The following is a 144,179-nucleotide window of genomic DNA, read 5'->3' on the forward strand; positions in this document are numbered from 1 at the left end:
CTATGTCCCCTTTCATGTGTACTATGTACCCTTTCATGTGTACTATGTCCCCTTTAATGTGTACTATGTCCCCTTTAATGTGTACTATGACTCCTTTAATGTGTACTATGTCCCCTTTCATGTGTACTATGTCCCCTTTCATGTGTACTATGTCCCCTTTCATGTGTACTATGTCCCCTTTCATGTTTACCATGTCCCATTTAATGTGTACTATGTCCCCTTTCATGTGTACTATGTCCCCTTTAATGTGTACTATGTCCCCTTTAATGTGTACTATGTCCCCTTTAATGTGTACTATGACTCCTTTAATGTGTACTATGTCCCCTTCCATGTGTACTATGTCCCCTTTCATGTGTACTATGTCCCCTTTAATGTATACTATGTCCCCTTTAATTTGTACTATGTCTCCTTTCATGTTTACTATGTCCCCTTTCATGTGTACTATGTCCCCTTTAATGTGTACTATGTCCCCTTTAATTTGTACTATGTCCCCTTTCATGTGTACTATGTCCCCTTTAATGTGTACTATGTCCCCTTTAATGTGTACTATGACTCCTTTAATGTGTACTATGTCCCCTTTAATTTGTACTATGTCTCCTTTCATGTGTACTATGTCCCCTTTCATCTGTACTATGTCCCCTTTAATGTGTACTATGACCCCTTTAATGTGTACTATGTCCCCTTCCATGTGTACTATGTCCCCTTTCATGTGTACTATGTCCCCTTTAATGTGTACTATGTCCCCTTTAATGTGTACTATGCCCCCTTTAATTTGTACTATGTCTCCTTTCATGCGTACTATGTCCCCTTTCATGTGTACTATGTCCCCTTTAATTTGTACTATGTCTCCTTTCATGTGTACTATGTCCCCTTTCATGTGTACTATGCCCCCTTTAATGTGTACTATGTCCCCTTTCATGTGTACTATGTCCCCTTTAATGTGTACTATGACTCCTTTAATGTGTACTATTTCCCCTTTAATGTGTACTATGTCCCCTTTCATGTGTACTATGTCCCCTTTCATCTGTACTATGTCCCCTTTAATGTGTACTATGTCCCCTTTAATGTGTACTATGTCCCCTTCCATGTGTACTATGTCCCCTTTCATGTGTACTATGTCCCCTTTAATGTGTACTATGTCCCCTTTAATGTGTACTATGTCCCCTTTAATTTGTACTATGTTTCCTTTCATGTGTACTATGTCCCTTTTAATGTGTACTATGTCCCATTTAATGTGTACTATGTCCCCTTTAATTTGTACTATGTCTCCTTTCATGTGTACTATGTCCCCTTTCATCTGTACTATGTCCCCTTTAATGTGTACTATGACTCATTTAATGTGTACTATGTCCCCTTCCATGTGTACTATGTCCCCTTTCATGTGTACTATGTCCCCTTTAACGTGTACTATGTCCCCTTTAATGTGTACTATGTCCCCTTTAATTTGTACTATGTCCCCTTTCATGTGTACTATGTCCCCTTTAATGTGTACTATGTCCCCTTTAATGTGTACTATGACTCCTTTAATGTGTACTATGTCCCCTTTCTTGTGTACTATGTACCCTTTCATGTGTACTATGTCCCCTTTAATGTGTACTATGTCCCCTTTAATGTGTACTATGACTCCTTTTAATGTGTACTATGTCCCCTTTCATGTGTACTATGTCCCCTTTCATGTGTACTATGTCCCCTTTCATGTGTACTATGTCCCCTTTCATGTGTACTATGCCCCCTTTAATGTGTACTATGTCCCCTTTCATGTGTACTATGTCCCCTTTAATGTGTACTATGACTCCTTTAATGTGTACTATGTCCCCTTTAATGTGTACTATGTCCCCTTTCATGTGTACTATGTCCCCTTTCATCTGTACTATGTCCCCTTTAATGTGTACTATGTCCCCTTTAATGTGTACTATGTCCCCTTCCATGTGTACTATGTCCCCTTTCATGTGTACTATGTCCCCTTTAATGTGTACTATGTCCCCTTTAATGTGTACTATGTCCCCTTTAATTTGTACTATGTCTCCTTTCATGTGTACTATGTCCCCTTTTTATGTGTACTATGTCCCATTTAATGTGTACTATGTCCCCTTTAATTTGTACTATGTCTCCTTTCATGTGTACTATGTCCCCTTTCATCTGTACTATGTCCCCTTTAATGTGTACTATGACTCATTTAATGGGTACTATGTCCCCTTCCATGTGTACTATGTCCCCTTTCATGTGTACTATGTCCCCTTTAATGTGTACTATGTCCCCTTTAATGTGTACTATGTCCCCTTTAATTTGTACTATGTCCCCTTTCATGTGTACTATGTCCCCTTTAATGTGTACTATGTCCCCTTTAATGTGTACTATGACTCCTTTAATGTGTACTATGTCCCCTTTCATGTGTACTATGTACCCTTTCATGTGTATTATGTCCCCTTTAATGTGTACTATGTCCCCTTTAATGTGTACTATGACTCCTTTAATGTGTACTATGTCCCCTTTCATGTGTACTATGTCCCCTTTCATGTGTACTATGTCCCCTTTCATGTGTACTATGTCCCCTTTCATGTTTACCATGTCCCATTTAATGTGTACTATGTCCCCTTTCATGTGTACTATGTCCCCTTTAATGTGTACTATGTCCCCTTTAATGTGTACTATGTCCCCTTTAATGTGTACTATGTCCCCTTTAATTTGTACTATGTCCCCTTTCATGTGTACTATGTCCCCTTTAATGTGTACTATGTCCCCTTTAATGTGTACTATGACTCCTTTAATGTGTACTATGTCCCCTTTAATTTGTACTATGTCTCCTTTCATGTGTACTATGTCCCCTTTCATCTGTACTATGTCCCCTTTAATGTGTACTATGACTCCTTTAATGTGTACTATGTCCCCTTCCATGTGTACTATGTCCCCTTTCATGTGTACTATGTCCCCTTTAATGTGTACTATGTCCCCTTTAATGTGTACTATGCCCCCTTTAATTTGTACTATGTCTCCTTTCATGTGTACTATGTCCCCTTTCATGTGTACTATGTCCCCTTTAATTTGTACTATGTCTCCTTTCATGTGTACTATGTCCCCTTTCATGTGTACTATGCCCCCTTTAATGTGTACTATGTCCCCTTTCATGTGTACTATGTCCCCTTTAATGTGTACTATGACTCCTTTAATGTGTACTATTTCCCCTTTAATGTGTACTATGTCCCCTTTCATGTGTACTATGTCCCCTTTCATCTGTACTATGTCCCCTTTAATGTGTACTATGTCCCCTTTAATGTGTACTATGTCCCCTTCCATGTGTACTATGTCCCCTTTCATGTGTACTATGTCCCCTTTAATGTGTACTATGTCCCCTTTAATGTGTACTATGTCCCCTTTAATGTGTACTATGTCTCCTTTCATGTGTACTATGTCCCCTTTAATGTGTACTATGTCCCATTTAATGTGTACTATGTCCCCTTTAATGTGTACTATGTCCCCTTTAATGTGTACTATGTCCCCTTTAATTTGTACTATGTCTCCTTTCATGTGTACTATGTCCCCTTTAATGTGTACTATGTCCCATTTAATGTGTACTATGTCCCCTTTAATTTGTACTATGTCTCCTTTCATGTGTACTATGTCCCCTTTCATCTGTACTATGTCCCCTTTAATGTGTACTATGACTCATTTAATGTGTACTATGTCCCCTTCCATGTGTACTATGTCCCCTTTCATGTGTACTATGTCCCCTTTAATGTGTACTATGTCCCCTTTAATGTGTACTATGTCCCCTTTAATTTGTACTATGTCCCCTTTCATGTGTACTATCTCCCCTTTAATGTGTACTATGTCCCCTTTAATGCGTACTATGACTCCTTTAATGGGTACTATGTCCCCTTTCATGTGTACTATGTCCCCTTTAATGTGTACTATGTCCCCTTTAATGTGTACTATGACTCCTTTAATGTGTACTATGTCCCTTTTAATTTGTACTATGTCTCCTTTCATGTGTACTATGTCCCCTTTCATCTGTACTATGTCCCCTTTAATGTGTACTATGACTCCTTTAATGTGTACTATGTCCCCTTCCATGTGTACTATGTCCCCTTTCATGTGTACTATGTCCCCTTTAATGTGTACTATGTCCCCTTTAATGTGTACTATGCCCCCTTTAATTTGTACTATGTCTCCTTTCATGCGTACTATGTCCCCTTTCATGTGTACTATGTCCCCTTTAATTTGTACTATGTCTCCTTTCATTTGTACTATGTCCCCTTTCATGTGTACTATGCCCCCTTTAATGTGTACTATGTCCCCTTTCATGTGTACTATGTCCCCTTTAATGTGTACTATGACTCCTTTAATGTGTACTATTTCCCCTTTAATGTGTACTATGTCCCCTTTCATGTGTACTATGTCCCCTTTCATCTGTACTATGTCCCCTTTAATGTGTACTATGTCCCCTTTAATGTGTACTATGTCCCCTTCCAAGTGTACTATGTCCCCTTTCATGTGTACTATGTCCCCTTTAATGTGTACTATGTCCCCTTTAATGTGTACTATGTCCCCTTTAATTTGTACTATGTCTCCTTTCATGTGTACTATGTCCCCTTTAATGTGTACTATGTCCCATTTAATGTGTACTATGTCCCCTTTAATTTGTACTATGTCTCCTTTCATGTGTACTATGTCCCCTTTCATCTGTACTATGTCCCCTTTAATGTGTACTATGACTCATTTAATGTGTACTATGTCCCCTTCCATGTGTACTATGTCCCCTTTCATGTGTACTATGTCCCCTTTAATGTGTACTATGTCCCCTTTAATGTGTACTATGTCCCCTTTAATTTGTACTATGTCCCCTTTCATGTGTACTATGTCCCCTTTCATGTTTACCATGTCCCATTTAATGTGTACTATGTCCCCTTTCATGTGTACTATGTCCCCTTTAATGTGTACTATGTCCCCTTTAATGTGTACTATGACTCCTTTAATGTGTACTATGTCCCCTTCCATGTGTACTATGTCCCCTTTCATGTGTACTATGTCCCCTTTAATGTATACTATGTCCCCTTTAATTTGTACTATGTCTCCTTTCATGTTTACTATGTCCCCTTTCATGTGTACTATGTCCCCTTTAATGTGTACTATGTCCCCTTTAATTTGTACTATGTCCCCTTTCATGTGTACTATGTCCCCTTTAATGTGTACTATGTCCCCTTTAATGTGTACTATGACTCCTTTAATGTGTACTATGTCCCCTTTAATTTGTACTATGTCTCCTTTCATGTGTACTATGTCCCCTTTCATCTGTACTATGTCCCCTTTAATGTGTACTATGACTCCTTTAATGTGTACTATGTCCCCTTCCATGTGTACTATGTCCCCTTTCATGTGTACTATGTCCCCTTTAATGTGTACTATGTCCCCTTTAATGTGTACTATGCCCCCTTTAATTTGTACTATGTCTCCTTTCATGCGTACTATGTCCCCTTTCATGTGTACTATGTCCCCTTTAATGTGTACTATGTCCCCTTTCATGTGTACTATGTCCCCTTTCATGTGTCCTATGTCCCCTTTCATGTGTCCTATGTCCCCTTTAATGTGTACTATGTCCCCTTTCATGTGTACTATGTCCCCTTTCATGTGTCCTATGTCCCCTTTCCCCTTTCCGTGTCCGATCACCGGCTCCACCACGAGCGGCACGCACCACCACGAGCCGCACGCACCACGAGCGAGCGGCACCGCTTCTCCACCGCTGCACCAGCGTTTCCGTGTCCGATCACCGGCTCCACCACGAGCGGCACGCACCGCCACGAGCGGCACGCACCGCCACAAGCGGCTTGCATCGCCACGAGCCGCACGTGGCACCGCTTCTCCTCCGCTGCACCGGCGTTTCCACGCCCGAACACCGGCTCCGCGCTCCCGCACCCGCCGCCCCGGAGGTCTGTACCTGGGCGAAGGTGTGGCCCCAGCCCGCCACAGGAGCAGACACGGAGAGCGGGGCACCGGCTCCACCCGGAGTAAAGCAGCCCCATACAACCAAGGTACAGCCCCGTTTCTCTGCTTTCCCCGCTCCACAGACGGGGGCGATCTGGTCACAAAACTGGACTCAAATGCGTCTTGATTGGGCTAGAGCAACGCCGGCGTCTGGTATGTGGACTGCCGCTTCTGTCCCAACGTCTTTGTTTTGTTAGTCGTTTCCATTGTTTTGTTTTGTTCCCGCGTCTCTGTGTTGTCTTCTGTCTACATCCCTGTTCCTTAACTTCATCGGACATTACTGCACCGTCCATCGCTCATCTCCTCCCTCACTCCTGGACTATCTACTGCCCTAGCCGCCAGCTAACAGCTGGCTTAACACCTGCTGAGGTCCGTCATGGTATCGCTGGGCCTCCCTGCCGTGCAGACAAGGTCTGGGGCAACCAACGCCACTCACTCCACCAGCTTCAACACCCGGTCCACTGCTGCTTTTTCACAACTCTCTGCCCACCAGCTTCTAGTTAACCAGCTTCTATCCACCTCCAACATTCTAACTGGATTACTCTCATCTGCTGCTACGTTCCATCTCCTCCTCGGACTATCACTCCCGCGCCTCCAGGCCACCGCTCCACCAACTTCTCGCCTACTCACCTACACCGCTGCTGACCTTCACCTCCTCAACCATAACCACCGTCTCCCAGCTGCTGCTGCCTCTGCAGCTAGCTCAGCTGGGATCCTTCGCCGGCCCCGCTACATCCACCGGGGCTCTGGTCTCTCCCATAACCAACACTCCAACGACGGCTCACCTATCCCCTCACTCTGGACTAGTTTTCGCCCCCCCGTCACCCCCACCTGCCGCACTGCCAACCTCAGCAACCTCCGCCCCCCCACCCCTGCGCCCCCATCCATCTCCGCGCCCCCATCCATCTCCCTTGCACTGCTGAACTGCCGCTCCCTCTCCAACAAATCACCTGTTATATCTGAACTGCTATTGGACAATAACATTGATCTGCTTCTCCTCTGTGAAACATGGCAACAGCCCCTGGACTTCTATGCTCTCAACCAAGCCACTCCCTCCAACTACACTTACACTGCTAAACCCCGCCTCTCCGGGCGTGGGGGACTTCTTGCTGTTATTCATAAAAAATCTACATCCATCACTGAACTGAACCTCAACCTTCCATCCATCTCATCATTTGAATACCTCGCCTTCTCCCTCCCCAACTCTATCACCGCTATCCTGATCTATCGTCCCCCAAAGCCCCACCCCTCTTTCCTCACTGAATTGTCTGAACTCCTCACCATCGCATCCTCTCTCTCTGCCCGCCTCCTACTCACTGGTGACTTCAACATCCACATTGACTGCCCCAACGCCCCACTGACATCCGACTTCCTCTCTCTCCTGGACTGCTTCCATCTCACCCAACACATTGACTTCCCCACCCATACCAAAGGCCACACTCTGGACTTAGTCTGTTCCTCTCTCCTACCCATATCTAAGCCCCACCCCCTCCCCTTCCCACTCTCTGATCATCTCTGCATCCTTTTCTCTGCCCCCCTACCCTCGCCCCACAACCCCAAAAAACGCACCATCACCTACCGCAATATCAAGTCAGTCAACCCCCTCACGCTCTCCCAGCTCATATCCTCTGCTTTCCCCCCTGACTCCCCCCCCCCTTCCCCCGACGACTATGCTGTCATGCTCAACACCACCCTCTCCGACTCCCTTGACTCCCTAGCCCCCTGGAAAACCTCCTCCGTCTCATACATCAACCCCGCCCCCTGGTACACCCCTGAACTCCGCACCATGAAGCAGACTGGCCGCCAACTCGAACGACTCCTCAAAAGAACCCGCCTCACCGTCCACGCCGAAGCTTTCAAACTACACATCTCCTCCTACCGTGACGCTCTCCAAGCCGCCAAATCTGCCCACCTCTCCACCCTCATCAACAGCTCCCACCGGAGCCCTCGCACCCTGTTCTCCACCGTCAACAAGCTGCTCCAGCCACCGGACATCACTCCACCCTCCTCCCCTGACCTCTGCAACTCTTTCCTCCTTGCCTTCAATGACAAAATTTCCAAAATCAACAGCTCCATGACTGCCGTCTCCATTAACTCCATCACCACCCCCACCCCTGCCCCCCCTCCTCTCCCTGACCACCCACCCTTCCCTCCCCTCACCACCTTCTCCTCTGTTAACTCCTCTCATATCATTGACCTCATCACCGCTTCCAAAACCACCACCTGCTCTCTCGACCCCCTCCCAACGACTCTAACCAAGCCTGCCTCCCTGCTCTCATCCCCCATCTCACCACCCTCTTCAACCAGTCTTTATCCCTCGGCCATGTTCCTTCCATCTACAAACTGGCCTCCATCACCCCCATCCTCAAAAAACCCACCCTAGACTCCGCCAACCTCTCCAACTACCGCCCCATCTGCAACCTGCCGTTCCTCTCAAAAACGCTGGAACGCATCGTCGCCGCCCAACTTCACACCCACCTCCAGTCAAACAACCTCTATGAACCCCTCCAATCTGGCTTCCGCCCACTTCACAGCACTGAAACAGCCCTGGTCAAAGTACTCAACGATCTCCTCACCTCTGCAGACTCCGGGGCCCTCAACATCCTGTTACTACTAGACCTCAGCGCAGCCTTTGACACTATAAACCATTCCATCCTCCTACAAAGGCTGCGCCAACTGGGTGTTGAGGGCTCTGCACTTGACTGGCTCACATCCTACCTCACCAACAGGCAAGAGTTCATTTCCCTCTCCGGTCACTCATCCACCCTCTCCCCAGTAACGCAGGGGGTCCCCCAGGGCTCAGTCCTCGGCCCCCTCCTCTTCATCTGCTACATCTTCCCCCTTGGTCACATCCTCCGCCAACTCAACCTGGACTTTCACTGCTACGCTGACGACACCCAGATATACCTCACCACCAAATCCACCCAAAACCCTCCCCTCAGCCACATCGAAACCTGCATCTCTACAATAAAATCATGGCTCACTCTCAACTTCCTCAAACTGAACAGTGACAAAACAGAGCTCCTCCTCATTGGCACCAAATCCACTCTCAATAAAACTGTTCCCTTTTCACTCAGCATCGACACCTCGACCATCACCCCCTCTACCCTGGTACGCAATCTCGGTGTCATCATGGACCCCACCCTCTCCTTCACTCCTCATGTCAGCCACATCGTCAAGACCTCATACTTCCACCTCCGCCGCATCGCCAAAATCCGACACTGCCTCACTCTCCCCGCTGCTGAATCCCTCATCCATGCCTTCATCTCCTCCCGCCTCGACTACTGCAACTCCCTCCTCACTGGCATCTCCTCCCATTCCCTCCACAGACTCCAAATGGTCCAAAACTCCGCTGCCCGCCTCCTCACCCACACCCGGTCCCGTGATCACATCACTCCCGTTCTCCGCTCTCTCCATTGGCTCCCCATCAAGCAGCGCATAAACTTTAAAATACTCCTCCTCACCTTCAAAGCTCTTCACCACCTTGCCCCCCCCCTACCTGTCTGACCTCCTCATCCCCCACCGCCCCACCCGAGATCTCCGATCCTCCTCCTCTCTCACCCTGACTGCACCAACATCCCGACTCAAAACTTTTGGCGACAGAGCATTCTCCCGAACAGCACCCCGACTCTGGAACTCCCTCCCCCAACCTGTCCGCCACTCTCCCTCACTCACAACATTCAAATCCCGCCTCAAAACATACCTCTTCACCCAAGCCTATGACCTCCCCCTCCCCTAGCCTCCTCTACCCCATTGCCTACTCTTCTACCCCCTGTTACATCCCCATCTTTTTCTCTCTACTTCTTCTGTCTTGTTCATTTTATCTGTATATTAATGTGTATTGTACGTGTTGTCCCCCCTGTCTGTAAATACCCCCCCTTTTGTATTATGTTCAGCGTCTTTGGGTCACTGAAAAGCGCTATATAAATAAAAGTTATTATTATTATTATTATTATGTCCCCTTTAATATTGTGTTCCGCTTCTCCAAACATACCGTTGCCATGCCGACCTGTATAAACTCATAGGTGTCGTTCATATATAACCTTTGACCACACAGTTGACCACTTTATCGGTTGTGACAACGTGACCTTTGCGTCGCGAGACCCGCTGCACCGTCTCGCGCGCCTCTGTCATCACGCGGCGCGAGGTGCGGCAGCGTCACACAGGCCACTCCCGCGCCGCGCACAGACCGACGCACGCACGCACTCACGCACGGACAGGGGAGACGTTCCGCCGTAGCTCGAGCTGCTTCTCGCGGAGGAGGAAAAATGTGCAGCGGCGGCGGCGACGGGTCGAGGCGGCGGCGGCGGAGGAGCGTCATGTAGCGCGCGCGTGCGGACTCCAGATCACCGTCATCTCATTTCTCCCGTGATTGTGTCTTATTTTGTTGGATGCACGTTACGCCTTTACGTGAAGCAGCAGCAGCAGCGGCGGCGGCGGCGGCGGCGCACGGGGCCGGTCGGGGGGTGGAGGAAGGAGGGGGGTCCGTTCTGAGCTGACGGCGGCGGCGGCGGCGGCGGCGGTGAGGAGGAGGAGGACGAGGAGCGGGACCGGAGCCGTGGATTTCTGCTGCGGGCGATTCTCTTTTCGATGGTTTTTCCTGCGTCCATCTTGAGATCAGCTGAGAGCACGATGGCGAGCGACTCCCCCGCGAGGAGTCTGGACGAAATCGACCTGTCTGCGCTCCGGGTAACGCACACACGGACGCACCGGCCACCGACATGTCACTACACCTCCGGGGGGGGGAGGAAGAGCCCCATCCCACCCTTCCCCGGTGCCCCCCCCCCCCCCTGGTCCCTTTGCCCGCTTCACATGTGTGTGTGTGTGTGTGTTTGTGTGTGTGCGTGCGTGTGCGCGTGCGCGTGCGCGCGCGCGCGGCAGACACTGGGGGTCTTCACCGTGCAGTGGGTTCCAATTAGACCCAAAGAACATTAAAACGCCGCGGCTCAGCGCGCGCTTGAGTCTCCGCCGGGTCCAGGCCGGGTCTGTCCTGGTTTAGTCCAAGAATCTAGTCTGCATTTGCCCCTGGTGTAGTCGGATTATAGCTGGTTTAGTCCTAGTTCTTATTGGCCCTGGTTTAATCCCGGTTAGTCCTAGTCAACTGGCCCTGGGTTAGTACAGGTTTGATTTAGTCTTAATTTGGCTCTGGTTTAGTCTTATTGTAGCTTGTTATACCTTGTCCTAATTGGCCCTATTTTATCCGAGTTTTGTCACCTATTTGTGAGTGTTTTAGACTGTGTTGCCTCGGTTTTGCCCTAGTCCTGGTTTGAACTTAATTTAGTCCTGGTTTGGACTTAATTTAGACCTGGTTTAGTCCTGTTTTGATTTTGAAGGTGAATGGTTTGGATTTAGTTTTGATTTAGAGACAGATCATGTTCTGCCCCAATTTCACACCTGCCTGAGTCCTATGGATCTGTAGCAGCTATAGCACTTTAGTACAGGCTCAACTTAGGCCTGCTTTGTCCTGGTTTAGTCCTGATTTAGTCCTGATTTAGTCCTGATTTAGTCCTGGTTTAGTCCTGATTTAGTCTTGGTTTAGCCCTGGTTTAGTCTTGGTTTAGTCCTGGTTTAGTCCTGGTTTAGTCCTGATTTAGTCATGGTTTAGTCCTGGTTTAGTCCTGATTTAGTCTTGGTTTAGTCCTGATTTAGTCCTGGTTTAGCCCTGGTTTAGCCCTGGTTTAGTCCTGGTTTAGCCCTGGTTTAGCCCTGGTTTAGTCCTGATTTAGGCCTGGTTTAGCCCTGGTTTAGTCCTGGTTTAGCCCTGGTTTAGCCCTGGTTTAGTCCTGATTTAGGCCTGGTTTAGCCCTGGTTTAGTCCTGATTTAGGCCTGGTTTAGTGCTTGTGTCATGTTTGTAGTTGTTTTATTGATGTCTAAATTGTAGACTATTTCTGGACTCGGTCTTGGCAGAAGCGGCTCATAAACGCATTGAAGCTGTGCGTGAAGCTGTGCGTGAAGCGCGTGTCCCGTCGTCACAGTGTGCGGGTCATCACAGTGTGCGTGTGCGGGTCAGCACGGTGTGCGTGTGCGGGTCATCACAGTGTGCGTGTGCGGGTCAGCACGGTGTGCGGGTCAGCACGGTGTGCGGGTCAGCACGGTGTGCGGGTCAGCACGGTGTGCGGGTCATCACGGTGTGGTGTGCGGGTCAGCACGGTGTGCGGGTCATCACGGTGTGCGTGTGCGGGTCAGCACGGTGTGCGGGTCATCACGGTGTGCGTGTGGTGTGCGGGTCATCACGGTGTGCGTGTGGTGTGCGGGTCATCACGGTGTGCGTGTGGTGTGCGGGTCATCACGGTGTGCGTGTGGTGTGCGGGTCATCACGGTGTGCGTGTGGTGTGCGGGTCATCACAGTGTGCGGCGGCGGCGGAACGGCGCGTGTGGCGCAGACACTGGGGGAATCAGGGCGACGCGTCTTTGTCGTGGTGTTTGTTGTTGCTGTTTTTCCTCAATAACTGGCGCGTGATGTGACGTGCGCCGCCGCCGCTGCCGCGCGTGCTGCTGCCGCTCTCCGCGTGCAGCCGCGTGCGCGTGCGCGAGGCCGGATCAAGGCCGCGCGCGGTGTCTGCGCTTCCGAATGTGGGGCAGATGTTAAGCTCGGCTCAGCCGCGGCTTGACACACTGTCCCCACGTCCACGCGTGCACGCGCACCGGCAGACACGCAGCACACCGGCGAACGCACGCGCGCACGCGCCGAGCGGAGCCGCAACAGAAGCGCGTTCCGCCATTTCGTGATGTGATGGTGGCGACAGCAGCATCAACACCGAGCAGCGGGACGCACGCGGCTGTGCGCGCGCGCGGGGAGACAGTGCAGGAATGTGCACGCGCACATGTGATGAGACAAAACACAGGAACATGATTTATGTGTAATAAAGAGCTCGAGCTGAGCACCACGTGACAGCCTCAGACCTCAGGAGATGGAACAGAGAGAAGAACAGTCCTGTCTCTGTCTCTGAAGGACTGTCTCTGAAGGACTGTCTCTGAAGGACTGTCTCTGAAGGACAGGACTCTGTCTCTGTAGGACAGTGTCTCTGAAGGACAGTGTCTCTCTGAAGGACAGTGTCTCTCTGAAGGACAGTGTCTCTGAAGAACAGGACAGTGTCTCTGAAGAACAGGACAGTGTCTGAAGGACAGGACAGTGTCTGAAGGACAGGACAGTGTCTCTGAAGAACAGGACAGTGTCTCTGAAGAACAGGACAGTGTCTGAAGGACAGGACAGTGTCTCTGAAGGACAGGACAGTGTCTCTGAAGGACAGGACTGTGTCTCTGAAGAACAGGACTGTGTCTCTGAAGGACAGGACTGTGTCTCTGAAGGACAGGACAGTGTCTCTAAAAAACAGGACAGTGTCTCTCTGAAGGACAGGACAGTGTCTCTGAAGGACAGGACAGTGTCTCTGAAGGACAGGACAGTGTCTCTGAAGAACAGGACAGTGTCTCTGAAGAACAGGACAGTGTCTCTGAAGGACAGGACAGTGTCTCTAAAGGACAGGACAGTGTCTCTGAAGAACAGGACAGTGTCTCTCTGAAGGACAGGACAGTCTCTCTCTGAAGGACAGGACAGTCTCTCTCTGAAGGACAGGACAGTGTCTCTGAAGGACAGGACAGTGTCTCTAAAAACAAAATAGGCAAATATATGAATGACCAACTCAGTGTTTCATGCAGCTTGGTCGCTCTCATGTTCTCGGTCTGCTCCTGCTCCTCTTCCTGCTCCTGCTCCTGCTCCTGCTCCTCTTCCTGCTCCTCTTCCTGCTCCTCTTCCTGCTCCTGCTCCTGCTCCTGCTCCTCTTCCTGCTCCTCTTCCTGCTCCTCTTCCTGCTCCTGCTCCTCTTCCTGCTCCTGCTCCTGCTCCTGCTCCTCTTCCTGCTCCTCTTCCTGCTCCTCTTCCTGCTCCTCTTCCTGCTCCTGCTCCTCTTCCTGCTCCTCTTCCTGCCTGCTCCTCTTCCTGCTCCTCTTCCTGCTCCCCTTCCTGCTCCTCTTCCTTCTCCTCTTCCTGCTCCTCTTCCTGCTCCTCTTCCTGCCTGCTCCTCTTCCTGCTCCTCTTCCTGCTCCTCTTCCTGCTCTTCTTCCTGCTCCTCTTCCTGCTCCTCTTCCTGCTCTTGCTCCTCTTCCTGCTCTTGCTCCTCTTCCTGCTCCTCTTCCTGCCTGCTCCTCTTCCTGCTCTTCTTCCTGCCTGATCCTCTTCCTGCTCTTCTTCCTGCTCCTGCTCCTCTTCCTGCTCCTCTTCCTGCTCCTCTTCCTGCTCCTCTTCCTGCTCCTCTTCCTGCCTGCTCCTCTTCCTGCTCCTGCTCCTCTTCCTGCTCCTGCTCCCCTTCCTGCTCCCCTTCCTGCTCCTCTTCCTGCTCCTGCTCCTCTTCCTGCTCCTCTTCCTGCCTGCTCCTCTTCCTGCTCCTCTTCCTGCCTGCTCCTCTTCCTGCTCCTCTTCCTGCTCCTGCTCCTCTTCCTGCCCCTCTTCCTGCTCCTGCTCCTGCTCCTCTTCCTGCTCCTGCTCCTGCTCCTCTTCCTGCTCCTCTTCCTGCTCCTGCTCCTCTTCCTGCTCCTCTTCCTGCCTGCTCCTCTTCCTGCTCTTCTTCCTGCTCCTCTTCCTGCTCCTGCTCCTCTTCCTGCCCCTCTTCCTGCTCCTCTTCCTGCTCCTGCTCCTCTTCCTGCTCCTCTTCCTGCTCCTCTTCCTGCTCCTCTTCCTGCTCCTCTTCCTGCTCCTGCTCCTGCTCCTGCTCCTCTTCCTGCTCCTCTTCCTGCTCCTCTTCCTGCTCCTCTTCCTGCTCCTGCTCCTGCTCCTCTTCCTCTTCCTGCTCCTTTTCCTGCTCCTCTTCCTGCTCCTCTTCCTGCTCCTGCTCCTCTTCCTGCTCCTCTTCCTCTTCCTGCTCCTCTTCCTGCTCCTCTTCCTGCTCCTCTTCCTGCTCCTGCTCCTGCTCCTCTTCCTGCTCCTCTTCCTGCTCCTGATGTATTTCAGTTTGACCTTGAGAGAAAGTGACTCTATGTTTTAAATCCTCTTTGTTGGACTCTTCTCTGAGCTAATCTCCCTGGCACACGTTTTTACAGCTTTGGACCTAAAAACACGTTCAAAATGGTTTCAAAATGTTCCTGCCGATTGTAAACATCAAGATTTATCGCCTCTAAACGCCATTTTCAAGTTCAACCAAGAGAGATTTAAAGCTGCACTGCGGTGATGTTATTATTATTATTATAATCTGGCCACGTTACAGGTCAGATCTGTGGCGAGCCGACGACGCTCACGACAAGAATGTGTGATTTTCAATGTTTGTTTGAGCAATAAAAACACCCTAGAAAATATGTTTAAAGTCACACTACGGAACATTCTAGATCATCACAAAAAATGATAATTGTGAGGATCGTAGATGGTAATAATAAACAGTACAAACTTGTGCAAATTACTTTTCATCTGTTTTAAAATGAGATGATAACCCTTATTTTGCACAATTTCTGAACACATTTGAACATATTCACACAATAAAATGCACCTTAGACTTTCTATAAAAGTTGGGAATTTGGCTCCACAAATATTCAAGTGAAGTTACTGTAACTTACTTTTACAAACAGTATTTTTATACCGTCTAAAGTTAACGTGACGAGTCAAAATTGTGGATTCAACCAAATAATTATCATTTTTGTACAGAAAAAAAGAGCAAATGATCAGTGTACATTATGAGTTCTTTTTTTTTAAAGTATACAAAAATGAATAATAAAAAGTATGTGAACAAATGATCAGTAAATGTAGATTATGAGTTATTTTTTTCTTTTTAACATGATAAAAATAATTAAAAAAAAAGTATGTGAACAAATGATCAGTAAATGTAGATTACAAGTTTAAAAAATAAAAGTATATATAAAAAATAATGCAAAGTATGTTTTACCCTTTAAGAATAACAAATATATATGATCAGATTTACAACTCCACAAATTAAAAACTCAAACTTTAAAACTCAAAATGCACCGTTATGGTAGAATGACCATAATGGATACCTGTCGAGCTTCACCTGTCGAGCTTCACCTGTCGAGCTTCACCTGTCGAGCTTCACCTGTCGAGCTTGGCAGGCGAAGCTTGGCAGGCGAAGCTTGGCAGGTGAAGCTCGACAGGAATGCGACAGGAGCGCGCAGGGTCAAATTCCACCAGGTCTGTGCGTGAGGCTCGTTTCATCAGCTTCTTCTTAGGCCTCAAACAAACCTTCAGATTTCAGTCTTTGTCCAAACCAAACCTCGTGGAACAGTTTTAAAATGACGAGTTTTGTGCAATTAAGCAAATTTACAAATAAAACCAAGAGTACAATGACTTCACTTTTGTTCAGGCTCGTTCAAAACACTTTTTAATCATAAAACCTTATGACACATAAATGTGTCATAAGGCAAATTATACCAGGTGTATAATGTTTCTACAGGTTTATTTTGAAGTAATTGTGCAAAATATTGTGCAAAATATCAAGATTTTATTTTGTTTCTGCCGTAGTTATGAATGAAATATATGGCGGTGCTATTTGTTTTTAGCAGAACATTTGAATGGATTTCAATGCATTTTAAGTTTTCATAGAACTTGGAACTTAGAAGTTTCTCCCGCTTGAGTAAAAAATATATATATATTTCAAACACGTGCTTAAACGTCTCTTAAATCTGTAAATATTTTCAAATTGTGTGTTATATTTTAGTCACTGTTGAAAAAGAGGTCTCGATCTCAATGAATTTTACCTGGTTAAATGAAGGTTAATAAATGAATAAATGCATTTAAAAGACGACAGGAGCAACACAAAATTCTTAAACGATAAAAAATACTACTATGAAAACCAAAACGAACTAAATTTGCATAAAAAAATAACATTAGACAAAAGGGAGAATTCACAAGGACGAGGCATTAGGCAAAGATCTAAGTGAGAGTCCAGTTTAGTCCTGATTCATCCGTGTTCTAGGCCTGGTCTAGTCTAAATTCAGGCACAGATTTATTCCCAGTTTGGTCCAAATTGTGATGATATTTTCACACCAGAATAAAAGACAAAGGATAAAACTGGACAGAAAGTGTAGTAAAAAGGGCCAAATGCTCGCTATGATTGATTGATTTGCCTTTGCATTTGCCACAACCTGTAACAACATTTCGGTGGAAAATGTGTCGTCTATTGTTATTTTAAAGACTGTATTTCCTGCTTCAGATCAGTTTCCGTGCATAATAAGCGTTTGTCTGTGTTGCAGGATCCGGCCGGGATCTTCGAGCTGGTGGAACTGGTTGGAAATGGCACCTATGGACAGGTCTACAAGGTAAGAACACGCTCCACGTAATCCCTCCGCTTCAGCGCTCAATCTGTGGAGTTAACTAGTCCTGGTTAAACCTGGACTAACATCTTTAGAGCCGTGGGTTGTTTTAAATTGATTCTTGGTTTAGTTCAGCTTTTTTGTTTGTTAAATCCTCTGTGTTACGTCAAACTCACCTGCTAAATGTGTAGTAAATGTGTCTCTTTGAGCCCAGTTCAATTCTGATGAAGGTTTTAGTCCTGGTTTGTCCTCACTCCAAAGGCTGTGCACATGTGGGGCAGAGGTTGTGCACACGTGGGGCAGGTTGTGCACACGTGGGGCAGGTTGTGCACACGTGGGGCAGGTTGTGCACACGTGGGGCAGGTTGTGCACACGTGGGGCAGGTTGTGCACACGTGGGGCAGGTTGTGCACACGTGGGACAGGTTGTGAGCATGTGGGGCAGGTTTTGCACATGTGGGGCAGAGGTTGTGCACACGTGGGGCAGAGGTTGTGCACACGTGGGGCAGAGGTTGTGCACACGTGGGGCAGAGGTTGTGCACACGTGGGGCAGAGGTTGTGCACACGTGGGCCAGTGGTTGTGCACATGTGGGGCAGGTTGTGCACACGTGGGGCAGAGGTTGTGCACACATGAGGTAGAGGTTGTGCACACGTGGGGCAGAGAGGTTGTGCACACGTGAGGCAGAGGTTGTGCCCACGTGGGGCAGAGGTTGTGCCCACGTGGGGCAGAGGTTGTGCACACGTGGGGCAGAGAGGTTGTGCACACGTGGGGCAGAGAGGTTGTGCACACGTGAGGCAGAGGTTGTGCACACGTGAGGCAGAGGTTGTGCACACGTGGGGCAGAGAGGTTGTGCACACGTGGGGCAGAGAGGTTGTGCACACGTGGGGCAGAGAGGTTGTGCACACGTGGGGCAGAGAGGTTGTGCACACGTGAGGCAGTGGTTGTGCACACGTGGGGCAGTGGTTGTGCACACGTGGGCCAGTGGTTGTGCACACGTAGGGCAGATTGTGCACTTTTGGCGAAGGTTCTGCTTATGTGTGGCCGTGGTTGTGCACATGTGGGGCAGGTTGTGCACACGTGGGGCAGGTTGTGCACACGTGGGGCAGGTTGTGCACACGTGGGGCAGGTTGTGGTGTAAATCCGTAAAAGCTAAAGAATGAATCCAAACCCTGCTAAAGTCCCGGCACAGTCCCCACGTTTCCCTGTCATTCCTTATTGTACACAGCGCCTCTACAGGAGCGGAGGACATTGGGTTCCATTGATAAAAGTGTGTTGTGACAGTGAAGCGGACCAGCTCCGAGACAGAGACGATGTTGCAGCTTTTGTCCCCCATCGAGCCGAGTCTGCTTCAGTTTGTCCAGTGAATGAGATTTAAGAATCCATCGGCCGATTAATCAACCAAACAGCTGAATGGTGCCGATCGACAGCCTTGTTTCCGTCCATCATCTCCACGGCGGCTCGTTTTGTGCTTGTGCCTCGTGACTGAAATGTGCAGCAGATCAAAGGCAGTATTATTGTTGCACCTCAAAAAGAAATGGATCTGTTCTTTCTAAACCCATAAAAAACATTTGGTCTCCTTTGCCACACGTATGCTGTGATCTGCATGCTTCACCAGCGCAATAATGTGAGCCATAACTAAATATTGACTCATTATTGTAATATTATATCTGATAGAGATCCAAGTGGAGCAGCTTCAGGCCGTAACGTGTGAAACACCTCAGCGTTTTGTTCTGGTTTGGATTTAAGGCGGTAGACGTTACACACCACCTGTAGTTCTGTTTTCTTCAGGTCATTTGTGATCATTTTATTTTATACAGACTCTACAATGAACGCTTTTCAATTATACCTGTGCTTCTTGTCTGTCACATAAACTTTAATTTGTCCTTCAGAAAGTTTAATTTCCCAAAGCAGGTCACAAACTTGATAAATAGTAGTGTTTTAGACAATGTAAATGAAAGAAAATGAAAGATTTTGTTGTTGTTTGGTCGTGATTAAGACACAAATCTTAAATTTAAATGTATCAATTTGAAACTTCTCCTGTTGTTTACCCACATAAATGTAAGAAAAAAATGTATTACATGTTTTTCATCATGTTTTCATATCAAATTAATACGTTTTATGAGTAAAAACAGAAAATATTGCACCTGTTTGGGTCATTTAAATCTGACAAATTGACACAGCTAGATTTAAGTTTCTTGGTTTATTTTGTTGACATATTAGATTTTTAAAAATGTACAGAGGGGATTTTAGATTTTCTTAATTTAGATTTTGAATAAACTCAATCTGACTGAAAATTGGCCTGAAAATTCAAATTTGGTCTCATTTTTTAGAATTAAAACCTGAATAAATCTTGGAATCCAATATCAACAAATCCTTCTGTACGATGTCACAATCGGTTCATTATAACGCGTTAGTTTTGTCAAACGTTCCGTCACATTAACATTCATCTCGAGTCAGTCATAGTTAGACTTTCCTTATCTTTGTCATTCCATTGTTGGGTTTTTTTCAGCCTGATAAAGCATTTGCTTTGGATTGATAATTTATGGAATTTATTTACAAAAAAATAAAAGGCCTTTTAGTCACGTCACATTCCTGGTAAAAACCTCTAGATCTAAATTCCAATCAAACAACAATAAAACAATGAATTTCTTTGGATTGACACAAAATAGTGACATAATATATTAAATCACTTCTTCTTCTTTGGTGTTTTATGACGGTTGATATCCACCTACTGTAGTTGAACTTCTTAGACTTTAGACTTTATTATTCAGACTTTATTATTTAGACTTTATTATTTTCTCTCTTTCTCTCACTCTCTATTTTTAATTTTTTTACAGTATAGCATAAAACACAGACTTTGAAGACGTACAACTAGAGTGGGTGGCGCAGTAAATGCACCTTTTCACACTAAAAGCAACACAACAACAACAACAACAACAACAATATTCTTTACACTTGATTCTTTAGACTTTAAAAACTAGATTTTTTAGACAAACTTTATTCTTTAGACTTTCCGACCCGCGTTGCATCCTCTTTAGGCCCGTGTAGATTTGAAGTGTAGATTTGAAGTGTAGATTTGAAGTGTAGATTTGAAGTGTAGATTTGAAGTGTAGATTTGAAGTGTAGATTTGAAGTGTAGATTTGAAGTGTAGATTTGAAGTGTAGATTTGAAGTGTAGATTTGAAGTGTAGATTTGAAGTGTAGATTTGAAGTGTAGATTTGAAGTGTAGATTTGAAGTGTAGATTTGAAGTGTAGATTTGAAGTGTAGATTTGAAGTGTAGATTTGAAGTGGTTTCACGCTCGAGCCGTCGCGTCGCGTTGCGTTTCCCATCGACGCAGAGACAAAAAACACAGAAACAAACCAAACAGAGGCCGCGGTGTCAGAGAAGAACTCGAGGCGTTAAAAAGCGCCGGGTTCAGACAAGCCCGACATTCCTGGGCGCTGCACAGGCCTGGACACATGCACACACGCAACACGGAGAAAAGACTTATTCTATCTTACCAGGATCGTCCGAGAAAGACTGACCGCACTGGAAAGACCGTCTACAGTGAGATCAGACGTGTTTGAAATCAGTAGTATTCATCATCAAGTCAGTTTGTCAATGGAACAAGTATAAAATGTCTTGTTTTTTAATCAGAATGGTGTCGGCTCCTTGAGCCGACACCTTAACGTGGTGGAGGGGTTTGAGTGCCCGAATGATCCCGGGAGCTATGTTGTCGGGGGCTTCATGCCCCTGGTAGGGTCTCCCAAGGCAAACAGGTCCTAGGTGACGGGTCAGACAAAGATCGGTTCAGAAGCCTCTTATGACGACGACACAATCAAGGCAGTTCACGTCGCCCGGATCGGCGTCACCGGGGCCCCATCCTGGAGCCAGGCCTGGGATGGGTGCTCCATGGCGAGCGCCTGGTGGCCGGGTCTTACCCCACGGGGCCCGGCCGGGCACAGCCCGAAAGAGCGACGTGGGGCCGCCCTCCCGTGGGCCCACCACCCGCAGGAGGATCCATAGGGGGCCGGTGCAGAGAGATCTGGGCGGCAGTCGACGGCAGGGGCCTCGGCGACCAGATCTCCGGACACAGAGACTAACTCTGGGGACATGGAATGTCACCTCGCTGGGGGGGAAAGAGCCTGAGCTTGTGCGGGAGGTTGAGCGATACCGACTAGATATAGTCGGCCTCACCTCCACGCACAGTTTGGGCTCTGGAACCCATCTCCTCGAGAGGGGCTGGACGCTCCACTTCTCTGGTGTTGCCCGCGGGGAGAGGCGGCGGGCTGGTGTGGGCTTGCTGATAGCCCCTCAGCTCAGCCGCCACGTGTTGGAGTTTACCCCGGTGAACGAGAGGGTCGCGTCCCTCCGCCTTCGGGTGGGGGACAGGTCTCTCACTGTTGTGGCGGCCTACGGGCCGAACAGCAATGCAGAGTACCCGGCCTTCTTGGAGTCCTTGGGAGGGGTACTGGACAGTGCACCGACCGGGGACTCCGTTGTTCTACTGGGGGACTTCAACGCCCACGTGGGCAATGACAGTGACACCTGGAGAGGGGTGATCGGGAAGAACGGCTTCCCCGATCTGAACCCGAGCGGTGTTCAGTTATTGGACTTCTGTGCTAGCCACGGATTGTCCATAACGAACACCATGTTCAAGCACAAGGGTGTCCATCAGTGCACGTGGCACCAGGACACCCTAGGCCGGAGGTCAATGATCGACTTAGTTGTCGTGTCATCAGACCTCCGGCCGCGTGTCTTGGACACTCGGGTGAAGAGAGGGGCAGAGTTGTCAACCGATCACCACCTGGTGGTGAGTTGGATCCGCTGGCGGAGGAGGAAGCCGGACAGACTTGGCAGACCCAAGCGCATTGTGAGGGTCTGTTGGGAACGTCTAGTGGAGCCCTCTGTCAGTAGGGTATTCAACTCGCACCTCCGGGAGAGCTTCTCCCATGTCCCGGGGGAGGCTGGGGACATTGAGTCCGAGTGGACCATGTTCTCCGCCTCCATTGTTGATGCGGCTGCTCGGAGCTGTGGTCGCAAGGTCTCCGGTGCCTGTCGTGGCGGCAACCCCCGAACCCGGTGGTGGACACCGGAAGTAAGGGATGCCGTCAGACTAAAGAAGGAGGCCTATCAGGCCACTCTGGCTTGTAGGTCTCCGGAGGTCATCGACGGGTATCGGCAGGCCAAGCGAGCCGCGGCTCGTGCTGTCGCAGAGGCAAAAACCCGGGCCTGGGAGGAGTTCGGGGAGGCCATGGAGGAGGACTATCGGTCGGCACCAAAGAAATTCTGGCAAACCGTCCGGCGCCTCAGGAAGGGGAAGCAGTGTCTCACAAACACCGTTTACGGTGCGGGTGGAGGCCTGCTGACCTCGACTGGGGATGTCGTCGGACGGTGGAAGGAATACTTTGAGGATCTCCTTAATCCCTCAGTCACGTCTTCTGAAGAGGAAGTAGAGACCGGGGACTCGGAGGCTGGCTCATCCATCACCCAAGCTGAAGTCACTGAGGTTGTCCGCAAACTCCTCGGTGGCAGGGCTCCGGGGGTGGATGAGATCCGCCCTGAGTACCTAAAGTATCTGGATGTTGTAGGACTGTCTTGGTTGACACGTCTCTGCAACATCGCGTGGCGTTCGGGGACCGTGCCTCTGGACTGGCAGACCGGGGTGGTGGTCCCTCTGTTCAAGAAGGGGGACCGGAGGGTGTGTTCCAACTACAGAGGGATCACACTCCTCAGCCTCCCGGGTAAGGTCTATTCCAAGGTACTGGAGAGGAGAATCCGACCGATAGTCGAACCTCGGATTCAGGAGGAGCAGAGTGGTTTTCGTCCCGGTCGTGGAACACTGGACCAGCTCTATACCCTCCATCGGGTGCTCGAGGGTTCATGGGAGTTTGCCCAACCAGTCCACATGTGCTTTGTGGATCTGGAGAAGGCTTTTGACCGTGTCCCTCGGGGTGTCCTTTGGGGGGTGCTCCGGGAGTACGGGGTCCGGGGCCCTTTGCTCAGGGCTGTCCGGTCCCTGTATGACCGGAGCAGGAGCTGTGTTCGCATTGCCGGCAGTAAGTCAGACCTGTTCCCAGTGCATGTTGGACTCCGCCAGGGCTGCCCTTTGTCACCGGTTCTGTTCATAGTTTTTATGGACAGAATTTCTAGGCGCAGTCAGGGGTCGGAGGGGGTCCGGTTTGGGGACCACAGGATCTCATCTCTGCTGTTTGCAGACGATGTTGTCCTGATGGCTCCATCAAACCCGGACCTGCAACATGCACTGGGACGGTTTGCAGCCGAGTGTGAAGCGGCTGGGATGAGAATCAGCACCTCCAAATCCGAGGCCATGGTTCTCGACCGGAAAAAGGTGGCTTGCCCTCTCCAGGTGGGTGGGGTGTCCTTGCCCTAAGTGGAGGAGTTCAAGTATCTCGGGGTCTTGTTCACGAGTGAGGGAAGGATGGAGCGTGAGATTGACAGTTGGATCGGTGCATCGGCTGCAGTGATGCAGTCGCTGCATCGGACCGTTGTGGTAAAGAGGGAGCTGAGCCGAAAGGCAAAGCTCTCTATTTACCGGTCGGTCTACGTTCCTACCCTCACCTATGGTCATGAGCTTTGGGTAATGACCGAAAGAACAAGATCGCGGATACAAGCGGTCGAAATGAGTTTCCTCCGCCGTGTGGCTGGGCGCTCCCTTAGAGATAAGGTGAGGAGCTCGGCCACACGGGGGGAGCTCGGAGTAGAGCCGCTGCTCCTCCACGTGGAGAGGAGCCAGCTGAGGTGGCTCGGGCATCTGTTCTGGATGCCTCCTGGGGGCCTCCCTCGGGAGGCGTTTCAGGCATGTCCCACCGGGAAGAGGCCCCGGGGAAGACCCAGGACACGCTGGAGAGACTATGTCTCTCGGCTGGCCTGGGAACGCCTCGGGATCCCCCCGGAGGAGTTAGAGGAAGTGTCTGGGGAGGAGGAAGTCTGGGAGTCCCTGCTCAGACTGCTGCCCCCGCGACCCGGCCCCGGATAAAGCGGCAGAAGATGGATGGATGGATGGATGGAGAAAAATACAACATTTTCTAACTTGAAATGAGTGGAAAAAATGCTCGAAATACAAACAAAACGTACTGTCAAAAATTTTAAAGAAGTCAAAATATACTGAAGTTGAGATAAATACTACTTATGTCAATCACTTTTTACCGTATTTTCCGGACTATAAGTCGCACCTTTTTTCATAGTTTTGGCTGGGGTGCGACTTATACTTATATTTATACTTAGGCCGCAGTTATTTTATTACTTGGTTTACGGATTTTTAAATGAACTATATTGAACAGGCGGGCGAAATATAAATATAATTTAAATTTCAAAATATTTTTTCTTCCGGGTTTACCCAAAAGGCACCACGGGTTGAGGGGGGGGGAGACGTGGCGCACTGGAGTGTGGAACTGCAGATTTTGCGTGTTTTGCATTGGTAGAATTGACGCTTCTAAGTGTTCACCCCCAAATGTGGTAAATGGGTTTAAAATGTGTATTTGCGATATAAAGGCGCGCAGCAGACAGGCGCTCGCGTCTTCTCATGCTCGCGCGGCCCCGTCACAGACTCCTGCAGGATTTTGACGAAAAATTGCTTCAGGCGCTCTTATCTTTTGACTTAATACCGCTTTTTATATTTCATTTAATGTTATTTTGCGTTGTCGGCGGTACTTTATAATTTTTTTTTTATAATAATTCATTTTATTTATATTGTAGAAATCAATAATCTAAGTGCGGCGGATCCGTAAACCAAGTAATAAAATAACTGTGGCCTTATATACTTATACTCCGGAGCAACTTATATGTGATTATTTGTCATTTTCACATTTGCAACCACATTTCATACTCCAGTGCAACTTTTTTCTTCTCTATTATGCATTTTTTGGCTGATGCAACATATACTCCGGTGCGACTTATAGTCCGGAAAATACGGTAATCACTTTTTTTAAGATTGTACATTGTTCCATTTTGAGGGTTTTGCATCGGTGTGAACTCTAACTCAAATAAGACCTTCTACATACTTTTTCGGATGTTTTGACTGTTTGTGTTATAGTTTTGAGACTCTTAGTTTGAAAGAAACGCGCATTCAAAATAAAACAAATGTAAGTAAAGCCTGACTCTTGGACCAACATGAATACAACTTGTACTTAAACATTTCAAAGTGTCCAATGAAGGATTTTATACTGACAAAATAAATCTGCACCTCTAAAATACACATAAAAGGCACATTTTAAAGTAAAAGTTCGACTATAAACAAATCAATGTTTAAACTAATATCGAAAGCAGATAATCTTTTAAACATGTCTCAATACTGGAGAAACAAAACCAAAGTCTGGAATAGTTTTATGTTCTTTCAAAATATTAAAGAAGCTGTTCATGGTTTAAGAGTGAAGAAAATCTGACGATTAACGATTCAAAACAGTATAAATATGAAGTGTTTAGTATGAAAGTCCTCAATATATCACCAGTATGTGACGTGAGACGTGAGTATTCACAGGTCAACAGTGACAATTTTATCTTTTTATATCTATTTCAAGCGTTTTAACAAAGCCTTAGAATGTGTTAAATTATGTGTGTAAAGTCCATAAAAGAAACCAGAAAAGTGCATAAATGTCACTTTCCACTGGACGTAGCGCGCGCATCATTTGTAGAACAACAAAACAAATCGTAAAAAGTTGTGAATGAACTCGAGGTTTAACCTGGAGCAAACCTGATCCGACCTGGACTATTTCTATCCAGGTCGGATGGAAATAGACTTTCAAAATTTGACTTTCAAATTCAGATTGTCAGCGAGGAACTTCCCGTCACCACAACATCCTGAACTGTATTTACCACACTTTTCCTGAAGTGAGTGAAATAGACTAAGCCACACTTTGAATTTATCAGTAACATTTGTTTGTTGAGGCGCTTAACGTTTATTTACTGCCTGTTTATTTGACAGATTGTTGGTTTTTCATCATTATTTGTCCTCGGATATGAAGAAAACAAGTTCAAACCAGTTCTGCTGCTATAAAGCTGTTGTTTTGTCAGAATTATTACACAATTTGCAGGATTTAAAAGTTGTTTGTGTCTCATTTTTCTCTCCCCTTTTCCGAGGTTCAGTTGTTGTTGTTGTTGTTGTTGTTGTTGTTGTAGTGTTGTTTTTGTACCAGCAGAGGCGCAATATCACATTTTAGTTTTAGATAGTTACAGTAGTTCATGAATGACACCATAATAACCAAACAAATCCACTTTTAAGAGCTTTTAACTGTGTCATAATTGTTTTCTCGTCCTATTTACACTCTTGCAATTGTCTTTTCATAATCATGACACGTGGAGGATTATGTCATTAAATCATAATAATCCGGAGCTTTTTTGTGATGATATTTATACCTTAAAGGGGCAGATGGAATTGCACTGTAACATTAATAGCTGCACTGACAGATTCATGATCTAATGTAATTTTGATGTTACTTGTGAGTTATTTTTTTAATTAATTATTTAGTTGTTATTGTTTTGTAATACATATATATAAATATAATAATAATAATAATAGGCTGTTTTACAGGATTGTTTTATATGTGCTTTCAATGAGAGCTCCGGGTCGAATAAGACTGAGGTTTCTTACAGTAGAACTGGAGCTACGCTGACATTGTCCAGTGTGACATCTGCTCAGATAAAGCGTCTCGTAGATGCTTAGGACCAGCACAATGACCTTGTTTTTTTCAGTGTTAAGAAGCAGATAATTAAGTGTCATTCAGGTTTTTATATCCTTCACACAAGTACTAAGTCTGTCTAACTCTGATCAGGTTTCATTGATAAATACAGCTGTGTCATCTGTGTAATGCCATGCCAATGTTCCCTAACGGCAGCATATAAAGAGTAAACAGAACTGGACCGAGTACTGACCCCTGTGGCACACCGTAAGTTACTTTAGAGCAAGGTGAGGAGCTCTGGTTTACATGAACAAACTGGAACCAGGACTAAACCAGGAAGTAAACCAGAAATACACAGAACTAGGAACAGACACAAACAAGTCTGAACCAAGAATAAACTAGCACCAAAACAGGGCTAAACCAAGGCTAAATCAGGTCTATGGAAGGTCTAGGCTAAATCAGGTCTATGGAAGGTTTAGGCTAAATCAGGTCTATGGAAGGTCTAGACCAGGGAAAACTCACTAAAACCTACAAACATGGACTAAACCAGGACAAGCACAAGCAGAGCAGAACTCACAAACACATGGACCAAATCAGGGCTTAACAGGACTAAACCAGGATTAAACGAGGTCCAAACCCTCTCACTTTTACACAGACGAGATGAAAGAGAGTTGTAGCTGTAAAAACCACAGGCCACTTTTACACGAGACCGTCATGTTTAAAAGGGTTTAATAAAGTCTGCAAACATGTGTCAAAGAAGCGGGTTTATTTATTCAAAGAGGAAAAGACGGCGAGGTGAAGTGAGCGCAGTTTAACGTTTCACACTGACGCACGAGCGAAAACGTGATGTTCGGCAAGAATAACACACATTTCACGTTTGTAGAGGACTAAACCACGGCTTAGCAGGATTTCTACATAACAAGACAGGGCATTTCGTGGCACGCCGAGGAAAATTACAGTACGTGGCCCGAATAATTGCAGTCGTAGCGATTCACAAACTGCAATTTCGATTTGATTGCGGCAGTCTTTAAACGTAATGCGAGACAGGACGGGCAAAACGCCTCCTTTTGTTTGCTTTTCTGGTCAGTTTGCTCCTACAGATGTTTAATTATGCCGTTTAATCCGCTTATAACGATAGATTATGTCACATTTTGCATTGATTCTGTGATTTTGTCTCGTACCGCGTGAAAATAACTGCGAGAAAACCTGGAAAAACACTCATATTCAAACAAATTATCGACGTTTCAGCGATTTAGACTTGACCAAATCTCGATCTCGACTGGAATTGAAGAGCAGACAACCGCTTTTGCCTGAGAATAGTCCACGCGTCTGACTGTAAAGCTTTTTCTCTGGCGCCGATTGGTCTTCGGACGTGGATTTGAAGCGGCGGAAAAGCCAACGGGGAGCGAGTTGGGGGAGACGGAGGGAAGCTGCGCGATGCATTCAGGGTCTGATGCAACGGCGTGTAACTCGGAGCGTTAGCCGAAGTGTTCTGAGGCGTTTATGTTCGTTTTAACGAGTCGCACAAAGACACTTTTCATTCAGTCACGACCCAGCGTTTTGATATTTTTGACATTTTATAATACCTGACTGCATTGTTATTTGATTCCTCCTCCATTACTTACTTTTTTTCCTTAAAAAACAGTTATTTTTTATGATGTTTTAATGGTTAAGACTAATATAAATTAGTTTAAACAGTGTGTTTTTTATTTATACTCTCTATTTTACACCTTCTCCTTATTTTATGCTCTTTATTTTATAAAAAAAAATCCCTGTTCTGTGTGTCTTTTGTTCTTTGATGATGGAAATTCAAAATAATTCTGCTTCGGATTTTATGAAAGAACTTGTCCTGGTTTAGTCCTGTTTGGTCTGGGTTTGGTTCTTCTGTAGACTTGGTTTAGTCCTGGTATTGTTCCGGTTTAGTCCTGTTTTAGGGCACATTCCCACTTCCCACTTTAGTCCAGATGTAGACTTGATTTGGACCCGTTCTTAGTCTTGGTTTAGTCCAGGATTAGCTCAGAATTTAGTCCTAATTGAATTCCAGTGTTGATGTGGTCTAAGTGTGAGCGCAGTCTTAGTCCGGGTTTAGTCCAGAGCTGAAGTGGTGTTTGTGCCAGAATGGACCAAAACTAATCATAACTAAAAACAAGTACAAGCCTCATCTGTAACGCTCGTGCTTCAATAAAACATTAAGAAACTATTAAAAAATATAAATACTTGGCAACCAAAAAACAATATAATGAGGAAATAAATCAACGAATGGATGATGAATAAGTTTGGCTGTGTTTCTTCCATTTCCTTCCTCAGCAGCCTGTTGCTAGGATACAGAGCAGGAAGTGTGTGATGGAGACGACGCATTGGTTTACAGTTCACTCACTTTAACAGCTGCGAAGCAGGTCTAAACCAGGTCTAAACCAGGACTAAACCAAGACTGAACCATGACTAAACCAGGACTAAACCAGGACTAAACCAGGTCTAAACCAGGACTAAACCAGGACTGAACCAGGACTGAACCACGACTAAACCAGGTCTAAACCAGGTCTAAACCTGGTCTAAACCAGGACTAAACCAGGACTGAACCATGACTAAACCAGGACTAAACCAGGTCTAAACCAGGTCTAAACCAGGACTAAACCAGGACTAAACCAGGACTAAACCAGGACTAAACCAGGACTAAACCAGGTCTAAACCAGGACTAAACCAGGACTGAACCACGACTAAACCTGGTCTAAACCAGGTCTAAACCTGGTCTAAACCAGGACTAAACCAGGACCAAGACCAGGACCGAGACCGAGACCAAGACCAAGACCAGTCTTCACATGCAGCTTTAAACCTTCAGGTACAATATGACCACATCGCTGCTGTTTCATCTGATGATAAAACATTTCATCACTCGCAACTTGTAAGAAAGAGCCATGTTTCTGTGTCTTTATTTGCGAGAGATAAATGTTTAATATTCAGATGAAAACAGTGGAGTGGTCTGACTTTTTGTCAATTTTACAATACACTTTCTGGAATAAAATGAAAAGTTGTGTATTGCAGCTTTAGTCTTACCATGTGGTCTTTAACTAATATATTAAATCTATTCTGAAACGGTCACATTTTGTACTGTGCATGCTTTATTTTCACTATTCATACTTGTCCCAGGGAGAATCTATGTGTGATACTCAATTAGTGTCTGGGTATTGATTTTTTGTTGTTGACAAATCTATAACTGGACAAAGAGTGAAACAACTGAAGCACCAAACCTGAAATCAGAGGAGAATCTCGAGCTAAATCTGCAGGACTAAACCATCTGTAAACGGGGATAAAACCAGGACTGAACCAGGTCTTAGCACGGCACAGAGCGGGTCTAGACCAAGACGAGCGACTGGCCCAGAGCGGGTCTAGACCAAGACGAGCGACTGGCCCAGAGCGGGTCTAGACCAGGACGAGGCCAGGACGAGGCCAGGACGAGACCAGGACGAGTGACTGGCACAGATCGGGTCTAGACCAGGACGAGTGACTGGCCCAGAGCGGGTCTAGACCAAGACGAGCAACTGGCCCAGAGCGGGTCTAGACCAGGACGAGTGACTGGCCCAGAGCGGGTCTAGACCAAGACGAGCAACTGGCCCAGAGCGGGTCTAGACCAGGACGAGTGACTGGCACAGAGCGGTTCTAGACCAGGACGAGTGACTGGCCCAGAGCGGGTCTAGACCAGGACGAGCGACTGGCCCAGAGCGGGTCTAGACCAGGATGAGCGACTGGCCCAGAGCGGGTCTAGACCAAGACGAGCGACTGGCCCAGAGCGGGTCTAGACCAGGATGAGCGACTGGCCCAGAGCGGGTCTAGACCAGGACGAGTGACTGGCCCAGAGCGGGTCTAGACCAAGACGAGCAACTGGCCCAGAGCGGGTCTAGACCAGGACGAGTGACTGGCACAGAGCGGGTCTAGACCAAGACGAGCAACTGGCCCAGAGCGGGTCTAGACCAAGACGAGCAACTGGCCCAGAGCGGGTCTAGACCAGGACGAGCGACTGGCCCAGAGCGGGTCTAGACCAAGACGAGCAACTGGCCCAGAGCGGGTCTAGACCAGGACGAGTGACTGGCACAGAGCGGGTCTAGACCAAGACGAGTGACTGGCCCAGAGCGGGTCTAGACCAGGACGAGCGACTGGCCCAGAGCGGGTCTAGACCAGGATGAGCGACTGGCCCAGAGCGGGTCTAGACCAAGACGAGCGACTGGCCCAGAGCGGGTCTAGACCAGGACGAGTGACTGGCCCAGAGCGGGTCTAGACCAGGATGAGCGACTGGCCCAGAGCGGGTCTAGACCAGGATGAGCGACTGGCCCAGAGCGGGTCTAGACCAGGACGAGGCCAGGACGAGACCAGGACGAGTGACTGGGCCAGAGCGGGTCTAGACCAGGACGAGTGACGGGCACAGACCCTGGCACAGGCCCTGGCACAGACCCTGGCACAGACCCTGGCACAGATCCTGGCACAGATCCTGGCACAGACCCTGGCACAGGCCCTGGCACAGGCCCTGGCACAGACCCTGGCACAGACCCTGGCACAGATCCTGGCACAGACCCTGGCACAGGCCCTGGCACCCTGGCACAGGCCCTGGCACAGACCCTGGCACAGGCCCTGGCACAGACCCTGGCACAGACCCTGGCACAGGCCCTGGCACAGGCCCTGGCACAGACCCTGGCACAGACCCTGGCACAGATCCTGGCACAGATCCTGGCACAGACCCTGGCACAGGCCCTGGCACAGGCCCTGGCACAGGCCCTGGCACCCTGGCACAGGCCCTGGCACAGACCCTGGCACAGGCCCTGGCACAGACCCTGGCACAGGCCCTGGCACAGACCCAGGGCGGTACTCTGAGTTAAACACTGCTTTATCGAGCGCATTGACCCGCACGTCAAACTAACCGCTGTCTCCTCTGTCTCTCAGGGTCGCCATGTTAAAACGGGCCAGCTGGCGGCCATCAAGGTCATGGACGTCACCGGAGTAAGTACCGTTCTACTTTGACCAAATACAATTATACTTCTATTAAAACATATTCAGTTTGTATTTTGTGATCGTTGTGCATTTTAACTCTTGAATGCGGATGATCCATAAAGTTATACTTAGAGTATTTAAGTATGCTTGTAGTTTTGGAAAGAAATCGGTTATTTTTTTGAGTATTACGTTTATATTCATGTTGGTTGAGCAATTAAAACAAGTTGTCATATCATCAAATCATAATTATTATTTTTTTTTTTAATGATTTGTTAAATTTGTGGGCACAGTAAGCCAGCTTTGAGCGGGCATATGATTTATATATTTATTACCTAAAAAAAGAAAATGTAATTTAATGTGTAGAAAATGTCAAAATTATGCATTATTCAGAAGTTTTTATGACAACGGTCCAGATTTTTCACTACTTTAAAACATGAATAACGAGCTACTGCATTAATTTATTTAAAAAAGGTTCTGTTAAGTTCTGTAGTTTCCAAAAATGGCAATAATTAAAATATAAAATCAAATTATGCTTATATACATCTTACTTTTTCATACATACAGTATATATCACCTGGGTATTTGTAATATTTCCATTGAATTAAGTAAAGGCTCAACGTTTTTATAACTTCTTCCACCACAATGGAAATTATTATTGGTATTTTTAGTGTTAATTAAAAGTGCAACAGACGAATAAGCTGAACTCCTCTGATAATAACCTGTAAACCTGTCTCTTCCAGGACGAGGAGGAGGAGATTAAAGCCGAGATCAACATGCTGAAGAAGTACAGCCACCACAGGAACATCGCCACGTACTACGGCGCCTTCGTCAAGAAGAACCCGCCGGGGATGGACGACCAGCTCTGGGTACGCGCGCCTTCGGAAGACGTCTGGTTTAACGAGTGTGACATTTTCGAGGACAATGATTCCCAATTTACCGACGGTGACTAAAGAGGCCAGGGATTCACAATTGGAAATGTGTGTCGCTTTTCACACCACAGATGCCACTTTGAATTTAAGGATTTGCAGAAAGACTTGGACGATGTCTTTTTAGTAATGATCCAAACTCAAAACATTGTGGCCTTTTTATGGACTGGTAATAAGTTAGATGAAGTAAAGTAAAGCCTGACTAGTCCTGACTCTTCTTGTCCTGCTTTGGTTTCGATGGGTCTTGGTCTAATTTAGTCTAGGTTTAGTTCACATTTAGACCTCCGGAAGTTATTAACAGGCTACAAAGCTGTAATCAAGCAAGAAAAAGTGCATTATTGACTAACATTTTGCACAAATTAACTGACTTTATGTAATATTTAAGCCACTGGCAAGACTTTTCTCCAGTTTTCCACTTAAATTAATGGAATTCCTGCTTTCAGCGCATGACAGGTTTACATGTTTGTATAATTATTGCACGATCTGGTTGGCTGGACAGTGCCTGGGGTTAATAAATATCATAGTTTTTCACCAGTCAAGTGGCAGTTTGTGTATAAAAGTGACATTACATGAGAAGACGTGAGTTCTAAAATGGAAACGTCACAATGTTCCATCCAAAATGCAGGAAAATGATTGTGCCAGCTTGAATGTTCATTTACTCAAACAAAAGTGTTGTCGTACACCGAGAGCTCCTGTGACACGTAATTATATTTGTGGAGGACGTCATTACGGCACAGAAGATGTAATGAACGAGTCTGAGATTAAGTGTTCGGAGCTTATCTCTGTCATTAAAACGAATCAGATTAAACGTTAGCGACGCTCACCTGGTCCGAGTGGCTTTTAAAGACTTTAGATTGAATAGATTGAGCTTAAATCTGCAAAATCTGGACGTCTGATTCACTTTTCACCTTCTAATGTCATCACAAAGCCACTCTGATGATGTTTGTGAATACACTTAATTATAAACCCTGTACATATATAACGTTTACTGATATTGACGATTAAAATTATGTACTATTGGTTAAACAGTATAAGAAAATATTGTACTGACTAATATGAAGCTGTTTTACATGACAGAGGCAATTGGTTTAACTTTAGTTTGTGATTTTATTTAACAATGTTAAAAGTGTGAAAAGCTTTTGTAATTATTATTTTTTTTATACTCAAACTTCTCTTTCTCTCTCGATTTATAAATAATACAATACACGATCTGAATAAAGAGGTTGAATTGTTTGTCATTGTCATTTTGCCTAAAGAGCTGTTACTCCTGGTCTAGTCCAGTTTAGGCTTTTATTTATTCCCAATTTAGCCATTTTTAATCCCCATTTTAACTTAACAGAGCAACTTGAAAATCAAAAGGAAGCGCTTTGTCTGACAAGCTTGAGAAATGCTAATTTACAACCCAGATGTTAATGATGCTAACGCTGATGCTAACGCTGATGCTAACGCTGATGCTAACGCTGATGCTAACGCTGATGCTAACGCTGATGCTAACGCTGATGCTAACGCTGATGCCAATGATGGTAAGGCTGATGCTAACGATGTGATGCCAATGATGCTAAGGCTGATGCTAACGATGCTAACGCTGATGCCAATGATGCCAAGGCTGATGCTAAGGCTGATGCTAAGGTTGATGCTAATGTTGTGCTAATTGTGCGTTGGCAGCTGGTGATGGAGTTCTGTGGAGCTGGATCCATCACAGATCTGATTAAAAACACCAAAGGAAACTCGCTGAAGGAGGAGTGGATCGCCTACGTTTGCAGAGAGATACTAAGGGTGAGAAAACACTTTCATATTTGTATAAATCTTGTTTATTTCGAGGTGTAATCGGATTGACGTTGACACTGAATGTTATTGACAGCTTGTGCGTGGGGTGCGCTTGTGTTTGGCCTGTCAGCCTTTCTTAGTTGACCAGTTTTGTAGTTGTTTTAATAAAATGTCAGTGTTTGGACAGCAATGCCTTTTCAAGCTTATAAATACTGTGACTCCTACTTCCATATATAACGCTACTTTCAAGTTCTTTAGTGAGATCTTCTGCCAGTGTCATGATTTTTTTCAGTCAGCTGCAGCTGTAGTTGTTAGTACTTTCAAAAGTCAAAAAGGCTCAATTGCTTTGTGAAAGATTTGTTTGACCAGTAAGTTTTATTTGACAGGATCATAGGGGGACCACACACACCTGATCAATACTGTGAGTCTGATGGATGCAACTCGACCTCTAATAGTTTTATGTATTTTATGTCTGTATCGCAACAATATCATGTTATTGAGGTTATAGCGGATATTATGCTTATTTGAGCCAATTCAACAAGAGGCCAAAACAAATAATAGTCTGAGAGCTGCATTTGGGGCCGGGTCATAGTTTGGACATCGCTTTTTTAGGGAAACAGGGGGTAAAGAGCAGATGAGGACATTCAGCAGATCATCAGAGCTGATCTCACGGGCAATGGCCAGCAGAGTTACAGCAACACAGAAAAGATGAGATTCAGTAACGAGACAGACATTTCCCTCCTTTATTTTACTTTTATGTTACTAACTTGTGGTATTACCATTTAAATTCAATAAATACTCAAAAGTGTCATGCTTTATAATCTATATTCTGTTCCTCAGGGTCTGACCCATCTGCACCAGCACAAAGTCATCCACAGAGACATCAAGGGCCAAAACGTGTTGTTGACGGAAAACGCAGAGGTTAAACTTGGTGAGCGACTTCATCTGAACAAGTGTTTCTCTTAAAAGTGTGAGGACAAAACTAGGATTAAACGAGGACTAGCTCTGGTTCTAGTTTAGCCTGATGTAAACAAAAGGAAACTCCAATGGAAACATGCATTAACTGACCAAATTATCTGTATTAAATCAGTTTTGTGCTTTTGAGCCTTCATGGATTAATAACCGCCTCTGTTATAAATAAGATAAGATATTCCTTTATTGTCCCACATGGGGAAATTTCATTTGTGCAACGCAGGTAGATACAAAGGTAGATACAGAAGAACAGATCACTTATAGGAAGTATGAAAAACACTTTCAGTAGAAGATCTCCTATAAATAAATAAAAACTCCCATAGACAAATAAATAAATAAATAAATACCATTGCAAAGCCGTGGAAAAGCCGTTCACAAGAGACAATATGGTGCCGACTTCCCCAATATCTGTGTTCGCAAAAAACAATAACAGATCTTAACCAGGACTAAACCATGAACAAGTACTCATTAAAAATCTATTTATTAGCAGTAAACGGTGCTGTACCTCATTTTTACCATCTGTAAAACATTAAATGGTTCACGGTTTAAAATTAAGTACAGTTAGCCGTAACGGTAAAGCTAGCAACGACAAGCATTCTAACAGTGCGCGTTCTGAGAGTAAAATGTTCTATAATTAGACGCAGACGGCACACAGCGGTCTCATTTTGTCCCTGAGAGCTGCTTTTACAACATGGAGCATAACACCAGCATATGTATTTCTTTACTATAGCATAAGACTATATAAAACGCTAACAGTTAGCCCAGCGTACCTCTGAACGGTTGCACGTTTTCTCTCTTCAGTGGACTTCGGCGTGAGCGCTCAGCTGGACCGGACCGTCGGGCGCAGGAACACGTTCATCGGGACGCCGTATTGGATGGCTCCGGAGGTCATCGCCTGCGATGAGAATCCAGACGCCACGTACGACTTCAAGGTCAATCCCACGTTTATACCACTTCACGCAGTGTTTCTTTTGTGTTCTTTTTGTGTGAGTGAAAGTGTCTGTGCGTACTATGTCATTTAATTTCCCCATTGTGTGGACAATAAAGGAATATCTTATCTTATCTTAATGACCAAAGAAATGCATGTATTTGGTGATTTTGTGTAAATGATCCTTATTGAGTCAGTAAAAAAAACAAATAAAGACATATTTGTGTTTTTAAAAAGGGCTGCACAATATATTGGAAAGGATTTGATTCCGCAATATTCAGAATTAAACTAAATATTGCAATAAAATGTCCTCCATCTGAAAGAAATGTACTGCTTTTAAAATGTAAACATTGAAAGTTTAACTAATGATTTTCCTTATTCAGTTTAAATTAGCCTTGATTTAATCTTGGTTTTGTCTCTGTCAGGTTTTTATTTTGACAATTTGAATAATACATTAAGGTGTAAACATATTAAACATATGAACAGAAATGATGGTGTCTAGGAATGTCGCGATATAAAATATTTGTGTTGCGATTATTGTGCGGAAAAATGTCACGATTTAACGATCATTTATGTTGAGACAGTGAAATCTTTAATTTTCTGTCATTCCCGTGGTCTGTTACGTCACTGTTCCTCAAGTTTGTGACAAAATAAGACAAAATAAAGTGAAATGTGACTAAAACAGCCAGACAAAAAAATATATATTTACAGTTGAATATATTGTTTGGACTAAAGAAAGAACAAAAAGTACTTATTTTACTTCTGAAGTTCTGAAACAATTATTATTTTTTGGTTCTCACGATTATACTGTGACCTGAATAATCACGATTATCGATGAACCTGATATTCTTGACGTTATGGTGTCAAAAAGTACATTTTCACAAATCACAATCATATCCAATATTCCAATAATGACAATATCAACTCTTCATTCAATAAATCAAAGCTGGGACTATATTTTTTAGGGTTTAGTTGTTATTGCGGGTCAATAGTTTGTCTTTTTATTTGTAGAACGATAAGATTTAAGATGTAGACGGTTGAATAAGTGACTTTAAGACTTCTAAATACGTTCTTAAGTGTTTAATTCTACTACTTATTTATTGCAGCTCATATTTATAACCGCTTTATGAATTTAGACAAGGGTTTACCGGGCTTTCTCACAGTCACATACAGACTTATCGTTTATCGTGATATTTTTTCTGCAGCAACATACTTTTTAAGTCGCTTAAAAAATCAATTAATTGTCCATTCCGGTCGAGACGGGAAGGACATCAGGCAGACGGGAAGGACATCAGGCTTAAAACTCTTTGCCGCCGACTTTAATGACATTTTCACGCCATTTTCCCCGCCACATTAATCTCGCCGTTCTCCCACTCGAGCGCATGAACCGTTTCCCCCGGCGACTCATCCCGGAGCTCGCAAATACCGCCGATTTCCCTGCGTTTCCCGCCCCTCTCTTCTCGCGGAGAGCGGCGTAACGGGGCCGGTTCCCTGCGTGTTCAAACTCTATTAAAACGCTGAGTCTCTGGAGCTCGGCGAGTCGCGGGGAGGCTTCGCGGCGCCAGATTAAATGCTTTAAATAGGCGAAAAAGCCGGCGCCGCGCTCAGATAGGAGTTCAAATGGTCACGCGGCGGGTTGAGAATGCACGGCGTGGTTTTTAACGGCTGAAAATGTAATTCGCTCAGTGGGAGAAACTGCAGCGTTTGGCCTTAAATGACAACCGGCTTTTAGCAGGTGATGTCGGGCCGGGGAGAAGTTTTAAACGCTACTAAACAACTTTAAAAAATTTTCTGCAAAACTTTTTTTGAGCCTTTACCGTTAAAAGAAACACGTTCATTGATGTTTGTTAGTTAGCACCGATGTTTTCCAAAATACATAGTTTGTAAGATAAGATAATCCTTTATTGTCCACACATGGGGAAATTTCATTGTTGCAACGCAGGTAGATACAGAGGAAAAGACAGATAACTTATAGGAAGTTTAAAAAACACTCTCAATAGAAGAACTCTTATAAACAAAAACTCTTATAAACAAAACTCCTATTGACAGAACCTCCCATTTCCCTACAAGGGATGGAGGGGATAAATAAAAATAAAAATAAATAAATGAATAAATAAAATAAAAAAATAAATTAAATTAAAAACAGCTAGTGTAAGACAAGATAATACTACTAATAATAATCAAATCAAATCAAATCAATTTATTTTTGTAAGGCCCAAAATCACAACAACAGTTGCCTCTGAGGGCCACAGGGAGAAATGAATCAACAATGTCTGTGGTGGCGATGGAGTCAGACAATGTCTGTGGTGGCGATGGAGTCAGACAATGTCTGTGGTGGCGAGGGACGATGTCCCAGGGTCCTCTGTCCTTAGACTCTCCTTCTCGGCCAGGAAAAACTACAAAAAAAAAACTCTTTGGGAAAAAAGCGTAGAAACCTGGAGGAGTTCCAGTGAAGGAGAGATCCGACTCTCACAGACGGACAGACGGACACGAGGGAGACTGGAGCTGGACCCACTCTTCAGGCAGATGAGGGACCGACTGAGGCGAACTGGACCCACTCTTCAGGCAGATGAGGGACCGACTGAGGCGAACTGGACCCACTCCTCAGTCAGATGAGGGACCGACTGAGGCGAACTGGACCCACTCTTCAGGCAGATGAGGGACCGACTGAGGCGAACTGGACCCACTCCTCAGTCAGATGAGGGACCGTCGGAGGCGAGCTGGAGCCACTCTTCACGCAGATGAGGGACCGTCTGAGTCGAGCTGGAGCCACTCTTCAGGCAGATGAGGGACCGTCCACACAGGGCAGGGACCACTTCACCAGGGGAGGGGCATCTGGGTCCACAGGTCCTCAGGAGTGAGAGAAAGAAAAGAAGGCGGTGAACAGTTTGCAAGTGGAATTAAAAAATAAATATTGTTTGATAGCATAAGTAGTCAGAAGAAGAGGATAGTGCTCAAGCTGTCATACTTCCCCCAGCATAGTTACTCCTAGGGCAGCGTAGCTGAAGCTGTGGGTTTATGTTTCTGTTCCTAACTAGTCTAACCATAAGCGATTTCGAAGAGGAACGTTTTAAGCCTGGACTTAAATGAAGAGACTGTGTCAGCATATTTAGCATGGGTCGGGAGCTGATTCCATAACACTGGAGCTTGGGAGCTAAACGCTCTACCTCCTACAGTACTTTTAGAGACTCTTTGCACCACCAGAAGGCCAGCATTCTGAGAGCGAAGAGCTCTGTTTGGATGATATGGTTCTATAGCATCTTTGAGGTAGGATGGGGCCATGTCATTTATGGCTTTGTAGGTCAAGAGTAGAATTTTAAATTTGATTCTAAACTGGACAGGGAGCCAGTGAAGAGACTTCAGCACTGGCGTAATGTGCTCTCTTCTTTTTGTTCCTGTTAGTAATCTTGCTGCTGCATTTTGAACCAGTTGAAAGCTTTTTATGGAGCTTTTAGGACACGCTGCAAGCAGGGAGTTACAGTAGTCTAATCTAGTCGTTACAAATGCATGGATAAGTTTTTCGGCATCACTTTTAGGCAGGATTCTTCTGATTTTGGCTCTTGTTGCGCAAATGGAAATAGGCTGTTTTACAAGCTTGATTTATATGAGCTTTAAATGAGAGCTCCTGGTCAAATAAGACTCCAAGGTTTTTTACAGTAGAACTGGAGGCTACACTGACATTGTCCAGTGTGACTATCTGCTCAGATAGAGAGTCTCGTAGATGCTTACGGCCAAGCACAATGACCTCGGTTTTTTCAGGGTTAAGAAGCAGGTAGTTTAGTGTCATCCAGGTTTTTATCTCCTTCACACAAGTACTAAGTCTGTCTACTTGATCGCTCTGATAATAATAATAATAATAATAAACACTCTGTTTATTTACTATTTAATATGATGAGAATACTCTATTCTAATAAATAGTTAGTACTCTGTTACACTCTATTCTCATCATTAATTATATCTTGGTTCGGGCGATTTCTTTATGTCACATGAAATAATCTGTGAACAAACGTATTCTGTCTCTGTTGGGTTTTGTTGTGGAAGCCTTTCTGTGCCGTTTGCATGTTCTTCCTGTGGCGTATGTGGGTTTCCTCCGGGTAATCCGCTCTCCGCATCGAATATGATCGAATATGCCGAAGCAGAAAGTCTGCGCAGCACTGGAAATGATCGTGGTGTGCGATATTAGTGCTGCAATATCGATATTTGTGGGATTTTTGGAAGTCATTTGTTCATGCTTGATTGTATTAGTCGATATCTGTCAAATCATATGCTTAACAGAGAAAAAAAAGAGACAAAATCGAGGCTAATTTAAACCAAATAAGGAAAAACATGAATAAAAATCACGCATTTTCAACTTTTTTCATTTTTAAAGCAGTCCATTTCTGTCAGATGTGTTATTGTGACATACTTTGCTTAGTGCGAACAAAGTACTGTATTTGTTTCTACGTATAATATTTATTCATTTGAAGATTGCACCTCGAGAAGCTCCATCGCTCCAACACAGAAGTTTATTATTATTAGTGGTGCCCTTTCCACACGAGGAATACAAGGAAAGCATTTACAATTCAGAATGACGACAATAAAACACATAAAAGTCAGTCAAAGCATGTACATTTGTCAGTTAACGCCGTAAAAACGACATTTAAAATTGCCCATAGAAGTCACTTTTTAAGAACAGTCTGTCTCTTGTTCCATCTGTGCGGAGCATGAAATGACCTTTAGCAACCAAGCAACAGGTTGTTTTTAGCAGCCTATTTAGATAAAGTGTTAGTTTGTTTGAAATGGCTTTGAACATAAAGATAAGGCGGCGCTGTCCACGACGTGTTGAGGGGAAAAGGCCGACCTAGTTTCTCACGTTCACGACATCAGTCTCTAGCGATGGATCTGACGGAGCAGCGCGTCGAGGTGTGCGCACGAACGTGTAAATACATCTAAAAAGAGCTGCACAGGACTCTTCATTGTCTAGTGCTGATATCATTTACTACTTATGCGGAAAAGTACCAGGAAACAGTGTATTTACATGTAAAAATGCAGATTACCGTATTACCGTACCGTATTATTGTCATTGAATGGTCTATTTTTGATCATTTTTCATATATAAGGCGCACCGGACTATAAGGCGCACTGGATTAAAGGGCGCAGTGTCTATGAATGGACTATTTTCGATCATTTTTCATATATAAGGCGCATTAATACGTCATAAGGCGCTGGTACAGCTGGCAGCCCGGTGTAAACGCTCTCTCTTCTTTCTCACACTTATTGTGCTTTATCTCCTATATTTTGTAAATATAGTTAGTATATTTTTTCTATTTTACTGTACGATAGGGACACGCGCTGGAATAGTTTTTTAATTCAACTGTTTTTGACTTTTTTCGGCTGGATTTTAGCGTTTTTCGTCGTGTTGTTGTGACGTGAGCTAGCTCCGAGTGAGCCCACCAGCCCCCCCCGCGCCTTCCGGCCGCGCTAAAGTACGGCGTGTCGTCGGTACACGTTTATGTACACGTTTATATGAAAGAGGAACTTCACGAACGATCGGGACACGCACTGGAATCGCTTTAAATTAACTTGTTTTGACTTTATTCGGCTGGATTGAGTGTTTTCGTCGTGTCGTTGCGATGTGTCTTGGCTCTGAGTCCCCCGGCCCCGCCCCCCGGCTCCGGCCCCGCCCCCCGGCTCCGGCCCCGCCCCCCGGCTCCGGCCCCGCCCCGCCCCCCGGCTCCGGCCCCGCCCCCCGGCCGGCGCCGTACCGCGTTTACACAAAGGAGGAACTCATGAAACTGCGGAGAACAGTCGTCTTACCCGGAGATCGTCACGTTATCCCGGCGCAATACTGACCTAACCTAATACTGATGTGCAATTCTGTCGTATGTGCAATTGCTGTTGGAATTCATGTGCAATTCATGTGCAATTACTGTGAAATTCATGTGCAATCTATGTGCTGTCGTGACACATATTCATGTGCAATTACTGTCGTGATCACATGCAATGGTATTTATTTATTTATTTGTCTATGGGAGTTTTTATTTATTTATAGGAGATCTTCTACTGAAAGTGTTTTTCAGACTTCCTATAAGTGATCTGTTCTTCTGTATCTACCTCTGTATCTTCCTGCGTTGCACCAATGAAATTTCCCCATGTGGGACAATAAAGGAATATCTTATCTTATCTTATCTTATCTTAAGCGAAACAAAACGTGTACCGCACAAAATCGCTTCCAGAATTAATCCATATATAAGGCGCACTGTCGTTTTTTTGGGAAAATGAAAGGCTTCTACGTGCGCCTTATAGTGCAGAAAATACGGTAAAGTCATGATTCACGTCCAAATCTTTAGCCAACTCACTTCATGCCTTCTCCCTTCTCCTGTTGTCACATACAAACCGTTGAATCCAAACAAAATAACGTCGACCAGTTCAAACTTTGATCGACTAAATGACTAAAAATTGCCACTGCTGAATGTCTGAATCGTTGTATTAGACGTTGTATTAGTTCTGCACGACAGGCCTAATGTTCTCGGGACAGACGGGCGTGCGGGCAGTATTTTTATCCGCTCGCAGGAACAGTGACCGCTGGACGCCGCCCCGGAGACGTGTGAATGCGCCACTCGTTCAGAACCGTGTCACACTTGTCGTTTTTTCTCTTTCCGTTTCAGAGCGATCTGTGGTCTCTCGGCATCACCGCGATAGAGATGGCGGAGGGGGCGCCACGTAAGTCAAAAATACTATATACAACTGGTATGGAAAGAAGCAGGGCGGGGCGGTGTTGGCAAAAAATATATCAATGTTTTTAAAAGAAATATGTCAAAACGTGTCTTCAAACCTGTTCGTTGATGTTTAAATATAAGACAAATGTGCAAAAATACCACCTTATATCCTTTTTTTCTTAATTTTAATTTTTAATTAGCTCATTTTATAGCATTTTTAACTAAATATTCAAATTTCTCATATTTCAAAACAAGATTCTTGATATCTATATTTCTCTATTTTGCCCACCTCTAATTAAATGTATTATGATTTAGAAGAGACTATCATCGTTATTAAAGATACATCAGCAGCTTCTCCCTGTATTATGATTACTATGATTATTAATATTTTGATTGTCAAATACTCTGGGACGTCCACAAATCAAAGTGAACATATTTTATCATCCATTGAATTTTGTTTTGTTTCATTATATTATTTATTCTGCAGCAGCATTGACTCTTAAACTGCTAAACTAAAGCGCTGGGATCAAACCAGGACTAAACTAAGTGCTCCAATGACTCAAATTTGTCAAATGTGTTTACTTTTCTGGAGTCACGTCATGGCAACAACATCTGTGACTTGAATTGGTTGTGTTTGAGGCGAGACGCTGCAGGTTAAAGGGGAAAAAGCTTAAATTTAGAGAACTTCTCCTGTCGTTCACGCACATAAATCGTGCGACGTTTTCGTACAGAAATAAGGCATTTTTTTAAGTGTGAAAACTGACTAAATTGCACATATTTGGGACTGTTAAATCTGAAAAATGGACAGTTTTAAATGTCTCATGTTCATTTAGTTAGCAGATTAGATACAAAAACATTTACGGAGGAGATTTTGAATTTCTTATTTAGTTTTTGAGTAAACTAGATTTGACTGAAAATTTTCCTAAAATATCAAATTTTGTCTCATTTTTTGACTTAAAATTTGAATAAATCATGCTTCGAATTAGATATTGACAAATCCTTCTGTACGTTCAGTCAGAATCTAGTTCAGTTCAAGTTTGTAAAGTTTGGCGTGAGTAGGAGCCACTTTAAGGCCTGATATTTACGTCTCTGTGGGAGAAAAAAATGCATTTTAAGAAGTTACAATGTCCCACACACTGTAAATCTATGAATGTGAGTGGATCCAATGAAATAATATGAAAAATGTAGGAGCAGATTGAACAATGTTGCTGTTCACACGTGAAAACCAACATGCTGAGAGAGCAAACGGACTAAAAATGTAAAAAAATAGTTTGCCTGCCTTATGGTAACACATACATCTGCCAAAGAAATGTCTCAAAAGAAGAAAAAAGTTGCGTTTCCCATCGAGCGTTTTACCCACGCCACAACAAACGATGAACAGTATCATTTATATTAACTGTGTGATGTCATTTTCAGCTCTGTGTGACATGCATCCAATGAGAGCCCTCTTCCTCATCCCCAGAAACCCCGCCCCCAGACTCAAGTCCAAGAAATGGTCAGAACAAATTGTGGTTTTGTTGTTGTTTTCTTTTGATCTCCTGGTGTTTGCATGTTCTTCTCGTGTCTGCAGTGTTTTCCCCCACACACTGTAAAAACATGCACAATTTGTCTAATTCTAGTGGGATTAGCCTGGTTAAATAAAGATGACAAAATAAATACAGCGCGCCTTTAAGTGTGTTTTTCTTCTTCCAGCTCCAGTTTCTACAGTTCACTAATTAATGCAGGTTTTTTATTTTCTGGAAGAATGAAAACAAAACATTCCCTTGTCAAAATTGCTAATAGCAATCGTCTGGAGGCTAACACTAATTCTCCCATTGAAACTGCATTGGAGCTTATGTACCAGCCTTTAGAATCTGTGCATTCAGTTTAAAAAACACTGGACGCAGCGGTGTCGACCCTTGAAGTACGTAAAGAAAAATACAGTCTAAATTGTGGAATGGAGGAAACTGGAGGCAAAAGTAAAATTATTTCAGTGGAGAAACTGGAATTAACCACAGAATATCACAAAAATATGACAACTCAAGATGTTTTTGGCAGATGAAGACCACTCAGACACTTGTGAGTGATGTCAAAGTCTGGTGTATAAACATTTACAATTGTATTTTACATAATGTGTTTATTTATTAGAAATATATATATTCTAAAGACATGTAAAAAAATTGATTTTCACGTTTTACTGGACAAATGTTGACCCCACTGTAGTTTTCTCTCTTATCTACAACAGACATTACATACTTAACCAGAAATTATACCATCTGTGAAGCTCAAATACAATTTTGAAGCTAGAACATTTAATTTTCTTCATCAATTGTAAGAGAAAAACATATTTTTACACCGGAATTTCCAAATTGTCTCGTCAAATCATTAGCCTTTAGCTCTGATGCTAGCTAATTATTGATGACATTTTAAAAGGTTTATATATCACACTGCAAAAGTCCCTGATTCTCACACCATGACTTCCTTTTCCCACCTTCTATTACATTATTACATTATTATATTTCAGCACATTTAAATCCCCCTGTGACTTTAGGTCCAAGAAGTTCCAGTCGTTCATCGATAGCTGCCTGATGAAGAGCCACAGTCAGAGGCCGAGCACGGAGCAGCTCCTGAAGCACCCGTTCATCCGGGACCTGCCCAACGAGAGGCAGGTCCGGATCCAGCTCAAGGACCACATCGACCGCACCAAGAAGAGGCGTGGCGAGAGGGGTGAGCACACGCCACGTCTCACTCACGCAACCGTTTCACTCACGCAACCGTCTCACACACGCCACGTCTCACTCACGCAACCGTTTCACTCACGCAACCGTCTCACACACGCAACCGTTTCACTCACGCAACCGTTTCACTCACGCAACCGTCTCACACACGCAACCGTTTCACTCACGCAACCGTTTCACTCACGCAACCGTCTCACACACGCAACCGTTTCACTCACGCAACCGTTTCACTCACGCAACCGTCTCACACACGCAACCGTTTCACTCACGCAACCGTTTCACTCACGCAACCGTCTCACACACGCAACCGTTTCACTCACGCAACCGTTTCACTCACGCAACCGTCTCACACACGCAACCGTTTCACTCACGCAACCGTTTCACTCACGCAACCGTCTCACACACGCAACCGTTTCACTCACGCAACCGTTTCACTCACGCAACCGTTTCACTCACGCAACCGTCTCACACACGCAACCGTTTCACTCACGCAACCGTTTCACTCACGCAACCGTTTCACTCACGCAACCGTCTCACACACGCAACCGTTTCACTCACGCAACCGTCTCACTCACGCAACCGTCTCACACACGCAACCGTTTCACTCACGCAACCGTTTCACTCACGCAACCGTCTCACTCACGCAACCGTTTCACACACGCAAACCGTTTCACTCACGCAACCGTCTCACTCACGCAACCGTTTCACTCACGCAACCGTCTCACACACGCAACCGTTTCACTTACGCAACCGTTTCACTCACGCAACCGTCTCACACACGCAACCGTTTCACTCACGCAACCGTTTCACTCACGCAACCGTTTCACTCACGCAACCGTTTCACACACGCAAACCGTTTCACTCACGCAACCGTTTCACTCACGCAAACCGTTTCACTCACGCAACCGTTTCACTCACGCAAACCGTTTCACTCACGCAACCGTTTCACTCAAGCAACCGTTTCACTCACGCAACCGTTTCACTCACGCAACCGTTTCACTCACGCAACCGTTTCACTCACGCAACCGTCTCACACACGCAACCGTTTCACTCACGCAACCGTTTCACTCACGCAACCGTTTCACACACGCAACCGTTTCACTCACGCAACCGTTTCACTCACGCAACCGTTTCACTCACGCAACCGTTTCACACACGCAACCGTTTCAGTCACGCAACCGTTTCACACACGCAACCGTCTCACACACACACGCAACCGTTTCACACACGCAACCGTTTCAGACACGCAAACCGTTTCACTCGCGCAACCGTTTCAGTCACGCAACCGTTTCAGTCACGCAACCGTTTCACACACGCAACCGTTTCACTCACGCACGCAACCAATTCAGTCACGCAACCGTTTCACACACGCAACCGTTTCACTCACGCAACCGTTTCACACACGCAACCGTTTCAATCACGCAACCGTTTCACACACGCAAACCGTTTCACTCACGCAACCGTTTCACTCACGCAACCGTTTCACTCACGCGACCGTTTCACTCACGCAACCGTTTCACACACGCAAACCGTTTCACTCACGCAACCGTTTCAGTCACGCAACCGTCTCACTCACGCAACCGTCTCACTCACGCAACCGTTTCACTCACGCAACCGTCTCACACACGCAAACCGTTTCACTCACGCAACCGTTTCACTCACGCAACCGTCTCACTCACGCAACCGTCTCACTCACGCAACCGTTTCACACACGCAAACCGTCTCACACACGCAACCGTTTCACTCACGCAAACCGTTTCACACACGCAACCGTTTCACACACGCAACCGTTTCACTCACGCAAACCGTTTCACACACGCAACCGTTTCACTCACGCAACCGTTTCACACACACAACCGTTTCAGTCACGCAACCGTCTCACTCACGCTACCGTCTCACTCACGCAACCGTCTCAGTCACGCAACCGTTTCAGTCACGCAACCGTTTCAGTCACGCAACCGTCTCACACACGCAACCGTTTCACACACGCAACCGTTTCACTCACGCAACCGTCTCACTCACGCAACCGTCTCACACACGCAACCGTTTCACACACGCAACCGTTTCACTCACGCAACCGTTTCACACACGCAACCGTTTCAGTCACGCAACCGTTTCAGTCACGCAACCGTTTCAGTCACGCAACCGTTTCACACACGCAACCGTTTCACACACGCAACCGTCTCACACACACACGCAACCGTTTCACACACGCAACCGTTTCACACACGCAAACCGTTTCACGCACGCAACCGTTTCACTCACGCAACCGTTTCACACACGCAACCGTTTCACTCACGCAACCGTTTCACTCACGCAACCGTTTCACTCACGCAACCGTTTCACTCACGCAACCGTTTCACTCACGCAACCGTTTCACTCACGCAACCGTTTCACACACGCAACCGTTTCAGTCACGCAACCGTTTCACACACGCAACCGTCTCACACACACACGCAACCGTTTCACACACGCAACCGTTTCAGACACGCAAACCGTTTCACTCACGCAACCGTTTCACTCACGCAACCGTCTCACTCACGCAACCGTCTCACTCACGCAACCGTTTCACACACGCAAACCGTCTCACACACGCAACCGTTTCACTCACGCAAACCGTTTCACACACGCAACCGTTTCACTCACGCAAACCGTTTCACACACGCAACCGTTTCACACACGCAACCGTTTCACTCACGCAAACCGTTTCACACACGCAACCGTTTCACTCACGCAACCGTTTCACACACACAACCGTTTCAGTCACGCAACCGTCTCACTCACGCTACCGTCTCACTCACGCAACCGTCTCAGTCACGCAACCGTTTCAGTCACGCAACCGTTTCAGTCACGCAACCGTCTCACACACGCAACCGTTTCACACACGCAACCGTTTCACTCACGCAACCGTCTCACTCACGCAACCGTCTCACACACGCAACCGTCTCACTCACGCAACCGTTTCACACACGCAACCGTTTCACTCACGCAACCGTTTCACACACGCAACCGTTTCAGTCACGCAACCGTTTCAGTCACGCAACCGTTTCAGTCACGCAACCGTTTCACACACGCAACCGTTTCACACACGCAACCGTCTCACACACACACGCAACCGTTTCACACACGCAACCGTTTCACACACGCAAACCGTTTCACGCACGCAACCGTTTCAGTCACGCAACCGTTTCACACACGCAACCGTTTCACACACGCAACCGTTTCACACACGCAAACCGTTTCAGTCACGCAACCGTTTCAGTCACGCAACCGTTTCAGTCACGCAACCGTTTCAGTCACGCAACCGTTTCAGTCACGCAACCGTCTCACTCACGCAACCGTCTCACTCACGCAACCGTCTCACTCACGCAACCGTCTCACTCACGCAACCGTCTCACTCACGCAACCGTTTCACACACGCAACCGTTTCAGTCACGCAACCGTCTCACTCACGCAACCGTCTCAGTCACGCAACCGTTTCAGTCACGCAACCGTTTCAGTCACGCAACCGTCTCACACACGCAACCGTTTCACACACTTAAACCGTTTCACACACGCAACCGTTTCACACACGCAAACCGTTTCACACACGCAAACCGTTTCACTCACGCAACCGTCTCACACACGCAACCGTCTCACTCACGCAACCGTCTCACTCACGCAACCGTCTCAGTCACGCAACCGTCTCAGTCACGCAACCGTTTCAGTCACGCAACCGTTTCAGTCACGCAACCGTCTCACACACGCAAACCGTTTCACTCACGCAAACCGTTTCACTCACGCAACCGTTTCACTCACGCAACCGTTTCACACACGCAACCGTTTAACTCACGCAACCGTCTCACTCACGCAACCGTCTCACTCACGCAACCGTCTCACACACGCAACCGTTTCACACACGCAACCGTTTCACACACGCAACCGTTTCACTCACCCAACCGTTTCACACACGCAACCGTTTCACACACGCCACCGTTTCACACACGCCACCGTTTCACTCACGCAACCGTTTCACTCACGCAACCGTTTCACACACGCAACCGTTTCACTCACGCAACCGTCTCACACACGCAACCGTTTCACTCACGCAACCGTTTCACTCACGCAACCGTCTCACACACGCAACCGTTTCACACACGCAACCCTTTCACTCACGCAACCGTTTCACACACGCAACCGTTTCACTCACGCAACCGTCTCACACACGCAACCGTTTCACTCACGCAACCGTTTCACTCACGCAACCGTCTCACACACGCAACCGTTTCACTCACGCAACCGTTTCACTCACGCAACCGTCTCACACACGCAACCGTTTCACTCACGCAACCGTTTCACTCACGCAACCGTTTCACTCACGCAACCGTTTCACACACGCAAACCGTTTCACTCACGCAACCGTTTCACTCACGCAAACCGTTTCACTCACGCAACCGTTTCACTCACGCAACCGTTTCACTCACGCAACCGTTTCACTCACGCAACCGTTTCACTCACGCAACCGTCTCACACACGCAACCGTTTCACTCACGCAACCGTTTCACTCACGCAACCGTTTCACTCACGCAACCGTTTCACTCACGCAACCGTTTCACACACGCAACCGTTTCACTCACGCAACCGTTTCACTCACGCAACCGTTTCACTCACGCAACCGTCTCACTCACGCAACCGTTTCACTCACGCAACCGTTTCACTCACGCAACCGTTTCACTCACGCAACCGTTTCACACACGCAACCGTTTCAGTCACGCAACCGTTTCACACACGCAACCGTCTCACACACACACGCAACCGTTTCACACACGCAACCGTTTCAGACACGCAAACCGTTTCACTCACGCAACCGTTTCAGTCACGCAACCGTTTCAGTCACGCAACCGTTTCACACACGCAACCGTTTCACTCACGCACGCAACCAATTCAGTCACGCAACCGTTTCACACACGCAACCGTTTCACTCACGCAACCGTTTCACACACGCAACCGTTTCAGTCACGCAACCGTTTCACACACGCAAACCGTTTCACTCACGCGACCGTTTCACTCACGCGACCGTTTCACTCACGCGACCGTTTCACACACGCAAACCGTTTCACTCACGCAACCGTTTCAGTCACGCAACCGTCTCACTCACGCAACCGTCTCACTCACGCAACCGTTTCACTCACGCAACCGTCTCACACACGCAAACCGTTTCACTCACGCAACCGTTTCACTCACGCAACCGTCTCACTCACGCAACCGTCTCACTCACGCAACCGTTTCACACACGCAAACCGTCTCACTCACGCAACCGTCTCACTCACGCAACCGTTTCACTCACGCAACCGTCTCACACACGCAAACCGTTTCACTCACGCAACCGTTTCACTCACGCAACCGTCTCACTCACGCAACCGTCTCACTCACGCAACCGTTTCACACACGCAAACCGTCTCACACACGCAACCGTTTCACTCACGCAAACCGTTTCACACACGCAACCGTTTCACTCACGCAAACCGTTTCACACACGCAACCGTTTCACACACGCAACCGTTTCACTCACGCAAACCGTTTCACACACGCAACCGTTTCACTCACGCAACCGTTTCACACACGCAACCGTTTCAGTCACGCAACCGTCTCACTCACGCTACCGTCTCACTCACGCAACCGTCTCAGTCACGCAACCGTTTCAGTCAAGCAACCGTTTCAGTCACGCAACCGTCTCACACACGCAACCGTTTCACACACGCAACCGTTTCACTCATGCAACCGTCTCACTCACGCAACCGTCTCACACACGCAACCGTTTCACACACGCAACCGTTTCACTCACGCAACCGTTTCACACACGCAACCGTTTCACACACGCAACCGTTTCAGTCACGCAACCGTTTCAGTCACGCAACCGTTTCAGTCACGCAACCGTTTCACACACGCAACCGTTTCACACACGCAACCGTCTCACACACACACGCAACCGTTTCACAGACGCAACCGTTTCACACACGCAAACCGTTTCACGCACGCAACCGTTTCAGTCACGCAACCGTTTCAATCACGCAACCGTTTCACACACGCAACCGTTTCACTCACGCAACCGTTTCACACACGCAAACCGTTTCAGTCACGCAACCGTTTCAGTCACGCAACCGTTTCAGTCACGCAACCGTTTCACTCACGCAACCGTCTCACTCACGCAACCGTCTCACTCACGCAACCGTTTCACACACGCAAACCGTCTCACTCACGCAACCGTCTCACTCACGCAACCGTTTCACTCACGCAACCGTCTCACACACGCAAACCGTTTCACTCACGCAACCGTTTCACTCACGCAACCGTCTCACTCACGCAACCGTCTCACTCACGCAACCGTTTCACACACGCAAACCGTCTCACACACGCAACCGTCTCACACACGCAAACCGTTTCACTCACGCAAACCGTTTCACACACGCAACCGTTTCACTCACGCAAACCGTTTCACACACGCAACCGTTTCACACACGCAACCGTTTCACTCACGCAACCGTTTCACACACACAACCGTTTCAGTCACGCAACCGTCTCACTCACGCTACCGTCTCACTCACGCAACCGTCTCAGTCACGCAACCGTTTCAGTCACGCAACCGTTTCAGTCACGCAACCGTCTCACACACGCAACCGTTTCACACACGCAACCGTTTCACTCACGCAACCGTCTCACTCACGCAACCGTCTCACACACGCAACCGTTTCACACACGCAACCGTTTCACTCACGCAACCGTTTCACACACGCAACCGTTTCAGTCACGCAACCGTTTCAGTCACGCAACCGTTTCAGTCACGCAACCGTTTCACACACGCAACCGTTTCACACACGCAACCGTCTCACACACACACGCAACCGTTTCACACACGCAACCGTTTCACACACGCAAACCGTTTCACGCACGCAACCGTTTCAGTCACGCAACCGTTTCAATCACGCAACCGTTTCACACACGCAACCGTTTCAGTCACGCAACCGTTTCAGTCACGCAACCGTTTCAGTCACGCAACCGTTTCAGTCACGCAACCGTTTCACACACGCAACCGTTTCACTCACGCAACCGTCTCACTCACGCAACCGTCTCACACACGCAACCGTTTCACACACGCAACCGTTTCACTCACGCAACCGTTTCACACACGCAACCGTTTCAGTCACGCAACCGTTTCAGTCACGCAACCGTTTCAGTCACGCAACCGTTTCACACACGCAACCGTTTCACACACGCAACCGTCTCACACACACACGCAACCGTTTCACACACGCAACCGTTTCACACACGCAAACCGTTTCACGCACGCAACCGTTTCAGTCACGCAACCGTTTCAATCACGCAACCGTTTCACACACGCAAACCGTTTCAGTCACGCAACCGTTTCAGTCACGCAACCGTTTCAGTCACGCAACCGTTTCAGTCACGCAACCGTTTCAGTCACGCAACCGTTTCAGTCACGCAACCGTCTCACTCACGCAACCGTCTCACTCACGCAACCGTCTCACTCACGCAACCGTCTCACTCACGCAACCGTTTCACTCACGCAACCGTTTCACACACGCAACCGTTTCAGTCACGCAACCGTCTCACTCACGCAACCGTCTCAGTCACGCAACCGTCTCACACACGCAACCGTTTCACACACGCAAACCGTTTCACACACGCAACCGTTTCACACACGCAAACCGTTTCACACACGCAAACCGTTTCACTCACGCAACCGTCTCACACACGCAACCGTCTCACTCACGCAACCGTCTCACTCACGCAACCGTCTCAGTCACGCAACCGTCTCAGTCACGCAACCGTCTCAGTCACGCAACCGTTTCAGTCACGCAACCGTTTCAGTCACGCAACCGTCTCACACACGCAAACCGTTTCACTCACGCAACCGTTTCACACACAACCGTTTCACTCACGCAACCGTTTCACTCACGCAACCGTTTCACTCACGCAACCGTTTCACACACGCAACCGTTTCACTCACGCAACCGTCTCACACACGCAACCGTTTCACTCACGCAACCGTTTCACTCACGCAACCGTCTCACACACGCAACCGTTTCACACACGCAACCCTTTCACTCACGCAACCGTGTCACACACGCAACCGTTTCACTCACGCAACCGTCTCACACACGCAACCGTTTCACTCACGCAACCGTTTCACTCACGCAACCGTTTCACTCACGCAACCGTTTCACTCACGCAACCGTCTCACACACGCAACCGTTTCACTCACGCAACCGTTTCACTCACGCAACCGTTTCACTCACGCAACCGTTTCACACACGCAAACCGTTTCACTCACGCAACCGTTTCACTCACGCAAACCGTTTCACTCACGCAACCGTTTCACTCACGCAACCGTTTCACTCACGCAACCGTCTCACACACGCAACCGTCTCACTCACGCAACCGTTTCACTCACGCAACCGTTTCACTCACGCAACCGTTTCACACACGCAACCGTTTCAGTCACGCAACCGTTTCAGTCACGCAACCGTTTCAGTCACGCAACCGTTTCAGTCACGCAACCGTTTCACACACGCAACCGTTTCACTCACGCAACCGTTTCACACACGCAAACCGTTTCACTCACGCAACCGTTTCACTCACGCAAACCGTTTCACTCACGCAACCGTTTCACTCACGCAACCGTTTCACTCACGCAACCGTCTCACACACGCAACCGTCTCACTCACGCAACCGTTTCACTCACGCAACCGTTTCACTCACGCAACCGTTTCACTCACGCAACCGTTTCACACACGCAACCGTTTCACTCACGCAACCGTTTCACTCACGCAACCGTTTCACTCACGCAACCGTCTCACTCACGCAACCGTTTCACTCACGCAACCGTTTCACTCACGCAACCGTTTCACTCACGCACCCGTTTCACACACGCAACCGTTTCAGTCACGCAACCGTTTCACACACGCAACCGTCTCACACACACACGCAACCGTTTCACACACGCAACCGTTTCAGACACGCAAACCGTTTCACTCACGCAACCGTTTCAGTCACGCAACCGTTTCAGTCACGCAACCGTTTCACACACGCAACCGTTTCACTCACGCACGCAACCAATTCAGTCACGCAACCGTTTCACACACGCAACCGTTTCACTCACGCAACCGTTTCACACACGCAACCGTTTCAGTCACGCAACCGTTTCACACACGCAAACCGTTTCACTCACGCAACCGTTTCACTCACGCAACCGTTTCACTCACGCGACCGTTTCACTCACGCGACCGTTTCACTCACGCAACCGTTTCACACACGCAAACCATTTCACTCACGCAACCGTTTCAGTCACGCAACCGTCTCACTCACGCAACCGTCTCACTCACGCAACCGTTTCACTCACGCAACCGTCTCACACACGCAAACCGTTTCACTCACGCAACCGTTTCACTCACGCAACCGTCTCACTCACGCAACCGTCTCACTCACGCAACCGTTTCACACACGCAAACCGTCTCACACACGCAACCGTTTCACACACGCAACCGTTTCACACACGCAAACCGTTTCACGCACGCAACCGTTTCAGTCACGCAACCGTTTCAATCACGCAACCGTTTCACACACGCAACCGTTTCACTCACGCAACCGTTTCACACACGCAAACCGTTTCAGTCACGCAACCGTTTCAGTCACGCAACCGTTTCAGTCACGCAACCGTTTCAGTCACGCAACCGTCTCAGTCACGCAACCGTCTCACTCACGCAACCGTCTCACTCACGCAACCGTCTCACTCACGCAACCGTCTCACTCACGCAACCGTTTCACACACGCAACCGTTTCAGTCACGCAACCGTCTCACTCACGCAACCGTCTCAGTCACGCAACCGTTTCAGTCACGCAACCGTTTCAGTCACGCAACCGTTTCAGTCACGCAACCGTCTCACACACGCAACCGTTTCACACACGCAAACCGTTTCACACACGCAAACCGTTTCACTCACGCAACCGTTTCACACACGCAACCGTTTCAGTCACGCAACCGTCTCAGTCACGCAACCGTTTCAGTCACGCAACCGTCTCAGTCACGCAACCGTTTCAGTCACGCAACCGTTTCAGTCACGCAACCGTCTCACACACGCAAACCGTTTCACTCACGCAACCGTTTCACACACAACCGTTTCACTCACGCAACCGTTTCACACACGCAACCGTTTCACTCACGCAACCGTCTCACTCACGCAACCGTCTCACTCATGCAACCGTCTCACACACGCAACCGTTTCACACACGCAACCGTTTCACACACGCAACCGTTTCACTCACCCAACCGTTTCACACACGCAACCGTTTCACACACGCAACCGTTTCACACACGCCACCGTTTCACTCACGCAACCGTTTCACACATGCAACCGTTTCACACACGCAACCGTTTCACACACGCAACCGTTTCACACACGCAACCGTTTCACACACGCAACCGTTTCACTCACGCAGCCGTTTCACTCACGCAGCCGTTTCACTCACGCAGCCGTTTCACTCACGCCGCCGTTTCACACACGCAACCCTTTCACTCACGCAACCGTTTCACACACGCAACCGTTTCACTCACGCAACCGTCTCACTCACGCAACCGTTTCACACACGCAACCGTTTCACACACGCAACCGTTTCACTCACGCAACCGTTTCACACACGCAACCGTTTCACACACGCAACCGTTTCACTCACGCAACCGTTTCAGTCACGCAACCGTTTCACACACGCAAACCGTTTCACTCACGCAACCGTCTCACACACACACGCAACCGTCTCACACACACACGCAACCGTTTCACACACGCAACCGTTTCAGTCACGCAACCGTCTCACTCACGCAACCGTCTCACTCACGCAACCGTTTCAGTCACGCAACCGTTTCAGTCACGCAACCGTTTCAGTCAAGCAACCGTCTCACACACGCAACCGTTTCACTCACGCAACCGTTTCACACACCCAAACCGTTTCAGTCACGCAACCGTTTCACTCACGCAACCGTTTCACTCACGCAACCGTCTCACGCAACCGTCTCACTCACGCAACCGTCTCACTCACGCAACCGTTTCAGTCACGCAACCGTTTCAGTCACGCAACCGTCTCACTCACGCAACCGTTTCAGTCACGCAACCGTTTCACACACGCAACCGTTTCAGTCACGCAACCGTCTCACTCACGCAACCGTCTCACTCACGCAACCGTCTCACTCACGCAACCGTCTCACTCACGCAACCGTTTCAGTCACGCAACCGTTTCACACACGCAACCGTTTCACACACGCAAACCGTTTCACTCACGCAACCGTTTCAGTCACGCAACCGTTTCAGTCACGCAACCGTCTCACACACACACGCAACCGTTTCACTCACGCAACCGTTTCAGTCACGCAACCGTCTCACTCACGCAACCGTCTCACTCACGCAACCGTCTCACTCACGCAACCGTCTCACTCACGCAACCGTTTCAGTCACGCAACCGTTTCAGTCACGCAACCGTTTCACACACGCAACCGTTTCACTCACGCAACCGTTTCACACACGCAAACCGTTTCAGTCACGCAACCGTTTCACTCACGCAACCGTTTCACACACGCAAACCGTTTCAGTCACGCAACCGTTTCACTCACGCAACCGTCTCACTCACGCAACCGTCTCACTCACGCAACCGTCTCACTCACGCAACCGTTTCAGTCACGCAACCGTTTCAGTCACGCAACCGTCTCACTCACGCAACCGTTTCAGTCACGCAACCGTTTCACACACGCAACCGTTTCAGTCACGCAACCGTCTCACTCACGCAACCGTCTCACTCACGCAACCGTCTCACTCACGCAACCGTTTCAGTCACGCAACCGTTTCAGTCACGCAACCGTCTCACTCACGCAACCGTTTCAGTCACGCAACCGTTTCAGTCACGCAACCGTCTCACACACGCAACCGTTTCACACACGCAACCGTTTCACACATGCAAACCGTTTCACTCACGCAACCGTTTCACTCACGCAACCGTTTCACTCACGCAACCGTTTCACACACGCAAACCGTTTCACACACGCAACCGTTTCACACACGCAACCGTTTCACACACGCAACCGTTTCACTCACGCAACCGTTTCACTCACGCAACCGTTTCACACACGCAACCGTTTCACTCACGCAACCGTTTCACTCACGCAACCGTTTCACTCACGCAACCGTCTCACTCACGCAACCGTTTCACTCACGCAACCGTTTCACTCACGCAAACCGTTTCACACACGCAACCGTTTCACACACGCAACCGTTTCACTCACGCAACCGTCTCACGCAACCGTCTCACTCACGCAACCGTCTCACTCACGCAACCGTTTCAGTCACGCAACCGTTTCACACACGCAACCGTTTCAGTCACGCAACCGTCTCACTCACGCAACCGTCTCACTCACGCAACCGTCTCACTCACGCAACCGTTTCAGTCACGCAACTGTTTCACACACGCAACCGTTTCACACACGCAAACCGTTTCACTCACGCAACCGTTTCAGTCACGCAACCGTTTCAGTCACGCAACCGTCTCACACACACACGCAACCGTTTCACTCACGCAACCGTTTCAGTCACGCAACCGTCTCACTCACGCAACCGTCTCACTCACGCAACCGTCTCACTCACGCAACCGTTTCAGTCACGCAACCGTTTCAGTCACGCAACCGTTTCACACACGCAACCGTTTCACTCACGCAACCGTTTCACACACGCAAACCGTTTCAGTCACGCAACCGTTTCACTCACGCAACCGTTTCACACACGTAAACCGTTTCAGTCACGCAACCGTTTCACTCACGCAACCGTCTCACTCACGCAACCGTCTCACTCACGCAACCGTCTCACTCACGCAACCGTTTCAGTCACGCAACCGTTTCAGTCACGCAACCGTCTCACTCACGCAACCGTTTCAGTCACGCAACCGTTTCACACACGCAACCGTTTCAGTCACGCAACCGTCTCACTCACGCAACCGTCTCACTCACGCAACCGTCTCACTCACGCAACCGTTTCAGTCACGCAACCGTTTCAGTCACGCAACCGTCTCACTCACGCAACCGTCTCACACACGCAACCGTTTCACACACGCAACCGTTTCACACACGCAACCGTTTCACTCACGCAACCGTTTCACTCACGCAACCGTTTCACTCACGCAACCGTTTCACACACGCAAACCGTTTCACACACGCAACCGTTTCACACACGCAACCGTTTCACACACGCAACCGTTTCACTCACGCAACCGTTTCACTCACGCAACCGTTTCACACACGCAACCGTTTCACTCACGCAACCGTTTCACTCACGCAACCGTTTCACTCACGCAACCGTCTCACTCACGCAACCGTTTCACTCACGCAACCGTTTCACACACGCAACCGTTTCACTCACGCAACCGTTTCACACGCGCTCGGGTCTGACTCTGGTTCTGTGCAGACGAGACGGAGTACGAGTACAGCGGCAGCGAAGAGGAGGACGAGGAGCGGGACGTGGGCGAGCCCAGGTGAGGAGAAACCGAGCAGTACTTTAGTTTATTAGTATTATAAATGAGTATTAATATTAACTACTGCTAATACCGGTATTAGTATTAGAAGTTGTTTATTTATGTGCCATTTACAGTTATTACTGGAAAGACAAACAGCAAAACAAACAAACAAGCATGGAAACAAACAATGGTTACAAAACACTAACAGCACCATGGAACATTTGACAGTGTGAAAGCAAGCAAGCTAATTATGATTGAAAATAATGATAACAATAATAATGATGAAATGAATAAAATAAAACTAAACCAAACAATAAAACGCAATAAATTAAATTACATAAAAAAATTACATTAAATTACATTAAAGGTGGTATGGACGAAATATGGATCATATTTCCTCGTGGCGTGGATAAATCATTTGTCCTGCCACGTATCAATCATAAAACGGACCTATCGCTCACCTGCAGCCGCGTCAGGCTCGTCCCCACGTTTTTGCGTGCCTAAGCGCATGGATCTATCATAATATAGTTCCCTCAGTGTACGGGGCAAAATGAAGACGGAGAAAGACAGTTCGAGCTGACGCAGAAGTGGACAGAAATCTTCAGGAGACGAGCGATGCGATGCGCTAATAAACAAACGCACGTGTGTGTTGTATCAGTCCGCACGGGGGAGTGCGCATGCGCACTTCCGCCTGCGTTCTCAAATCGCCGAAAAATCGTCCATACCGCCTTTAAATTACAATAAATTACATTTAATTACATTAAATTCATGTTGTCAGTGGTGGATCTCTGAGTTCTTCTGTGCTGTTTTTAAGTGCATAAATTATCGCTAGACTTGATATGAGCATTCCTGCCATAGCATTTATTCATCTCACCTATGTAATTCCCTCTGCAGCCAGTAGATGAAGCCTTAACTCCATTCCTGGCGTGGGAAAAGCCAGCGTGACGTGACAGATTTTTTACGTTCTAAAACACAAAATGCCAAAGTAAAGGTGCTCAAAAGCATGTTTAAAGGCCAATAACAATACAAATAATGCATCATATTTGTCCTGTTTTACTTTAAACTCAATATTACTCAAGTAGGAGCAAAAAGTATGGTGTTCTAAAACTATCCAAAGAAGTTACTCAAGTAAATGTAACAGAGTACAACCCACCTCTGCTCAACTCACACTATATTCACCAAAAATACACAACTGCCGTGCCACTCCCGATATTGTGTACTACAAACGGTGCGTCGTTGTCCGTCCTCAGCTCCATCATAAACATCCCCGGGGAGTCGACTCTGAGGCGGGACTTCCTGCGTCTTCAGCTGGCCAATAAGGAGCGCTCCGAGCTGATTCGCCGACAGCAGCTGGAGCAGCAGCAGAACGAGGAGCACAAGAGGCAGCTGCTTGCCGAGCGGCAGAAACGCATCGAGGAGCAGAAGGAGCAGCGGCGGCGACTGGAGGAGGTCAGCACCAACACATGTCAAAAACAACAAACTTACATGTCACCAGAGTTTATGGCCACCACCAGAAACACTGTAACTAGTATGGTCCGAGGAGTTTATTACCGTATTTTATGTATTAGAGTATAAGTCGCCCAAAAAATGCATAATAGAGAAGAAAAAAACATATATAAGTCGCACTGGAGTATGAAATGCAGTTGCAAGTGTGAAAATAACAAATACTATCACATACAAGTCACTCCAGAGTATATAAGTATATAAGTATAAATATAAGTATAAGTCGCACCCCGGCCAAAACTATGAAAAAAGGTGCCACTTATAGTCCGGAAAATACGGTATGTTTAGTATAATACAGTCATAGGTTTACGTTGTTTACAAATGTATAGGAATAATACAAAACGTTACAAAAAACAAACTACCGTATTTTTTGGACTTGGAGTATAAGTCGCACCAGCCAAAAAATGCATAATAGAGAAGAAAAAAACATATATAAGTCACACTGGAGTATAAGTATATAGTATAAATATAAGTTTAAGTCGCACCCCGGCCAAAAGTAGGAAAAAAGTTATAGTCATAGTCCGGAAAATACGATACAAGCATTTTTGGAAGATCTAAGACTATAAATGGAGAGTTTCGTTTCAATTCACCTTCACTGTCATTGTCAAAGTCATAGTCAAAGTACAACAGCAGCTGCAAATATCGATTTATATAAATATTGGCCCGATATATCGTCTCTAGTTCCAGGTTTGAATAAATGTCCAGTGGTTTGGTCCAATTTCTTCTAAATGCCGAGTTTGTAGTAATTTATTGTTTTTTATAGTTTATCATCCGTTGGTTTCTCTGGATTCAAAACAATCTCATATATTAGGTCCGTCTCACAAAGAAATGTGAAAATACTGAGGTTATGATTGTTGAGGTTATCAGAACTTGCAATAAAAAGTACAGCCTCTGATTCGGCCAGTTTACCAGGAAGTTAAAGTTAAAGTTAAAGGTAAAATAATCCCAAAAGCTGATGTACAGAGTAACATAATGACCTCAAACAAAGCGATTCTTCTTCTTCATTTGCCTGAACATTATGTAAGTTTCTCCCGCTGTACCCGAACAACGAAAAGGCCTCGACAAACACGGCCGCACCTGCTTCACACCTGGATCGCGGCGACACGTCCCAGACCGAGTGCGAATGAGTTTCCTGTTTGTTCACAGCAACAGCGGCGAGAGCGAGACATGCGAAAGCAACAAGAGCGGGAGCAGAGGAGGCGCTACGAAGAGATGGAGCAGATCCGGAGGGAGGAGGAGAGGAGGCACGCCGAGCGGGAGCAGGTAAAGACGCCACAATACGGAGCAGGGCGTGGCCATGTGTAAAGTGACGCCGTGTTACAATCACGATAAAAAAAGCATGAACGATCACTGTAAAGAGACGAGAGCAGCTCATAATCAAAAAGAGAGTGACGAGGAGGAAGTGTGAAGAGAAAGGAGGAGAGTTTTGGAGTCTCTTGTGTTTACGACGCCCTTAACCGCCCAAGTAATCGTTTGTTTCTGTACGTTCAGCTCGATAATGAATGGAGGAGGCACCACGCTGAGAAGGAAGAGGTAAAGACACATGCATAAAAGAGATGTACGGCACTGGGAGGCAGAAAGAGGAGGAAAAGGAGGAAGAGGAGGAAGAGGGAACAGCTCAAGTGACAGACGAAGCTACGGTGAGGGTGAGAGGAAAACAGACGGAGGGGTAAACGAAACAGAGGGGTGAGGAGAAAGGGGAGGACGAGGTATGAAGAGAAAGGAGGCACAGCGTACGGATAAAGAAACGTGTGAAGAGAGAGAAGGCAAGGAGGAAACGGTTAAAACGTTGGAAGCTACGCAGCGGGTGAGATGAACAGAGAGGAGGAAGGGGAAGGAGGAGAAAGGAGACGTGAAAAGAAGCCAGAGCGAGAGAAAGAGAGAGTATCAAGGAAGTCGTGCTTTAAGAGAACAGGTTAAAGCGGTAGAGGAAAGGATGCATAGAAATAAGAGGGGGGAGAAAATAGTCCGGAACATTCAGAATAGACAGATGGGTGAGCAGAGGAGCGACATCACGCTGAGACGTTGCTACTTGCTACGTTGTATTGCACCGACAACACAAACCGCATCGATCGGTAACGCGCACAGAAAATACCGGTATAGCGTCTCGGCCTATCGCCCGACGGGCCTCAGCTTGAGAAACGTTTGAACACATGACCAGCTGAGAAGCGTGTGACCGAGCGCTCGAGTGAGACACGGTTTCCCCACAAAGAGCTGTAAAAGCTCTGCATAAAACATAATGAGCGTGAGAATCATAGGCAGCGACAAACAAGTCAAACTAAATGTAACGTACTGTACCTTTTTATGTGACTACCGTATTTTCCAGACTATAAGTTACATTGGAGTATAAGTTACATTTTAGGGGGAAATGTATTTGATAAAATCCAGGACCAAGAACAGACATTTCATCTTGAAATGCAGTTTAAAATAATAACAGATGAGAGAACATGGTGAATAGGTGTACGTATGCTAACGCTAACACCTTCAGCTACATGAGGCACAGACAGAACTGTGGTAAGTGTCTGGTATGTTAACGTAACATATGAACAGTTATTCAGATAACTATAGCATAAAGAACATGCTAACAAGTTTACCAAAGCATCAGTTTTACCCCAAATCACTAAATCCATTGAATTCTTCTTCCTCTGTGTCACTTCTAAACAACTCCACAAACTCCAGAGGAAGAGGAAGTGCAGATTCTTCTTCTGCGTCGCTTAGAGCCTAGAGCGCCCTCTTGTGGTCGTCATGTGTGAAAATAATCAACATGTAAAATGCTGTTGCCAGTGTGAAAATAACAAATAATATCACATATAAGTCGCACCCCGGCCAAAACTATGAAAAAAGGTGCAACTTATAGTCCGGAAAATACGGTATATAAGTCAGAAAGTTCACAAAGCTATATTTACAAAAGGAAGGCAACCAAAACACTCAAATTCGATCTCGTGACGCTTTATACCCGCGCCGTGTTTCTGGAAATCCCGCTCTACCTCAGAAATATCAACACATTATATGATTTAGCAGCGATTGGCCACAGTTCGTTTCAAAAAGTCGGTTACTTCATCCTCTTTTGCATGCGCGACGTGCTCTTCCGGACATACTTCCACATAAATCAAGCTCTCTGATTATTTCTACGGCAAATCACAAACGGTAAAGTCATAATTCTTTATCGTACGGCTCCGTGATCTGCTGTTTCTAAAGACTGCGGATCTCACTGTCGCTTCTGTTTCCTGAAATGTATTTGGAAAAGAAAGTACTTCTTTGTTTCAGGGCTGATTTCATAACGCTCTTTAACACGTCTTAATCATGGACTTTTTCTCGCACTAATCACAGCTTCTTCACATCTTTTCAATAACAATCGTTTGCTTCTCTCTCTCTCTCTCTCTCCTCTTCCCTTCCCTCTTCCCTTTTCGGTGTTTTTCTGCCCGTTTTCCCGTCACTGCCGCCGCTCGCCCTGGGCCGCCATTGGTCGCGCTCGGTGTGCCGTCCGCGCTCCCGATTGGGCCGTTGCCGCGGCGCCGATCGCTTAGGAGTACATCCGCAGGCAGCTGGAGGAGGAGCAGAGGCAGTTGGAAATCCTGCAGCAGCAACTTTTACAGGAGCAGGCTTTGCTTCTGGTAACACCACACACGTCGACACACACTCTCTCTGCTCGATTAACCCCCGCGCTCGTTAAAACCGTACGATCAAATGTAACCTCGTCAGTGTCACCCGCCTGCACGACCAAAGGTAAACGGAACACGTATAATCATCTGCTCGAGGGCAAGTATTGAAGAACATGTAAAGAGTGAAAGTGTCTCTTGGCCTCGGATATTTTACGCTCGATTTTGACTGTTTTTTCAGTTTATATTTGTATATTTTTGTTCGCTCAAACCCGAGACTTGAACTCAAAGCGTTTATGCAGTGTCACCATGAAAAAACACGTCTAAAGTACTTTTTGATAAGTAATTGTTGTCAAATGTACCACTTTTACTTTTACTTTGCGTTCTTTGCTCGGAGGGAAGGCTTTGTATCGGCGCTAATACAACTACCTCGTTTGTACAGTGTAAACGACGTGTAATAATGTCAAAACTGTCAAATATCTAAATGTTCAGACCACGTTTCTGACCCGAAGTGCACTGACAACACCACAGGATTGCAGGAGATCACGCAATTACAAATATTCTGACAGAAAACTGCAGAACCTGTGTATTTATCTGTAAAACGGCAGATCAAACTCACATTTCACTCCCAAATCTCAAGTTAACGCGCTCCAAGTCTTTTCCTTTTCAAAGCCAGTGTTTTTAAACCCTTTTTCACACTTTTCTGGTTGAAAATATCCCGCGACACTAAATTATTACAAAATTGCACCATGTAGAGAAAAAAAGTGGTATTGAATGTAGCAAAAATTGTCCTTTAATCTGTTTCTGGTTCTTAAAATTTGCTTTATTTGCTCAAAGAAGTTGCACAAGACACTCCAAAACCGCAAATTATTCATTTAAATCAATTTGTTTGCTCGAATTGGACATTTTTCAACGACAAATTGATCTAAATAACATGTATCCAAAACCCTCCATCCGTTTTATTACATGTTTTTAGAACCTGGTGCTCTAAAGTCCGACCAAAACAATTTAAATACATATTCTGCATTCACTATCTACATCTCACTGTGCAAAAACTAAGAAAGAAAGACTATATACTTTATACTTTACTACTTAAATAAAACCTGAACTGTGTCTGTCTGTCTGGCTGAGAACTGAATGAAAAAAAGCATCACTACGCAGTAAAATGATCAGTATAGACATGTTTATCGTTGCCAAACCCGCCACAATAAAAGCAGTGTTATTAATATTGTGAATAATGACTGTAGTGGATGCACGATTTAAAGGGTTGTTGAAAGCAGAGGAAGTTTGTCTGAAAAGTGTCTTGTGATTTGGTATGACGGCTCATGTTTTTAGTTTTACTTGACACGTTCTGCTTCATTTTCACATGTTCCTCTCATAAATGGTGACCTTCGACCTCAGGCCTCTGACAGGACGATGTTAAAAATGTGTTCGGACACTTTCAACCTCAACTCTGTCAACACAGTCACCCAGAACTACTCTTTAGTAAATATCTATCCCGATTTATGAAAGCACTTTTCCATCCTTCAGTTTTGTCCTGTTTTAAGTGGGGAGAGTTTGGATTGGATTTGGAAAAAAAAAATAAAAAAAGATAAACGAGGTAATAACAGCTATTTTACTTCCGGAGGGCGCGTGTTGTCACCTTCTTACACAAAATAGCTGTTATTAATTGTGTTGTTTGTTGTGTGTTTCCTACATTTGAATTGTTCCACACTGTGAAAGTTGCATTTCCACATTTCCTTGAGCCTCCATTCAATAATAAAATAGATAATAGTAATATGATTGTAATAACAGCATGTGTATTTGATAGTATGATTACATGATAGTTACTTACTGACCCTTTAAACTTTTGTAAATAAATAGAGACAAAAGGTGAAGTCGAACATGGATAGACTTTTAGTATTGTGTAAGTAATATAGATTTTAATAGACTTTAAGCATTTTTTACAGGCAAGATTTTCATTTTAACTGGACAAATACTTCTTATCTTGAGCCCACAGTGGTTTTTCATGTTATCTACAGATGTATTACATATTTTACATATTTTGGGTGCATCTTAAACACGATTTTAAGGCTAGAAAAGTTTATTTTCTCCATTCTTTGTAAACTAACTAAATTTTTACCTTGAAAATTCAGAATTGCTGCTCGATTTTAGTTGTAAAGAATTAAATCATTAGCATTAGATCTGATGTCAGTTAATCTGTGTGTTCTATGGTCGACTTCGCTTTGCCTCCAGTCACTTTTATTCTGGAATTTGAAAATTGAGCATTTTAAAGGGTCTATCTATAGAAGCAAGTCACATCTGTCATTCGAATATGATTTGCCCTAACTTTATGCCAGTGTGTTGACTGTAAATGTTAGTATTTTCCTCATAATAATATGGAAGTGTGACAGAATATCTGATGAGTCCATTGAGATTCCAGTTGTATCTGTGTCCAGCTTATCCCGCTGTGTAAAAGTATGAACACGACTCCTTTGTATCGTGTAGGAGTACAAGAGGAAGCAGATCGAGGAGCAGCGTCAGGCCGAGCGCTTGCAGAGGCAGCTCCAGCAGGAGAGGGCTTACCTGGTCTCGCTTCAGCAGCAGCAGGAGTCCAGGCCTCAGGACAAGAAGCAGCTGTACCACTACAAAGACCAGGCTCCAGGGAACAACGACAAGCCGGCCTGGGCCAAAGAGGTACGACTGTCCAACACTGTCTCGTCCCGACACTGTCCCACACTGTCTGACACTGTCCCAACACTGTTGGAATGTGTGCTTTGACTGTTTATCGTGCAAAATCAACTTTAATGAGCTTTAACCTTGTGACGACGGTGTTTCCTCTTCATTTAGTTTACTCAAAGTTGTATTTTGGTTGATTCTTATATGTTTGAGTTAATCGTGTTTTGTTCTGCAGCTGAAGCTTGAGTGCTAAGAAAATTGCTGTTGTCACCTTCCCCCTATCCCCGCCTACATCCTTATTTTTAATTGTGATTATTGTGATTATTGAAAAAGTAAGACCCCAAGTGATGCATGTTGCTCATCAGTTCTACAGTTTTGAACAGGAAGTTAATGGAGTAGCTGTTTTTGATCAATATTGTAGCTTAGACTTTATTTTATTTATAGTATTTATTTATTTATTTTTTATTTATTTTTTATTTATTTTTTATTTATTTTTTATTTATTTTATTTATTTTATTTATTTTATTTATTTTATTTATTTTATTTATTTTATTTATTTGAAAAGGGACATTGCACATTATTCAACATAATCTGATGAGCTCATGTGTATGGTTAGTCCCTTTGCCCGATGTCAAAAAGGCGTCCTAAAAGAGAAAACATTTTGAAATCACTGAACAAAACCTAAAATTATGATTTATTTATGTTTTATTGTGCAATAATAAGTACATGGAAAAAGTGTATGAGAAAGTGTAAAAATGTTTCCTTTCCAATTAAACGGGGAATTATGCTGAATTTTGAACTTTCTGCCATATAATAATCCTGTTGCTGACTGAAACTGCAAAAGTATTGTTTTTACGCAGAACATTTAATGAAGCGCTCTAAATCCTGCCTGTGATAAAGGTGAAAATATTGGTTTAGATAATAATAATAATAATAATAATAATAATAATAATAATAATAATAATAATAATAAATATAATAATAATAAATATAGCCGCAAGCGGCAATGATCGGCCCTCGCCACGCCGCCGCCGCCACGCCGCAAGAGGAGGGGGCGCTAACGCGCCCCAATGGTCCTTTTATTACGCCTACTGCTGAATCTGTGACGCTGTCACATCTTCTCCCCTTTGTTTTACCATCAAAAAGCAATTTTATTTTGAATTCTTGGCAAAATGTGCGGCTTTGCCGCACAGACACCGTGACTCTTAGAATAAAAATGTGGATAACTTTTGATGGTCCACCCCTGAAGATGAGTCTCACCAAATTTCAGGTTAATAGGGCTGACGCCCTAAGAGGAGTTTGTGAAAGTCTAAAGTGTAAACATGTTCTGGCGATTTCCCCATTGGAATAACATGGAAGGTTTCGGTCATCGTTACGGCAAAGCCATAACAATTATGACATGGGTCTCATTGACTTTTTTGATGGGGATGCTAAAATTGAGTTGTGTGTCAAATTTCATATAATTTCGCAAAACTAAATATTTAACCTCCATATAAAATCTGTAGGGGGCGCTGTGGCTCCAAATTAATTTATTTCACTTCAAGTAGGTTTAGGGCAAAGAGTTTAACAACTGATTCTAATTTGACGCAATTCGGACTTTATCTGCGCAAACGGCAGAAATGTTAAATTTGGGAGATTTCTGAAATTCTTGCTACAGTTTGCGGCTTTGCCGCACAGAGACCGTGAGAGGTATCAATGTAATTTGGATAACTTTTGATGTCCCACTCCTCAGTAGCATTTTCACAAAATTTCAGCTTTTTAGGGCCAACGCCCTGGGAGGAGTTCGTAAAAGTACGACGTTTGGAAAAACTCCGTAGTCATGTTTAGCCATTTTTGAAGCAATATGGCCGACATTTGGTTGGGCGGACGGCGTTGCCGTAATAATATTTTTTACTTCTCTTGTCACCATCTACCTCTGCGCCAAATTTCATGATTCTACGATCAGATTTTTTTTGGGTCATTTCCCATCTCTCAATGCATTTTTGGTACATTTGGGGGCGCTGACGCGCCAATTTTTTTATTTTAGAAAAGGGAAATAGCCAGAATGTAGAGAGGCACGATTTTTAGAGGTGTGCAAATTTTTGTGACTTTTCGTCAATGTTCACTGGGTGAAAAATAGGGGGGTTGGTCCCGAGAAGAAAGAAAGAAAGAAGAAAGCCGCAAGCGGCATCCAACGGCCCTCGCGGGCCGCCGGCCTTCCGACTCTGCGCTTTCGACTTGATAAAAATGGCGCCCTTAATGTCGGTCAAATTTGCTGCGCCGCCGCACAGAGACCGTAGCACTTAGAATAAAAATATGGATAACTTTTGATGCCCCGCTTGTGTAGATGATTTTCCCCAAATATGAGTTTGATCGAGCTATTGCCCTTAGAGGAGTTTGTTAAAGTGTGAAGCGTAAATGTGAACATTTCAGAGATTTCGCTGTTTTCCCATTTCTGACATATATTTGCGGGTCTGCCACACAGAGACCGTAGCACTTAGAATCAAAATATGGATACGTTTTGATGCCCCGCTTGTGTAGATGATATTCTCCAAATATGAACTTGATCGGACAATCGCCCTAGGAGGAGTTCGTTAAAGTGTGAAGAAAAAATGTGGTGATTTGAGCGATTCTACGATTTTCCCATAAGGATAACATGGGATGTTTCTGTCATCGCTACGGTTACGCCGTACAAAATATGACTTTGGCTCTCATACTTTTATGATCAGGATGGCAAATTAGAATTTTGTTCAAAATATCATGTCATTTGGAAAAACTATTGTTTATAGGCCACTCTGAAGGCCAAATAGTCAGAATTCTGGGAAACGTTTGCGGCTCCGACGCACAGAGACCGTAATAGCTATCCTTAAAATTTGGATAACTTTAGATGCCCCACTTGTCTAGAGGACGTACACCGATTTTGAGGTCGGTGGGCAAAACGCACTAGGAGGAGTTCGTTAAAGTGTGAAACAGAAAAATGTGGATATTTGAGAGATTTAGCGGTTTTCCCATAGGGATAACATGGGAGGTTTATGTCATCGCTACAACTACGCCGTAAAAATTAAGGCATTTGTCTGATTGGCTTTTTTGATCGCGACGCCAAAATAGAATTTTGGGTAAAGTTTAGAAAATTTTGGTAAAACTAATTTTTGACCTTCAATGTTAATTTAAAGGTCACTCTGTAGGGGGCGCTATCGCGCCCATTTCAATGTTGTCATCATAAACTGGTCCAAACTAGAAAGTTGAACAACTGATTCAAATTTGGTCCTAATCGGACTTGTTTTGATCAAATGGGAACAATTTTTAGATCTGCAATATCCCAAAATAAGTTGTCCAACTTTGCGGCTGCGCCGCACACAGACCGTAAGAGGTATCTCAAAAAATTGGATAACTTTAGATGCCCCACTTGTCCAGAGGACGTCCGCCGATTTTGAAGTCGGTGGGCAAAACGCCCTAGGAGGAGTTCGTCAAAGTTTGACGTGAACAACATTTGAGTGAGTCAAGTGAGTGAATGGGCGTAGCCCATTCACTCATTCTTGACTATTTCTGTCATAGCAGGAGTAAGTATGCATGATCCATGCCTTCGGCATGGGCTAGTTCACTGTACTTGCCAGGGCGACGGGGTTCACTGTACTTGCCAGGGCGACGGGGTACCCCCCAGTACCCCGGGAGCAATAGGCCCTCCGCCCTGCTGGGGCTCGGGCCTAAAAAAAATAAATAATATTTTTAGCAAAAACAATATAGCCGTTTCCACTATAACAACAAATTATACATCGTTTGAAAGCTCTAAGCCTTCCCCATGCCGCCATGGGGTGGAATCATCATTACGAGCATCATCACTCCCCATTCCGTCGGGATGCCCCGCCCACTCCCCATAGACTTCCATTGATTTGAGCAGATACAAGCATGGCCCATGCCTGCGGCATGGATTCTCGCGTACAGGACGATGCCAGGAGGGTTTTTGGAGGAATGCAGCGCTTCGCGCTGCTGTTGTCAACAATTTGTGAATGGGCTACGCCCATTCACAAATTGTTGACTATTTCTGTCATAGCAGGAGTAAGTGTGCATGATCCATGCCTTCGGCATGGGCTAGTTCACTGTACTTGCCAGGGGCGACGGGGCACCAAACATGCGGGCGCAGCCCGCATGTTTGGTTAGACAGTTGCAACGCTGCCAAAGGCAGCGTTGCGGGAGCAATAGGCCCTCCGCCCTGCCGGGGCTCGGGCCTAATAATATTCCGATGCGAAAACAATGTTTCCAATTTTCCAAATATCATAAACTATACATTTTCGGAAAGCGCTCGCGCTTTCCTACCTCATGGTGTGGGTCCCTGGTCACTGACGGGTACTTTCGTTAATTTTGAGTGGGCTCCGCCCACTTTGTGTTTTTGGCCCTCTATACAGTAATAATGTTCATTTTTTGCATTACATGCTTATATGCACGGAACATGCAAGAGATGGGGAACGTATTCGTGAGCTACTTAGCGCAAATGAGTGCTTTATATGGGTCGTCATCTCAATGTAAAGTGCTCGTTTAGTGCGCACTTTTGCCCGGGCTTCGCCCGTTTACAACGGTAATGTTCCATTTTCCTACTACTAATTAGTATGCACGGGGGGTGCATGAGTGAAGGAGTGCGTTAGTGAGTGTTTGGAAGTGGGCGAGCGCTTCGCGCTCGATTTCGTGCGCACTACGTGCGCACTTTCGCAGCCGTGCTTCGCACGGCCTTACGAGATTAATAGGCCTCTCGCCAGCTTGTGGCGCTCGGGCCTAATAATAATAATACCCCTTTTTCTACTGATGTAATTTACTATTGTGTTCAGTCATATGAAGCTGTGATTTCGGAATTAGCGGAACTAAACCAGGACTAGAACAAATCTAAGGTGTATTCATGCTCTGGTTTTGTCCTGGTTTGAGCCCAGTTTAATTTGATCTGGTGCTGTTTTTAGTCCTGGTTTGACACTGGCCTTGTCCATGTTTAATTTCGGGTTTAGTCCAAATAATGACGTGTGTGAACGCACCTTAAACCAGGTCCACATCAGGACTAAACGAGGCTAAAACCAGGACCAAAGCCGTGTGATTACACCTTAGAACGTGTTGCTTTTCTGTAGGTTTGACCCTAAAGGAATAAGGCTGTGTATATGTTCTGTACAATATGTTTGTAGCAGAGTTTGTTTTTGTCTTCTTCCAGCTTCACCATCAAGACCACAACATATTCAGATTTTATACAGGTTTTCTACCAGAAGGAGCGTCCAAACTCATAAATGTATAATAACTTTTATTTGGAACTACAGAGATTAATCGACTAATCGTGACTAGTCAAGTATAAAAATAATCATACATACGTGTTTTCATAACTGTAATCATTATCTGGATTAAACTGTCTCTAAAACACATACTAAAAGACATTTTCTTAACAAAGACAGTGCATTATGAAATCAAAATAATCAATATTTATCTGTCTAGGTCCTTGTTAGTCACCATATTTCAACCTTTCTTTGGTTATAAATGTATTTTAAATGTACGATGGAAATATGTCATCATTTCCCCATTATCATTTTGTTGTACGTTCTATTTCATGTTTTTATTTGTTTTATCCATAACTCTATTGACACACTTCAGGTGATGCGTCGAGCCCAGAGTAATTCCCCGCGGATTCCCCCCAAGAAATACCACTCGTTCAGGCAGCCACGCGACCCACATCAACTCGAGAGCCTACTGCAGCTGCCCGGATACAAGCCCCGCCCTCGCCCCCCGTCCTACCCCGCCCACGTCAGCCCATCCCGCGACAACCACCACCTGCCCCTCATCCGAATCACCTGCACGCCAGAGGGCGCCACCAGGGGGGGCAGGCCCGGGTCTAGAGAGGGAAACGCTAAGGAGAAAGGTTGGGATGCCAGACCGCGCAGTGCAGAAGTAAGCGGGTGGAGCGCAGATGCGAGCGGGCGGAGTCAGGATGACGCAAATCTGAGGGGGCGGAGTAACGGGTTGAAAACAGGAGGCGATCACGGACCGGAGTGGGGTCAGGAGGCGAGGCCGCGCAGTGCAGAAGTTGGCGGGTGGGGCGCCGACGCCAGCGGGAGGGGTCAGGGCGACGCGAACCTAAAGGGGTGGAGCAACGGGTTGAAAACAGGAAGTGATCGTGAAAAGGGGTGGAGTCAGGAGGCGAGGCCGCGCAGTGCAGACGTCGGAGGTTGGAGTCAAGAGCAAAGTGCCCAAAGTCCAGATCTTATAAACTTAAAGAGGCAGAGTTATGGGTCAAAGGAAAGAAGAGGAGGTTCGAGGGAAAGAAGGTGGAGTCCAGATGTAAGGGGGCGGAGTCCAGGTTCAAGAGGAGGAAGTGCGAGGGAAAGACGGTGGAGCCCGGACGTAAGGGGGCACAGCCAGGAGCAGAGAGGAGGAAGTGTGAGGGAAAGAGGGTGGAGTCCAGACTTAAGGGGGAGTAGTCCAGGGTCAAGAGGAAGTGCGAGGGAAAAGGGGTGGAGCCCAGATCTGAGAAAACGGAGTCCAGAGGCGAGAGGAGAAAGTGCGAGGGAAAAGGGGTGGCACCCTGACGTGAGAGACTTGAGTCCAGACTCCAGGGGGCGGAGTCCAGGGCGTCGGGTCAGTCGCAGTGACAACAAACAAAATCTACATTCCAAACTCTCAATTAACGTTTCTTTATTCAGCAACTAAAACCTGTGACTCGCCGTTTTTGTCCCCGACGTGATTTGGACTGTTTTACTCTTGAATTCAGGATCATAATCTCAATTTCAGTCACTTTGATGAGTTAAATGCATTTACTTGACTGACCTAGATTATTTTACATGTTCAAAGGTGCCATAAGGTTAAGAACGCTGGACAAATCATTATTTTCAAGCTAAATTATCTTGTAATATTATACGTCACAAACAATTAAATCTAATCTTGTCAAAACTACTCTAAAGTGAGGTTAATATTTTAATCAAGGCTAGCCCTGCTCGCTTTTGTCACATTTATTCACCTTTAAAACAAGTTTGCATGAGTAAATACTATTAGTAACAGCACAATAGTGAAAAAGGCTAGTTTACTGTATTTGTAGTGCACATTTTGTTCAATTCAAAGTGCTTTATAGACCAGGAAAAGATGCACAAAGAACAGGAAAATGTGCAAAAAGTGAAATAAAAGTAGTGTTACCTTCACCACATTCACAACAGTATTAAAAACAGTCCACTTCAGGTCGGGAATGGGCTTTTTATTGCTGCTCGTCATGCTTCAAATAACTGGATTTCTGTTTTTTCCCACGCAACTAACCGTGTCTTACCTTTACAGGATCAAATCTGTGATATGATCTGTACTAACCACGAGAACATACTGTGTACTGTGTATCCTGAGTTTCTCGCTTCTCTTTTAAGGACTGGGTTCTAACATGTACTTTCCTCTGTGTCCAGGATTTCAGATTAGATGCCTGCGCAATGCATTAACCTCTTTTTCTTCAACACATCTTATCTCTTTTAATGCTGACTATTTATTAACCATTTTAATTGACGGATGTGTAATAACGATTCGATTTATTGTCTGATTGTTGCAGCACAAAGTTTCAAACCGGATTTCCGACCCGTCTCTGCCGCCGCGCTCAGAGTCCTTCAGCAGCAGCATCCAGCAGGCCAGGACTCCCCCCATGCACCGGGCCGTGGAGCCACAGGTGAGGGGGCGGAACCGAGGATAAACCAGGACTAAACCAGAGCTAAACCAGGGCTGAACCAGAGCTAAACCAGGACTAAACCAGGATTAAACCAGGACTAAACCAGAGCCAAACCAGAGCTAAACCAGAGCTAAACAAGGGCTAAACCAGGGCTAAACTAGGACTAAACCAGGGCTAAACTAGAGCTGAACCAGGGCTAAACCAGGACTAAACCAGAGCTAAACCAGGGCTGAACCAGAGCTAAACCAGGACTAAACCAGGATTAAACCAGGACTAAACCAGAGCCAAACCAGAGCTAAACCAGAGCTAAACAAGGGCTAAACCAGGGCTAAACTAGGACTAAACCAGGGCTAAACTAGAGCTGAACCAGGGCTAAACGAGGACTAAACCAGAGCTAAACCAGGGCTAAACCAGGGCTGAACCAGGGCTAAACTAGAGCTGAACCAGGGCTAAACGAGGACTAAACCAGAGCTAAACCAGGGCTGAACCAGGGCTAAACCAAGGATAAACCAGAGCTGAACTAGGACTAAACCAGAGCTAAACCAGGGCTAAACCAGGACTAAACCAGGGCTAAACCAGAGCTAAACCAGGGCTAAACTGAAGATAAACCAGGACAAAACCGAGGATAAACCAGAGCTAAATCAAGGATAAACCAGTACTACACTAGGACTAAAAGAGGTTGAAACAAAGATAGAACAGGATTGAACCAAGACTAAACCAAGCCTAAAATGGGACTAAAAGAAGACTAAACTATGACAACAACAGGGCTAAAACCAAACTAGACAAATTCTCAGGCAGCGCTCAAACAGGACTGAACAACATCCTAATCAGGTCAAGGAGTATTAATGAACTAATCTGTCGAACATGCTGTTTTCCTCTTTTAAAGTAGACTTTTGACCCCCATATGACATTTTGAGTAGTTCCTTCATTAAAAAAACATCTACTTCTAATTATATCCAGTAAAAGTACTGGACCGAAGCAGGACTTTGCACCAGCAGCATGTCCTTTTCTTCCTCTCCTTTGTCAGAATCACTCTCCTGCTACTTTTATCCTGCATTTATACAGACCCAAATCTAACCATGCACTCCTTCCTCACCCCTGACCCTCTCCTGCCCCCGTGTCCCCCTCGTGTCCCCCCTTGTGTCCCCCCTCGTTCCCGTCCAGATGGCCCACCTGGTCCAAGTGAAGAGCCACGGTTTGTCCGGCTCTCAGTCGCTGTACGACCCTCACGGTGTGTCGTCCTCGTCGACCTCCGTGTCCCCCTCGCGGCCCCCCATGCCCCGCCAGAACTCGGACCCCACCTCAGACACGCCCCCAGTCCCGCCCCTGTCCCGCCTGGCCCCGCCCCTCGACTGGCTGAGGCAGGATGACGACACGCCTCCCAAGGTCTCTGCATGCTCCCGTTATTTACGAGTCTGTGCATGAACGAGAGATATAGAGGAATATTATGCTCACTAAACATGTCGTTCTCTCATCAAAAACATTTACAGAGCTGTATTTTGCTTCATTCATCGTTGTTTCATTCATCCTGTTTAAACGGTTGTCTTCTCTGAGCCTCAGAAAACAGTTTGTTTCCAGTTTTTCAGACCTGTGACGTCATAGATTTAAATAAGCAGGTCTCCATCGTCATAGTGACGTCATGACACCTGCATTCGTGCATTGGCATGTCGGCACAAGCTCGATAATTCCCTCTGCTGCCAGTAGATGCTGTGCTAGCACCAAATCCTGATTAGGGAATACCCGTCTTATAGAAAGTAAGGTGTGGTTTTCAGTGCATACATTATTTTAAGTTCTAAATTGTGAGACACCAAAGAAAGTCACTCAAGAGCGTGTTTAAAGGCCTATGACGATACAAATAATGCATAATATGTGTCCTTTAAGAAGTTGATAAAATACATTGTCAATCAAAGCTTATTCCAAGTAAGTTTTGGTAAGGTTTTTAATGCTACTCATTATATCCAATTAAAGGTCCTGTATCTGACGTTGAACCTGGAGTGAAACAAGCTTTAGCCCCGCCCACTGATGTTGAATCAACTTCTCTGGGTGCTTCTGTTTCCCCTCCCACTAAATCTGTGCTCCTCCCCTTTGAAAAAAGAGATGCCACAGCTCAGTGGGATTTTCCTGCTTAAATAAAGTTATATAAAGTAAAACAAATTACTTAAAATGTAATATTTTGATCTCAAATGTTGATCTCATGACGTGAAGGGCATTTATCTGACCTGGTATAACATTTGAATCATTATTATCATGCTTGCCATTTGTCATTTCTACTTTACAAAGACAGAAAGTAAGATTGTCAGTGTTGTCGTCGTTCACACGTTGTTGAAGTTTGACTGATTGTATCTGGTCCGTCAGGTTCCTCAGAGGACGACCTCCATTTCTCCGGCTCTGGTCCGAAAACTGTCTCCAGGAAACGGGCCGGGCCTGGGACCTCGAGCCGGAGCGCACCTCATACGGGCCAGGTACACACACACAAACACTTACAGAAAAAATACAAAAATACTTTCTGATATGTAAAAGATTTCTAAAAGTAAAAAGTACCTATAAAAAATAATTGTGTGTGTGAACTGTGTGTTTTCACTTAGTCTAGTTTAGTTTAGTCTTTATTTGTCAGGGACCATGTACAAAATCATTAATCTTCAAGAGAAAAGATGATCTGCACCAGATTTAGCTAGTGCTACTTTCAATCTGCAGTCCCTGGGCAGGCGAACACATCACAATAATAAAAGTACACATTTCATTACAATTACAACACGTTACATTTCATTATTAACATTAGCTCAGTAAAATACACTATAAAACAAATTAATTTCTAAGAGTTATAGAATTAATTCAGACAGATTAAAAAATACAGCTAAAATCTTAAGTTGTCTGACACCGTTGATTATCCAGGACGTGCTTTTTCAAGTTTCGAGTGAAGTTATGAATATCTACAGACAATTTCAGACTATCTGGAAGTTGATTCCACTGTCTGACAATTAAAAAAGAAAACTTTACACATAATTGTCTCAAAATATCTGTAAAAGAATAAACTATTTCTGATTATTATTATTGTAATGAATAATACACTTTATTCATAAATATCCTCTTCAGTCACCATTTTTCAACCTTTATGTGATTGATAATGTATTTATATAGTCTCAATGTACAATAGCAATAATAATTTGACAAATCGAAACAATTATCTCCGACTACTAGAGCAATACTTCACTTTTACTGCAGCTGAATCTAAAGTATTGATTCGCAGTGACATTTGTAGTTTAAATAAAGACATTTCCTCCGCCACGACTATCACGCCGCTGTTCGCTGCTGATGATGTTTGTGTTTGTGCGCGTCGCCCTAGCAACCCGGACCTGCGGAGGACGGACGTTTCCATGGATACGCCCCTGAAGAGGACGAGCAGCGGCAGCTCCTCCAGCTCCAGCACGCCGAGCTCCCAGGGCGGCTCCAATGAGAGGGGTAAAAGCACGTCTGCGCACGGCCATATTTGAAGAGGCTTAACGTTGGGGCCGAAGCGCACGGGGCCGTCCTTGAGGGCCACACGTCTCACAGAACCGTTTTAAAATAGCAGCCACTCAGACAGAGACAGAGAAAAGAGAGGGAATTGGTCATGTAACACCAGGAAATGAAGCAGGATTATTCATTACCAGGGGAAATGATGTGTGCGACCTGCAGGGGACAAATCCACTCAAAAGCAAACGCAAAAAGGTGTTAATGAGTTATCTTCTGTGGATCTAGTCTGAGAGCTCTGATATTTATACTACTCTGAGTAAGCCCTGCCCACCGGGCGGAGCCTCCTGATAATAGTTTGTTCTGTTTATCTATTTGTTTAGACTGTTTTAAGTTTCCCCTGAATCTAATCTTCTTCATTCCCCCAACAGCCCTGTGATGGGCAAGTCTCCTTTGTCCTTCTGATGTCATTCATACATTTACTGTCTTTCCCGGACTATAAGTCGCACCCGAGTATAAGTCGTACCTGCCAAAACATGCATAATAGAGAAGAAAAAAACATATATGAGTTGCACTGGAGTATGAAATGCAAGTGTGAAAATAAGAAAAAAATATCACATAAGTCGCTCCAGAGTATAAGTATATATAAATATATATAAGTATAAGTATATAAGTGCGACTTATAGTCCGGAAAATACGATAAATGTCTCTTTATAGCACATGGCATGTTCTGAAGTTCTGCTGCAAGTAATTGAGATTAACTTGTTCCAGCCCTATTTTTAATACCCTTTAAATGTTTCTGAGCATTAAAAAAGCAATATTAAGATATTTATTAAAAATGTTTTTATAACCAAGTGATAAATGCTTGCAAATGCCTTATAATTGCTTAAAAACAAATAACTAGTGCTTATAGATAATTTACTAATGAAACCTATCTTAAAGAGTTACCACATTTAATAATGACACATTAACAAAGGCATTTTATGCTTTTGTCAGTGTCGTGACGCCATTTTGTGGTGGCTTGATCACTGCTCGTTTGGGGCGTAGGGTGTAGACAAAGGATTCACGTTGACAAAGCTCTGCAAACTTTTCAAGGTAGTTTATTTACAGAGAAAGCAGTGTCAAATACAGGACAGCAGAAAACAGCGCCCGGGTCTCCGATGATCAGGAAGACGAACCTCGTCTCTGGGCGTATCTCGCCTTTATATACTGAAGACGCACAAAGACCGATAAACAATATCTGACAGGTATGACCCTATCCATGTACCAACGGATTAGCCAATGAGAGAGCAAGATGTAAAGGTATCCTTATTTGGGTAGCACCAGGGGAGAAGTTACAGAAATGAGATCATGCGCTTACACAGATGTACACAAGGCATCTCAAGGCCTCGCAGCCAATGGAGACATCTCCCATTCGGTAGTTAATCAGATGTGGGCCCCTTACATTCCGTGGAATAGACATTTTGGTAGAAACACACATATTCCTAAAAGCCAGTCTCAGAATGAGGCCTAACTTTGCATGGACCTAGTTTTAATACACTTCATCAGTTATTTAGTTTTATTCTGGCCTGTGATGATCTTTTAGAGGCCAGAGCAGAGCGTCACCGTTATGCTAACAGCAGCTAGCATGCTAACAGCAGCTAGCATGCTAATAGTGCGCCGTCGTTACTTCCTGCTTCCAACACGCTTTATTATTTGATGCAGACTGCACACGGCAGCCTCATCTCGACCCTAAGACAAAACCGCAGCGCTGACGGCTAAAGCCCAGCCCTCGACATTTGCTGATTGTCTTTACCCGCTCTCTCCCTCGCCCCACGTTCTGCATTAAGACGTTACGCACATAAAGCCAAAAAATAAGAAACGAAATACATTAAAAACGCTTAAAAGCATGTCTTTATCACTTTTCCTGTCTTTTTCTCTCTTGTGTGTAAAAGAATATCAAGCTTTTGTAAAAAATACTTGAGTTTTTAGTCAGGGCCACGGCGCATTGGAGTAAAACAGAACGCCACGCTCAAGAACACGCATGTTATTCAAGAAAAGTCCTCCGTGTGCTGACCGTGCGTCTTCTGCGTTGCAGGCAAACACGAGGTGGCCACGCTGCCGCGCTCCCACGACTCCAGGGGCGACAGGGAAGCCACGCGCCCCAGTCGACCCGCGGTAAGTGCCCCGCCCGAGCGCTCCACCCGACGCCGCTCTCTTCACTATCACCTGAACTAACCGCTCGTGTGTGTCTGTTTCGTTCATTTGCATCTCCTCCGCGCCGTCGCTCAGAGCTATAAGCGAGCTGTGGACGAGGTCAGTCGAGTGTGTGTATGTTTTTCAGAGTGAAATGACATCGAGTGGTAGATAAAGCCAGAAAACAGAATAAGAAATGTAAAACTGAGTAAAAAGAAAACCATAAAATAGACTAACAGGCATAAACAAATCAATAAATATTCAAACAGAAACAATAAGTGAGTAAAAACAGACTCTTAAATGTATTTTGCGTTTGTTTTTCTGTATTTATTTGCTGTAGACGGTGCATATTGTTGACGACTGCGAAACAAAACACAAAAAAAGACGACGCAGAACAGTAAAAGGCCAGAAAATGGAGGGAAATTGTAGATAACTGTTTTGTGACTTTGCTAATAAATTTAAGTCATCGAATTATTATAATAATCAGGCTTTTAATTGATGATGCTTTTAGTGCGAACGCCAACTTGGACCAGGATTCATAGTTAATTGCTCAAAACAATGCCAAGCCACTGTTCAATCGTGACTTTGTAGCTTAAATATGAGCAAATTATAAGTCAAATATAGACATATCTATGGCCTGGCTGTGTATATTTCGCTTCTGTTATTGTAACTGTGTTCGCGCTTACAAAAAGACCTTAATATAATGTGTGATGAAGACGACAGAGAAGTTGTTTTTAGATCAAGCTTCAAACATTTCATTCATTTCTCTGTCTCTCCGCTGTCGTCTCGTCTCTTTAGGAGGATCTGGTAAGAATGACTGTCCTGTTTCTCCTTTTTCCCCCCGTGGCACAGCTTTGACCCCCGAATGCCCCTTCCAACCCGCGCCCCTCGAACCTCACGCGGCAGCATGACGCGCCGCTCACCCGCAGTCTGCGCCGGGAATTTGAGTTTAGTCACAGAATTCAGTCCAGCGTCATCATTTTTAAATCAAAGCTCATTTTTCCTTCACAATATTTATAAAGGCCTGTTTCCCTGAGATGGGGACAGTGAAGCAAAGTGTCAAATTGTTCCGTAAAAGCCTGATTTTGTGAGCGGTTTTGAAGGAATTAAAAAAAAACAATATTATAAACGACTAGATTCAACATTTGTAGCATTTTCTTTTGAGTATTACTTGTAAAAAATGCCTTAAAATCGATACAGGAACATTAGCTACTGCCCCCATCTGGAAGAGGAAGGAACTGCATATTCTGTACTCCGAATGCGACACGTTTTTCACACTTTTTGGACGTTTTACTCTTCAGAAAGTAAAGGCGTTTCCACACAGCCTGCAGCTTCCCCTCTGCCAATGTGAATGCTCTTACCCCCCAGAAACCACGATGCATGCAAATACATGTGTCCTCCGCCCCCCCCCCCGACAACGACCCAGAGCTGTGCACAAAGACGCTTTTAGCCTCTGTTGTTCTGTTTCCTTCCAGTGAAAGTGCTTGGGCATTTTGGAGTCATAATATTACGCAATCAGTGTTGGGAACTTTGAACATGCATCTGTATAGTTACAAAACACTGAATACCTGCTTTAAAATGTACCTCATAATGTATTTGTTGTAGAAAGTGTTTACACAGATTTAGGTTTGTGTCACCGTTTGTTTGTTATGGATTTATTTTTCACTTGGATAAGAAGAAATGAAAACACACATGGACCAGAGATGTGTCTAAGTCAAAATCTAAATTCCTTAATCAAATTTAAGTAACTGTTTTCTGAGTAACACAGATGAACTGCACCGAAATACAGTTCAAAATGCAGTTTGCGTACTTTTTTGTGCATGTTTTTAGTAACATTACTAACACAATACTTTTTAGAATTAAGAGCTATGAATTTAACCTTTCGATACTGCAAATATACTGCTAAATAAGTATTCCTGCACATTTTAGTAGGTTGCCGTCTATAGTTTAACATTATAGTCAGATTGCGGATTTGTTGACCTGGTTTACGGTTGATATCTCTTTAATTATTGTCTTCTCTGTCCGCAAAAATTAACAAAAGTGAAATTAACTCCAAAGACGTGAGTTTTGTCAGTGGAAAGGACTGTGAGTTTGTGGAGTCAAACCCAAACAAATAATGATAAGGCTCAACATTTGTTTGGTTATTTTGTTCAGTAAAAGTGACTCTATAGGCCCCGCCCCTTTGTTTGAAAGTAGGACAGTATTAAATCAGAACTTTCGAGGGGAATAATATATAAATTATATAAATGTATCAACAATGTGGACAGACCCTTTACAACAGAGGGTCATGTTTGTTTTGACAGATGAAGAATGGGAAAATAAAAGCACATTTCAATGGAGAAAATCAATAAGTGTGATATTTGAACCTAAATTTAGGGTTAGGGATGTCAAGCTTATTAGATTATAACCGTAAAGGGTAAAAAATGATCGTTGTGATATTTTTAGAAGAAAATATTTAGTTATTTTTAATTCAGTTTATAGAAAAGTGCACTTAAAAAGAGAGTCTTTTTAAGTGCAATTAAACAAAATGTGACGATTTTAGAAGCAGAATTAAGTCCTTTCTGCTCTGTCGTTCCTCAAGAAAGTAAACCTACATGTAAAGGGCTTTTTTATCTTGCCGTTTATGTCAAATGAATCATTCATAGAGTTCATAAAAGTCTGTTAAGAAAACAAGAAGTAAAGAAAATGTTGGATTTCATTGTCGTTTTGCTCGTGATGTTAATAATCGAGATTGAGACGTTAATTCTCACAATAATCGTTACACTTCTAACTTTCAGTCCCTTTGTTGTCATTTGGTCCTAATGTCCATGTTATTCCTGATGTGGATCTGGTTTTGTCCTGATCTAGTCCAGGTTTAGTTTCGAGTTTATTCCTGGTTGAATTTGGAACCATGAGACATCTACAGACACCAGAGTACATATCTTTATAGTCACTTTTGTGAGAATAGCCCACTTCCTGCCTGTGCTGTACGTGGACTGACTCGCGATGGACGTATTATTAATTCCCGTCGTTTTCTTGTCTTTCTGCAGGACTTGACGGCGCTGGCCAAAGAGCTGCGCGAGCTGCGTCAGGGCGAAGAGACGAGCCGGCCGCCGGTCAAAGTGACCGACTACTCCTCGTCCAGCGAAGAGTCCCACAGCAGCGAGGACGAGGAGGGCGAGGGCGGCAACAACGACGGGACCGTGGCCGTGAGCGACATCCCGCGGATCATGTGAGGGGCAGACGGTCGCGCCGCGTTACCGGGGAAACACAGGCGTTTCATAACCAAAGCAGATGAATGTACTGCTTAGGTTAAAGGCCTGTACTTGAGTTTAACGTGGGAGAAACAGCTGTACAAAGTGTAATGTAGAGGAAAACTGAAAAGGAAATCATATTTAAAAGTGGACTAACTTTTAGTTTGGACTTTGTGTGCCTTAAAGTGCCACTCATGGAACTAAAATGCAGTTAAGATAAATATAGTTTACATTTTGCTAAAAAAATTATGCCACTTTTATCCCTGAATATCAATTTTTAAGGTTTATAATTTCACTTCCTGTTTGTAATTGATGACATCACACAAGGCATTACCCAGCAAACACTGGGCCAAAACTCATCTAATGTAATTTTGTTTTATTTGACAAATACAAATATATGAGAGCGACTTTATTTTGTTGAATTAATGTTTAGAGAGTCAAAAATGTAGTTTTTGTGTAAATTATGCATAAACTTTGGAATTAATCATTTTCTGAAAAGAGCATTGACTTTTTTTCCACAAATAGCTTCTTGATTGGTGTAAAACTATCCTTTATATTCACAACCGCTAAAAATACTCCAAATAAAGTCAAGATGAGAAAATCATAAAAACCTGTCATAGGCACTTTAAGGAAAACAAAATGGAAAGAACTAGAAGGACTTTAAGACCCAGAAAGGTTATATTGTGCATTTGTAGATGTAAGTTAGCCAAAACCACTCAAATCCAGATTAATAGTCAGAAACCAAGTCATTTTATGCAAACATACATTCAAACTACAATGGAATAAATCACATTCGCAATTAATGAAATGGACAAGTGAATTAACCACAAGTGTCTTCATTTAGCGACTCTGACTTTTGCCGTCGCTCTCTGTGTTTTTTGTGGTGTTTCTTTTTTCCCTTTATCTCTTCTGAAAAATATAAAACAAACCGTGACTCTGCTTTTGTTTCGTCCCAGGCCGAGTCAGGGCACAAACGAGTCGCTGGGAGGCTCCATGGGCCAGAGCGACGGACACGGCGATCCTTTTGGAAACAGCTCCCAGGATTCCACGCTCATGATGAGAGAGGTAAGACTGTGTCACTGCCAAACAACAGAATATATGTGATAGTTCTCCTTACACAGCCTGCAACCGTCATGTACTGCATGTAAAGTGTTTTTTTGTGTTGATTTACCTTAGCTAGTAACCGACAGCGATCAAAACATAACAGAATGTACACTTTTCTACACATTTTGTCACTTTTCTATACATTTTGTCACTTTTCTATACATTTTGTCACTTTTCTACCCATTTTGTCATGTTTTTATATATGTACACACACAGTTGAGTTCACAAGTTTTTGCACTTTTTATTTATTTTGAATTGAAAACATGCCAGAAGGATATCGGTTCTACTTTTTTTTTGCAAAATACATAAAACAACATCCTCAGTTAATTAATATTTCTATATTTAAGTGTAAAGAAAGAGTGTTTTGCGAGTCAGATTTGAGCACTTCTCTGGAGTAACAGTATATTTAGCTTGTTTCATCCTTTTCTTCCTTCGTCCTTTCGCTCTGAGCCTCACGTAAACGCTCGAGATGGTTCGGTGACAAATCTAATTCTCCTCCTAAAAAACGTGGGCGTCCGAAATGGCGGCGAGTCCGTCCTCCTTTCGGCGCCGTAGTCGCTCTCTCCAGTCGCTTCTGTCTCTCTCCAGCGGCTCAGACAGAGGAGGCGGAGCTCTGCCGTCGGCAACAGTCCTCTCCCAGACCTGGTCCAGCCCAGCCCCTCCCCTCTGGTCTCGCCCACAGACGCACCCGGGGCTCAAGTAAATAAACCCCAAGTATACCCCAACTATACCCCAGATATACCCTAAATAAACCTGACATAACCCCCAAATATACCCCAGATATACCCCACAAATATACCCCAAAATATTCTCCAACTATACTCCAACTATACCCCAGATAAACCCCATATATACCCCAAATATACCCCACATATATACCCCACAAATAAACCCCAAATATACCCCAGGAATACCCCAAATATACCCCAGTAATACCCCAAATATACCCCAGGAATACCCCAAATATACTCCACAAATACCCTCAAATCCCAAAGCCTGATTTGTTTTCCTGGTTGTGGAGTTTGAACTGTCCTCTCGTCCTGCTCCACGTGTTGTTTCTTTTCCTGCATCGTCCTGATCCGTCTCACTAAAGCAACTTACAATATAATGAATGAAGAAATTATTAAATTGATCTTGGTCTGCAACTAAAAAATGTTCGGCTAATAATTTGATCTAGCTATTATTGATTGATTGGTTGATTGATTGATTGATTGATTGATTGATTGATTTATGACTTAAACTCGAAAATGAACTTGCTGCCGCTCGAGGACATTTACAGTGTTAAATTAGGTTTTTAATCAATGACACTAAATGTTTCCTGTGTCTTTTGTGTGTATTTCTTTCCCTTTCAGAGTCATAAACCTGTTTTGGACTCTGAGGATACCTGATTATTTGAGTACTAAATTAGTTTGAAGATAATCGATAAAATGTGATTAATCTAATAACTCGCTTTAGTCTTAAATCAAGCACAAACAAAGCAGAATAAACAAGTACTTGTCCTAATCTTGTTGTAATGATTTACCTGCTCCACGTTTGGTTCTTTCCCTGCCATCAGACCCATGCACATGTTTGTTTGTTTGTTTGTTTGCTTGCTTGCTTGCTTGCTTGTTTGTTTGTTGTTTGCTTGTTGTGACGATGCACTTAAACTCGCCGTATGTTTGTGTGGACAGTACGGGACGAACAGCAGCGGAGGGTCCAAATCCTCCTTCACTCCGTTTGTGGATCCCAGAGTTTACGGGACGTCTCCGACCGAAGAGGACGAGGAGAAGCACTCGGCTGCGGGTACGCCACACTTAAACTGTCATAACATTTATACATTTACACGTTTATATAAAGTCACGCTCCAAAAACTTGAGACGCTCTTGTTCAGCACCAACACTGACGTGAAATGGAGTGAAATGATGAAGCAGCTATTTTTACATGACATTTACAAGAAAATACATTTGCATGACCAGTAAAAATCTGATGACTGGAATAATCAGATAAACCAATAATGAGATGTGATTGTAGGTGTTTGTTTACATGCACAATAGGAAAGTCTGTGTCAGTGATTTTTAGAGAAAGACAAAATACAATTAAAAAAAAAAACCTCTTTCAATAATCAAAATGTTCTGTTTCATTTTTGCCTTTGCCACATTAGTTAATTTATTAATTGCATACTTTTCCCCGTCACAACCTGCACAGGTGTGAAATCAGATTACTCACATCAGGTGTTGTCATTTCCATAATCAGATAACTCCAGTAGTCAGATAACGATCAGATTTGTGATGTGTACAAGGGGAAAACTTAATGTGGCAAAGAAAAAAATCACAGAGGAAATTTTATTTTAAAATTCATAAAAAAATACAAAATTACTGATTTTCTGCCATGTACTAAATACTAAATATCTCAACTGAAAAGTCAAAGCGCCCCCTACAGGTCGGACGACTCATGGAACTAAAATGCAGTTAAGCAGTTAATTTTGTTAAAACATATGAAACTGTCATCACAGAAAAGCTTTAGGTTCAGAAAAGGTTTATAATTTTACTTCCTGTTTGTAATTGATGACATCACTGGGAAAAAACTCATCTAATGTCACAATTTGGGTTGTTTGACGAATACAAATATATACGAGAGCGACTTTATTTTGTTGAATTCAGGCTTAGAGGGGTAAAAAAAAAAAAAAAAAAATCTGTAAGTTATACATAAACTTTGACTGGATTGTGTATCCCTAGTGTGATGTCACTTCCTGTCATTTTCTACAGATTTTTAAACATTTTCACCACAAATACCTGCTCGATCGGTGTAAAACTATAATTTATCACTGGCACTTTAAACAAAGCGCGGCACAGTCAGGTTCTACATGTCAAATATACTGTATTTTTATTGTCTTGTGTTTCTACAGATTTTTTTTTATTCACTTTTCTAATTTGAAGCTTTTAATATTTACAGACGAGCAAGAGTTACACATAACAAACAAAAACAACCACTTTATCGTCACATCTAAACTAGATTTGTTTTGTTTTCTACAGCTTCATAATGTGACGGCGATATTTAATCGAGTACTTTTTGCAATGATTGTGTATTAAAATGACCCTAACACAAACCGTCCCGTTGCAGCATTCGCGGACGAGCTCCTGAAGGCGGAGCTTGAGCAGGCGCGACTCAACGAGGCCCGTAAGATCTCTGTGGTGAACGTGAACCCGACGAACATCCGCCCGCACAGCGACACGCCCGAGATCAGGAAGTACAAGAAGCGCTTCAACTCCGAGATCCTCTGCGCCGCGCTCTGGGGTCAGGACTAACTCAAGTCTTACAGTATAACAGTGTATACATGCAGTAATACTTTTATTGCAGTATTATCAGAACCATTCTCCTATTGTGCTGCACTTTGTTATTCAGATCAGCTTGTAATGTGTGTAATCAAAAACATGCCTTGAGTGAGAAATAAATGAGCTTGTTTTCCCACACTCTTTTTTTGATAAAATAATTGCCAAAAAAACAAGGTGTTAAACAAAAAATCTGTTTTTTGATTTTAAATGCACTTTCAGTTTATTCAAGCAATAATTAAACTGAAACATAAACATATATATATATATATATATATATATATATATATATATATATATATAATATTTTTTTTCTACAACATAGGCTTTTTAAATCTTTTTGTTTTTTTATACATTATTGGGTTTTTGTTTTTTTACATAAGCTTTTTAAATTTTTAGTTTTTTCTACATCGTTTTATTTTTCTATTTTTTTTTAAATCATACCACATAGCCTTTTTTTTATACCACAGGGTTTTTGAATGTTTTTGTTTTTTATACAACATAGTTTTTTCCATTTTTATACAAGATAAGATGTTTCCCTTTTTTAATACATTTTTTATACATTGTTTTACTTTTTTTTTTTTTTTTAAACATAAGCTTTTTCCATTTTTTACACATCTTTTTAAAAATTTTAATCGGCTCTTTTTTCAGCATACTTTAAAATATGTACTCAATATTAAAACGTTGCATATCTTCAAAATAATATTCACAACATTATTTTTATTACCCGCATAATTAAACTGCAGATCAATCTCCGCTAATGTTAAATCCATAGCTCTTTTTAACATGTTTCCTTGGCTGGTTGAGCCTGTGATAAGTGAACCGTGTGCGTCTCCTCAGGTGTCAATCTCCTGGTGGGAACGGAGAACGGGCTGATGCTGCTGGACCGAAGCGGACAAGGCAAAGTCTACAACCTCATCAACAGGAGACGCTTCCAGCAGATGGACGTCCTGGAGGGGCTCAACGTCCTCGTCACCATCTCAGGTGAACCGCAGAGACCGTAGGACCGCCACTGTCCGTGGGTCCCGAGCGACGCCGCAAATGCTCCCTTGAGGACAGAAGCCGCACGGCAAAACGTCTCAAAACAAAGGGCTCCTCATCTGTAACAACGCTCCACAATTAAACCCATCCTGGCAACACGATAATACATGCTTTTCACTATATTTTGGAGGAATAATGGTGACTAATTTGGACTAAACCGGAACTAAACCTGGACTAGATCAGGACTAAAAGAAAAACAGCTAGAACTGGACTAAACAAGATGTAAATAATAATAAAATAAGTGTGAACACATCCTCAAAAACGCCTGAAATGTGATAAATGCAAGATAGTGCCATAGTTTAATGCCGTACTGTGGAACATTCCAGGTAAAGCAATAGCATCTCTGAAGACGCAGGCGCGCTAACTGCTCTTTACACATTTTAAACACGACCTACAGCAGCTCTGTGTTTTTAAACCTGTTATTTACACTGGGATCTGTGTCTTTGCGTCCGATCAGAGCCACGCTGCGGGTTTCATGCTGCCGTCTATTGTGCCGTTTCTAGGGAAGAAGAACAAACTGCGCGTGTACTACCTGTCGTGGCTCCGGAACAGGATCCTCCACAACGACCCGGAGGTGGAGAAGAAACAGGGCTGGATCACCGTGGGCGAGCTGGAAGGATGCGTCCATTACAAAGTCGGTACGTGCGCTTCATGTGACGCTTCATCGTCTGTAACGGGCTAACGAGCGCTCAAGAGGACAGAACTGCTTTTATGTGTGTGCGGTATGATTGGTACGATACTTTATTATATTATAACACTGACGTAAAAGAGATGAAGTGCAGGAAGTTCTGGACCTTGGCTGAAGGTCATTTTCTCAAACTGGTCCATGTTCCCAACACCAGAAGATAAATGTTTCTTATATTCAAACTCTATACGTCAGTTCAATAGAAATGTGCTAAAACGTGACTTTAAATATGTTTGTCGATGTTTAAATATCTGACAAATGTGAAAGGACAAAGTGCAAATACCACTTTATACAACACAGGCTTTTTCAGTTGTTTTAGTTTTTTGCACAACATTGGTTTTTCCCCCAATTTTTCTATTCAACTTAAGCTTTTTCCATTTTTTTTTTCATACATCTTTTTTTTATTTTTTAAATCATGCAACATAAGCTTTTTCAATGTTTTTGTTTTTTATACAACATAGTTTTTTTCCACATGTTTATTCAACATAAGCTTTTTCCATTTTTATACATATTTTTTATTTTTCAGCATATTGTAAAATTTGCACTCAATATTAAAATGTTGCATATCTTCAAAATAATATTCACGATATTATTATTATTTTCGCTTCTAACACTAATGAACTGTGGCTCTTTTCGACAGTCAAATATGAGAGGATCAAATTCTTGGTGATCGCTCTGAAGAACGCGGTGGAGATTTACGCCTGGGCTCCAAAACCGTACCACAAGTTCATGGCCTTCAAGGTGAACGCACGCTCCGTATCTTTACATTCACCGTACGGCACCTAACGGTCATCATTCTGTGTGATTTCAGTCCTTCACCGAGCTGCAGCACCGCCCCCTGCTGGTCGACCTCACCGTGGAGGAGGGCCAGAGGTTAAAGGTCATCTACGGCTCCACCGTCGGTTTCCATGTGATCGACGTGGACTCGGGAAACCCCTACGACATCTACATCCCCTCGCACGTAAGAGCGCAGTCAAATTATGTCAAATGTGTGTGCGTTTTACCCGATCTGTCCGGTCGAAACAACAGAGCGAGTTCATTTTACCGTATTTTCTGGAGTATAAGTTACACCAGCCAAAAAATGCATAATAGAGAAGAAAAAAACGTATATAAGTTGCACTGGAGTATGAAATGCGGTTGCAAGTGTGAAAATAACAAATACTATCACTCGCTCCAGAGTATAAGTATATAAGTATAAGTATATAAGTATAAGTCGCACCCCGGGCAAAACTATGAAAAAAGGTGCAACTTATAGTCCGGAAAATACTGTAAACAGTTTGCGGCGGTCCAACAGGCGGTCCTTACTCACATACAGTATTACGATGTTACAAGAGCGTTTCGCAACTTTCAGAAGCCAGAGCCAGTTTTGCCAGTGTCACGCTAAAGCTACGAACAATTAGCATGCTAAAATCACATTTCCTGCTTTTTCCAGAGAATAAAACGCTCTGTAATTTGATTTAGAACAAACTCAGTGGTCTCATTTTGAATCTAAGAACTGTTTTTATGGCATATCTGGGCTGGGGCGAGACAGATTTGGCTCAACTAAATGGAAATAAAATGGGTACAGCCTCTTTAAAGATGGACAGCAGAATTTAAAGTGGGACTAAACTTTTCAAATAATGAGAAACTATTATTGTTTCTAACCCTCTGTTGTAAAGCCCTGCAAAAATGAATGGAATTGACCCAAGATGCTCATTCGAAGCTGAATAAAATGTTGACCTTTCCTGAATAATTTCATGGAGAGTTCACACACAAACATAGCATCAATATTGGGACTAAATTGGGACTAAACCAGGACATTGGCTCTGTTCTAGTCGTCCTCAGAGGTCTGAACTTGGACCTCGGATAGACGTTTTCTCAGAGTTTCTGCGCTCTGTCGGTCAAGTTGGACCGTAACGACTCAAATCAAACAATAACAATACAATAAAACCCAACAAGGAGCTCAAATCAACCAAGCTATGTCTCCTATTAAGTTAATGTATCAACTCAGACAGCGTGTGTACGTTATAAATCAACATTTCAATGTGAATTCCTGCTTTTGTCTTCATTAGCTCCGTGTAGACGTTAGCGACATTAGCACAACAATGCGTTTCCAACTGCAGAGGCTGAACAGCAGCGCAGGAGCTGCATTACAGACAGCAGGGGGCAGCAGAGAGCAACTAAAGGACAAACACTAGTACTATCAATATTGTAACTGTCAGATGTAAAACTTTATCCAAGAGGCGTGTTGGATTGTGTAACTCGGGTAAACTCGGGGTTCTGAAATGTCACCCGAGTTTCCAAGTAGGAATTCTGAGATGTGAGAGAGTTTTCCAGTGCGAATTTACAAGTCCGAACTCGAAAAATCCAACCTCCGAGAACGAGTGGAACAGCAAAAACCAGGACTAGATCAGAACCAAACCAAGTCGACATCAGGACCGTCTTAAAAAATACTTTCTGTTGTGTTTTTGTTTGTTTGTGGTTTTTGTTTGTTTGTGGTTTGTTGTTCGTTTCCAAATCAAGCCTTTTCTTCAGTTCTGAAATGGCGTTTGACATTTTCACTCTCTTTATCGCTAACACGCATCTTATTTGGCCGTCCAGATCCAGGGCCAGGTGACGCCGCACGCCATCGTGATCCTGCCGAAGACGGACGGGATGGAGATGCTGCTGTGCTACGAGGACGAGGGCGTTTACGTCAACACGTACGGCAGGATCACCAAAGACGTGGTGCTGCAGTGGGGGGAGATGCCCACCTCCGTCGGTACGTTTGGTTTACCACCACAGAACTGACGTAGAGCAGCTCCTCAGTACGCCCTGCGCTAAAGTCTGCGCAGTTTACACGTTTCCTGTTAGCGTAACGTAATGGACGTCTTACCGATAGGTATATAGGACTGACTGAAGGTTTTAAATTAAAGTAGGAGGACATTTATAGGTACAACACTGGGTAAATTGTATTGCATAAGAATGTCAAACAGTATCCAAAATATTCAGATTATATTATTTTGTAAACAAAAAAACGCCTGTTGATTGCCTTTTACAGAAAACCCTAGTGGCCATCAGGGAGAATTACACAGAGGCATAACAGAATAGCACATTTTTTAGGTTTATAATTTCACTTCCTGTTTGTAATTGATCACACTAGGAAATTGCCCAGCAAACACTGGGCAAAAAACTCATCTAATGTCACATTTTTTTATTTGACAAATTAAAATATATGAGAGTGACTTTGTTTTGTTGAATTAATGTTTTAAGGGGCAAAAAAGCTGTTTCTTTGTGTAAATTCTGCTTAAACTTTGACTGGAATCAGTCCCTGGTGTGATGTCACTTCCTGTCATTTTCTACAGATTTTTTAAAAAATGTCTCCACAAATACCTGCTCAATTGATGTAAAACTATAATTTTTATGTACGACAGGTATAAATACACCAAATAAAGTCAGAATTAGGAGTAAAAACCTGTCATTAGGCAGTTAAAGGTAAAACGCTACGGTTTCAAATAAAAATCAGTCAGGCACTTTATGTTTAAAAATAAATGGCAAACGTTACATATATTTGGGACATATAAATCTGAAAAATGAATAGAGGCTGGTTCAAATGTTGTGTTTAATTTTGTCGACTTATTAGAGACAAAACGATAACAATTGCAGAACGGCTTTTGGATAACTAAATATGACCGAAAAATTTCGCTTTTCAGCTTATATCCACTCGAACCAGATCATGGGTTGGGGCGAGAAGGCCATAGAGATCAGATCTGTGGAGACCGGACACCTCGACGGAGTCTTCATGCACAAACGAGCTCAGAGACTCAAGTTTCTGTCAGAGAGGAACGACAAAGTGAGTACCCGACGCTGAGGGTCAGACAAACGCCGGCAGACCTCTGTTTATACTGTTTGTGGTGTTTAAAACAACAAAAAACAAGTCAAAACCTCAGATGTATCGCACCTAAAGCAAACCGTTATTACCAAACAACATAAATACACTTTTATATCGTGACAGACGCGGGCTAAAGTAGAATAATGTGGCAAGATTACAGACGTAACAGTATCTCACTTGACTTTTTGTGTACGTTGTCCGCAAATATGAGGAAATATACTTCTTATCTGAAGGAGCACACGTTTTAGAATCATTTAATACTTTCACCGTAAAGGTTTTGTCACGTTACACGGTCAAATATATAGTTCGAGGAGGAGTTAGGGCGGTCAAAAGTATCAAAAATCTGATTCTAATTGATTCTTTTCTTTCTTACTTTAAAACATAAAACAGCAAAAATACAAAACGGGGCTAGTACAAGGAGAACAAAATATGTAAACATGAAAAATAAAGGAGAGAAGGCGTCCAATAAATGGTTAAAACACACAAAATCCAAAATAAAAGTTGGTCAAATTTGTCAATATTCAAGTGAAGTCTAAATGTTATTTTAATTGTTTTCATTTTCCGTATGTGTTTTTTCTAATTGTCTTTTCCTGCTGCCAAGAGTATGTTCTAAAAGTATCCATCTCTTGTGTCAGGAGTTTTGAAGCCCAGATACACAGTCTGTAGTTTTGTCCATTTCACTCCCAGTATTTCTGAGCCACAGCACAGTCCCAGAACACGTGAGGATGTCGTGAGTCTGTGAATAATGAGCACTTTGACATGGCGCTGTGAACAAACGGGTTGCACGCTTCCAACAGAATTCTGTCCAGACATGTGACTTTGTGCTCCACTAATCGATTCTAAAACTAGTCCTGAAACCAGATTGACATTTTTTTATTTAAACGTCACATGAACAGAACAAAATGTGACCCTTTAGAATCATCTTGAGCTCACATATTGTACAGCGAAAAAAGAAGATATATGTGAAAATGACTGAGGAAAAGGCCAGTTCGATACCACAAATATCACTGGTTTCATTTATGTTTCCAAGTGGTCTCGCACTGATTCTAAAATAGATCAAGATCATTCTAGAACCTACCCTCTTTACGAGCGTCTAGTTTTGATACTACACAAAAAATATCCAAATCGTCGCAATTTTTTGATTCTCCCAATGACCCGCAGTGACCCGCAATGACCCGCAGTGACCCGCAATGGTCGCCAGGGGTCGGGCTTCAAAAGTCAATGAGACGTTCTCCGTTTGTGTTAGTTTCATTTCTCGACTGTTTTCGCTTTAAAATATTTCTAGCGAGTTCCAGTGATACAAAATTATTATTATTAACGCTACGAAAAAACGGTCGGTGAGTCGGCGAGATATAAGACAAAAAAAAAGATTTAGCATCATTTTGACCAAATGCTGATATTTTGAGTCGGTCGGGTTACGGCAAACAGACATATTTTTTCGCTCTGCCTTATTTTGCGTTTAAAATTACAGCCTATTGTAAAGTAAATACCCTTTTTTCATTTTCATCGCGGCATCGAAATCTGTATCGAGTATCGAGCTTTTACTCAGTATCAAAACCATCACTTGTGGAATTAATAGTGTCTGAAAACGACTACTTCACGATTTAAAACTGAGCGCTTCTACTAAAAACCAAGCAATCTTTGGACCGTCAGCCTGATTCATATTGTGTTACGCTTCTTTCCTTCCCTGGCAGGTCTTCTTCGCCTCGGTGCGCTCCGGCGGCAGCAGTCAAGTGTTCTTCATGACCCTGAACAGGAGCTCGATGATGAACTGGTAACACGCCGTTCAGAGTTCAGACCCCGGCGCAAACCATCGGACAAACGGACAGACTTTCGGCGGCCGGACAGCGGACAGCGCGAGGAAGAGAGCGATCTTCTCCTCGGTTTCTTCTCGTTTTTTGTTTTTTTTTTCTCGGAGGAAGACGACAAGCTGCCGCAGGAAGAGTCGCGATCGTAGACGGGACGCTAGTCTGCGGGACCGCCCCTTTTAGCCCCTGGAGAACTTCTCTGTGTAGCTCACCGTAACGCCGCCGACGGTTCACGCCGAGAGGAGCGGCGGCCCGGGAGTCGCGACGCGGTCATGTCTCGCTTTGATTCTGTCCCCAATAAAACCGCCCGTGAGCGACGTAAAATCGTGAAACCGTTTTGATCAATAAAATCTACGCTTTAAAATAAAAAAATCTTGAACAATTTAGTTGGATAAATGAGTAACGCCCATTCATTCAACAGTTTCTGCCCCTTTAAATCTTTAATTAATGTTATTTTGGCCTACATTGAGCCCTTTTTAGTCCTGATGCGGTTTAGTTTGGAGTTTAGTCCCTGTTTTGTGCGTCGGTCGAGCAGCTGGATTCATGATCCATCGACAATCGAGGTAAAAACAACCGATTTTGTCCTATAAACGAGCTTAAGTACGAGCTGGTGACGTCGGCGTTAACGTGCACACGACGGCGTAGACCGCGCAATAAATGAAGACATAATTATGTCCAAGATACTGCAGGAATTTCTCCCGTAAAAGAATCTAAATGACACAATCGTTTGAGAAATAAAAATGAATTGCGCCCCCTTTAGTTTGCTCAATTAATCTTTAAACCGTCACGAAGTCGTGTCTTTGATGGAGGGTTTTTTGACTCGTGGGTTTTAGCTTCTTGTTTAAGGAATTGGTATGGGTTTTTTTGTTCTTTCAGGTTTAATTTATCAAACAAATGTGAAATCTCTGTCAAGTTAACAAACACAAAATTTCCCCTTACAACTTTATTTGAAACTTTTACAACAATTTATATTTTTAATCAGCTCTTTTTGTAGTATTTTTCACCATAAACGCTGAACTCGATGTTAAAATGTTGCGTATTTTCAACAACACTCACGATATTGTCTATTGCTCATCTCTAATAAGACTTCCACTAGGATTATAGGACTTTTCACCCTTCAAATATGGAATATTCAGTTTGGAATTGGTCATTTCTGTGTCAGCGATTTTACATTTTCCAGTCATTTTCCAACTTTTCCTCACAAACGACATCGTAACTGCTGTGAAACAATGCTAAATACGACCAAAACAATGATCGGATGGACATATGAACCTGTTGTGTGCACTTTAACAGTTCCTCGACCGTTTCCCCGGCGCCGAGAACATTTAAACGCACAAAACAACAACTGAAACTCCAGATTTGCTCCGGTCGAGTCGCGTTTGTATCACACAAGGCGCTCGCGTGTGTAGCTTTAGCTCGCGTGTGTGTAGCTTTAGCTGACGCATGTGTAGCTTTAGCTTGTGCGTGTTAGCTTTAGCTGCCGCACGTGTAGCTTTAGCTCGCGCGTGTTAGCTTTTAGCTGGCGTGTGTAGCTTTAGCTCGCGCTCCTCTCGGCGTGAACCCGCTCCATCGTGCGCCGCCGCTCCCGCTGCTCGACAATTTTACATCTCACGTTCGAGCAGGAGCTTCCGGACGGCTGTAGAGAGTTTTAACTGTGGTTTTTCGCCAGCGGCACGGCGCATTTTCACCCGGAGACGGCGGCGACGGGTTCGGTTTTTGACGTTTTTTGAAGCACTTTTAGTTCAGATTCACTGCTCAAAAATGTAAATAATCACTGCTGTTAATGACTGAATTTACGATAATAATGGAAAAGAGGAGTCAACTGGTCCGGCTCAGTGTATATTCGTTTCGGTTTGAAGCTAGCGCTACCTTGTGTTTCGATTAGACCGGCCGAAGTTTGCTCGCTAACACTTCGTCACGGGAAATACCTTAGTTTTAGCAATCGATTATTTCATTACAGACAATTATAGAGCCTGAAATCTCAGTCGCTGGGTAACGCAGGTATGTTTTTATGTTTTAGGTCGTGACGTTTTATAACGAAGTGGTTGAACATAGATGTGTTTTCATATTACGTGAGGATTTAAATGCGGTAAAAGTTTAAACGGCAAAAACGAGCTACGACGAAACACATTTCGAGAAGCGCCAAACGCTATTTTGAGTAGTTTTTTTGTGGTTTTTGTCACTTTTGAGCACAACCGACGTAGCTTAGCAAGTCGTGCAAATTACGCCCCGAAAACACGTCCAGTTGGCCAATGAGAAAACAAAGGGGGCAGGACTTCAGCGCTCTTTGGCTCCTCTCATTGGCGGTTTCGCTTCTCGTTGCCGTGCCATAGAACTACATGCTCTGTGCGTTTGGTCACTTGTTTGTAGGAAACAAAAATGACAACAACGACGAGCATATGCAAATTTGGGGTGATTTTAACGTAATAAAGTTGTGCTATGTCACTTTTCTGGTGGGTTTTTGTCTCCATGGAGATGCGATTGCCTCGAATGTTCCACAGCGAAGCCTTAAACATTTACTACATTACACGTGTTTTATTAGCGAAAGGTTAAAGTGCGTTCGCATTGTTTGCCGCCGTGGAGATCGCACTTCAATGCCGTACTGTGGAACATTCCTGCCAAGGCGACGGCATCGCCACGGAGACGAGCAGGTGCTGGACGCTCAAGCGGAACAGTGACACAGTGCACCTTTAGCATCTGAATTAGCATAATGTACTTTTGCCATAAAACAACAAAAATTAGACATATTTAGATTCTGTGTAAAACGAGTGCGACTTCCTCCTTTTTGTTAAACGCCTTTTATCAAATCTGGACCGTCACATGATCAAAACGCACCTTCTGTTGATGTTTACAGTTACTCATATTATTGTAACTAGAAAACTGGATGTTTTTGTTGTGCTTTTTGCTTTGAGCAATTCCACTTCATGTAACGCTTCCTTTTATCGTTCATAAATCTGAATTACACACTGCAGAAGACAATATCAAGGTCAGGCGGGCCAACGTTTACGCCACCTGCTGGTCACGACATGTATTTGCCTAAAACGTTCCGCAGCGCAGCATTAAACTCGTACTGTCCGGCGTTTATTTAACTCCAGGCGTTTTTGTCGTTACTGAGACAAACGCTTTGCCGCCGCTACAGATCTGACCCGCGACCTGGCCCAGTGGCACACCCCCTCCTCGTTGCCATGGAGATACCGTAGACACGTTTAATGCCGTGCTGCGGATTGTACGAGGAAAGCAGATAGTTATAACATCTGCACCAGTAAAAGTGACGGATTGAGAGCGTTTCACTTGAAAACGAGCTTGATATTGTTTCTTTTTTAAAGTTTTTTTTTTTTTGCAGTGCATGCGCCACTTTGAAGCCTTTTACATAGGAGTGACGTCAGAAGGTCTGTTTGACTGAGAATACGATGAAAAGATATATATAGTATATACTGTACGACTACTGAGGACATCCTTCTGGTCATTTTAGCGAAAGACAAAAAATACCGTTACTTATTACGAGGAAACTTAGACGTCTTTCTACAGAATAGAGAAAATAGCTATAAAGATTTCGTAAAAAAACAAAAAAATTACAATGTTTTTATCGTGGTATTATTTGTAATTCAATTTTTGTATCCAGACTGTGAACGTATGTCGAATGTGGACGCGTGCGTCGGTGTGCGTGCGTGCGTCAGTGTGTGTGGGCGTGACCGCGGAGGCGTGCACGTGGCGGCGGTGTGCATGTGTGCGTGACGTGCATGAGCGTGTCTGTTTTCACTTTTGTCCAAAAATCACTGGAGCCGAGTCTCGACCTGGCGACGCACATCTGTGGAAATGTGATGGAAATACAACAATAAATGTCCTCTCCTTGTACAGCACGCCACGCGCTCCGTCTCCTTCTTTCATATACGATTACACGGCCTCTGGAGCCTAGCAACAACACACGCTATGGATTAATACACATCATAAAGCTCAAATATACAATATGATTCACCAATGAACCTGAGGCCGTTTACTCAAACTACAGTTTCAACCATCACCACAAGAGGGCGTAGCGTACCAACACCATGGCCTTGGCTTTGAGTAAAGGTATTTCAGTAAAGTACCACTTAAAACTGGGTATTTTACATTATTCATATAAAAATCACAAAAATATGACCCTATAATCTTTAAAATAGACAACACTTCACCTGTTGGAACCCTTCTTGAAAGAGTATATAGTCTTTACTGAAATACCTGAAGGTTAAAGTAAATCCATGTCCGGGCCATGGTGTTGGTTCGGTGCGCCCTCTTGTGGCGATTGGTGAAACTGAAGTTTGACATGTTCATTTGTGAATCATATTTGTCATCTGATTTGACATTATTATGGTCCACAAATGGCTTTTTGAGTTAAACATATGATGTATACTAATCAATGTTTTACAATAAGCTTATTATAAATATCAGTTTGATAAGTTAGAGTTATAAAGAATATTCTACATGTTAGTTTTATAGTGAGTATAATTTAGCTCAGTGTTTTTTTAATGAGGTTAAACATTTATCAATTATCATGCACATTATTGTATATAGCATTTTGCACATACATAACATCACCAAAAAGCATTAATATTATTTATACTTTTGTTAGCAGTTGGTCATTGGGGTTTAGACTTAAATAACATAAAGAACATGTACTTAATAGAATATAATTTTAATATTTACAAATGTTTTAACTTTATATTTAATATTCTCATCCATTCATCTGTTTCACGTGCTTTTAAGTAAAAATTGTAGATTAATATACAGTTTAACAGAAAATTGGAATAAAATGAACTACAGTTTCTATGTTTTTTGTTGCTGTGTATTTTTGATATTTTATTTGTTATTTGTAGCTTTAACATTCTGTAATGTGATGATGTCATACTTCCAGAGCCAAATTTTCATATTGACAACATTGTACATTCCTTTTAAAATCAAGCAATCACAAATGTTGAACCCTGCAACTCACCACATGTCACGTGCCCATCAGTATGAAATATTACACACTCACAGAATAATGTGACGTCATATGAAACCCTGCAGTGACGTCATATTTTAAGAGGAGGTTATTATTATGTATTATTATTGACGCAGACTAAAGATAAAGATAAAAGCATTGAATGTCTGTCACTTCTTCATCTTGCCCTGGGCCGCTTCATATGGTAAACAAATAAACACCAAAGCAATGGAAGGAGTTCTTTTACGGACTACGACAGTCTGAGGACTACGAAAAGTCTGAGGAATAAAGTCTGGCGGTAATGCAACAATTGGATGCCAACCGCCATAAAACAACAACAACAACAACAACAACAACAACAACAAATAAACACGTGCCCGGTGTGGCCCCCCTGTCCGGTGTGGCCCCCCGTGCTCCGCGTGCCCCGCGCTTTAGCACATCCTCAGGCCGTGTTCAGGTGGTTATTTTTAGTGAATAGAAAGTGCTGGTGAGGCGGGTTGCCATGTATGCCCTGGACCTGGCATCCCTTTCTGCCAAGCTCCCACCGGAAGCACATAAACCTGCGCAGCGGCCGCTTCCGGTTACGGATGCTGCAGTGAAGTTGGCCGCGCATGCGCACTCTCGGTCCTCTTTTTCTTGGAAGGTAAGTGTGGCATGGCGCGTGTTTGTGCCTCGGGGGGGAAACTCTTCACGTTGCGGTGTCTCGCTGCTTCTGAACCGTGTGCGGAGCAGGAGCGGCGCGTCGTGGGGCCCCGGGACCGGGTCTGCGCGGCCCCGGGACGCGGCGGGGCTGGGTGTGGGAGCTGTGCGGAGTCAGGCGGATTGAGAGCGCCGTGCGGCCTTTGGCGACGCGCGCAGGGAAAGCGGCTTGTCACTGCCGCGGCCGCGATAAAAGCTGCACTTTCACCCGGCGAGTTTCCCTTTGCAACCGCGACTGAACGTCACACTCGCCGCTGCTTCAGTCATTCAACTTGTGATCGCGGCGGTGCAGACAAAGTGACCCGCAGTGAGCGGCCGCCTGCTACAATCACGCATAAAACACTGTTGCGGTGGTAAATAAACGCGTGTTCTCCGTGGCACCGGAGCACGTCTGACCACACCGCCGTAAACGCCTCGCTGCTCCCGCAGAATGTCCCGTAGTGTCCGTGTGTGCGTGAGCCGCGGAGCATGTGTGGTTATTGTTAGCCGCTATGTCCCGTTATTTGGCACTTTGCTGCGTAAACTACGCACGGCTCGTTTCTGCGGCTCTTTCGCCCGTTCACGCCGCGTCTTGTCCCGTTCACGGCTGAACTATTGACGTGACGCGCGAGCCCGTCCCCCGCGCGGCGCTTTGACCCGCGGCGTCCGTGAAAATGCACTTTTATGACGCGGTGAAGTTGTGTCTGGCTCGCGCTCGCGCGGTCGTGAATGGCAGCGCTGCGCAGCCTCGTGCTCAGAGCCGCTTCACGCGCTCGCGGGGGTCGCGGCGCGCGCGCTGACAGATCGGGTCACGACAGTCGGCGCGCGGCTTTGGCGCCGTAACCGCGGGAATCTGCGGGTTTAACCGCAAATCCTGGCCACGTGCTTGCGGTGCAGCTGCGGGACTGTGACATGTCGACCAGGGGTGTCACGTTCTGTCGGTTAATCGATCATCGTGACTACGAAGTAGGAAAGTGACGTGACAATTTTCAAAGCAATTAAATCTATTAAAAATATGTAAATAACATAATCTAAATGTAAATAACTATTTTTTTCTGTCTGTTTTTGTCATAATGGACTTTATTTTGTTTTCCAGAAAGTTCTATTTTGTAAAGCTGCTTAACTCTAGTCGTGACATGTTTTTCTTACAATTGTGACACTAAAATGTGACGTTTCATAATAAATTCAGCTTCATATACAATGACTTCATGGTTTAATCTTCTTCAGACGTTTAAGAGCAGTTTCCCATTCAAAAGATTGTTATGAAGTTAATTGGATCTTAACGATGTCACGATATTAACCTTTTGTGACAACACAAAACAGAGACTGCGACAGTGGAATATCTTTAATTTCTTTAGTTTAACGAGTCACTGTTCCTGAAGTCTGTGACCGGCTTTACCAAATCAAACTTTCTGAAATACAGAATAGTCGTTCATTTATCACTATAAATAACATTTCTCTGCCCCTGTAGATCATTAAACACATTTGTATCTTACACTACAGCTATTAAGTTCTATATGTCACTTATTGCCCCTGTTCAATCTCTAAACCGTAACTTTTTGAACAGTGTTATGTCTTTTTATACTTTTTAAGACAATACAGCAATCTCAATAGTATTTGTCAGTGAGTCGATTGTTTACTTTGTTTTAGACTATGGAAGGCTGCCATAGTCTCCTTTTTATTCACGGGAAACGCCGCAGAATTACAATTTGTACACGTTTCCTTGATCTTGCTGCTATTAATCTATATTTTCATTATAGCTAATGGCACTATAATTGCACTACACTAATTATAATACAAGCCCAAAGACGGCGGCTTTATTGACTCAAAAGAATGGATATTATAGATAATATTTGAAGATTGCTAATGCTCTGACTTAGTAAATATGTGTTTATTTGGAAGGAAATGTATTTTTTTTTAAAGTAAACTACTAAAATAATCATTGGCTGCTTTATATATTATTCATGTGTTTTATGGAACTGCACTGTCAAATAAACCAGTTTAATCTCGAATGTTTTTTTCTCGTGTTCTTACAATGTGACTGACTCGTTTAATCGTTTTCCGCGCAGCGCCTAAGACCAAAAGCATCATGGCAGACCCCGATCTCGAGTTCACCACCGTCGAGTCCGGCGCCTCCGCCACGTACCCCCAGCAGTGCTCCGCCCTGCGCAAGAACGGCTTCGTGGTGCTCAAGGGACGTCCCTGCAAGATCGTAGAGATGTCCACCTCCAAGACCGGCAAGCACGGCCACGCCAAGGTACGGACTCGAGAGGCGGGGCACATCCGGCCACGCCTTGAACAGTTCACTTCGTTAACATGCGGAGATAATTATAATGCTATTAATACTGTTTTTGTAGCTGTGAACTTCAATTGTACTAAAAATAATTGTCTTTTTCAGTGGCTTTTTGCATTTTTTTTTCAGTTTAATGTACCGTATTTTCCATAGTAGAAAAAGGTTCAGTTGTAGTCATCTGGACTCAGTTAGAAAAAATAGACGTTTCGACTCTCATCCAAGAGTCATTGTCAATAAAAGAATTTAGATCGAGAACTCCGATATTAATACTGTTCTGTGGTAAGACCCGCCCATTGGGCGGAGCTTTCCTGAAGTAGAAAGAGTTGTTTGTTTCAACAGAAACTCCCCCCTTGTATCTACCGAGCTAGCCTATTCAGAATCTTAATGGGCTATTAGAAACCTCTTTGTCTTTGTGAGACCCTGACTCAACCACCCTGAGTACCTGATTAGCATCTGAATGTCCTTTACCTTTCCAGGGGTTCAGTAACCCATTATAAATAACAGGAAGATTAAACCTTAGCCCTCCATTTCTGTTTAAAGAAGGTCTTTCTTTTTTAACAAAAATAGCTTCCTTGACTCCTCTTTCAAACCATCTTTTCTCCCTGCTTAAAACCTTCACCTCACCGTCTTCAAACGAGTGATTAGAGGCTTCAAGATGGAGATGCACGGCGCTCTGAGGTCCTGAACTAGTATTTCTTCTGTGCTGATAAAGCCTCTTGTGTAGAGGCTGTTTCGTCTCACCTATGTAACGTTCTTTACAACTTTCTTCACTGCATTGGATCGAGTAAACTACAGTGCTCTGTTTTTGAGTCGGCAACTTGTCCTTTGGGTGAACCAGTTTATGTCTTAAAGTGTTTCCTGGTTTAAAATAAACAGGGACTTCGTGTTGTCTAAAAATTCTCTGCAGTTTTTCCGACAGGCCAGACACATAAGGGATAGAGACACCCTTCCTTCTCTGTTCAGTTTCCCTTTTGTCCTGCTTCTTGGTTCTCTTCACTCTGTTGAGGGCCGCTTACGTATTTACGTACATACGTATTTTCCAGAGTATAAGTCGCACCAGCCAAAAAATGGATAATAGAGAAGAAAGTCGTTTTTGGGGGGAAATTTTTTTGATAAAATCCAAGACAAGAACAGACATTTAATCTTGAAATGCAGTTTAAAATAATAACAGATGAGAGAACATGGTGAATAGGTGTACGTATGCTAACGCTAACACCTTCAGCTACATGAGGCACAGACAGAACTGTGGTAAGTGTCTGGTATGTTAACGTAACATATGAACAGTTATTCAGATAACTATAGCATAAAGAACATGCTAACAAGTTTACCAAAGCATCAGTTTTACCCCAAATCACTAAATCCATTGAATTCTTCTTCCTCTGTGTCACTTCTAAACAACTCCACAAACTCCAGAGGAAGAGGAAGAGCAGATTCTTCTTCTGCGTCGCTTAGAGCCTAGAGCGCCCTCTTGTGGTTGTCATGTGTGAAAATAATGAATGATATCACCTAAGTCGCACCACGGCAAAAACCATGATAAAAGGTGTGACTTATAGTCCGGAAAATACGGTAATGATTATTTTGACAAAACACACTCTCAAAGACAAAAGTGCGCCTAGGTTGAAACGTGAGCTATATTCTTTATATTATCGTGTAAATGTGTAGCCGCTGCCCCGCCCTTCGTCGCTCACATGTCTTTCTTGCGCCTCCTGCAGGTGAACATGGTTGGCATCGACATCTTCACCAACAAGAAGTATGAGGACATGTGCCCCTCCACCCACAACATGGACGTCCCCAACATCAAGAGGAACGATTACCAGGTACGACGGGCCCTTTAAAGCCGCTCGCTCGGGGGCCTAATGACATCACGTGTCGTTATTCGACGGATACGAGGCAAACGAGATTAAAAGACACGCTCAAGGACTGGAATCGGAGTTAAAAGGGGCAACATACAATCAAGAATGAATGAATAATTTTAATAATAACAATTTATTGATAATTATGTTTTTTAAAAATGCATTTAAAGTTTTAAATGCTGACAATGATAATAAATTTAAAAATGCAGACTATAATAAAATAAAAAAAATCAAAGGGCATGCATACAATTTAGAATTTCCAAATAAAATGGACTTTGTCTGATTCTATACAGTCATTAATATATATACAATTTTTAAAATAATGTTTATCAGATGTGGCTGATAAACGCGTGTCTTCTTTGCATTTAAACAAGCGCAGAGTTCAACTGCAGGAATGTGCCTCTTTGTATCGATGCTTTAGTGTGACCAGAAAGAGACAGACCCTGGTCACTGCGCCGGTCAGGGGGTCGGGCTGGTCAGGGGGTCGGGCTGGTCAGGGGGTCGGGCTGGTCAGAGGGTCAGCTGCACATCCATCCACACAAAGTCGTGTTTGCTGAAGCTCTGGTCAAACACTGCCCACAGGCACATTCACCTTTTATAACCCTAACCCTGTCTTCAGGCAGGTTTGGGCCAGGTGCGTCCTAAAATAAATAACTTATGTCTGAAATGGTGTATAATTTTTAATATTAGACCCGGAGCAAAACGGACCTGTTACAAAATAATCCAACATTTTCTGTCATGGCTGTTTTGTATTGTTTGACTTTCTTAAATGTCTCGTCTCAGATGGATCTATGCTCTAACTCTTGTACATTTTATTTATAACAAAGAAGATCTCACTAAATTAACTTAATTTAAACTGCTTGACTAGAGTTAATGCTCTTTATGATCAAATGTGAGCTTTGAAAAGAGCTAAATTAAACAATATTTTCATAAACATAATGTGATTGCCAGTGGTTTAAGGCGTAACATCCATGTTTGGTTTACGTCTCGACCTCGAGCGTTTGCTGAATGTCTCTACCTTCTCTCCCCATTTCACACTACTGCCCCGTCCAAAGAAAAGCCAGAAGATTGTATTAGTTTTTTTAAAATATATTGTCAGTTTTGTCTGCATGGCTTTTCCAGTGCTGTTTCTGACGGAGGAACGCGTTTGTTTCTCAGGTCGTCAACATCAACGAAGGCTTCATGTCCCTGATGAACGACAACGGCGACATCAGAGAGGACCTGCGCGTCCCCGACAACGAAGTGGGCAGAGAGATCGAGTCAAAGTTCACCAATTCAGAGGAGTTCATGGTAATTTAAGCGTGTGCATATTCTGTCTTCGGCTTTGACGCTGCCTTTTTAGAGCTTTCCGAACCTGCTGAAGGCCGTCATTTTAGATCTTGTATCGTCTCCTAAAGTTTCTTTGCTTTTGGAATATTCATAGCATTTAAAGAAACTATGGACTTTTTTTATGAATGTATTAAGTTAAGTAAGTTTAAAGCTTAACTGAAGCATTCCTGTAGTTACAAAAGCCACTTGCATTGAATTGACTACCGTATTTTCCGGAGTATAAGTCACACCAGCCAAAAAATGCATAATAGAGAATAAAAAACCATACAAGTCGCACTGGAGTATGAAATGCGGTTGCAAGTGTGAAAATAACAAATAATATCACATAAGTCGCTCCGGAGTATAAATGTATATAAGTTTGTTTTTTTACTTTGTTTGGCAGTCGCAGGCTTAAATTAAGAGACTTTGACACAGATTTGACTTCAATAAATAAATAAAAATGCATGACAAGGCTCAAATTGCTGTAACGTTGTTGTTTACTTCACAAATCAACTTTTCCTTTCATTAAATCGATCCAATGTGTGTTCTCTGCTCTTAATTTCTCGCATGTTAATGATTGCCTGAACGTACATCCGCCTCTTACGCTTCATGGAAAGAACATGCCAAATATAATAAAGTTTACACGTAAACTTCGATTGAGCTGAGTTTTCTCTTCTTCTCGTCGCAGGTCACCGTGATCTGTGCCATGGGGGAGGAGTGCGCCATCGCCACCAAGGTGATGGCCAGCAGCAAATAAAGCGGGGCGGCCCTTTTTCAGTGACGACACGTTTTCCCGCCGCCCGCGCGCAACGAGCACCGCCCACGACCAGTTTCCGCATTCTCATTGGTTCTCCTGTAACCAAAAGAAGCCGCCGGCCTTTTTTTTCAAACGAACCTTCGACTCGTTCTGTGGTTCATCGACTCATACGATGCTTTTTCTCCTCCCCTTTTCTTTTCCCTCTCTCTCTCTCCCCCCTCCCACAGTTTTAATTTAATTTCCACCGCAGCTTGCCGTGTAGCCCTCTGACCTTTATCACTATAAGGTTTTGTTGGTAACTTTATATAAAACAACTTGGAAAAAAAAAATACCCATTTCGCTCATTCCTGCTTCGGTTGTTTTTCTTTTTCTTTTCCTTTTTCGCCGTCTCGAGTGTCGTCGTTCACATTCCTGATCGTCAACCACCACCGGGATTCAGCTTTTGTATGATTATTATCTTTTAGACAGCCTTGAGTGGGGAGGGCGGGGCCGGGGGGGAGGAAACTGGGGGTGTCACGAGTTGTTTTAAAAGCGATAAGGGAGAGTTCTTTTTTCCCGGTAGGTAAAATAAATTTAGCCGCCGTTTTTGCTCCCAGCTCGACGGTGCGGACCCCCCCCCAAAGCATGTTTTAAAGCTCTAAATATATCAAACTATAGAACAAACTGCTCCGGGTGATGCCGAGCTCTCGTCTGTACAGCGGGAGTTCAAATCCCCCAAACACACACAAAAAAAAAACCTACAAAAGTGTTTTTCTTGGTGCGAGTGAGGATTGGCGTGGGCCTCCTGTAACGTGAGGGTGGGCGGGGCTGGGTGGGGCGGGGTGAGGCCAGTTTGCAGTGAGGTGTGTGTCATGACATTAAGCTTTTTTTTTTCTTTCTTTTTTTCTGTTTCGGAGGGATTCGATCAGGAAAAGGGGGGGAGGGCGATAAGGGTTGCAAACGTTCTTTTTGTTCACTCGAGGCCTTTGTCACCTGACTGGAGATGGCAAAATAAAATGTTAAACAAATGGACAAAAACTGCAAAATATGTCTCGTCTGCCTTTTTGTCAACGTTTCGCCGGGCTCTGTGACGTGGAAGTGGTCGTTTTGTGTCAAAAGTGGGTGTATTATGCGGGAAATGACCTTCAAAATGAGATATTTGGGAAGTCTTGGGTCTAGTGCTGCACAATTGAAACGCGTAGCTATAGAATAAGGTTTGTTTAAATTGTTTCTTATTCATACTAGCACTGAAAATATGAAAGGGAAAAATGTTTGCATTGGAGTAAACACAATCTAAAATTCTGCAGAACTATCAGTAGACTTGGGATGGGTTTTCTGAACTATGAAAGGCTTACTCACACAGCCTTATTAACCTGCTTTATGTTGCTCCAGCATGTTCTGATTCTGTGGAAACCTCTCTTGCAACATTCCAGGGCGCGGCCAACCCAAACCCACAAGCCCATGATGGTGTGAATCATAACTGCACTCAAAAGATCACAATGGAAAGAAGTCTGGACTGGGCAGAGGTGACGCACACACCGGGGGGCACACAGGGAGAGAGCCGCGGTGTGTGTTTATAACGCGCTTTGTCAATGGTTAACCGGGCTCAGCAGGTTCATTATCAGTGAGGTGTTGGTCTACATCTGCCCTTTGGACTCATTACAGCCGCTGACCGCTGCTAAACGCCGCGCGCTCATTGTCAAACCCGGTTGTGCGAAAAGTCTTAAAATTTACACACAAAAATTAAACTTTGAGCAAAAGCAGTGTAACGTATGGTCTGACTACGTTTATTGTGTGTTTTAATAAATATTTTAATTGTCATAGAAGTGTGGAACTATTTCTGGCCGTGCGTAACCAAATAAGGAAGATGCGGCGCCAGTAACGCACCTGCGTCACGTCCGGTCTGTCTCTTTCTCCTTCCTGCGCTCGTCATGGCACCGGTGAGAGTTCGCGCTCACCGCTAAAATCCTGCAAATATTGATGTTTAAACTGCACATGTCTTTATATTTTACGTGTTGTATGAAGTTACAAGACGAGCGGTTAATGGTTGATTAAAAATATAAAGGGAATTGATATGTTAAATTGTAGAAAACGCATGAAGTTAGCATAGTTAGCATTAGCACGAAGTCTTGACGTTTGCTTTACACGTGTTCCATTCATTTAAACTTCATTAGGTTTGGATAATGCGTGATAGAAAAAACTGTTGCTATTGACATTTTTCATTTTAAACTGCAGGTAAAAAGTCAAGCATAGGCGATTAGATGTTACTTGAGTCTCAATTAAAGCTTAATTGCGCAGACTGAGTTAAGAAATTCCTGATTAAATTGTAAATTAAATCTTTGACAGATTAAAACGCAGAAGAGGCCTGTTGTTGGCAAAAGGTCCAGAAAGGGTGCCCAGTGGAAGTTCACCCTGGACCTGACCCATCCAGTGGAAGACGGCATCCTGGACTCCTCCAACTTTGTACGTATTTATGTCAAATCACATGTTTAATCTTTGATTCTTTATTGATCTTGAATTCTGTTTCTTAACATCAGGTTTTGGCATTTATTTGGATTAAAAGAGATGTGTACAAATATAAATTTTAGGATCTTAACCTCAAAAACACTGTCTCTAAACTGATCTTAGACTAAAGTCAATTTGATTTAAGAGCCCTCTAAAACCTTAAAACTAACTTTGACTGCTCTGTTAAACCCTGACGGTCATGGAAAAGCCAAAAACACAATGCCAAACCCTGATTAACATGAAAGAAATGCACAGGTGACGTGATCGCTGTGGCTAACTCCGTGTCGGTCTAGGGTTCTCTTCCCTAGCGCCAGGACTAGGGTTCCCTTCCCTAGTGGTCACTGTGCTCTGTCCAATAGGAAACATTCCTCAAAGAGAGGATCAAGGTGAACGGAAAGACGGGGAACCTGGGAAACGTGGTCCAGGTCGGCCGCATGAAGAACAAGATCAACGTCACGTCCGAGAAGCAGTTCTCTAAAAGGTGATGAGGAATATCCACCATCAAAAACTACTCAAACAAATCGCCGTCAAGTTGAATGTCTTTTTGAAACGTTAGAGCAACTGTTGATTAAATACTGGTGCTTATAGTTGGCCGTATTGTCCTAAATGTCATCGTCTATTGTCCGTATTCTCTGCTACTTTATGATGCAGCCTTTTAATTCCTCGTGTGCTGCAGGTACCTGAAATATCTGACCAAGAAGTACCTAAAGAAGAACAACCTGCGCGACTGGCTGCGTGTGGTGGCGTCCGACAAAGAGACGTACGAGCTGAGATACTTCCAGATCAGCCAAGACGACGAGGAGTCCGAGGCCGACGAGTGAAGCGCAAGCGATGAATAAAAAACGAGAAAATCCAACTTCATATGTCCTGCCATTTATTCTGTAGTGTCGAAGGCGGCCAGTAGAGGGAGCCAGACCCACAACAGAACTTCTGTTTTAATTATGAGTTAAAATAAGGTTTATAATTGCTCTGTGTGTAAAACCTCACCATTCTCAAATTTGAAGTTACGTGGATTTATAGTTGCTTTAGCTTATACTACATTTATATATATTTTATGCTAAACAAATGTCTTAAGTGGTGTGTAAGGAAACATTTGAATATGGAAATGTTTGAAATATGAAAATACTTGATCAGAACTGGTTGAACTAATGGGTTATTTATACATTTTGAGTCTGAAATGCAGAGTCAGATGTCTATAACTGTCTGCACAAGGGTAAACATGTTATTACACATGTTGTTACTTGATGCTGTGTATGAACCAATCGATGAGCCATAAATAAAGAGCCACGATCACGGCTGAAGCCCGCGTGCAGCTCCTGTGTCTGATCTGGAGCAGGTCCACGTGTTCATCTGGTGCTGATGAACTGTGAGCCACTGGAATGCACCTTCAGCAGCAGAGGAGGGAGGGAGATGGCACTGCAGAACAGCCTGTAACACGATTACATGTACAGTAGTGTGCAAGAAAACAAACATATTTACTGTTTTATTCACTGATGATGGTAATGAAGCTGTTTCTGATGAACAGTTTGTCTCGGAGTAAATTGGTGTTATTTTCATTTTGTTTTAACGATATTCAAGCTAAAAAATCATCTTAGGGTTCATTTTTGGGTTCTGGATTTTAAAAAGTGATATATTAGTACAGTCAAACCTCTTCTCTGCACGTTTACTCTTCACGTTGAGTTGACGTGTGTTTAGTCGTAATCTGGAGTCATGTGATCCTCAGAGTCGGGTTTCCCAGAGCCAGTTACACGACCAATCAGAATCCTCCAGAGCGGTTTGATGGAACAGACACGCCCCCTCTGTCTTTAGGACTCTTTAAACGTGTCTGAACAACATCAAACTGGACTCAAGTGTTTAAGTCAAGATGTAGCTTCTATCATTTACTTGTATTATACCGTTGGACCATTGGTCCAATGCATGGCCGGTTAGCTCAGTTGGTTAGAGCGTGGTGCTAATAACGCCAAGGTCGCGGGTTCGATCCCCGTACTGGCCACTCGGTTTTTGTAGATTATTTAGTAAAGATGTTTTTCCAAAGTCTAACTAAACTTGGCCAAACAACTAAGCCAAGAAACAACATGGACATATACATTCTACTTCTTTATGATTACAAGTACATGAAGCGCTAAATTACATAGACTACTTTACAATCTCTTATTTTTATGTCGGTGTAATCCCTCATTCGTCCAGGCGTGTTCCATAGTAGAAAAAGCTTCAGTTGTAGTCATCTGGACTCAGTTTGAAAAAATAGACGTTTCGACTCTCATCCAAGAGTCATTGTCAATAAAATAATTTAGGTCGAGAACTCCGATATTAATACTGTTCTGTGGTAAGACCCGCCCATTGGGAGGAGCCTTCCTGAAGTAGAAAGAGTTGTTTGTTTCAACAGAAACTTCCCCCTTGTATCTACCGAGCTAGCCTATTCAGAATCTTAATGGGCTATTAGAATCCTCTTTGTCTTTGTGAGACCCTGGCTCAACCACCCTGAGTACCTGATTAGCATCTAAATGTTATTTGTTATTTATAATGGGTTACTGAACCCCTGGAAAGGTAGAGGACCAGGACAAGGACACTTAGATGCTAATCAGGTACTCAGGGTGGTTGAGCCAGGGTCTCACAAAGACAAAGAGGTTTCTAATAGCCCATTAAGATTCTGAATAGGCTAGCTCGGTAGATACAAGGGGGAGTTTCTGTTGAAACAAACAACTCTTTCTACTTCAGGAAGGCTCCGCCCAATGGGCGGGTCTTACCACAGAACAGTATTAATATCGGAGTTCTCGATCTAAATTCTTTTATTGACAATGACTCTTGGATGAGAGTCGAAACGTCTATTTTTTCAAACTGAGTCCAGATGACTACAACTGAAGCTTTTTCTACTCTTATTTTTATATATAATAACACAGCAGACATTCATAAACTGTGCAGCAAATATATTGTAATGCATTATTCAACACAAAATCATAAAAGTCCAATTATTGTTCAGTTTTTGTTTATAAAGACATTTTGTCAACAGGAAATAATGACATCTAATTTTCCTTTTATACAATCGTGTAAAGTGTCTGTCTAAAACTCCTGGTCTGACTAAATATCAGAACCTGAATCAGTGGCCTCCTGCCTGAGGGGAGTGGCCTCCTGCCTAAGGGGAGTGGCCTCCTGCCTAAGGGGAGTGGCCTTCTGCCTGAGGGGAGTGGCCTCCTGCCTGAGGGGAGTGGCCTCCTGCCAGAGGGGAGTGGCTCAAATAGTCCGTGTCCAGGGTGAGAAAGGTCGGCTGTGATTCGACCTGCACGTCCAAGAGTCCTGCAGACGTACAGGTCCTGCAGAGATGGAAGGTCGCGGCCGATCACCTTCTCAGCAGAGCGCACAATGCACTGTAGTCTCTGTTTGTCCCTGGCTGTGGCTCCAGCGTACCACATGGTGATGGAGGAGGTGAGGATGGAGTCAATGATGGCCGTGTAGAACGGCACCATCATCTGCGCTGTCAGCTTGGCTTTCCTCAGCTGCCGCAGGAAGTACATCCTCTGCTGGGTCTTCACGGTGAGGGAGCTGATGGTGATGGTGGTACCGAGAAAGCGGAGGGAGTCCACAGTGGAGATGGGGGAGTCCGAGATGAGGAGGGGGGGGCTGGGGGGCTTTACCTTTCCTGAAGTCCACGATCATCTTCACTGTTTTCTGGGCAGTGAACTCCAGGTTGTTACCGCTACACCAGGACACCAGCCGGTCCACCTCCCTCCTGTAGACAGACTCATCCCCATCCAAGATGAGCCCGATGAGGCTTGTGTCGTCCGCAATCTTGATTAGTTTAACGGAGGCGTAGCTGGAGGTGCAGCAGTTCGTGTGTAGGGAGAAGAGCAGTGGGGAAAGTACACAGCCCTGTGGATATCCTGTACTGATAGTCCGCGTGTCCGAGACATTCTTCCCCAGACACACGCACTGCCTCAGATCCGTCAGGAAGTCAGTGCTCCACCTGCAGGTGGAGTTGGGTTGAGCTGGGAGAGCTTGTCCTGGAGCAGAGCAGGGAGGATGGTGTTGAATGCAGAGCTGAAGTCCACAAACAGGATCCTGGCATAGATTCCTGAGCAGTCCAGATGCTGCAGGGTGAAGTGGAGAGCAAGGTTGATGGTGTCGTCCACAGACCTGTTGGCTCGGTAGGCGAACTGCAGGGGGTCCAGCAGGGGGTCCAGCAGGGGGGAGGTGAAGGACTGGAGGTGGAGGAGGACCAGGCGCTCAAATGACTTCATGACTACAGACGTCAGTGCCACAGGCCTGTAGTCATTAAGTCCAGTGATCCGGGGCTTCTTGGGGACAGGGACAATGATGAACAATTTGAAGCTGGGACATGGCATGACTCCAGGGAGGTGTTAAATATGCCCTGTGAAGACAGGGGCCAGCTCGCCTGCGCAGTGTCTTAAGGTGGCCGGGGTGACACCGTCTGGTCCAGCAGCTTTTCGTGGGTTGAATTTGCGGTCTGCACACGTCCTGTTCCTGAACTGTGAGAGGGGTGGGGGACGTGAGGGGGATCGGGGTTAGGATGGCAGAGGTGGCCACAGTGGGGGAGGGGGTGTCAAATCTGCAGTAGAAAGTGTTAAGTTGTTGGGCCAGTTTTATATCGTCCACAGCAGGGGTGGGCGCGGGCCTTGTAGTTGGTGAAAAGCCGGAGCCCACTCCACACAGAGGTGGGGCCACTCCACACAGAGGCGGGGCCACTCCACACAGAGGCGGGGCCACTCCACACAGAGGCGGGGTTGTTGTCAGAGAACTGCTGCTTCAGACGCGTACTGTAGCGGGCTCGAGCTCTCAGGCTTATTGAAAGATAAGTTTACAGAATGATCAGTGTCTAACATTAGTCTCACTCGAATGCCCTTTAATACCACATTTTCAGGGTGTGGCGCCTGACCTCACCTGCAGAGTTCCCATGATGCCGCGCTGCCCCGATCCCGTTCCACGCTCGCGGCTCCGGTTGCAGCCGTTTGAATCATTGACGCTTGACCCCGGACCGACAGTCGCATCGGCTCCACGTCCACAGTGAAGTTGGACCAGGAGTTAAAAGACATTTCACGCCCTCATCACAGGTGAGAACCGCACATTTCTGTGATTCATAATTCCAGTCAAGTTTGTTGAAATCGTTGGTTTGACGGTTATTTTTTTTATCATTAAATAGTACAATTGGGAGCTTTGCAGTGCTTTTCGGTGCAATTTCAGTGCAAAGAAACTCAAAAATCGTTATTATAAAAGGCACGTTGATGCATTTTGTAATCATTTTGTGGATTGTTTGAAGAAATAAGACACGTGACGACAAAATATCATCTATTTTGAACATTGACGACACCATTTATAACACTATGAAGTCAAGATGATCAGATTAATCGATAATCATGAATAATTAAGTCACAATATAATCATAAGAACCAACAAATTATACCTGTCACAATTTTAGAAGCAAAATTAAGTATTTTTAGTTCAATCTAGCGTCCAAAAAATAGACCTAAATGTATTTTTTTTTTTTTATCTGGCTGTTATTGTCATATTTAACTTTCTGTCTTTCAGAAAGTTAAATGACATAAATCTGCTCACAAACTTAAGAAACAGTGAACCTTGGGAATGAAAGAAAATTAAATAATCGTGAATAATCGTTAATCGTGATGTTTTTTCTCACATTAATCTTAAAAAAATGCTAAAATTCAATACGTGACGTAAAATAACTTGAAAATACGTGAAGCCTGAAGCGACCGTCCTTTGTTGCTCGTGAAAGTGGAGACGGCGAGTTCATGAATGTTTCATGCCCGAGTCGCTCGGCTGAGTCGGGCGTCGCTGCTGCTGCTGCTGTTTGAAAAGTTCAGGACGGGATTTGGTGTTTGTGAAACTGAAATAATCACACACGATCACAGTTTGAGAAGCAAAGACGAGCGGCTCAGTTTTATCTAGCCTAGAACTGGGATTAAACGTATAAACCTACGGCTCAAACATGCTACGTCTAATTAGCAAAATCACTATACGGCTAATGTACATGCACTTACTTTTACATGAAATTATTTATAGACCAGTAGGAGAAGTAGTTATCAACACTACAAAAGCTAAAATGACATATTACAGCGAGAATAAAATAAGAATAATAGAAAACATTTGCATTTTTCACATTTACTTTAAAAATGCTTAAAGGGTCAGACAAATGTGTTTCAATTGTGCCAAACGTTTTGATGAAATTTTGAGTCTGCCGAGTCTTTTGATTTTTTGAATTTTAGAACAATTAACAGAAACTGAGGCACAAAAATTCCCTTCAAAATAAACATGACAATTGTTCCTAAGTCGGTCAATTTTGTCCAATTTCAATTTTGTTTTTTCACTTTTCTCAACATTTTCTCACTAATTGCGCCTCGATTGGTGCAAAACGACTATATTTCTAAATTCAAAATGAGAAAATCATAAAAACCTGTCTCGTCTCTTTCTGATGAGCCGATAAATTGCATACTTCCAACAAAACTGTCTCCGTCTTCAGGAAAATAAACAAAAGCCGCGATGGAGGAAATCTGAATCACGACCAGACCGGACCATCATCTCATCTCCAGGGCCTCCAGGACCTCCAGGACTTCCAGGACTTCCAGAACGTCCAGGACCTCCAGGACCTCCAGAACCTCCAGGACCTCCAGAACCTACAGAACCTCCAGGACTTCCAGGACCTCCAGAACGTCCAGGACCTCCAGGACTTCCAGAACCTCCAGGACCTCCAGAACCTCCAGAACCTCCAGGACTTCCAGGACCTCCAGAACTTCCAGAACCTCCAGGACCTCCCGAACCTCCAGGACCTCCAGGATCTCCAGGATCATGGCTTCTTTCCTGGGCAGCGTGTTCTCGGGCGACGCGGCGTACCTCATGTACTCGCGGCTCGTGCGCACGAAGCCCGTGGGCTCCATGGGGCCCGCCGGGAACGAGCTGACGGACATGGGCGACTCCTCCTCCGGCGTGGGGCTGGCCAAGGTGCTGACCACGGTGGACCTGGTGTCTCTGGGCGTGGGCAGCTGCGTGGGCACCGGCATGTATGTGGTGTCCGGGCTGGTTGCCAAGGCGATGGCGGGGCCCGGGGTCATACTGTCCTTCATCATCGCGGCGGTGGCGTCTGTGCTCTCAGGTCTGTGGAGGCGGCGTGAACGCTTTAACTATACTTTTATTCTTTTATACTTTTATTCTTTTATACCTTTATTCTTTTATACTTTTATACCTTTATTATTTTATACTTTTACACTTTTACACTCTTAGACTTTTATACTTTTATACTTTATACTTTATACTTTTACACTTTTATACTTTTACACTTTTACTCTTTTATACCTTTATTCTTTTATACTTTCATATCATACTTTTATACTTTTATACTTTTATTCTTTTATACTTTTACACTTTTATACTTTTATACTTTTATACTTTTATTCTTTATGGAGATAAGTTTGTTATCTTAAGTTCGGGAGCAGGACCACGCCCCTTCCTGCGGCTACACTACTTAATCATCCAGATCACACACACCTGTGTTCGTGATTTCCGCGCACACGCTCCATGGCGGCGGGAGCCTCGCTCGAAAACACACTCGTTCCCGACCTTTCTACGGATCAACTCGACCTCGTTCCTTTCGATGCATCGGCCCAGCACAGGCGAGCCACACCGGGCCATCCTCCACTGGTGTCCCACTAGGACCGGTCCGGTCCCATCAGCTGTTCTCACAGGCTCAGCTCTGCTCACGGCCAGGCTCCGGCGTCCCACCTCGCATCACTTCTGCTAGTCCGGTATTAAGATCGCCGTGCGTCCTGCGCCCTCCTCCCAGCGCTCCGGTCTTTCCAGCGCCCGCGTCATCCCAGCGCTCATCCCGCGGCCTCGCTCGTTAAGCGCCCACCGCTCGCGCTCATCATTTCTCTCTACATTGACGGGTCTCCAGACCACGGCACCGTCATCAAATCATGATGTTTTAAACTTCTTTTGCGCTCACTTTTCCCGTTAACTCTCGTTCCACTGCGGAGCGCGCTCTGCCCCGCCCACTTTCGCGGGCAGGAGCGGCTCCTCCAGGTAAAGTATCCTCAACCTTGTCTCCTTCCTCCTCTGTCGTTTCCTTCCTCCTCCGTTGTCTCCTTCCTCCTGCACCGAGCTGCCCATCACTCAAGCCTTGGAGCCAGACTCTCTCACCTCTTTAAAGAAATTAATTCACCTTACTCGCTGACCCCTCTTGCATCGCTCAAAATAACAATAAATACATACAACGTATGTATGTTTATTATAAAATAATAATGAAAACTTATATTTAAAAAAAAAAAAAAAAACTTACCCTGCCATCTCTCCCCCCTCCGCTCCTTCCCCATCGTTAATCTTCTGGCACCGTGTCGCCAAGTTACATAGTTTTATCGCGTTGCCACGTTCCGGCAGGTTCTGCGTTTTATCCTCCGACACTGCGTTGCCAGGTTCTGCGTTTTATCCTCTAGCACTGCGTTGCCAGGTTCTGCGTTTTATCCTCCGACACTGCGTTGCCAGGTTCTGCGTTTTATCCTCTAGCACTGCGTTGCCAGGTTCCTGCGGTTTATCCTCTGGCACTGCGTTGCCAGGTTCTGCGTTTTATCCTCTAGCACTGCGTTGCCAGGTTCTGCGTTTTATCCTCTAGCACTGCGTTGCCAGGTTCCTGCGGTTTATCCTCTGGCTACGTCGCCAGGTTCCTGCGTTTTATCCTCTGGCTCTGCGATGCCAGGTTCTGCGTTTTATCCTCCGACACTGCGTTGCCAGGTTCTGCGTTTTATTCTCTGGCACGGCGTCGCCAGGTTCCTGCGTTTTATCCTCTGGCACTGCGTCGCCAGGTTCCTGCGTTTTATCCTCTGGCTACGTCGCCAGGTTCCTGCGGTTTATCCTCTGGCTTGGCGTGCCAGGTTCCAGCATTTTATCCTCGAGCACTGCGTTGCCAAGTTCTAGTGTTTTATCCTCAAGCTCTGCGTTGCCAGGTTCCAGCATTTCATCCCGTTACCGCGTTTCGGCCTGACTCAAAGTTGCCAGCTTAAAGCTTCGGTTACAGTCTTTACCAGGTTCTAACGTTTCCATCCTTGGGCACCGCGTTGCCACGTTCCCGCATTTTATCCTCGGGCACCGTGTTGCCACGTTCCCGCATTTTATCCTCGGGCACCGTGTTGCCACGTTCCCGCATTTTATCCTCGGGCGTTCCGTCATTTTATCCTCGGGCGTTCTGGCATCTTATCCTCGGGCACCGCGTTGCCACGTTCCGGCATTTTATCCTCAGGCACCACGTTGCCACGTTACGGCATTAAATCCTCGGGCACTGCGTTGCCACGTTCCGGCATTTTATCCTCTGGCACCGCGTTGTCACGTTACGGCATTAAATCCTCGGGCACTGCGTTGCCACGTTCCGGCATTTTATCCTCTGGCACCGCGTTGCCACGTTCCGGCATTTTATCCTCTGGCACCGCGTTGTCACGTTACGGCATTAAATCCTCGGGCACCGCGTTGCCATGTTCCGGCATTTTATCCTCTGGCACCGCGTTGTCACGTTCCGGCATTTTATCCTCGGGCACCGTGTTGCCATGTTCCGGCATTTTATCCTCTGGCACCGCGTCGTCACGTTCCGGCATTTTATCCTCGGGCACCGCGTTGCCACGTTCCGGCATTTTATCCTCTGGCACCGCGTCGTCACGTTCCGGCATTTTATCCTCGGGCACCGCGTTGCCACGTTCCGGCATTTTATCCTCGGGCGTTCCGGCATTTCATCCTCTGGCACCGCATTGCCATGTTCCGGCATTTCATCCTCTGGCACCGCATTGCCATGTTGTTGTTGTTGTTGTTGTTGTTGTTGTTGTTTTATGGCGGTTGGCATCCGAGTGTTGCATTACCGCCAGACTTTATTCCTTAGATTGTTGTTGCTGTTATTGTTTTATGGCAGTCGACAGCCGAGTGTCGCATTACCGCCAGACTTTATTCCCCAGACTTTGTCGTAGTCCTAAAAGTTGTTCTTCCAGTGCTTTGACCTCAGGTGCTTTGACAAAGCCCAAGAGGTCATGAGATGCCTTTGTCATTGTATCCTATAGAAGTTGTTGTTGTTGTTGTTGTTTTATGGCGGTTGGCATCCAATTGTTGCATTACCGCCAGACTTTATTCCTCAGACTTTTCGTAGTCCTCAGACTCTGTCGTAGTCCGTAAAAGTAAGTGCTGCTCCGGCATTTCATCCTTGGGCACCGCGTCGCCAGGTTCCGGCGTTTTATCCTCTGGCTTTACGTCGCCAGGTTCTAGCGTTTCATCTCTGGCTTTACGTCGCCAGGTTCCAGCCCCATTCCTTCCATTCCTTTTCCTCCCGTCCTTCACCCTCGCTCTCGCTCACCCGCGCTCTCTTTCGCCCCCTTCCTCCTTCTCCCTCCCTCTCGCCGGGTTCATGCCAGGCCCCGCTCTTATCCAGCGAAAGGTTGCAATTTTCTCTTCCTGGATCACTAGGCCTCACTTTTTCTCATTTATTTCTAAATTAAACCAAATCCGAACAAGTGTCTCTTCTTCATGCCCCCTCTTTCATGCTCGTTCTCTACCCCCTCATGCTCTCTCCCCCAGGCACCGGGATGCCAGACCTCCTTTTCGCCCTTCTCCCTAACCGTCAATACTACCTTTACTAAATATCTCCCCCTCAGGCACCGGGATGCCAGATCTCCTTTTCGCCCTTCCCCCTAACAATGAACACTACCTTTTACTAAACATCTCTACCTCATTCCCTCTCTTATGCTCCCCCTGACACCGGGATGCCAGGTCTTTCTATTCCCTCCATTTCCAAACCCCTCCCCCTCGGCACCGGGATGCCAGATCTCCCCTCCCCCCCCTCTGTCTCTCATGCTCTCCTGACACCGGGTTGCCAGGTCTCTTATTTCCCCCTTTTCTAATCCCTCCTCGGCACCGGGATGCCAGGTCTACTTTCTTTCCCCCCTCGGCACCGGGATGCCAGGTCTACTTTCTTTCCCCCCTCGGCACCGGGATGCCAGGTCTACTTTCTTTCCCCCCTCGGCACCGGGATGCCAGGTCTACTTTCTTTCCCCCCTCGGCACCGGGATGCCAGGTCTACTTTATTTCCCCCCTCGGCACCGGGATGCCAGGTCTACTTTATTTCCCCCCTCGGCACCGGGATGCCAGGTCTACTTTATGGTCAACTTTATTTCCCCCCTCGGCACCGGGATGCCAGGTCAACTTTATTTCCCCCCTCGACACCGGGATGCCAGGTCAACTTTCTGGTCAACCCCCCCCCTTCCCCCCGGCACCGGGATGCCATGTCTCCTCCTTCCGTGAGGTTCATGCAGCCTCTTCGCTCTTCCCTCATGCAGCCTCTTCGCTCTTCCCTCATGCAGCCTCTTCGCTCGTCCCTCATGCAGCCTCTTCGCTCTTCCCTCCTGCAGCCTCTTCCCTCATGCTGCCTCTTCCCCCTTCGGGCACCGGGATGCCGCCGCTTCCCCCTTCGGGCACCGGGATGCCGCCTCTTCCCCCTTCGGGCACCGGGAGGCCGCCTCTTCCCCCTTCGGGCACCGGGAGGCTGCCTCTTCCCCCTTCGGGCACCGGGAGGCCGCCTCTTCCCCCTTCGGGCACCGGGAGGCCGCCTCTTCCCCCTTCGGGCACCGGGAGGCCGCCTCTTCCCCCTTCGGGCACCGGGAGGCCGCCTCTTCCCCCTTCGGGCACCGGGAGGCCGCCTCTTCCCCCTTCGGGCACCGGGAGGCCGCCTCTTCCCCCTTCGGGCACCGGGAGGCCGCCTCTTCCCCCTTCGGGCACCGGGAGGCCGGTCCGCCATGTTTTGGAGTCCTCCAAACAGCAGCTGGTTATACCAACTTTACCATGCAGATCATTCCCTTGGGACAAGCCCTGTATCTCCCACCTCCCGACCCTAACGTCTTCGGTTCACCACTCCAAAGTGTCGTCATTCTCATCCAGTCCAACAAGTTGCTGCTGCACTTTGATACACCGTTCTATCAGCCGGTTTGGGGGTTCTTTAAGACCAATGCTACAAGGATTGCTGTCTTGTCGGGCCATTCATGTTCATGGCCGTCCAGTCCGATGACCCTGTATCAACAAATACAGAACATTTACTACCGAGGTGGAACATCATCGACCCCAGTTCCTCCAACCTCAGCTACCACGTTTCACACATAAGCTCCGCTTCAGGTGCTTCAGTCCTCCTAGACCATGCAGCTCCGTTAACGTTCCTTCCATCATGGCTTCGTTCTACCCTCACCACGTTTAACCTTAACTAATTACTTCCCATTCACCTTCGACTACCAGTCACATTGCAAGTACTCAAGCCTACCCGAGTGGCATCGACGTCTCTTCAGGCGCGTTCCCCTGCTCAGAGGCCGTCTTGTCCACAATAGTTCTCCTCACCCCGGCATCAAGGACCTCCAACCAACGCTTAAGTCTTCCCCTAAAACAGCAGGACTACCGTGGTAACACGACCTATTCCGAGCCCCTTTGCAATCCGTCCAGACCTTGTGCACTGGTCGTCAAGTGGCACTTCCCAGCAGGACTTAGGATCTGGTTCATCCTTTACTTAAAGTCGTTCCACGCCTGGTCCCCACATTTCCTACCAAACTTTTCCCACATTGGCGCTGCCACATCTGCCTCCAGTTAAGGTGTCGTTGACCGCCTCATTATATCGTGGAGCACTGGTTCTCCATGACTTTCCAGGTCTACACACCATTACCTCCTCGTCCTCCATTCTGCCAATCCGCACTGCCTCGTTAAGCTTCTTTTGGGGGTATCGAGGCCCGGGAGCCTTCAGCCCTCATCGCAAGAAGACCCAAAACGGCATCAACTTCGTACATTCGTGGTGTTCATGTTTCTCCCCTGCCAATAAACACCTTGCATCGTATCTGGGGTTGTGGTCCTTGCTAGTGAATACACTTTTACACTTTTACAATTTTACACTTTTATACTTTATACATTACACTTTATACTTTATACATTACACTTTATACTTTATACATTACACTTCATGCTTTTATGCTTTTATACTTTTACACTTTTATACTTCTTCCTCATGCTCTGACATGTCACTTGTTCGTACAGTTTCTGAAATACGATTAAAAAATGTGACAGTTGGATCAAATAAAGTTCTTATATTTAGGTGTATTTTGCTTTTAAAATCACATTATGGAAGTAGTTACTGAGCCTGAATCACTTAAACTATATATTTTTTCATCATGAATAAAGTTTGTTCATGCTTCATAAAGGATCATAATTAAGGGTTAGTTATTATAAAAAGTGCCATCGTGATTAACATACGTCCACAATATCTAGATTTTACTGGACAATAACAAAGTACTTGGATGATGATATATTGCAGCTGTTGGATGAGAAATTAACTTTGGGCTTCAGGGCCAGTTAGCTCAGTTGGTTAGAGCGTGGTGCTAATAACGCCAAGGTTGTGGGTTCGATCCCCGTATTGATCCGCCACTTGTGTTTTGAAAGCCTTAGTTTAAATAAGTCATTTCAGATGCAACTGTTATTGGACAAGTAAATCTGAACTTCATCCAAACTCTGTAGCTTAGAATGATTTATTCCCTCTCTTGGCCTGAAAGTAAAAGTCCTAATATTGTACAAATGTTCCTTAATTCTTATCAAAGTAAATCCATGTTGTTTTCTATGGCCGGACTCACTTCACACCTGATATCTGGACCTTTAAGATGATTTAAATGACATGCAAACGGTCATATCTGACAGAAGGACCGTGAGCACAAAGATTATAAATTGTTGCTGTTTACGTGGCATTTTAATAATCTTTTACCTCAAAATCAGACAATAATAATAATCACATTTTGTAACCACCGTTTAAGTAAAGATTCTGACTATTACAGAGCTATCTTCCATTTTTCCACACTGAGGGCAGATGAAGATAAATATTATGTATTTGCAGGGCCGTTCATAGAAATGTGAGGACCTGGGACAAAATACTCATATGCCCCCCCCCTATAATATAAATACTAATCCCCCGTCTTCATGTGAACACAAAAAAAATACAATAAAATCATTAAATCAATTGTTTCCTCTGCTTCCAAATATATACTACACTCTTTTACCTTTACCCCCCGCCCTGTTTTGCTTCTCAGGTGTGTGCTACGCCGAGTTCGGGGTCCGCGTCCCGAAGACCACCGGCTCGGCGTACACCTACAGCTACGTGACGGTCGGGGAGTTCGTGGCCTTCTTCATCGGATGGAACCTGATCCTGGAGTACCTGATTGGGACGGCGGCGGGGGCCTCGGCGCTCAGCAGCATGTTTGACTCGCTGGCCAATCACACCATCAGCCACTACATGATCACGCACCTGGGGACCCTGCGGGGCCTCGGTAAAGACCCCCGCTGCAAAATGCACAAATAAAGTCCGTATTCACAGGAACACAAATACAGCTCAGATTGGACTAAACATTTTGCCTGTTTGTACACTTTTTTTGTAGCGTTTAGAATTGTACTTCCTGGTTGGACATGAGCAAAAAATGGGCAAATATGATCCACAGCTGTTACCTAGCAACCAGACTGTAAACAAGATGCAAAATCCATATAAAGTTATGATTTGACATACAATATAATTTATATTTACACTTTATTTCGTTGAATGGTCGTTAAATGTGTCAGTTAAGTGTAAATTGTCTCTGTTTTCAATGGCACGTCGCGCGTTGATGACATCACAGAGGGATTCTGTTTGAGAACTCAGCTCTACTTCCTGTTTGTTTTGTTTTTCTAAATTTCTCCACAAACTACAACTTAACGGAAGTGAAACTACGATACGTATTTACCACAGGTTCTACACCAACAAACTAAGTCATAATTAGTAAAACAGGAGAATCTGTCACATGGACTTTAAACTACATTCAAAATAAAGTTTGAAAGATAGAAAGACAAGTTATATTACATTCAAATCCGTAAACTTTTAGAACATTAAAAGTTTCATGGCACTGCAATGATGACATATTATACTTTTTATGGTTTGTAGTAATAAAACACTATAATTTATAAGAAGGTTTGAAATATACATTTAACTTGTCCCCTGTCCAGGATGTGCCCAAAATGATGTTAAAGTCCATGTGACATATTAAACTACACTTTTCAGTAAAACAAAGGGAATCTCATTATGTTTAAGATTTCACCAAACATTTTCCCTGTTTATCTCCAATTTGGGACTTTTGTTGACGTTTATAATTGTACTTCCTGGTTCGACATGGCCAGCAAAGGAGGTTCAACAACTGTTTCCTAGCAACCAGACTGTAAACAAGGGCCACAGTCCATTTAAATCATACAATAGACATGATTTGACAAATAATTACACATTTATTTTGTGAAATGACTGTTTGAACTGTCATAAAAAGGTGTAAGTTGCGTGCAAAGTTTCTCTGTGTTTTCGATGGAATGGCGCTTTTTGATGACATCACAGAAGTGGAGGTAGAAACCAGCACTACTTCCTGTCATTTAAACTTGTATTTGTCACATTTTTGTCGCAAACTGCAACTTGACCGCTGAAAAACTGTGATAATTATTCACCTCGGGAAGATCTCACCGAACAGCGTCTCATAATTTAAAAAACGCCTGTCACGATGTCACGTGGGCTTGAAGTATGTATATCTGTGCCTCAGGTAAAGGCGAGGACACGTACCCTGACCTGCTGGCGCTCTTCATCGTCCTCCTGGTCACCGTCATCATTGCCCTGGGCGTCCGAAACTCCGTCGGCTTCAACAACGTCCTGAACGTGGTCAACCTGGTGGTCTGGGTCTTCATGGTCATCGCCGGGATGTTCTTCGTCTCCGCTCGAAACTGGGAGGGAGGAAACTTCCTGCCGTACGGATGGTCCGGGGTGCGTCAACTATTTGTATTTGCATCAGCCGGAGCTCTAGCGATGTGTTTTATTTTAGAGCAAATGTGTAGGTGTTTTTATAAAGTTTACTTCAAGTTCAGTTCAAGAAAAAGAGATCAGTGTTTTTTTTCCCAATTGGTTAAATAATGGTTAATAAAATAAAAAAATATATTAAAAAGTAATCATAATACAAAAATGACTAAAATAATAATGATAATAATGATAAATATAGCCGCAAGCGGCAATGATCGGCCCTCGCCACGCCGCCGCCACGCCGCCGCCACGCCGCAAGAGGAGCCCCAATTGTCCTTTTATTACGCCTACTGCTGAATCTGTGACGCTGTCACATCTTCTCCCCTTTGTTTTACCATCAAAAAGCTATTTTATTTTGAATTCTTGGCAAAATGTGCGGCTTTGCCGCACAGACACCGTGACTCTTAGAATAAAAATGTGGATAACTTTTGATGGTCTTGAAGATGAGTCTCACCAAATTTCAGGTTAATAGGGCTGACGCCCTGGGAGGAGTTTGTGAAAGTCTAAAGTGTAAACATGAAAGGTTTCGGTCATCGTTACGGCAACGCCATAACAATTATGACATGAGTCATTGACTTTTTTGATGGGGATGCTAAAATTGAGTTGTGTGTCAAATTTCATATAATTTCGCAAAACTAAACATTTAACCTCCATATAAAATCTGTAGGGGGCGCTGTGGCGCCAAATGAATTTATTTCACTTCAAGTAGGTTTAGGGCAAAGAGTTTAACAACTGATTCTAATTTGACGCAATTCGGACTTTATCTGCGCAAACGGCAGAAATTTTAAATATGGGAGATTTCTGAAATTCTAGCTACAGTTTGCGGCTTCGCCGCTCAGAGACCGTGAGAGGTATCAATGTAATTTGGATAACTTTTGATGTCCCACTCCTCAGTAGCATTTTCACCAAATTTCAGCTTTTTAGGGCCAACGCCCTGGGAGGAGTTCGTAAAAGTACGACGTTTGGAAAAACTCCGAAGTCATGTTTAGCCATTTTTGAAGCAATATGGCCGACATTTGGTTGGGCGGACGGCATTGCCGTAATAATATTTTTTACTTCTCTTGTCACCATCTACCTCTGCGCCAAATTTCATGATTCTACGATCAGATTTTTTTTGGGTCATTTCCCATCTCTCAATGCATTTTTGGTACATTTGGTGGCGCTGACGCGCCAATTTTAGGGAAATAGCCAGAATGTAGAGAGGCACGATTTTTAGAGGTGTGCAAATTTTTGTGACTTTTCGTCAATGTTCACTGGGTGAAAAATAGGGGGGTTGGTCCCGAGAAGAAGAAAGAAAGAAAGAAAGAAAGAATAATATTCCGATGCGAAAACAATGTTTCCCATTTTTCAAATATCATAAACTATACATTTTCGGAAAGCGCTCGCGCTTTCCTACCTCATGGTGTGGGTCCCTGGTCACTGACGGGTACTTTCGATAATTTTGAGTGGGCTCCGCCCACTTTGTGTTTTTGGCCCTCTATACAGTAATAATGTTCAATTTTTGCATTACATGCTTATATGCACGGAACATGCAAGAGATGGGGAACGTATTCGTGAGCTACTTAGCGCAAATGAGTGCTTTATATGGGGATGACGACCGCTTCGCGGTCGTCATCCCAATGTAAAGTGCTCGTTTAGTGCGAACTTTTGCACGGGCTTCGCCCGTTTACAACGGTAATGTTCCATTTTCCTACAACTAATTAGTATGCACGGGGCGTGCATGAGTGGAGGAGTGCGTTAGTGAGTGTTTGGAAGTGGGCGAGCGCTTCGCGCTCGATTTCGTGCGCACTACGTGCGCACTTTCGCAGCCGTGCTTCACACGGCCTTACGAGATTAATAGGCCTCTCGCCAGCTTGTGGCGCTCGGGCCTAATAATAATAAATACAGAAATAAATACATACAGAAAAACATAAATACAGATATTTTTTTATTCTGAAATAAATACAGAAATAAATACTGAAAAATAAATAAGTAATTAATAAATAAATTCAGAAATAAATACAGAAATAAATACAGATATAAATAAATATGCGATTGTCTTTTTCCCCTGCTGTCATAAGTAAGCTCCAATAATATCCATTTATTGTGTCCATGGCAGGAGTTTTAAGGCCCAAACACACCAAATTGAGTCAAAAATAGTCTGTTGCTCTTTGTTGATTTCAGTCCAATATCTTTGAGCGACAGGACAGTCCCAGAGCGTGTGATAATGGTTTACCTCCTGGTAACACAGTTTCTCCAGCAGTTTGCATTTCCTTGTGAATAATGGACACTTTCACACGCTGTTATGAAAAAAACTGTCACACTTTTCCAACAGAATTCCCTCCAAACATGTGATATTGTGGTCCTCCAGTGAGAAGTACATATATTTTCCCATTCTTCGTCAGTCAAAATAAAACTACCCTCTCTTTCCCATTTATTTTTAATATAATTACTACAGTGTCTGCCCAAATTATGAATACATACATATATATTTAAGAGTTGGACCGGTCTCACATCACAGACCAGCAGATGCCGTCCTGGTGCCCGTTCTCAAGACTTAATCTCCGACACTTTCCCTTGTCTTTTCGTGTTTGCAGGTGATGCAGGGCGCCGCCACGTGTTTCTACGCCTTCATCGGTTTCGACATCATCGCCACGACCGGAGAAGAGGCCAAAGACCCGAACACCTCCATCCCGTACGCCATCACCGCGTCGCTGGTCACCTGTCTCACCGCGTATGTCTCGGTCTGTACGCCGCCACCTCAGCACTTTATCAGAGCGATCACTGTGAACCAGGAAATACATGCGTCCACACAGTCTGCAGAGAAAGACAATGCTAAAATAAACGTAATATGTGCAATGAAACAAAAAGTGCAGCATTGTTGACGAAAACAGGCAAAGCAAGTTTATTTGTAGAGCACATTTCATACACAAGGCAATTCAAAGTGCTTCACAACAGGAAAAATGCATCAAAATCACAAATAGCATTCCAGACACTCTTTCCCATATTTATTTGACACTGCAGCATGACAGGCGTCTCCAGGATGGACACATTTTTAGACTTTTAGACTGATTCTTTCCCATATCAGCGTGCTATCTGCAAATGCGTTTACCTTATACAGTCTATTTGCGCCACACTTGGGATGAAACATTGCTTGCAGAGCTTGTGCACAGCCAGTCAGGATTTATTTAGCTTGTTTTAACTGACCCAAGTGTCCACCATGTCCAGGCCAAAGATGTCTTATCTTATCTTTGTCTTATTCTTATCTTTTGGCGCAACTTTGTGAACAGGCTCCTGCTGTTTTTGTTTTTCTAATTTGAAGAAAAAGGAAGAAAAAGCAGCCCTCATAAATAATAGTTTTGCTTGTATCGTATTTCATTGTATTTGTATTTAACGCAGCACTGCCCTATTTGTATTTATATTATGGTTAAGACTCTGTACGCCTGCTGTTATATCTATCAATCCATCTAAAATCAAATCCACAGTCAGACAATTAGCTTTTTTTATGTAAAATCTACGTTTTGGGTTCTTCTCCCAGTCCAGTCCAATCAGAACGAGCTCCTTGAACAGGTTCAACAGCAAACACCAGCAGTTGTGTTTGTGCCTGAAATGTGTAGATCATTATTTCGTTTCTCTGTACACACCTGTAAGTCTCCGCCTCCCGTCCGTCTGCAGGTGAGTGTGATCCTCACGCTGATGGTGCCGTACGACCTGATCGACGGCTCCGCCCCCCTGATGGAGATGTTCACCGTGCACGGGTTCGTCTGGGGGAAGTACGTGGTGGCGGTGGGTTCCATGGCTGGACTCACCGTGTCTCTGCTCGGGTCTCTGTTCCCCATGCCCAGGGTGATCTACGCCATGTCCCGGGACGGCCTGCTCTTCAGGTGAGGTCCTCTTGGACACGAAGAGCTCATAAGACGATCCATGTATTCAGTCATTCATTTTCTATCTTCCACAGATTCTTATGCCATGTCTCCGCCTTCACTCACACTCCGGCCGTGGCGTGCGTCATCTCGGGCACTTTGGCCTCCATCTTGGCTCTCCTGGTCAGCCTGCGCGACCTGATCGAGATGATGTCCATCGGCACGCTGCTGGCCTACACCCTGGTCAGCGTCTGCGTCCTTCTCCTGCGCTACCAGCCCGACGACACCACCGACACGCACCAGTTCCGGTCCGAAGACGGCGAGGACATCAAGCAGATGGGCGACGGGGATTTCCCCACCAAAGACGATCGAAAACTCATAGACGATGAGAATTCGTCGTATCACGCCGGAGGAGCGGCGGGAGAAGGCGACGACTCGAACTTTCACACGGGACACGCCCCTTTGCTGAAGCGGCTGCTCGGAGGACATTATTACACGATCCGGGTGCGATTGGGGATGCCAGACGCCTCCGCTCGCCCCACGCCCATCACGGGACGCACCGTGACCAGATGCACCCTCTCGTTCTTCATCTTCAGCTTCTTCATGTGGTCCTCGGTGATTTTCGGGGTGGAGGAGGGCTCGGGCTTCGGGGCCGTCCTTTCGGGGCTAATGGCGGCGCTCGCGGCCGGGACCTTGGTCAAGTTGATGGTCACGATACTTCAGCAGCCCGAGAGTCCGCGCCGCTTGCCGTACATGGCGCCGTGCGTGCCCTTCGTCCCGATGGCGGCCATCTTGGTCAACACGTACCTGATGCTGAAGCTCCGCCCGCTGACGTGGATACGGTTCACCATCTGGTGCCTGATCGGTGAGTGACACATTTAGGATGTTATTTATTATATTTATTATTACACAGTATTGTCATCATACTAAAATGTTAAACTTTATTAGGCTTTTTAATACTTCTATATGAACAATAGAATGTCAATTCTTATAAAGGTCGAGCTCGATACTTGCTTATATTAGTATCTAGTGTTTAGAGTCAATAGACGTAAGTTATAATAGTGCTTTCTGTTTGTCACTATTTGGTCTTGTACTAGTACTTCTGATACATCTATGGTCAGGGAAGGCCAACTTTTTAATTATTGTCCTGTTTAATGATTTTTTTAGTATCGATACTTGTATAAATGTTTCAATACCAGCTTTAGTAAAATATGTTTTTTGATCTTTTGACGACCCTATTACACTGTAAAACAAACACTACCTTTTCATATCACCTTGATTTTAATAGAATCATTTTGAAGGCAAGAAATTAGCAAAGAATTTGCCACTTCCATTGGTTATTCAAAATAAATATTCTGAAGTCTGGACATTTTACCTTAACAGTCTAACATGTTTAACTCTATAAATACAAAGATTGAAATAGGAAAAAAAAATAGTTTTTATTGTCCAAAAACTGCAGAATTGATAAGCCCCGCCTCTTCATAGTGATAAGCCCCGCCTCTTCATAGTTAAATTTCACCTTTAACAAGCAGCAGATTGTCATTTATGTTTTTTATTTTTTGAAAAGTGGCTACATGACATTTTAGATGTGTAACTCTGTGTCTTAATTTCTCAAACAATCGCAACTGAGTACAGGGATGTGGGCGGGGATAGGGGGTAGGTGAAACAGGACTTTTCTGAGCGCTGCAGCACAAAACAGGATCAACTCAACATAAATCAAAATAATCAAAATACAACTTTGAGTGAACTAATGATACAAAACACAATTTTAACCAGGATAAAGACTCATTAAAGTTACGTATGATGTCGTGATGTCATTGAGAAGTATCAGGATAAAGGTGGTGGAAACAGTCAGTCACAGATGTTAATAGTTGTTGATATCTATTTAAAGATGCACAATGACTTCCTCGAGCCAGCAGCTAAACATAGCCAGATAAAGCTCCCCCTTCTCTCCGACTCCAGCCCCTGCAGATGGTTACCACGGCGAAACGAACCCATGCGTTTTACAGTCAGTTTCAAGTCGGTGATTGATGGTCTTCCAGCTTCAGCCGTCTCTGTGTCTGAGGCAACAGCCGCGCAACAAACGTGAAGAAAAACTGGCTTTTACGTTAGGAACATGGAACAACTGACCAGACGACTCACCTGAAGGACAGTTCATACCAGTTAAAAGCACTTTTACAAAACAATAATAAAGATGCAATGGATTAAAATGACAACACAATTAAAAATCACAATGCAAACAAACGAAAGACAGCATAAAGTTAGTATATTTAGTTTATTTGTGCTTTAACTGAATACATTTTATATTTAAACATAAAATGAATGTGTTTTTGTCTACTAAAGTACAAATAATAGAAACTAAACATTAATTAATAAAAGGAACAATTAGAGACTAGGTTCAAGTTCCTCTTTTCAGTCCCAGAGCCTCAAACCAGAGCAAAAACAAACTCGGAAGCGATGCAACACGATTTATCACAGTTAAAATAAAATACGTCTGTTCTGGTCGACTAAACAGTTATTATTATTGACTAAAATGAACCCTGCATTGTCCCATGAGCGTCTCTGTCCGTTCTCTCTGCAGGTTTGCTGATTTACTGCTGTTACGGCGTGTGGCACAGCACCCTGGAGCGGAACGCGCAGCAGGAGCAGGCCCAGGCCAGCACGTACCAGCGCTACGACGACCACCTCGACGACACCTTCTCCCCCGTGTTTCACCCAGAGGAGGGCGACAGCGAGCAGCCGTATCAAGGCTGGTCCGCACCCGAGGAGAGGGGCTACCAGTACAGTGCACAGGCGACCGCTCAGCCAGGGCAGGACGTCCCGTACGAGGAGGGCGACGAAGAGGAGGAGGAAGAGGAGGGAGGAGAGGGCTATGGGTACCAGTCTGCGCCCAGAGCCCAGCACAAGAGCTCAAGAGGACGGACCAATCAAGGATTCTTCGACGACGACAATTAACAATGGGCTAAAACTGCACCTTTGTTTAATCTGAGAAACACAAAGACAAGCATGATTTTTTTTCTTAATCAGCAGATCAAATCCACAAAATGTCCTCTTCATCTGAATGTCGTCCCTAAGAGTGCGTTCACCCCTTTTCGGTCTATTTAGCTCATTTTAGTCCCAATGTGGACTTGGTTTTGTCCTGTTCTTGTGCTTGTTTAATCCTGAGCTCTGGTCCAGGTTTGGATTGGAGTTTAGCCCTGGTTTAGTCCTAATTTGAATATCTAAATATCTAACATTACTAGTGCTTGAGCGACAGTTGGGACACAGTGATCAGGGCGAATAGTGAACGAGGTCGAGCACAAAACTGTCCAAACGTTTTTTTATCTGCTGTTTTAAAGGTAATTGTCATTTATTTGTCAGTTAAAACTCATCCTACACTTTACTTGAAGCAGAGCAGCAGTTACCAGATGTCTGCGACTGCAAACCAGGGGCGTGTCTAGATATTTTCCCCTCGGGATGGCCCAAGGGAGGCACCAACTCTATAAAGCAATTATTTGTGAATCCAACACTGAATTTTTTTTTTTTTTTTGAGAATTAACAAACGTATTTCCTTTTATTTATTTTGTTATAATTTGGTTAAATATGAGTAGAATTACACAGAACAGTCAACCAGGCCAGTCGTTAGCTTGACTTTATTTGTAAAACGTCATCTGTCACGTTATTTATGTTAAATAGAGTTTAACAAAGTTTCATAAGGTTTAGCTAAAGACATGTAAATGATCATATCTGTCTTAGCATTAAATATGACAGTAAAATCAGTTTGCATTGACGTTTCTCAGAACTGTTGTGGTGGCTCAAGTATATCAACAGTTTCCACAAATGTTAAGCTTACTGTATATCAACTTATTTAAAGTACTTGTTTAAAGAGTAAAATACATTGACATAGTTTGTCCACCTACGTTGTTGTCGTTGTGTGCGTTCCATAAAGAAGCAAACATGGAATTCTGACACAAATTTACAGCCACAAAACACTGCATCGGTCCCTCAGAGTGTGAGGGCCAATGAGATTTCAGGCCACTCACCCTAGTAACGCCCCTGATGCAAAAAAATAATTTAAGACACAGATGTCAAAAATCCGGCCCCCTAAACGTTTTAATCCAGCCTGCTGAACATTTCTAGTGTATAATTATTCATTTCTGATATATAGCGTTTTTGTTGCTAGAACTACATATCCCACAATCCATTGCAGCTGCGGCTCCTCCCCCATGCTGCTCTGCTCTGCTGAGTGTGCTGCTGGAGCAAGTGCTGAGGGCTGAAAAGTGCCGAAGCGCTTTACAAACTTGAGCAGAGGTCTGAGCGAGGAAAGAGACATGTGGTTTTGGGAAACACGTGGAAGAAAGAAAGGAGACGGTTTTGTGTACGTTAGCGCTGTGCTAAAAGCGGTGCTAATGTGGAGCTAACAACAAGAAAACATCTGTGATGACAACTCCGTGAGGAAAACATCCAAACCTCTACAAACCTGGACAGATCAGGAGCCACAGATATAAACACAGGTCAGAGTGTGATAAAGTCTGAACATGACTGTGAACACAAACACTATGACCTCATTTAAGTCACTACATGAATCATTTGTCACTAAAATAAGCTTAAACTATAAAAAATAGTGAGCTCATATTGAGTTTGAGCAGAAACATGTCTGTGATAGTAACATTTCACATCAGAAATCACATCAAAAGTCCATGTTCCTGTTCCTGCTGCTGCTGAACATGGACTCAGTCTTTCACCTGCTGCAGATTTGTGCATCAGTCTCCACAAAGAACTAATATTAGGATACATATTTATTTCCTATATTTGTTATTGTTCGGCCCAAAATGACTTTGACACTCCTGATTTAAGACATTCTTGTTGATATAAAACACACAATAATTGAATCATTTGTTTTAGTTTGATCTCTTTACTTCATGATTATTTCTTCTTTTTGGTTAAATATTATACGATGTTGCGACTGCTGCTTTGAGTTTCCCCCCGTGGTGCGGCCCCTCTTTGGGGGACCCAGAGTCGACCCGCGCCCCGGACTAGTTTATGCTAATGCAAGAGTAAAGTTGCTGCAAATCAAACTGGCACATGTTTGTTTTGCCCTGAATGTCATTTGTACATTTAAAGCACTGATGTTTAGTCTTTGGAGTGAATGTGTGTTTACTGAGTGTGTACTTTTGTGCAAAGTGTAGTGTTTTGTCTAAAGAGAATAAATGAACACTGCGTATTTTAATTTCTTTATTAGTGGAATACAACAAAACCAGGTAAAAAACATTATCATGTTAATTATCATGTTAATTGTAAAAGCTGGGCATGATATAAAAGTGTGAAAATGGAAATAATCAGTGAAAACAATGTGGGCCCACAATGAAAAAAACAAGAACATAAATGTATAAAATGCAAGAGCTCGTTTACAAACAGCCATGAAAAACAACAAGGATCTTTTACTGTGGATTCAAACTGTTTTGAATGTTGAGTTTGTTTTGACTTAATCTCTCAAGTATTTTATCGATCTTTAATTACATTTTTCTGTTCTCTAGCTCAGGTATGTCATAAAAAGGACATTTATGTAAATACGTTTGTCAATTGGAGAATAAACATGATTATACTTGTACTGTAAACTTAAAGGTGCACTATGTAACTTTTCTGGTCTGCCCCTGCTGGTCTCCATGATGCTTTGTCTGAAATGTAGTTTGGTGTTAAACTTGGTCATTTGTCTCACAAGACGCTTTAGCAAATGTAACACATAAATCTGATAAAAGAGCTGCAGCTAACAATTATTTTAGTCGTCCCAATAATTCAAGTCAAAGTCAAACGATTATTTTTTTTCTTATCTTATTATTATAATATTTATTTTCTTTTAAATAAAGTTTGAACCGAATAAAGGTTTGAATTTGGCGACTGAACGCTCCTGGATAGGGAATATTTATGTACTATTGATGAAACGAAACATATTTGAGAAATTTGCATAAAGTTTATATTTTCTAGCCTATGGTCCAGCATTAGCCATCTTGTTTACAAAGCAGCTGGATCTATCTTGTGGACTTGCCTTTCCACAGACCTGACCTTAAACATGGCCTGGTGGTGTCAGTTTAATGCCACACTGTGGAACATTAGCAGCAAAGCAGCGACACCTCCACCAGAAAGGCTACACAGCGCCCCCTTGTGGAGGGGGAGGCCTCTCGTGCGTTAGACGTGAGCGCTCTTGGCGTGGTTGGCCGGCTGGTCGGACGGGATGGCGATGCCGCGGGACCTGGAGTAGTAGAAGCTGGTGTCGCGGCTCGGCAGTGAGGGGTCGACGCCATAGCAACAGAGGATGATGACACCGCCCAGGAGACAGAGCCCGGTGCCGACCCACCCGGAGTACTGGGAGAACCCGAAGGACATGAGGCCCTCGGTCTGGTGCGCGCCGACCGGAAACCAGACGGTGGAGATGGTGCCGAACACAGCTGAGGAGATAGAGGGAGACGGACAGGTGAGGCAGCCAATCAGAGCACAGAGAGGGAGACGGACAGGTGAGGCAGCCAATCAGAGCACAGAGAGGGAGACGGACAGGTGAGGCCGCCGATCAGAGCACAGAGAGGGAGACGGACAGGTGAGGCAGCCAATCAGAGCATAGAGAGGGAGGCGGACAGGTGAGGCAGCCAATCAGAGAGAAGTGTAAACTTAAATTGCTGGACATCATTTGATCATTTGAGCAGTGACAACATGAGCATCAGTGAGAGTGGTAGTAAGTGTTATAAAGTGACTGGTCGTACCCATGGCGATGTAGAGAGCTCCTCCAATCCGTGAGCGCTGCAGTTTGTTGGCGGAGGTGTCGTTCTGGAAGCGCACACAGGGCATGGCCATCAGGACGAGCAGCAGAGCAGGAAGTCCCAGGAGACAGGCCAGGATCATGAGCGCTCGGGACGTCTGGATGTACGCTGCAAGACAGGGGCAGTGTGAGCAAGGCACGGGCACTCACAAACCCAAAGCATTAAACCTGTCCAGAAGCATCAAACCTCTCCAGAAGCATCAAACCTCACCAGAAGCATCAAATCTCCCCAGAAGCATCAAACAGCTCCAGAAGCATCAAACCTCTCCCGAAGCATCAAACCTCTCCAGAAGCATCAAACAGCTCCAGAAGCATCAAACAGCTCCAGAAGCATCAAACCTCTCCCGAAGCATCAAACCTCTCCCGAAGCATCAAACCTCTCCCGAAGCATCAAACCTCCCCAGAAGCATCAAACCTCCCCAGAAGCATCAAACCTCTCCCGAAGCATCAAATCTCCCGAGAAGCATCAAATCTCCCCAGAAGCATCAAACAGCTCCAGAAGCAACAAACAGCTCCAGAAGCATCAAACCTCCCCAGAAGCATCAAACCTCTCCCGAAGCATCAAACCTCTCCAGAAGCATCAAATCTCCCGAGAAGCATCAAATCTCCCCAGAAGCATCAAACAGCTCCAGAAGCTACAAACAGCTCCAGAAGCATCAAACAGCTCCAGAAGCATCAAACAGCTCCAGAAGCATCAAACCTCTCCCGAAGCATCAAACCTCTCCAGAAGCATCAAACAGCTCCAGAAGCATCAAACAGCTCCAGAAGCATCAAACAGCTCCCGAAGCATCAAACCTCTCCCGAAGCATCAAACCTCTCCCGAAGCATCAAACCTCTCCCGAAGCATCAAACCTCTCCCGAAGCATCAAACCTCTCCCGAAGCATCAAACTTCTCCCGAAGCATCAAACCTCTCCCGAAGCATCAAACCTCACCAGAAGCATCAAATCTCCCCAGAAGCATCAAACAGCTCCAGAAGCATCAAACCTCTCCCGAAGCATCAAACCTCTCCAGAAGCATCAAACAGCTCCAGAAGCATCAAACAGCTCCAGAAGCATCAAACCTCTCCCGAAGCATCAAACCTCTCCCGAAGCATCAAATCTCTCCCGAAGCATCAAACCTCCCCAGAAGCATCAAACCTCCCCAGAAGCATCAAACCTCTCCCGAAGCATCAAACCTCCCCAGAAGCATCAAACCTCTCCCGAAGCATCAAATCTCCCCAGAAGCATCAAACAGCTCCAGAAGCAACAAACAGCTCCAGAAGCATCAAACCTCCCCAGAAGCATCAAACCTCTCCCGAAGCATCAAACCTCTCCCGAAGCATCAAACCTCACCAGAAGCATCAAATCTCCCCAGAAGCATCAAACAGCTCCAGAAGCATCAAACCTCTCCCGAAGCATCAAACCTCTCCAGAAGCATCAAACAGCTCCAGAAGCATCAAACAGCTCCAGAAGCATCAAACCTCTCCCGAAGCATCAAACCTCTCCCGAAGCATCAAACCTCTCCCGAAGCATCAAACCTCCCCAGAAGCATCAAACCTCCCCAGAAGCATCAAACCTCTCCCGAAGCATCAAATCTCCCGAGAAGCATCAAATCTCCCCAGAAGCATCAAACAGCTCCAGAAGCAACAAACAGCTCCAGAAGCATCAAACCTCCCCAGAAGCATCAAACCTCTCCCGAAGCATCAAACCTCTCCAGAAGCATCAAATCTCCCGAGAAGCATCAAATCTCCCCAGAAGCATCAAACAGCTCCAGAAGCTACAAACAGCTCCAGAAGCATCAAACAGCTCCAGAAGCATCAAACAGCTCCAGAAGCATCAAACCTCTCCCGAAGCATCAAACCTCTCCAGAAGCATCAAACAGCTCCAGAAGCATCAAACAGCTCCAGAAGCATCAAACAGCTCCCGAAGCATCAAACCTCTCCCGAAGCATCAAACCTCTCCCGAAGCATCAAACCTCTCCCGAAGCATCAAACCTCTCCCGAAGCATCAAACCTCTCCCGAAGCATCAAACCTCTCCCGAAGCATCAAACTTCTCCCGAAGCATCAAACCTCTCCCGAAGCATCAAACCTCACCAGAAGCATCAAATCTCCCCAGAAGCATCAAACAGCTCCAGAAGCATCAAACCTCTCCCGAAGCATCAAACCTCTCCAGAAGCATCAAACAGCTCCAGAAGCATCAAACAGCTCCAGAAGCATCAAACCTCTCCCGAAGCATCAAACCTCTCCCGAAGCATCAAATCTCTCCCGAAGCATCAAACCTCCCCAGAAGCATCAAACCTCCCCAGAAGCATCAAACCTCTCCCGAAGCATCAAACCTCCCCAGAAGCATCAAACCTCTCCCGAAGCATCAAATCTCCCCAGAAGCATCAAACCTCCCCAGAAGCATCAAACCTCTCCCGAAGCATCAAACCTCTCCAGAAGCATCAAATCTCCCGAGAAGCATCAAATCTCCCCAGAAGCATCAAACAGCTCCAGAAGCAACAAACAGCTCCAGAAGCATCAAACCTCCCCAGAAGCATCAAACCTCTCCCGAAGCATCAAACCTCTCCAGAAGCATCAAATCTCCCGAGAAGCATCAAATCTCCCCAGAAGCATCAAACAGCTCCAGAAGCAACAAACAGCTCCAGAAGCATCAAACAGCTCCAGAAGCATCAAACAGCTCCAGAAGCAACAAACAGCTCCAGAAGCATCAAACAGCTCCAGAAGCATCAAACAGCTCCAGAAGCATCAAACAGCTCCAGAAGCATCAAACCTCTCCAGAAGCAGTAAAGGTTCACAGTTTAGTTTTCTGAAAAACGTAATAGTGGTTTTCGCACTGCACTGGATTTTATAACTTTTTAAAAATTCCAATCCCCATTTGATGCTCGTTCCCACGCTCTGACACTTAATAATTCAGTCTGATTGACTCTTTTATGCATTAATATTTTTGTGTGCATGTTTTACAAACAACAACACTTGACCCCTTTGACCCCTTCACCGACGTGCCAGGGGCCATAAAACCATTATCTCACACTTTCATTGATAAGGCTGAGCACATTTGAAACAGAACAGAACGTGGAGGGGAGCAGGCTGGCAGAGGAGGTCAGCGGATCATCCACGGCATCTGGACAGTGTAAAACCGTCGGTCAGGAATGCACTCGCTGAGTATAAGATAGCATGACGCCCTTGAGATCGCTCGCCTCCAATTGCGTTTAACCGTCTTTTCCATGCATTTGGTCATCTCAAACATCACTATCCCCTACATAACCTTTACTCACTCCGCCCCTTTTAGCCGTAAAAACACAGAATTTCATTTTAGCTTTGTATAATTACTGTTGAACAACTTAAACGCTGTTGTGCAACTTACATAATGTGTGAAAGTGTGTAACGTGTCGACAGAACAGAGGCCGCTATAGGTTTGCATCATAAAAAAGCTAAAAATAAAGACAATTATCAAATATGTCTGTGAAAATTAGACTGCTGACATGATAAGAGCAAGAATAATTGGCCATTAGATGGAGAATACTGTTTGAATTGAGAAACGATGTATTGAAATGTTTTAACCTGTTACCATCCACCTATTTTCGCCCTGTGCACAATGGTTGGACATACCCAAATGGCATTGCTTATTAAAAGAGGATCTTATGTTCCACATGCAAGTGTGATGCATCATTAGAAAGCTTAGGCCTTCTAGTTTCTGCAGATGTGCACATGACACACTGTCAGGGCTTCAGAACTTACACTACAGAGGTCTAAACATAAACAAAACATCCTTTTTTAGTCTCGCCTGAATATTGTCAATTTGTAATGGTCCTGAGCATGACATACTTCATTGTGTGCATATGCTGTTCACTGTACATGATGTTTATCTTGTTGACAACAACTGTGTAAAGTTTCAGATCTCTAGGAACAGGCATTTTGGTGCTGTTGACCTTTTTGTATCAAAAAGTATATTCGGAACAAGTGATCCAAATATGTGCCAACTGTGCCAAACTGTTTTATTACAATTTTAGCTCCTCTATGATCATAAAACATACATTTTCATGTTTTGTAGGCCACTAATAGCAATTATAACAGCTAAAAAAAAATATGTGAAAATGTGTAAATATGAGTTTACCCATCCATGAATTTCCCATACAGAGGTTAAAAAAAAAAAAAAATAATTATAATATTTTTATTTTATTTTTGTATTGGTATAATCATAAATATATCTAACAATATGCACGTCCAAAAGGCTAATAAAATCAGAAAACGTTATGCGCAAAATCCTGCCGAGAAATCTGGCTCTTTACAGCCTTCCCGGAGCCTTACGCACGATAATACAGAACATTCTGTGTCAATGAGCCCTTTGTCCCGCCCCTCTTTCTAAAGCTATTCTCATTGGCTAGAATAATATGTCAAACAATCTCAGCTACGTCATTCGCACGCGGCGCTATTTAGATGTAAACAGACTAATCCATGTGCGTCGCAAGCGGCGCATTTTTTTTTGCGGAGGCTGTAGCAAACAAACCCGTGGACAGAAAAATTCGTGGATGGTCTCATTCTGTAGGTAACAATCTGAAGAAAAGAAGGATATCAAACATTATTTTATAGGTCAAACAGGTCATTTGTTATGGACGGAGAAATGCGCCGGACAAGCGGATTCTCGTCCGGCGAGAAACGAAGAAAAGTTTGTTTACTTGACAATATCTCGAAATCGGATAACTTCAGGAAAAATACAAGTGGATATTGTTTTTCAATGATTCCTTACGGACAGACTGAGTACAAGGATGTACAGAATTAAAGCCGTTTCGTCCGTTATAAACAGCAAACAGGTAGGACATGCGTTTGTAAAAGTTGAGACTTTCTCACAAACTATTGGCAATTGCTTCTTGGGGCATATTATTCAATGTAAATCAATGACATATTCGTTTTGTTGAGAAAATAAGCTTTAAAATGATGTATGGCTTGCTGGTATTGACCACGGAAATAAAAGTGATGATGTAAGAGAATATTTGAGATATAGAAAATGTTCGCCGGCGGACAGGTGGGTGGTAACAGGTTTTAAAACAAGTCCAATTGTCAAGGTTAACAAATAAATGTGTAAATTAGAGCAAACAAGGTCATGAAATCCTTGTCTTGAACACATTCATTTGGTTTCAGATTTATGGGAGTTACGTTCTGCTGTAAATTGCAGCTTGAGTGTTTTTCATCATCACACAAAGAGGAGAGAGAGGGTGTGTCTGGAGACAATTATATTCTCCTTTTTTGACTTTGGGTGAAGTCAAAGGAATGTCTTTCACTCTGTATCTGTGCTTTTCACAACTGTAGCATCTGGTTCCTCTTCCACACTGAAGCGCTGCATTCTATAAAAGTGCACACATGATGCTCCGTAGAGATGACACAAACGCTAAACTGTGCTTCTAGTCCAAATGTATACAATCATTTCAAAAAATCAAAAAGACTTTATCATAGTTTATATTTCATATATTTTTTGTGTCAGAGCACATTCCTAGTTTGTGAATTTTGTTCACTGACAATAAAGCGTTTCCTGATTCTGGTCTACATAGAGTAGGCGTGGTCTACGTGCAGGCGTTGTGGGCATGGTCTACACAAATTGGGTGTGGCTTATATATAGGTGTTGTGGTCTACATAGAGTGGGCATGGCTTGTGTACAGGTGTTGTGGGCGTGGTCTATGTACAGGTGTTGTGGTCTCCATATTGAGGGCGTGGTCTATGTGCAGGTATTGTGGTCTCCATATTGAGGGCGTGGTCTATGTGCAGGTATTGTGGTCTACATTGTGAGGGCGTGGTCTATGTACAGGTGTTGTGGTCTCCATAGTGAGGGCATGGTCTATGTACAGGTGTTGTGGTCTATGTACAGGTGTTGTGGTCTACATTGTGTGGGCGTGGTCTATGTACAGGTGTTGTGGTCTCCATAGTGAGGGCATGGTCTATGTACAGGTGTTGTGGTCTACATTGTGAGGGCGTGGTCTATGTACAGGTGTTGTGGTCTCCATAGTGAGGGCATGGTCTATGTACAGGTGTTGTGGTCTACATTGTGAGGGCGTGGTCTATGTACAGGTGTTGTGGTCTCCATATTGAGGGCGTGGTCTATGTGCAGGTATTGTGGTCTACATTGTGAGGGCGTGGTCTATGTACAGGTGTTGTGGTCTATGTACAGGTGTTGTGGTCTCCATAGTGAGGGTGTTGTCTGTGTACAGGTGTTGTGGTCTATGTACAGGTGTTGTGGTCTCCATAGTGAGGGCGTTGTCTGTGTACAGGTGTTGTGGTCTATGTACAGGTGTTGTGGTCTCCATAGTGAGGGCGTTGTCTGTGTACAGGTGTTGTGGTCTATGTACAGGTGTTGTGGTCTACATAGGGCGGGCGTGGCTTGTGCACAGGTGTTGTGGGCGTGGTCTACACAGAATACCTGGCAGGGAGAGGATCTGGTTGAGGGCGGTGCAGTGGTAAATGGCGGGCGAGATGACGCACTCGGCCCAGAGCCCGCGGGACCGGAGCTCGTCCATGCGCACGCACGTGGACACGCTGTACTCGCACGTGCGCACCCAGTCGTTGGTCGCCGTGGCGACGATGATGCCGACCCAACCGGTGCTGCTGGCAATCATCCCGGTGATTTGTCTGCACATGAACGCCATCTAGAGGAAAGAGGAGGAGCAACAGTGAGACGTTTGGTCCAGAAGAGAGAAGGCGAAAAAGAATACATGAACGTGGAAGGGCATCTGAATTAAAAATCTGATGAATAATTTGTGAACAAAAACCTATCATTAACATTTTTTACAGGTGTTCTTATTGCCAGATGTGATTTTTGTGTAACATTCCAGGCAAAATAACAACATTTTCATATTTCAAATTAACGTATCGTACCAGTTCAAATTTACGTATTTCCCCTTTAAATTGGACTGGACTCATGACTTTCAATCGATTACAGTAAAACAGCAATGAAAAATACAGACAAAACGAATCATATTTACAATAAAACACGTAAAAATGAAATTTAAATGTTTCAGCTGCCACACGGAAGTCAATTTCAATCTGAGGGCACTGGTTTAAGAAGGTAGACAGATGGTAACTGAGCTTAAAGGGACATTGTGTACAGCTGTTGTGTGCCACAAAACACTATAAAACTCTCCGTGGAGACAAATAAACAGGTGGAAGTGAAAGGTATAGATTTTAAATTTTTCCTGAAAAGTGACATATTGCACCTTTTAAAGCTTATAATGTGAAATATGTACTCCAAAACTGCTGACTTTCAGGTTCAATTTGAGGCTTTTTCGGGATCCAAAACTTAATATTTTCATGTCCGTGTATTTTCAATAAACGGTTAAATCAATATTTAGACTTCAAAGACCTCCGTCCGCGCACCATCTGTTGAAAATGTCTCTTTTAAATTAGACCAAACTGTTGTGCCCTTTTACAATATATAATAAAACTTACCTTATGCTCTTCGGATTTGATGTCTGTTTACAGTAATTCACAGCAAATCCACTTGTATTTTACTCAATAAAATATAAAACGTATTGTAAATGTGATATTGTATTGATAGAAAAGAACCCTGGAGAAAAGCTACACGGAATTCTCAAAATAAAACAGGAAATTGGACAAAAAACAAAACACTAAATTTGCAAAATAAGTCCAGAAATACGACAAAAATAGCTTGTATAAAATAGTTGCGCGTTGGCTCGTAGATGATCGCCCCCGAAATGATTTTTTTGGGAGATTTTTTTCCCCTTGGGGCGTGGTCCAGACTCAGAAAAGCTGCGTCCAATCAGCGCGTAACTGAAAACAGACTGAAGTGAGAAAACAGCGGGAGAACGAGGAGGATGTGAGTGAGAGGAATATCAATGCATTTAAGAAAAGTCATATTTCAGCCACTGGTCACTCATCTGTGTCTCTGGCGCCCTCTACTGGTGGAAACGCGGCGGACACGTGTACTTC

General features: G+C 44.7%; 5 protein-coding genes and 2 non-coding genes across 9 annotated transcripts in view; 6 read left to right on the forward strand and 1 right to left on the reverse strand.

The window, feature by feature from the left end:
* The first annotated feature begins 10,498 nt into the window (after positions 1-10,498).
* LOC140364367 (TRAF2 and NCK-interacting protein kinase-like) lies at positions 10,499-95,477 on the forward strand. Of its 2 annotated transcripts, XM_072450464.1 has the most exons (35): positions 10,499-10,668; positions 17,168-17,233; positions 31,779-31,835; positions 32,567-32,692; positions 34,418-34,528; positions 35,360-35,450; positions 36,293-36,423; positions 43,067-43,121; positions 44,534-44,612; positions 45,648-45,823; positions 59,334-59,400; positions 60,633-60,831; positions 62,032-62,148; positions 64,413-64,499; positions 65,886-65,969; positions 66,972-67,160; positions 72,741-73,721; positions 74,668-74,781; positions 75,946-76,167; positions 77,137-77,243; positions 78,125-78,240; positions 80,309-80,388; positions 80,503-80,535; positions 83,436-83,617; positions 84,596-84,704; positions 85,332-85,442; positions 86,414-86,525; positions 87,843-88,016; positions 88,892-89,035; positions 89,596-89,730; positions 90,418-90,518; positions 90,589-90,738; positions 92,358-92,517; positions 93,449-93,588; positions 95,322-95,477. In XM_072450464.1, the coding sequence occupies exons 1-35, from the start codon at positions 10,570-10,572 to the stop codon at positions 95,403-95,405; spliced, it is 4,989 nt and encodes a 1,662-aa protein (XP_072306565.1). In that variant the 5' UTR covers positions 10,499-10,569; the 3' UTR covers positions 95,406-95,477. The 2 variants fall into 2 exon arrangements, with proteins under 2 accessions (XP_072306565.1, XP_072306564.1); XM_072450463.1 differs by lacking the exons at positions 65,886-65,969; positions 80,503-80,535; positions 85,332-85,442.
* Positions 95,478-100,897: 5,420 nt separating this feature from the next.
* Positions 100,898-144,179, forward strand: part of LOC140364375 (eukaryotic translation initiation factor 5A-1-like) — a 143,776-nt gene continuing 100,494 nt past the window's right edge. Inside the window, exons 1-5 of one of the 2 annotated variants that reach the window (XM_072450481.1) lie at positions 100,898-101,035; positions 103,140-103,327; positions 105,076-105,180; positions 106,375-106,506; positions 107,213-107,301. In XM_072450481.1, the coding sequence (XP_072306582.1) occupies positions 103,160-103,327; positions 105,076-105,180; positions 106,375-106,506; positions 107,213-107,281 (474 nt within the window). In that variant the 5' untranslated portion in view covers positions 100,898-101,035; positions 103,140-103,159 and the 3' untranslated portion in view covers positions 107,282-107,301. Of the gene's footprint in view, positions 101,036-103,139; positions 103,328-105,075; positions 105,181-106,374; positions 106,507-107,212; positions 108,307-144,179 lie in introns of those variants that run through there. The other variant, XM_072450480.1, reaches the window with a different exon arrangement.
* On the forward strand, positions 109,604-110,621 carry rpl22l1 (ribosomal protein L22-like 1; the record flags this gene model as incomplete). The annotated part of the gene is made up of 3 exons (XM_072451323.1): positions 109,604-109,723; positions 110,125-110,246; positions 110,442-110,621. Coding segments are annotated over 3 exons (387 nt in total), but the record flags the coding sequence as incomplete, so codon positions are not given.
* On the forward strand, positions 111,685-111,758 carry trnai-aau (transfer RNA isoleucine (anticodon AAU)). Its single transcript has one exon. It is a non-coding gene; the product is annotated as a tRNA-Ile (tRNA).
* Positions 116,582-132,458, forward strand: LOC140364368 (probable cationic amino acid transporter). Its single transcript, XM_072450465.1, has 7 exons — positions 116,582-116,885; positions 123,862-124,098; positions 125,380-125,597; positions 128,207-128,353; positions 129,285-129,493; positions 129,568-130,337; positions 132,054-132,458. Exons 1-7 carry the CDS (start codon positions 116,582-116,584, stop codon positions 132,425-132,427), a joined length of 2,259 nt encoding a protein of 752 aa, XP_072306566.1. The 3' UTR covers positions 132,428-132,458.
* trnai-aau (transfer RNA isoleucine (anticodon AAU)) lies at positions 123,131-123,204 on the forward strand. Its single transcript has one exon. It is a non-coding gene; the product is annotated as a tRNA-Ile (tRNA).
* LOC140364916 (claudin-11-like) lies at positions 135,315-143,928 on the reverse strand. Its single transcript, XM_072451296.1, has 4 exons — positions 143,679-143,928; positions 142,654-142,879; positions 136,207-136,371; positions 135,315-135,897 (listed from the first exon to the last, which is right to left on the reverse strand). Exons 2-4 carry the CDS (start codon positions 142,877-142,879, stop codon positions 135,638-135,640), a joined length of 651 nt encoding a protein of 216 aa, XP_072307397.1. The 5' UTR covers positions 143,679-143,928; the 3' UTR covers positions 135,315-135,637.

The sequence above is a fragment of the Eucyclogobius newberryi genome, unplaced genomic scaffold, assembly GCF_026437365.1.
Source record: "Eucyclogobius newberryi isolate DKJ021-1_F unplaced genomic scaffold, fEucNew1.0.hap1 SCAF_18, whole genome shotgun sequence".
Taxonomy (NCBI): domain Eukaryota; kingdom Metazoa; phylum Chordata; class Actinopteri; order Gobiiformes; family Gobiidae; genus Eucyclogobius; species Eucyclogobius newberryi.

Coding starts and splice junctions, on each gene's coding strand:
- LOC140364916 (XM_072451296.1), bottom strand. CDS start 142,879: ATGGCGTTCATGTGCAGACAAATCACCGGGATGATTGCCAGCAGCACC. Junction 136,372..142,653: donor CCAGATCCTCTCCCTGCCAG/GTATTCTGTGTA, acceptor CCTGTCTTGCAG/CGTACATCCAGACGTCCCGA. Junction 135,898..136,206: donor AGCTCTCTACATCGCCATGG/GTACGACCAGTC, acceptor CTATCTCCTCAG/CTGTGTTCGGCACCATCTCC.
- LOC140364367 (XM_072450464.1), top strand. CDS start 10,570: ATGGTTTTTCCTGCGTCCATCTTGAGATCAGCTGAGAGCACGATGGCG. Junction 62,149..64,412: donor GGCACGCCGAGCGGGAGCAG/GTAAAGACGCCA, acceptor CCGATCGCTTAG/GAGTACATCCGCAGGCAGCT. Junction 85,443..86,413: donor CAGACGCACCCGGGGCTCAA/GTAAATAAACCC, acceptor TTGTGTGGACAG/TACGGGACGAACAGCAGCGG.
- LOC140364368 (XM_072450465.1), top strand. CDS start 116,582: ATGGCTTCTTTCCTGGGCAGCGTGTTCTCGGGCGACGCGGCGTACCTC. Junction 125,598..128,206: donor TGCCGTACGGATGGTCCGGG/GTGCGTCAACTA, acceptor TCGTGTTTGCAG/GTGATGCAGGGCGCCGCCAC. Junction 128,354..129,284: donor GTCTCACCGCGTATGTCTCG/GTCTGTACGCCG, acceptor GTCCGTCTGCAG/GTGAGTGTGATCCTCACGCT.